The sequence below is a fragment of the Nerophis lumbriciformis genome, linkage group LG30 (genome assembly GCF_033978685.3).
Source record: "Nerophis lumbriciformis linkage group LG30, RoL_Nlum_v2.1, whole genome shotgun sequence".
In the NCBI taxonomy this organism is placed as follows: Eukaryota; Metazoa; Chordata; class Actinopteri; order Syngnathiformes; family Syngnathidae; genus Nerophis; species Nerophis lumbriciformis.
In genome coordinates, this window is record NC_084577.2 from 14,525,195 (window position 1) to 14,669,373 (window position 144,179).

Sequence of the window (144,179 nt, forward strand, 5' to 3'; positions counted from 1 at the left end):
TCTCACTTTCCTCATCCACGAATCTTTCATCCTCGCTCAAATTAATGGGGAAATCGTCGCTTTCTCGGTCCGAATCGCTCTCGCTGCTGGTGGCCATGATTGTAAACAATGTGCAGATGTGAGGAGCTCCACAACTTGTGACGTCACGCTACTCGTCTGCTACTTCCGGTAGAGGCAAGGCTTTTTTACCAGCGACCAAAAGTTGGGAACTTTATCGTCGATGTTCTCTACTAAATCCTTTCAACAAAAATATAGCAATATCGCGAAATGATCAAGTATGACACATAGAATGGACCTGCTATCCCCGTTTAAATAAGAAAATCGCATTTCAGTAGGCCTTTAAAGTGTCTCAGTTCAACCTGCAAGAGAGTCAGTCCATTCTCTCTGATTGTGAACCTAACCCCTCTGGGGGAAATGTGATCCTGTGCGCTTTGTGAAAACTTAACGAGAAGAAAACATGCACCTCTCCTCCCAAATTTTCATTTAAGACCCCGGGAGTCCACCTGTTTTCCAACACTGACCTTGTTTGAGCATACGGCATGTTCAGTACAGCAACAAATGAAAGGCATCCACTTCATCAGAGTCACCCCGATGCGATTTTACTCCTTTGTTTCAACGCCATCTGGTCTACCGCTCTTAATTATTCTGTGTTACAGTAAATTCAGGGAATCTGCGTGGGGGGAAAAAGGACAGAAAATGTTTACAGACAAATTCAAAGTCTATGTATTTATTGCTCACAAAGGGCGTATTGATATACAGTGATGGTTTTGACACTTTTGTTGCAGTTTCTTGTCCGAGCGCCATCAAATAACTCCCATTTCCCCAGAATTCATGCGAGCGCAGCGTTTTTTCTCGTCGGTCAGTGCTAATAACACATCTTTCTATTGCTCACTCAGGCACACTTTGCCCCCCTCCTTCCTGCTCCATTGACTATTGACTATTTTTTCATTATATGTGTGAATGCCCAAGCATTCACATCTTGAGGATTCTACACCCAAAAAAAATTATCAATGTACAAACCCCGTTTCCATATGAGTTGGGAAATTGTGTTAGATGTAAATATAAACGGAATACAATGATTTGCAAATACTTTTCAACCCATATTCATTTGAATATGCTACAAAGACAACATATTTGATGTTCAAACTGATAAACCTTTTTTTTTTTTTAAATAATCATTAACTTTAGAATTTGATGCCAGCAACACGTGACAAAGAAGTTGGGAAAGGTGGCAATAAATACTGATAAAGTTGAGGAATGCTCATCAAACACTTATTTGGAACATCCCACAGGTGAACAGGCAAATTGGGAACAGGTGGGTGCCATGATTGGGTATAAAAGTAGATTCCATGAAATGCTCAGTCATTCACAAACAAGGATGGGGCGAGGGTCACCACTTTGTCAACAAATGCGTGAGCAAATTGTTGAACAGCTTAAGAAAACCTTTCTCAACCAGCTATTGCAAGGAATTTAGGGATTTCACCATCTACAGTCCGTAATATCATCAAAGGGTTCAGAGAATGGAGAAATTACTGCACGTAAGCAGCTAAGCCCGTGACCTTCGATCCCTCAGGCTGTACTGCATCAACAAGCGACATCAGTGTGTAAAGGATATCACCACATGGGCTAAGGTACACTTCAGAAACCCACTGTCAGTAACTACAGTTGGTCGCTACATCTGTAAGTGCAAGTTAAAACTCTCCTATGCAAGGCGAAAACCGTTTATCAACAACACCCAGAAACGCAGTCGGCTTCGCTGGGCCTGAGCTCATCTAAGATGGACTGATACAAAGTGGAAAAGTGTTCTGTGGTCTGACGAGTCCACATTTCAAATTGTTTTTGGAAACTTTGGACGTCGTGTCCTCCGGACCAAAGAGGAAAAGAACCTTCCGTATTGTTTTAGGCACAAAGTTGAAAAGCCAGCATCTGTGATGGTATGGGGGTGTATTAGTGCCCAAGACATGGGTAACTTACACATCTGTGAAGGCGCCATTAATGCTGGAAGGTACATACAGGTTTTGGAGCAACATATGTTGCCATCCAAGCAACGTTACCATGGACGCCCCTGCTTATTTCAGCAAGACAATGACAAGCCACGTGTTACATCAACGTGGCTTCATAGTAAAAGAGTGCGGGTACTAGACTGGCCTGCCTGTAGTCCAGACCTGTCTCCCATTGAAAATGTGTGGCACATTATGAAGCCTAAAATAGCACAACGGAGACCCCCGGACTGTTGAACAACTTAAGCTGTACATCAAGCAAGAATGGGAAAGAATTCCCCCTGAGAAGCTTCAAAAATGTGTCTCCTCAGTCTCCTCAGTGTTGTTAAAAGGAAAGGCCATGTAACACAGTGGCGAATATGCCCTTTCCCAACTTCTTTGGCACGTGTTGCAGCCATGAAATTCTTAGTTAATTATTATTTGCATAAAAACATTTTTTTTATGAGTTTGAACATCAAATATCTTGTCTTTGTAGCATATTCAACTGAATATGGGTTGAAAATGATTTGCAAATCATTGTATTCCGTTTATATTTACATCTAACACAATTTCCCAACTCATATGGAAACAGGGTTTGTATTTTTTATTATTCCGCCGCAAACGTTTTGCACTCTCCACAGCTCACAGTTTCCATCCAATTGGAACCGTTCGAGTATCAAAACGTTCGTCTTGACCGAGAAACATGAGCTACTCGAAAAAATAAATATCCTGGAGGGGTTTCATTGTAAAAAGTGGGTTTCATTGTAGATGCACTTTGGACTGTGTCTAAAATGCACATAACAAGGGTTCGATACACTATATTGCCAAAAGTATTTAGCCACCTGCCTTGACTCACATATGAACTTGAAGTGCCATCCCATTCCTAACCCATAGGGTTCAATATGATGTCGGTCCACCTTTTGCAGCTATTACAGCTTCAACTCTTCTAGGAAGGCTGTCCACAAGGTTGCGGAGTGTGTTTATAGGAATTTTCGACCATTCTTCCAAAAGCAAATCGGTGAGGTCGCACACTGATGTTGGTTGAGAAGGCCTGGCTCTGTAATGATTTCCGGGATTGGACTGAGAATGAGGGAAAACTCGAAGAAGGCAAAACTTTATTTTCATGTTTAAATCAGAGGTTTATTTAAAGAATTTGAACAGCATAATTTTTCCACTTATCTCAACCCACCGTTTACATTATTTCACGTTGATGAGAAGTACTGTCAAATTCCTCAGCACTATTATGAATGCAGCTGTCTCATTATTGTGTCTTCAATTCAAATTTAGAGGGTGGTTCAGCAGCAGACTGGAAGGAGGACGCTTGCAGGAAAGGCGGCAGGAGAATCAACCTTTTAGTTGTATCATAAAAGAGGCTCCGCCACTCTTTGGTTTGTCAATGACATGTTAAAAAAGGAGCAAACCTGAGATCAGTTTTCAGTGCCTGGGGAAAATAAAAATTACACAAAAATATTGGAACCCGATATCTGTGAATGCATCTCGCATTCTTGTCCGTGTATGCCATGGTTCTGGTACCAAGTGGGGGGGTCCTTTGCTCAATGATTGCAATTCTTATTAAACACCAGCTGTTTGATTGTAACATGTGTCTTAGTCGGAGTTTTGATTGCCCAATTTGGAGGTTTTGAAATCACCCTGTAAAATCGCAAAAGCTAATTTGTTGCATGTATATACAGTAGATAGCAGTGACGTGCGGTGAGGTTGATGGCTGGTGAGGCACTGACTTCATCACAGTCAGATTTACAAACATATTAACCCTAAAGAAGATCTTATTCACCATTTGATTGGCAGCAGTTAACGGGTTATGTTTAAAAGCTCATACCAGCATTCTTCCCTGCTTGGCACTCAGCATCAAGGTTTGGAATTGGGGGTTAAATCACCAAAAATGATTCCCGGGCGCGGCACCGCTGCTGCCCACTGCTCTCCTCACCTCCCAGGGGGTGGTCAAGGGGATGGGTCAAATGCAGAGGACAAATTTCACCACACCTAGTGTGTGTGTGACAATCATTGGTACTTTAACTTAACTTTAACTTTACACATACAAACTGTAGCACACAAAAAAGCACATTTAATTAAAAAAAAAACGTTATTATGGTCTTACCTTTACTTATAAATGAAGTCCATGCGCTGCTCCTTTTGAACAAAAGCATCGATAACTTGTTTATGGAAGTCTTCCTTATCTTTCTTCAGTTTTAAAAGTCTCTCTGTCTCGATGGGGATCTTCCTTTAAGTATTACCTCCTGCTTCGATTGAAAGTCCAGTTTAGAAAACTGTTTTATTTTCGATATGTAATCCTCCATGTTAATAGTCCAGGCGAGAGGAAAAAATAAACGATCACTGCTAATTGTTGCTACTTTTTGTCACTTCTTCTGCAGCCGAGTAGTCGCAAGAATGATCTCTGGGATCACTAGCGCCCTCTACCACCAGGAGGCGGGATTACTGCGAGCCTCACACAGTGCGTCTTCGCAGCCGTTTTATGATTGCTCAGCACAAGAAATACGTTACACACATACAGTTGTTGACAAAATACACTGTACATTATACACCTCAGCTAACTAAACTATGGAAATGTATAATATCATTTATATAGCAATACGGTCTCACTGCACAGCAGGCCAGCAATTAGCCGAGTCATTGCGCAATCCATGTTGAGGCTCAACTCAGTGACGTGCCTCAACTGGCTGCTGACTCAAGTCTCTTCTCAGTATTTGAACGGCAAATGTGAAAATTCAGCGATTTTGAATAAAAATAATCTAAAACTGGTGAAGTTAAATGAAAAATAACTTTATAGTATAATCACTGGATACATATAACAATTTAATTTTTTTTTTTTTCTTTTTACTTTTTTTTTCTTTCCATGATGGCACGTGAGGCCCGCCTCACCTGCCTCCCCTGACTGCACGTCACTGGTAGATAGATAGATAGATAGATAGATAGATAGATAGTAGCATATGCAATGTAAATTAGTTAGTTAAAGTTAAAGTACCAATGATTGTCACACACACAATAGGTGTGGCGAAATTATTCTCTGCATTTGACCCATCACCCTTGATCACCCCCTGGAAGGTGAGGGGAGCAGTGGGCAGCAACGATGGCCGCGCCTGGGAATCATTTTTGGTGATTTAACCCCCAATTCCAACCCTTTATGCTGAGTGCCAAGCAGGGAGGTAATGGGTCCCATTTTTATAGTCTTTGGTATGACTCTGCCGGGGTTTGAACTCACAACCTACCGATCTCAGGGCGGACACTCTAACCACAGCATTGTTGGGATATATTATTTTGGGATATAATTAAGATAATGAAGGATGAAGTGATTAAGAAATGTTTAATATATATATGCTTAGAATAGGCCATGCAACTAATCATATCCTCTAAGTTCCAGTTGGAACTGGGTCCAAGTTCAAGCACAGGCACATTCACTCTTATCGTCCACATTCTTGCTACTGTTGACATGACTTCTTCGCCGAGGTCTGAAGGACAACACCAGATATGAAGTCAGATTCCAGGAAAGAGAAGGCAGAGTAAGATTCCATACCTGGAAGCAGACACCTCATTGCATATTCATACATTGTGATATATATTGTAAGAGCGCGAGGGGGAGGGCGCGTCTGGACCGCCCTGTGTAGGTCGCCGTATTGAATGCTACTAGCATACCTGCCAACTTTTTAAATCAGAAAAACCTAGTAGCCAGGGTCCAGGGGCTGCAGGCCCCGGTAGGTCCAGGACAAAGTCCTGGTGGGGGGTTCAGGCTTCGCCCCCCGACGCAAAATGATTATTAGCATTCAGACAGGTTAAAATGTTGCTAAAACCATCACTTTTCTATCAGTCACAGTGACTTTTCAAAACAAAAATATTACAGCAAAAATCATATGGGTTGATTGACATGTTTATTCTGTAAGCTAACTTCAATAGTTTGAAATTATTTTGACAGTTAATGCCAGTTATCCTGTCAACCTTTCACAAGACTTCAATTTGTTAATTGAAAGTATAAACACTTTTTACAGTAAACAAATGGTAAAACAGTACTAAACAATTCCATAAAAAAAAAAAATTGGTGTCATTATTAACTTTCTGTCCAAGCTTGTATAATCTACTGCCTTGTTCAATTGTAAAAAATATTCTGTGCCTAAAATTCACATTTCTATCACAATTATCATACTGTAAACATGGTAAGCTAACTTCATTAAAATTAATAGTCCTGTCAATAGCATGGAATTACAATTCAAATGTAGTTTTTTTGTAAGCCTTTCAAAATAATTCAAAATATGAAAAATTAATGAAAATTAATTTAAGCCATCAGACACTTGAAAAGTGGCACATCACATCTCTAATGTAATCATTTTAACTTTTCAACAGAAATAGCAGTGCAAAAATATTAAGGACATACTTCTGTATTTTGGTAGTTATGCTGTCAACATTTAACAAGATTTCTTCAACTTGGACTTGAAAGCATAAATAGTATAAACACTTTTAACAGTATAACAGTACTAAACAATTCCAATAGATAACATTGGTGTCATTACCTTTTTGTGGCTAAAATCCGAAAAACGTTGAAAGTTTTCCACTTGTATCGCTAGCAACGGCATTAGACTTGTGTTCTTTTGTCCCAACGTGGTCTTTTACATCGCTAATTCCTTCGTGTCCGATCGAAAAATCTTGTCTGCACAAGGTGCAATTCTCGTAGTTTTCACCCTTTTTGGAACGGATAATTAATAATTATAGTAATAATAATTAGGCTTTTGAATATTCTTCACGGAATGACTGCAGTTTTCTTTTCGGTTTAAGACTCGTTTGCGATTTTTCTCCGGCTGATTCCATGATCGTTCGCTCGTTTGGAAACAATGGCAACAGGTGCCTCGTGCTTGGCAGCGGTGCTATAAATAGCCTCGCGCATTTAAAAAAATTTGTTTTTTTTAATTAATGAAAAACCGTATTTTTTATCACTGCAACCGTAACCCGGAGAAGGTTGATGAAAACCGTACTAATTACGGGAAAACCGGAGTAGTTGGCAGGTATGTACTAGGGACAGATAGCATTCAGACAAATTGTATTAAAATTGTATCCAATAGGGAATAAATACAAACGTACTTCTGATTTTAAGATTATGCATAATGTCCTCTTTAAACATCTTCTTGCTCCAGATTAAACAAATACCACAACAGCATCAAGCTAGGGCATTTTATGTAGAAATGTCACAAATGTTTTTTTTTGTATCTTGTATTTTGCATCTCATGAAAGTTATACTGACATACTTTGTTATCTATATGTTCTGTTTTACAGTGTTTTGAAATCAAGACTCTTAAAAGGCTCGCAAGTTAAGACAACCTGTCATCTGTCTCCTCGGGATGTGAATCTTACAACAACTCATGATTCCATTCAATTCAGATTCCTGTGACGACTCAATTCAGAATTGATTCTCTTTTCAAGAAGGTTCTTAATTCAAACTGATTCTCGGGATATCATATTTGGTATGAAAATGATAAAACCTTTTCAAAACCGGTTGCAGGTTTAAAAATTCTACTCTTGGCATCTGGTGTCATGTCTGTGTAATCATGTTTTGTTTTAGTCATGTTTTGTTTTGTTTAGTTATTGGACTCTTTAGTTTCTGGTTGTTCACTCCCTTGTTTTGTTTCCATAGCAACCCATTAGTTTTCACCTGTCACATCACGCACCTGTTTCACGTTTTGAGTCACGCTGTTTTCGTTAATCATGTCTGTGTTATTTAAGCTTTTCTTTTTCTGTTGGTCAGCATGGCGACATCGCATTTATGCTCTGCACACTTTTTATCCTCTCAAGCCATGTTCACAGTCCCATGCCACAGTAAGTGTTTTGTTTCGTGTTCTTAGTTAATTGCCTTTGTGCTATAATCTTTTTGGTTTCATAGTGGGGCGACCTCATACCCCTGACACTCTGCTTCACACTTTATCATCACTCTGCTTCATGCCATGTTCATAGTCCATGCCAAGTAAGTTTTTTGTTTATTAAGGCCACAGTTAGTGTTTTTGTTTCATTGTTCATAGTTTCTGCCTTAGTGCAAGTTTTGTGTTTATAGCCAAGTTTTGTACCTCCACTGTGAGCACCTTTTGTTTGTTCCTTTTTATTGACATTATATTAAATCATGTACTCCCCTTCACGCCACGTATGGTCCAAATCATTTGCACCACGGGGGAACAAATCACGCCATAGTTCAAGTCATGACATCTGGTGTTTGTAAGTAAGTGTTGAGATGGCATAAAACAGTGTTTTTGTTCAAATATTTTATGAATTTGTAGATAAAATCTCAATCATTAAACATATTTGGTGCTAGCACACTTATTTGCACTTACTCAAATTCAAAATGCACTTTGTCTTGTATAAGCAGGCTCGTAATTCCCCAGTACATGGCCTATACATTTAGCGGTTTGAAAACAGCAAGATTGCTACATTTTTTTCCATCTACAATTTCGTTCTGTTTTGAAACATTGTGCCAACTGTGTGATTCAGGGCCGGATGTTATCTCTGCTAGAGTACATCAGGCAGAGCATCTTCACACAGATAACGTCCAAGGTACACCCTCTTATCTGCTCTCTGTGGTCCATCTAACAAAGTGCACTATACTCTATGCATAAACCAAGACCCCATTACAGTAAATACTTTCCTGCCAGTTGCTTAACTGCAACAATACAGCAATGCAGTGTGTTATTTAGATACCAGAGGTGTCAGAATATCAGAAAATACCTCGGCACAATCCACTTCCAGTGTTAGGAATACACTACTGTAGCTAGAGGTGAAAACATTATCACTATCGAGCCAAGCAGCTTGCGTTCTGAGCCTCCAGGCACGGTCAAGGACGAGGAGGAGCCTGTCACAGCAGGGTGAAAACAGTCGGGGAGAAAAGCAAACATTTTTCCTAAAGGCGAGCAGCAAGAGTGGCATGAGCAGTGACTGACAAAATTGGCACAGTCGCCGGTCCCGGAGGAGAGGCAGACGTACACGTGTTTCAGCATGTTTTATTCAGCATTTTGTGCTCTTACAAGTTGCTGTCCTTTGATCACACTGACTCATTTTAATGCAGACTCCGGCATACCTCAGGCCCTATGCATGACTGTGCAGTATACATTTTTCGATCATAACATCATACATGCAACATGCTTCATTTGATCATTTATTAGAAATCTGCGTTCAAAGAATCCCGGCTAATTAGTGATTCCCAGAGCTCCAAAAAAGTCTGCAGGTGCCCACACTTTTTCTGCAGGCGAGCTATTTTTCAATTGACCAAGTCAAGGGGATCTACCTTTATTCATATATATCCATCCATCTATCCATTTTCTACCGCTTGTCCCTCTCAAGGTCGCGGGGAGTGCTGGAGCCTATCTCAGCTGCATTCGGGCAGAAGGGGGAGTACACCCTGGAAGTTGTATATATATATATATATATGTATATATATATATATATATATAATGTGTATTTATTGATTTATTTATTAAAAGAGATTTTAGATTTATTGGTTCCCGTTGGCGAAATTCATTTTCACCGCCGTACATTTAAACATTAGACATTACACATCACGAAACAAAAATAACAAAAAGACATCATGCATAACCAACACATTTACAGGCTTGTCAGACAGACTGTTAAGGCATACTTGCCAACCCTCCCGGATTTTCCAGGAGACTCCTGAAATTCAGCGCCTTTCCCGAAAACCTCCCGGGACAAATTTTCTCCCAAAAATCTCCCGAAATTCAGGCGGAGCTGGAGGCCACGCCCCCTCCAGCTCCATGCGGACCTGAGTGACGTGTTGACAGCCTGTTCACACGTCCGCTTTCCCACAATATAAACAGCTAATGATCGAGGGCGAGTTCTTGGTTTCTTATGTGGGTTTATTTTTAGGCAGTTTCATTAACGTCCTCCCAGCACGGTAACAACACACAACAACAGCAGTCAAGTTTTTGTCTACCGTAAAGCAGTCCGTCTGCCGTAAACAGCAATGTTGTGACACTTTTAAACAGGACAATACTGCCATCTACTGTACATGCATATGTGACCCACCCATAATGTGTCACATTTTTGTGTTGATTTATTTATTTTATTTTGTGGTTTGAATTCGTTTTTGGAGCTGTCATTACACATGTATCAGTATTCACATTGGTCAGTAGGGGGCAGTAGGGCGTTTCTTCCCGATTGAATGCTATCACCTGCAGACCGGAAGTGTCTTGTCATTCTGATGAGCGCGACCAGTCTGTGAACAATTGAAACGTCCTGTGTGCTTTTTCCTCCTGTATAACAGGTTAGTTTTGGTGAATCAACTCACTGAATAATATCCATGTGATCTTTATAAGTTTAAGTACACATTCTGATGGTGGAGCCTAACTCTAAAGTGTTTGTGAGTTTTAGTTTGTATTTGTGAATGAATCCAGTGCACAGCTGCAGTAATCAATACAAAAAGGCGACGTGAGTACGCAATGTTTATATAGGAACTTCTGATCCTAATTCAGACTCCCAAATTAGAGCTCCCACTTTCTTATTGATTTTATAATGTATATTTGTATAATGTGTGTGTTCTGAAATAGTGACAGAGAATAGAACAAGGATGGACAATTCAACCCTTAACTCAACAATGAGTAGATGAGTGTTATGTGTGTGTATATGTGTAAATAAATGAACACTGAAATTCAAGTATTTCTTTTATTTATTTATTTATATATATATATATATATATATGTATATATATATATATATATATATATATATATATATATATATATATATATATATATGTAATAAAAATATATATATATATGTAATAAAATATATATATATATATATATATAGCTAGAATTCACTGAAAGTCGAGTATATATATATATATGTATATATATATATATATATCTTAACCACGCCCCCCACCCCCCACCTCCCGAAATCGGAGGTCTCAAGGTTGGCAAGTATGTGTTAAGGGCGGCTATAGCTGCAGGGATAAGGCTTTTCCTGAGGCGGGAGAACATCCGCACCGTAACACAACATAAACACAACAGAACAAATACCCAGAACCCTTTGTGATTAAGGGCTATATAAGTAAACTTGGATTGATAGATTGATTCCAGTGGAAAGAAAAAAAACAGACTCATTACTTAGATTTCAACAAAGTTGATTACAGCGGGGATTTTTTTTAATGTTTTTTGTATGCCTGATCCTTTGTCAGGTCTTCTTTCTTTTGGTGATCCAGATATTTCATATTTTGGACAAGTCTTCTTTTTATTATTGTTTTATTCTTAATCTATTTCTGAAGTACAATGGATTAAGGGCCCAACATGTGCTGTTTCGTATTGTTGTGGTATATGCAGCAAATATAAAGACTCACCATTTAGATTTATAGAAATGTGTTTATTTAGACAACAAAGACTATTTTTAGCACGTTGGAAGTTGCGCTCTGGGAGGCGCTGGTGTTGATGTCGTATCTGGAATTATCCAAGCATAAGAAATTGCATATTGCAAGAAAAGTTCTCATATATGAATAACATATCTGCTACATGAAAAAAAAAAGTCATGAAAAAAAGGCAAGCTGACGCGAAAACAAATCAGTTACATTTGTTTTAATTATCCCCTTAAGTCATTCAACAGGTATACAACTTAAAAAATAATATTGTTGAATAGATGACTTGTCTAATATTTGTATTTCTTAGTTCAAAAATGTTGACACGCACACGGAAGGAATATTCTCTCTCAATCGTGTGTCTTTGCAGCATGGTTGCCTATTTGCATGCACTTTCTATACGTGCTAAATGTAGACACAAAACAGCGGTCGCAGAAAATGTTCAGTCTTGATAAATCACATTATGAGCGCTGAATGGTTATATATGGGAGTTCTGATGATCATCATATTTTCTGCATATACAGGAACATGCTAAATGGATTGCTGTCTCTACTTTGCTAGATTGAAAGACGCAATCAGCTTTGTTTGGGTCCTTGACGATGACTTCTGTTTTGCTTGATCAGCTGTTTTACTGCCGTGTGACAGGGACCGTATAGAAACAATTAAGATATGTACAAACCCCGTTTCCATATGAGTTTGGAAATTGTGTTAGATGTAAATATAAACGGAATACAATGATTTGCAAATTATTTTCAACCCATATTCAATTGAATATGCTACAAAGACAACATATTTGATGTTCAAACTGATAAACATTTTTTTTGCAAATAATCATTAACTTTAGAATTTGATGCCAGCAACACGTGACAAAGGGAAAGGTGGCAATAAATACTGATAAAGTTGAGGAATGCTCATCAAACACTTATTTGGAACATCCCACAGGTGTGCAGGCTAATTGGGAACAGGTGGGTGCCATGATTGGGTATAAAAACAGCTTCCCAAAAAATGCTCAGTCTTTCACAAGAAAGGATGGGTCGAGGTACACCACTTTGTCCACAACTGTGTGAGCAAATAGTCAAACAGTTTAAGAACAACGTTTCTCAAAGTGCAATTGCAAGAAATTTAGGGATTTCAACATCTACGGTCCATAATATCATCAAAAGGTTCAGAGAATCTGGAGAAATCACTCTACGTAAGCGGCATGGCCGGAAACCAACATTGAATGACCGTGACCTTCGATCCCTCAGAGGGCACTGTATCAAAAACCGACATCAATCTCTAAAGGATATCACCACATGGGCTCAGGAACACTTCAGAAAACCACTGTCACTAAATACAGTTTGTCGCTACATCTGTAAGTGCAAGTTAAAGCTCTACTATACAAAGCGAAAGCCATTTATCAACAACATCCAGAAACGCCGTTGGCTTCTCTGGGCCCGAGATCATCTAAGATGGACTCATGCAAAGTGGAAAAGTGTTCTGTGGTCTGACGAGTCCACATTTCAAATTGTTTTTGGAAATATTATACATCGTGTCATCCGGACCAAAGGGGAAGCGAACCATCCAGACTGTTATTGACGCAAAGTTCAAAAGCCAGCATCTGTGATGGTATGGGGGTGCATTAGTGCCCAAGGCATGGGTAACTTACACATCTGTGAAGGCACCATTAATGCTGAAAGGTACATACAGGTTTTGGAACAACATATGCTGCCATCTAAGCGCCGTCTTTTTCATGGACGCCCCTGCTTATTTCAGCAAGACAATGCCAAGCCACATTCAGCACGTGTTACAACAGTTTCGTAAAAAAAGAGTGCAGGTACTTTCCTGGCCGCCTGCTGTCCAGACCTGTCTCCCATCGAAAATGTGTGGCGCATTATGAAGCATAAAATACGACAGCGGAGACCCCGGACTGTTGAACGACTGAAGCTCTACATAAAACAAGAATGGGAAAGAATTCCACTTTCAAAGCTTCAACAATTATTTTCCTCAGTTCCGAATCATTTATTGAGTGTTGTTAAAAGAAAATATGATGTAACAGTGGTGAACATGCCTTTTTCCCAACTACTTTGGCACGTGTTGCAGCCATGAAATTCTAAGTTAATTATTATTTGCCAAAAAAAAAAAAAGTTTATGAGTTTGAACATCAAATATTATTTTGTCTTTGTAGTGCATTCAATTGAATATGGGTTGAAAAGGATTTGCAAATCATTGTATTCTGTTTATATTTACATATAACACAATTTCCCAACTGACATGGAAATGGGGTTTGTAAATAAACATTAACAAAATCTTTCGTACCGTTATACCTCTGCGGTTTTTAGTCCTATGCGACTATTTTATGTAAAAACAAATATATTTATTCTAAAATTTGGTTAATATATTATGCCAATTATATTATTTTGTTAGTAATAATCCTCTCCTGTCATTCCTTCTCGTCTCTTGCTCTCCTGCCTGCTGTGTTGTCTACAAAAAAAGTGTTTATTGCAAGCAAAATTTAACTCGGGACTGTTTTGTCAAAATGGGCCAATACTAAATCTGATAAACTGTTAAACTCCCATGGAAAGAGACGGCATATTTGCAATATTACTGCTTGGTTTGAGAAAACACAAGAAAAGGTAGGATAACATATTGCTTTCATTTAATCTTGGCATGTGTACAATAACATTGGCATGCAACATGCGCGCTTCTCTGTCAATCCCGTAGTGTGCAGGTGTACCTGAGGTTGTGATCGGTGAATTAAAATAATGTTCCATCCAACCATTTTCTACCGCTTGTCCCTTTTGGGGTCTCGTGGGTAATGTAGTGATTTTTTTTTAAAGTAGCATTGATGTTCGTTTTCTATATATATATATATATATATATATATATATATATACATACATACATACATACATATACATACATACATTCATACATACATACATACATACATACATACATATATATATATATATATATATACATACATAAAAAACATACATACATATATATATATATATATATATATATATATATATATATATGCATATATATATATATATTTAAGAGTGTGCATTTTTTACTTTTTGAAGGGGGAGGGTTTGGAGGCGTTTTTGTCAATCAAAAGGGAATGGCTCTACACACAGACTTTTAGTTTGCAAAAAGTGTGTTAATAACTTGACTGTGAAGCTACTTTTTTTTGCTTAATTTACACCAAAGCATATCCAATTCATAATATTTAGAACAGGGTTTTTTAAAAATGTCGACTTCGGGACCCAACTTTTCCAACCCAGAGGGTCCCCGGGCCCCACTCAGATATTAACACAGAATTAATAATCTTACTCTTTTAATTGTATGAATTTATTATATCTAACCTACTAAAAGTTTAACAGGATAAACATTGTCAAATGATATGAAAGCATGTGTTAATCACAGAGATTCTTATCAAGGGTTGGGTCGGACTGATTACAAAAATAAATACTGCAAAAGAAGGCACTCATAAAAACTGATGAAAAAGAAATGTTATTACAATTACGCAGTGCTAAAATAAATTAGTTCTAACTAGATGAATAATAATAATAATAACATATATGTTTCCTAAATAAACTGTCAATAAAATTAAAGTATAAATGAAAATACAGCTTCACCACTTTAGTCATATTTTTTGCACTGAAGAAACGTCTCTATGACTTTAGCTTTAGACTTCTTCAGTTTGTTTGAGATTGTCATTACTGCCACGAGTGGTGAAAAACGGTATTACAAATGGGTGCCTCTGCGGCCCATACAGATGTCACCAGTTTAATTTTGCCTCAATTTTCACTTTAAACATGAGTGTAGAATGTGTGAAGAATGCACTACCGACCTGACAAGTCTGAAAGAGAAAGCGATTATACAGTGTTATGGTGTTGGTTGGAGCACATTGCAGCTAGTCCTCGGTAGTCACACGCAAGATTCTCACAGGAATTTGGCAAAATGACAGTGGCTGAGAAAATATTTTTCGGCGGCCCTCTCGGGGGTTCTCGCAGTGAGGAATGGTTAAGTAAGACTGATTTAGACCACAAGGAAGTGTGTTAAATGTAGATTAAAATGATCATAGTTCCCCTCAAGGAAAAAACAAAACAAATTTCTGCCAATAATTATGTCCTGTTACAGTATATTGTGGTGTGCTTTGATGAAAATTGATGTTCGTATTAAAAAGTATGAAAAAAATTAATGACGTTCTTGGTTGTCATTTGACAGCTGCAATAGTATAGCACAATGCTACTAGAAAATAAGTATAATTATCACTCATCCATGCATACTGGACACTGGCCGAGAGTTAGTGGGCGGCCGAGAGTGGAGTCGGCTCTCTTGGTTGCTTTGTTGGGTCTGCTCCTGTCTCTGGCCATGCTCCCCCCACCCCAGCAGACGATGGCGTGGAACACAGCAGAGATATTTTTTTTGTTTTATTAATTTTTTTGTAGCTGTATGTAGACATGTCTGGTTGCATAAGCTATGCTCTTTCAATGCCTTAAATGTCCTTTGTGGTCTTTGATGTTTGATGTTTCCCTCTTACACATACAGGTATGCTTATGTGTGCTATGCATACTTGCCAACCTTGAGACCTCCGAATTCGGAAGATGGGGGGGTGTGGGAGTGTTAGTGGCGTGGTTGCGGGGGTGAGGTTGAGGTGCAAGCAGCATACCCCTTTCCCTTCGAGCTGTCCTGGATGAAATTAAATTATTTTTTCCATTCATTTTGGAACTTGCAAGCGTATTTCTTCTTCTTTCTCGTCGTCGCCATGTCTCTTCTTCGTTCTTCTGCTTCGTCTTCTTCTTGTTGTGTGTGCAGTTGTGCACTGAGCTCCAAAAGCCGTAGATGTTATTGAAGCATCCCGGAAGAATTAGTGCTGCAAGGGGTTCTGGGTATTTGTTCTGTTGTGTTTATGTTGTGTTACGGTGCGGATGTTCTCCCGAAATGTGTTTGTCATTCTTGTTTGGTGTGGGTTGACAATGTGGCGCTTATTAGTAACAGTTTTAAAGTTGTTTATACGGCCACCGTTAGTGTGACATGTATGGCTGTTGACCAAGTATGCCTTGCAGTCACTTGTGTGTGTGTGTGCTTAAAATTAACGTTGTCACTAAACCAGTTAAAAGATCATACAATGTGTCAGCATTTCTTGACATATTCGAGTAAAGACCATTGTTAAACCCGTCCAACGCTACATTATTATGTGACTGGGCCGGCACGCTGTTTATATGGAGGAAAAGCGGACGCCTGGACAGTATGCGGCTGTTAAGGGGTGAAGGTTTCAGGTGAGAAAGGCAGTGCTTTTAAGGCATGCCCCCAATATTGTTGTCCGGGTGGAAATCGGGAGAAATTCAGGAGAATGGTTTCCCCGGGAGATTTTCGGGAGGGGCACTGAAATTCGGGAGTCTCCCGGGAAAATCGGGAGGGTTGGCAAGTATGGTGCTATGGCTGTGAGTTTTTTTCCCCCTTGGCCTCAGTCTGGACCCCCTGGACCTGTTTCTCACCTGTTTTGTAAGGGGCGCCGGAAGTTGGCAGACCCGTCAGCGATCCTGTTCTGTCTCCCTGTAATGTTTGCCTGCTCTTGAATGGGATTGTGCTGACAATCTTAATTTCCCCTCTGGGATTAATAAAGTATTCCTGATTCTGATTCTGAGTCTGAATTTTATTGCAGTCGCAAAAAAATAGTTTTTCTTCTTTTCAAAAGCAAAGGACACATGAAAGTCTTGCGTAACCACAGCTGCGTGAGCCGCAGTTCCACATGGCTTCCTCTCCTCAGGTGTGATGGTGCTTCACAATCTTCAGCTCGGCTGCTGGGCTGTGAGCCACATGATAATAGCCTCAACAGAACAGGCTAGTAGTGAGGGAGTCATGAAAGTGCAGATAGGGATACAGCATGGGGTGCAGCACAGGGTATGAAATGGCGGTAAAATGGTTCAAATGCTTTTCCCTTTTTTACGGTGTACCTTACCAGATTATTTATACATCTATCTAGCCATAGCACAGAGGAAGCAATTGTCAATTGGACATCCCCACTTGACCTAATTTTACATTTGATCATTAATAGTGTGACACTTGTATTCTTGGTGATCTGCATCAATTTAGTATCGTGTCATCAAAGAGTAAAAATGCATTTATTTCAATATGCATCATAACAAAACGGGTATGTGGGGAGGCGTGGCCGGCAGACCGACAGCGAGGCAGGGCACGCCAGGGCGCGCCGGGAACAACGCCGTAACAAGTATCAGGTGCGTGGATCGCCCACCTGGGCACAATTATATAATCTCCTCCAAGTGTGTAAAAGGGCGGCAGCCGAGAACGTCGGGGCAGCAGAGGGAGTTGGAGAACGAGCAGCACACGCAGCACGCAAGAGACAGAGAGCAAGAGGCAGACGAAGACGCGGCCGACGGAAAAGTGACCCAACTTGCGACTGAGTATTATTTGAAAAAATAAACAAAGTCAAAGCTGCTTGCAGTCATGTCTGTTCTTGGTGGTCCATGGAACCCGGACGACAGCGGGAGACTGTCACAGGGTAATACTAAAAAAAGGGATAGATGTTGATATTTCAACTCATACTGACTGGTATACAAGATATGGAAATGATGTCAGTAGAAAAAACTGCATTTAGCTTAGATAATGAGTCATATATTGGATTAAGGAATCCATTGTTCAAATTCGTTTTAACTATTAAATAAACCTAAACTATCGTTTCTTTTATCTTTGTGGAAAATATTGGACACAATGTGTTGTCAAGCTTATGAGATGCGATGCAAGTGTAAGCCACTGTGACACTATTATTCATTTTTTAAATGTTTTTATTTTTTTTATAAATGGCTGTGATGATAATGTCAATGAGGGATTTCTAATCACTGCTATGTTGGAATTTTGTATTAATATTGATACTGTTGTTGATATTATTAATTTGTTTTTGTGTCATGTTTGTGTGTCCTCTCAATTGCTATTCTGAATGTTGCTGGGCCGGCTTTGGTTTCGGAATTGGAATTGTATTGTTGTGTATTATTTTGTTGGATTGATTCAATAAAAAATGTTTATATGACAAAATATGGCGTTATTTAGTGAACCGATTGTTCTCACGTGAAACAGTTCTTCAGTGTGCAGTTACATTTCCACATCCCCTGGATACATGCACATGCCCGGATGCAAGGGTTGCATGAATTCCAATTGGTAGGACATCTCGCCAAAATACCGGCAAGAAATGTGGACACTTGACAGCAAAGTGGCTACAGACTCAGGACTACAGTGTTGTCCCAAAACCAATATTTTGGTACCTCTACCAAAATTATTTTGTTACTTTTCTAAATAAAGGGGACGACAAAAAATGGCATTAATTGGCTTTATTTTAACAAAATAGGGTACATTGAACATATGTTTCTTATTGCAAGTTTGTCATTAAATAAAATAGTGAACATACAAGACAACTTGTCTTTTAGTAGTAAGTAAGCAAACAAAGGCTCCTAATGTATGCAGTAACATATTGTGTCATTTTCCATTCTATTATTATGTGAAAATTATTATGGACAAGTGATGGAACATTTTTTATTCATTCATTTATTTACAGACCAACATAGTTTTGTATTTCATTATTGTTTCTTTTGTTAATATCAGAGTCCGTTCTGCAAAAAGGTCATCCCCAGAAGCACACAGTTTATGGACAGGAACTCACAGTTAGAATATACATCATCATATAATATGCAAAATACAATACAATACAATACAAAACATTTTAGAATCTACCCACCAAATACCCATTTACAATTTCATTTATAAATAAAAAAGGAATCTTTAAATGCGACTAATGTGAATTCCTCAACCATAAGGGGTGTGCTAAATATACTAAGCAAAACGTCGAAGAATTGGATTCTTTTGTGGAGCTATCAATCATAATCCCAAATCATACATGCCAACCCTCCCGGATTTTCCGGGAGACTCCCAAAATTCAGCGCCTCTCCCGAAAACCTCCCGGGACAAATTTTCTCCCGAAAATCTCCCGAAATTCAGGCGGACTCAGGTCCATGGGGACCTGAGTCCACTAACCCACAATATAAACAGCGTACCTGCCCAATCACGTTATAACTGTAGAATGATGGAGGGAGAGTTCTTGGTTTCTTATGTGGGTTTATTGTTGGGCAGTTTCATTAACGTCTTCCCAGCGCGGCAACAACACACAACAACAGCAGTCACGTTTTCGTCTACCGTAAAGCAGTTTTTCTGCCGTAAACAGCAATGTTGTGACACTCTTAAACGGCACAATACTACCATCTAGTGCATTTGATGAAAGCACTTTTGTGCGTGCCACACAGCAATGCACCATAATCAGAGAGGGTGTTCAGCATGGTTCGAAAAATAGTGACAGAGAATAGAACAAGGTTGGACAATTCAACTCTTAACTCAACAATGAGTAGATGAGTGTTATGTGTGTGTATATGTGTAAATAAATGAACACTGAAATTCAAGTATTTATTTTATATATATATATATATATATATATATATATATATATATATATATATATATATATATATATATATATATATATAATAAAATAAATATACATTTATAGCTATAATTCACTGAAAGTCAAGTATTTCTTATATATATATGTATATATATATATATATGAAATACTTGACTTAGTATTTCGTCAAGTATTTCTTATATATATATATTTAAAATAAAATAAAGATATATTTATAGCTAGAATTCACTGAAAGTCAAGTATTTCTTATATATATATATATATATATATATATATATATATATATATATATATATATATATATATATATATATATATATATATATATACATATATATGAAATACTTGACTTGGTGAATTCTAACTGTAAATATACTCCTCCCCTCTTAACCACGCCCCCAACCACACCCCCCCTGCCCCCAACCTCCCGAAATCGGAGGTCTCAAGGTTGGCAAGTATGTTCCAGATCATCTGGCCTCTACAGGCTACACCAAAGCTTGTACACTTTAGATGACGATTTTCCCTCTTAATTGTCATGGCGGGGGGTCGCAGCTTTCTGCGAGGTTCGTTCCCCCGGGATGCAAACGGACCACTCCGGACAGGACGTGCAGGTAGGAACATGGTTTATTTGTTGAAAGTCAAACAAGTACCAAAAACTGAAAACAAGCCAGAGGAAAAATGTGCCGATCGCACTCGAAGCTAAGGCTAACACTTAGCATAGAAGACAAGGAATACTCACGTAATTGTAGCAAAAGCAAACAATGAAGCCAGCCGACTGACCGGCAAAGGCAGGATTAAATAGTCCCTCTGATTAGTGCTCGGGAAACAGGCGAGCGTCTCGAGCGCCAATCAGAGACAGGTGGAAACAATAAGCACCCACGGTAACTAGAAGCAAACAAGGGTGCACAAAAACAGGTACTAAGGGAGTCCAAAACTAACAGAATATAACAAAAACATGATCCAGGCCATGGATCAGGACATTAAAGGGGAACATTATCACAATTTCAGAATGGTTAAAACCATTAAAAATCAGTTCCCAGTGGCTTATTATATTTTTCGAGGTTTTTTCAAAATTTTACCCATCACGCAATATCCCTAAAAAAAGCTTCAAAGTGCCTGATTTTAACCATCGTTATAAACACCCGTCCATTTTCCTGTGACGTCACATAGTGAAGCCAACACAAACAAACATGGCGGAAAGAACAGCAAGCTATAGCGACATTAGCTCGGATTCAGACTCGGATTTCAGCGGCTTAAGCGATTCAACAGATTACGAATGTATTGAAACGGATGGTTGTAGTGTGGAGGCAGGTAGCGAAAATGAAATTGAAGAAGAAACTGAAGCTATTGAGCCATATCGGTTTGAACCGTATGCAAGCGAAACCGACGAAAACGACACGACAGCCAGCGACACGGGAGAAAGCGAGGACGAATTCGGCGATCGCCTTCTAACCAACGATTGGTATGTGTTTGTTTGGCATTAAAGGAAACTAACAACTATGAACTAGGTTTACAGCATATGAAATACATTTGGCAACAACATGCACTTTGAGAGTGCAGACAGCCCAATTTTCATCAATTAATATATTCTGTAGACATACCCTCATCCGCGCTCTTTTCCTGAAAGCTGATCTGTCCAGTTTTGGAGTTGATGTGAGCCAAGACATCCAGGGGGTTTAGCTCGCTCATCTGCGGGAACAAACTGCCGCCATTGCTTGCCGTGCTACCGAGGTCCTTTGTCCCTGAATTGCTCACACACTCCGGCAGATTCAATGGGGGTCTGGCGGCAGATTTCTTTGACTTTATCGTTGGAAATGCATCTGCTTTGAGTGTCGCAGGATATCCACACATTCTTGCCATCTCTGTCGTAGCATAGCTTTCGTCGGTAAAGTGTGCGGAACAAACGTCCAATTTCTTGCCACTTTCGCATCTTTGGGCCACTGGTGCAACTTGAATCCGTCCCTGTTCGTGTTGTTACACCCTCCAACAACACACCGACGAGGCATGATGTCTCCAAGGTACGGAAAACAGTCGAAAAAACGGATAATAACAGAGCTGATTTGACTCGGTGTTTGAGAAAATGGCGGATTGCTTCCCGATGTGACGTCCCGATGTGACGTCACAATGTGACGTCACATCGCTCCGAGAGGGAATAATAGAAAGGCGTTTAATTCGCCAAAATTCACCCATTTAGAGGTCAGGAAATCGGTTAAAAAAATATATGGTCTTTTTTCTGCAACATCAAGGTATATATTGACGCTTACATAGGTCTGGTGATAATGTTCCCCTTTAATAAAGGTTTACTTCTAGTGTTATATCTCTGAGAAGTAGTGGTCACTTGAATGAGCTGACAGAGTCGAGAATTTCATCCATGTACTACGTTATCCATAATACAAGCACTGTGGTATCTGTTGCACTCCGTAAGCTTCAGAAGATTGTACCCATAAAAAAGATGAATTATTAATCTACTTGTTCATTTACTGTTAATATCTGCTTACTTTCTCTTTTAACATGTTCTATCTACACTTCTGTTAAAATGTAATAATCACTTATTCTTCTGTTGTTTGATACTTTACATTAGTTTTGGATGATACCACAAATGTGGGTATCAATCCGATACCAAGGAGTTCCAGGATCATACATTGGTCATATTCAAAGTCCTCATGTGTCCAGGGACATATTTCCTGAGTTTATAAACATTTTTTTTTTAAACGAACGGACCTTTACTTTTCAGAGGCAGTATATTACCGAATATGATTCATTAGTATCGCGGTACTATACTAATTCCGGTATACCGTAAAACCCTACTACAGACTCTATTTGACATGATTGCAAGCCGTTAGTCCTGCTCGTGTGAATGCTTAAAATAACCAAAATACTGTAAATATTACATGTTATCATTAATGTACATGTTACGACATTATATACATACTGTACTTACAGAATGTATACAAAACATTGGATGTTTTTTTAGAGGGCTTTATAGGCAAAATACGTCAATCTTCATTACCTCTGGCTAGCAGTTTTTACCCTGTTTAAAACACACAGAAAAGAGAGATATGTTTATGTCTTACATAGGGATTGTGAATGATATTTCGCAAAAAGAAAGTGCAGTTCTCCTTTAACAAGTTAATCCGACTCCTTTTCGACGTTAATTACTTATTTACACTACATTTTGCATGTTTAAATTGAGTTCACTGTCCGTGTGAAAGAAATTAAGGTGTCTGAATAAATGAATCAGTTCAATTGTGTTGGTACAGAGTTTCATATTTTATACTTTAATTTGTTCTTATAGCAATGTGTGTGCCTCATATAAATGTATAGCTTTAATGATTGTATATTAGCTGTTGTGAGCTGGCATCGTGAAGTTTGTTTGCGATTCCAAAGCATGCGGAGGACTTCAGGCAGCGTGCGGGTAAGATGACTCTTTATTCCAAGATCACGGGAACAAGTCCAGGGCGTGTGTCGCTAAAAAGCACTCATCGTGTGTAGCCGACTCACGGCTCTGTTACAGGCACATTGAAAACAATTAAAAGGGAACATTATCACCAGACCTATGGAAGCGTCAACATATACCTTGATGTTGCAGAAAAAAGACCATATATTTTTTTAACCGATTTCCGAACTCTAAATGGGTGAATTTTGGCGAATTAAACGCCGTTCTATTATTCGCCCTTGGAGCGTGACGTCACATCGGGAAGCAATCCGCCATTTTCTCAAACACATTACAAACACCGAGTCAAATCAGCTCTGGTTTTTTCCGTTTTTTCGACTGTTTTCCGTACCTTGGAGACATCATGCCTCGTCGGTGTGTTGTCGGAGGGTGTAACAACACGATCAGGGACGGATTCAAGTTGCACCAGTGGCCCAAAGATGCAAAAGTGGCAAGAAATTGGACGTTTGTTCCGCACACTTTACCGACGAAAGCTATGCTACGTCAGAGATGGCAAGAATGTGTGGATATCCTGCGACACTCAAAGCAGATGCATTTCCAACGATAAAGTCAAAGAATTCTGCCGCCAGACCCCCAGGAAAAGAGAGCGGATGAGGGTATGTCTACAGAATATATTAATTGATGAAAACTGGGCTGTCTGCACTCTCAAAGTGCATGTTGTTGCCAAATGTATTTCATATGCTGTAAACCTAGTTCATAGTTGTTAGTTTCCTTTAATGCCAAACAAACACATACCAATCGTTGGTTAGAAGGCGATCGCCGAATTCGTCCTCGATTTCTCCTGTGTCGCTGGCTGTCGTGTCGTTTTCGTCGGTTTCGCTTGCATACGGTTCAAACCGATATGGCTCAATAGCTTCAGTTTCTTCTTCAATTTCGTTTTCGCTACCTGCCTCAACACTACAACCATCCGTTTCAATACATTCGTAATCTGTTGAATCGCTTAAGCCGCTGAAATCCGAGTCTGAATCCGAGCTAATGTCGCTATAAACTTGCTGTTCTATCCGCCATGTTTGTTTGTATCGGCATCACTATGTGACGTCACAGGAAAATGGACGGGTGTATATAACGATGGTTAAAATCAGGCACTTTGAAGCTTTTTTTAGGGATATTGCGTGATGGGTAAAATTTTGAAAAAAACTTCGAAAAATAAAATAAGAATCAGAATCAGAATCAGAATCAGCTTTATTGTCATTACGCAAGGTAATGAGATTGAGGCCATTCCATACAGTGCGATGTGTGCATGCTAGAAAAACAATGTGCAAATATATAAAAATATAAAAAATGTAGAAGTGCAATGAATATGGTGTGAAATGAATATATACATGAAAAAAAACACAAAAAAAACAGGGTGGTTGGTGGAATGGGTTATTGCACCGAAGAGAAGGCAGTTATGAGGGACAATGGGGCAGTCCGTTCAGGATGGTTATGGCCCTGGGGAAGAAGCTGTTCTTTAGCCTGTTTGTTTTGGTTTTAATGCACCTGTAGCGCTTCCCAGAGGGCAGCAGGTGGAACAGGTCAGAGCCAGGGTGGGTGCTGTCCTTGATGATGGCACTGGCTCTGTTGAGGCAGCGGGAGGTGTAGATGTCCGTCAGAGAGGGGAGAGGGCGGCCGATGATCTTCTGAGCCGTCTTGACCACTCTTTGCAGCCTCTCCCTGTCTGCTGCAGTGCAGCTGCCGTACCATACCGCAATACAGTAGGTCAGCAGGCTCTCGATGGACGAGCGGTAGAAGGTCAGCAGCAGGTCAGGCTTCAGGTTGTACTTCCCGAGGACTCTAAGGAAGTGTAGCCGCTGCTGAGCCTTCTTGATGATTGATGTGGTGTTGACTGTCCAGGAGAAGTCATTAGAGATGTGGACTCCAAGGTACCTGAAGGTGTGGACCCTCTCTACACGCTCGCCGTTGATGTAGAGGGGGGCAGGGTCGGTGCTGCTCCTCCTGAAGTCGACAATGATCTCTCTGGTCTTGCTGGTGTTGAGAGCGAGGTTGTTCTCCGAAGACCAGGCCGTCAGCTTCAGGACCTCCTCTCTGTAGGCAGCCTCGTCACCCCTGGAGATGAGCCCGAACCACTGTGGTATCGTCGGCGAACTTGACGGTAAGGTTGTCACTGTGGGCCGGACTGCAGTCATGGGTGTAAAGGCAGTAGAGGAGGGGGCTCAGCACACAGCCCTGTAGGGAGCCGATGCTCAGCGTGCGGGAGGATGAGAGGTGCGGGCCAAGTCTCACATTCTGGGGTCGGTCCGTTAGGAAGTCCCTTATCCAGGCGTTTGTGAGAGGGGGGAGGCCAAGAGTGTCCAGTTTATTGCAGAGTCTGTCCGGGATTATTGTATTGAAGGCAGAGCTATAGTCCACAGAGAGCATCCGGACGTAGCTCTGCTGCTGCTCCAGGTGGTTCAGAGCAGAGTGGAGAGCAACAGCGATGGCGTCCTCTGTGGACCTGTTCGCCCGGTATGCGAACTGGTGGGGGTCGAAGTCTGGAGGGATATGGTCCTTGATGTGCTGGAGAACAAGTCGCTCGAAGCACTTCATGATTACCGGAGTGAGGGCCACTGGTCGGTAATCATTCAGGCTGGTGATGGGAGACTTCTTCGGCCCCGGGATTATTGTAGATGACTTCAGGCAGGATGGGATGACTGCCTGAGCCAGGGAGAGGTTGAAGATCCTGGTGAGGGGGGGAGCGAGCTGGTGGGCGCACGTCCTGAGCACCTTTCCAGGTACTCCGTCTGGTCCGGTAGCCTTCCTGGGGTTCACAGCCAGGAGCACTCGTCTGACACTGGGAACTGATTTTTAATGGTTTTAACCCTTCTGAAATTGTGATAATGTTCCCCTTTAAGGTATGTATATAAACATTTACAGATGCTTTCTGTGTAATTTTATCATTTTGCAATGGATACATCTTACCGTCTGGTATGGCTGATACATGGAAAAATCATTAATTTATTTGAAAATTTAGTGGGTGCGGCTTATATCCCGGTGCACTCTAGAGTCTGAAAAACATGAGGACAGGTGTGTAAAAATAGTGCAAAATACGGTACTTAATTTTGAAGCCTAAAAGGCCTAACACTAACAAAGCGCACAGGACTCTGTAAATGGCTGGGGAAATGTGCCATTATATTCTTATCAATGACGGAGAAGGAAGAGGCTAGAAATTGGTTTGCGGTAAAATTTCATATGAAGCGCCCTTTCATTCTTTAACGGAATTTTTACAAAGGTACATGCGCTTTTTCACGCAAAACAAAGGCCTGCACAGATTGCGGGGTCCTTCCTATGCACAGTGCACAGCGCGTAATCTGTGTATGGGTAGGGGCAGCCTGTACATTAAGGAATGATGTGTTAATTTTACACCACATGTGATTGTTGCTGGTTCGCTCCAAAAAAAAATTAGAACCAATGATGGCTCAGTCGCAGATTTCGAGTTGGGGATGTTTATTTCACCAACTCAAAGACAGCAGTGCACAGTGTGCAAAAGTGCATACAGTACAAAAAATAGTGAACATGAAAAGTAAATACAAAACCAGTAAAATATTTACAAAATGCAAGGATGCACAAACCATATGCAGCTCAAAATCACCAATCGCTGTTTGCAGTACTCCGACTCTCCACAACCAACCTGCTTACCTACTCCCACCCCGACTGAATGAGCAGCCTCTCTTACATTAGTCCAAGCCCCTCCCTCGGGCATACCACTGACATGGAAAAAGAGTGAAAAACCCCAACTTGTACCTTTCGATGTACACATCTACATAACAATAAACAATATGTCATGCTAAACATGATCCAGCATATAAATATATACATTACAGCTCTCTAATGCAGTGTTTTTCAACTTACAGCTCTCTAATGCAGTGTTTTTCAACCTTTTTGGAGCCGAGGCACATTGTTTTCATTGAAAAAATCCAGAGGCACACTACCAGCAGAAATCATTGAAAAATTAAACTCATTTGACAGTAAAAAGTTGTTGTTGCAATTGTTGGATATGACTTTAAACCATAACGAACCATGCATCAATATAGCTCTTATCTCAAAGTAGGTGTACTGTCACAACCTGTCACATCACGCCGTGACTTATTTTGACTTGTTTTGCTGTTTTCCTGTTTTTCAAGTTTTAGTTCTTGTCTTGCGCTCCTATTTTTGTGTCTTTTTCTCTTTATTTGGTATTTTCCTGCAGCAGTTTCATGTCTTCCTTTGAGCGATATTTCCCGCATCTACTTTGTTTTAGCAATCAAGAATATTTCAGTTGTTTTTATCCTTCTTTGTGGGGACATTGTTGATTGTCATGTCATATTCGGATGTACATTGTGGACGCCGTCTTTGCTCTACTGTAAGTCTTTGCTGTCGTCCAGCATTCTGTTTTTGTGTACTTTGTAGTCAGTTCAGTTTTAGTTTCATTCTGCATAGCCTTCCTTAAGCTTCAATGCCTTTTGAAAGGGGTACTCACCTTTTGTTTATTTTTGGTTTAAGCATTAGACACCTTTTTACCTGCACGCTGCCTCCCGCTGTTTCCGACATCTACAAAGCAATTAGCTACCGGCTGCCACCTACTGATATGGAAGAGTATTACATGGTTACTCTGATATGGAAGAGTATTACATGGTTACTCTGCCGAGCTCTAGACAGCACCGACACTCAACAACAACACATATTTTGCAGACTATAATAACTGGTTTGCAAAAAATATTTTTAACCCAAATAGGTGATATGACATAATCTCCCACGGCACACCAGACAGTGGTTGAAAAACACTGCTCTAATGACACTTAATATATACCAGAATACAAAACATACTAGATTTGTACCTTGGCAACATCCCTGATGCGTACATCTCAAAACCACGCCGACCACAATCTCATCTTGTTACTGCCAAGATACACGTCACAACTTTGGACAGGGAAATCAATCAAGAAAAATATCGAAGTCTGGAATGAAGAAGCAAGTGAATCACTTAAAGGTTGTCTTGTAATGACTGACTGGGATTTGTTTGTTTTGTTCATGACTGTAGCACTCATGCCAACGTGTTGACAGATGTATTTACCGTATTTTCCGGACTATAAGTCGCAGTTTTTTTCATAGTTTGCCCGGGCTCCAGTGTGACTCATATATGTTTTTTTCCTTCTTTATTATGCATTTTCGGCAGGTGCGACTTATACTCACTCTGGTGCGACTTATACTCCGAAAAATACGGTACCTCTCACATTACATTCTGTGAAGACACTGTCACTACAACCAAACAAATAACCATTCATCCAAACAACAAAAAATGGTTTACAAGGGACATGAAAATATGCCTTATCCAGAAGAAAATTGTTTTTTTCAAAGAGACAATTTGAGGGTAAAGGAACTACAGAAAAAAATCAAAAGATGGCAAGGCTGGCTAAGATCAACTTTAAAAACAAAGTGGAGCAGAAAGTGATCTCTGGAAGTGCAAGGGAGGCATGGCAGTGTCCAAACACCATGATGGGAAGAGACCCTAAACCTGCATTAGTTAACTGGTCAGACCCCAGCTCCTTTGCAGAATAACTTAGCATCTTCTTCACTTGTTTTATCAGCAGAAACACCTCAACCAACTAGATCTGCCCAACATCTGGTTCCCCCAACCAAGCCATCACAATCACCTGGTGTCCTCCATCCTGCAGAGTCAACCCACACAAGGCATTTGGCTCTGACAAGCGTAAAGGTCGAGTGCTCAAGGAATGCTGCACACAGGTAGGTGTGGTTTTCACCAACTTTTGGATTCTGGGTGTGTCCCAATTTAAGGAATCCACCATAATCCCAATTCAAAAAAAGACTACACACCGATGGCCCTTACCTCTGTGCTGTGTAAAAGTCGAGAGGAGTGTGTGACCAATTTTCTAAAATTCTGTCGAACAAGTTTGATTGCCAACAGTTTGCCAATAAAGCAAAGTTTGGTGTAGAGCACAGGTGTCAAACTCAAGGCCCGGGGGCCAGCTCTGGCCCGCGACATCATTTTGTCTGGCCCACAAACACCTGGAAATGATATGTGTCAATAAAGTACTTAATATTTTCTCACTAAATGTAATTTAATTTTTTTCATTTTGACAGAAAAAATATATGTACTGCTTGAAATTGCATACCTTTTAAACTTTAATAATACAACACATATTATAGTATATTATCATACTTTCATTTACTTATTTATTCTATTTTATTTATTTATTTTTTATCGTGTTCTGTTTGTGTTGGGTTGTGTTTGCTCGGTACTCGTTTTATCTTTTAACCTGCCCATTGTACAGCACTTTGGCTACCCCTGTGGTCAATTTTAAATGTGCTTTATAAATAAAGTTGATTTGATTTGATTTGATTTCCAAACATGTTTTTGTCTTAATAAAAAAATTATAATAATTAACTTTACCGCAAACTACCCATCAAATTAACAAAAATGACATTACATTTTACATTGTTCTTTACAGCATATTACTGTGAATTGAAAAAAACTACTACTGTTTTTTGCGTTCAAATTCTGTTGACTGAGCTGCCAGGTTTTGATTGTAAAATCTACGGTTGTTGTTTTAACGGTGTATTACTGTAAATGGAAAGACAGTACATTTGTTTTTACGGTAGAAAAACTGGCAGCTAAGTTGCCAGAATAAAAAAAAGAACTTGTACTGTTTTTCCATTAACAATATAAATGTTGTAAAAACCAATACAATTATAGGGTGGATTATAGGGCGCATTAAAGGAGTCATATTATTATTATTATTTTTTCTGAATTGAAAAAACTTCCTTGTGGTCTACATAACATGTAATAGTGGTTCTTTAGTCAAAATGTTGCAAAGATTATGTTTTTCAGATCATCTTCAAGCCGCTTTCTGACAGTCGCTTCCGGATGCGACGTTGTTGTAGCGGTGTAGCGTGCAAGGACGGGGGTGGAAGAAGTGTCAAAAGATTGAGCTAGCTGTTTTAATGACATTCAGACTTTACTTAAATCAACAACGGAGCAGCATCTCCTCATCCGGAAACAACAACACCGGAAATGTGTCCCGTGAAAAACCGTCTGACCGGAACTCTCTAATAACTAAAGTTCCTTGGGTGAATAATGTAAACTCACTACACCGGTATGTTTTAGCGCTTTCATGGCGAGTTTACTGACAGATATAAGTAAGAACTTTACACTACTTTAAAATAGAAATGGCAACAGCGGAGGATGAGCATCCCATAACAAGAAGATAGAGAAAAAGAAGAAGCTTATCGACTTCGGTGTCCCCACGGACTACAAAGGCGGATGCACACGATTTTTTCAGGATTTATGCAGATCCCAAATACAGATCAGCAGATACCAGAAGGTAAGAAAAGTTGCTTTTGCATAATATTGCGAAACAAAACGCCAGATAATATGTCTTACCTTATACACACACCATAATAATACTAGAATGTTGAAGCACATCAAGCGGTGCGGTTTCATAGCTTACCAAAGTCGTACTAAAACATTTTGATAGATTTTTGAGCGCCGTGTGTAATGTTCTATATTTTCAATGGAACATATAAAATGTTGGTGTTGTTTACTTGAGTCAAATTGCCTTCATAGTGCAGCCTACACGTATCTCTTATGTTTGACTGCCATCTACTGGTCACACTTATCATTACACCACGTACCAAATTAAATTGCTTTGAGGTCGGTAACCAAAACCAGAATTATTCCTTACATTAGGCACACCGGGTAATGAGGCGCACTGTCGAGTTTTGAGGGGAAACAAAGAATTTTAAGTGCGCCTTATAGTCCGGAAAATACGGTAAGTTGTGTTTATTGTTTGAGCCTTGTCAAAAGAGAATTTATGTCTCTGTTGGGAGAGACAGTAAATCTATCTATCTATCTATCTATCTATCTATCTATCTATCTATCTATCTATCTATCTATCTATGTCAATGTAAAATCAGTAGTTAGACCTCAGCTCAATCTGTATCACCAGCTTTCCCAGATGCAGCAATAACACAAATTCTAACCTCCATCTTTTGTCCTTCAAACCAAGACAAAGCATTCTGTACAACATGCCACTTCCCTAATAGTCGGTTTCTGATTTATAGGAGCATTTCATGTAATTTATCACAGATATTGACCGTTTTTTGATGATTGTGTAGAGGATTGTGGCGAGAGAGAAAAGCATGACTTCCAACAACAATGTTTGGATATGTATTAACAATTTTATTTTCTTGTCATGTGTTTGGAAATTAATTGTGATGAGATTGCTACTGCAACTGCCTAAAAATGTTGTTTCATGTTTTTTATCTTGTTGGGTCGCACAGTCAAGAGATTGAGGGTTCAAGTCTCAGTTTGAGCACCTAATTGTGGGTATCCTCGGGGTATTCCGTCTTTCTCCCATATTCCTAAAACGCACATGTCAAGTTTATTGGAGATACAATTGTGCATATATAAGAATGAGTGTGAATGGTTGTTTGTCAATGTGAAACGGCCAGAGGCTGGTGACCCGAAGTCAGTGGGGATAGGCTCCAGCTTACCCATGACCGTAAACAAGACAATTGGTGTAGAAATGGTATATCATGTTACATTACTGACTTTTGTTGCCTACTTACATTCTCACTGTACTATTTCATGCTCAGAGTCAGAGCATGTCTGTGTTTTTATAATTGAGGTGATGCACCTAGTATTTATGCTGCTGAATATGGATTTTTATATGCCTCTATGTCTTTTAATAATAACCTTCTGAACTAAGAACTACTAAACTGATGCTAAGCTGCTTTTCCCAGTTCATTTCCAGCCAAAAGAGATTGTTAATGATGAATATTTCGTCTTAAATGTTTTTTGTGTTAATAATTGTGGGTGTGTGAAACTCATTCATTGGATTTGCATTCATTGAATTTGCATTTTGTATAGTAATTTGTGACTTTTTGGCACAGATTAGTAAAAAAAAAAAATCAGAGATACCACTGTATTAATGAATATTTAACCAAAGAGATTATTTGCTCGGAAAAACCTTGGACAATTGTTTTTGTATGTTTTCCAGTTATTACAAGCCAAGAGCAGATGTACTTTTTAAATTTTAATGCTGAAGTTTTGTCTGGAGATTCAGTCATGTTGTCTCCACCAAATTCATACAAAACCATGACACATATGCCATTGTTGTCTTTGTCTCTGACTTTCTTTCTCCTCCTCTATGTCCTGTAAAGCCCTTTGAGACTTGCAACCATTGACAGTCTACAGTATCCGAAGCGCCACGGTAGAACTCTAACTGTATTAAACTGTCAAGATGTCACCGGGTATTATGCAGCCCACAGACATCGAGGATTTTAACATGCTGCCTGGCAGAGTGGAGGCACTGTGGGGGAAAACTGGAGGGTTTTTTGGCACTTTCAAATTCATTTTGCATTCATTTTTCATGAGTTGAGCTTTAGAAGTTCCGTATGTTAGGATTGTCACGTACAAATGTCTTTGTTTTCCAATTTAAAAAAAACACATGTTCATACCATTCAGAAATAATTAGAGTTAATAGATGATTATCATTATTTTACATTGTTATCTACAATTTTGCCAAGCAAACCTATTATCAGCAACTGTGAGTCATCTGTATTAATCTCCTTTTACGCCTGCTAATCCACGTTAATCATTTTATAAGACAAATAAATTATTAGAAAACCTTTTTGCAGTTGTGTTTGGTTATCGTTGTTCCACTAAAACAGGGGTGTCAAACTCATTTTAAATCGGGGGCCACATGGAGAAAAATCTACTCCCAAATGGGCCGGACTGGTAAAATCACAGCACGATAACTTAAAAATAAAGACAACTTCAGATTGTTTTCTCTGTTTAAAAATAAAACAAGCACATTCTGAAAATGTACAAATTATAATGATATTGTTGTTTTTTTTACACTTACATGTTGCGGTTAATAGTATTTATTCAGTACTTTCTGAATAAATGATGTGATAATGTCCATCAGTCAACTTATCAGTAGGGATGATGTTCGAAACCGGTTCTCCCGGTTGTTCGTTAAGAAAAGAACCGTTCGATAAGAAAATAACCGATTACATGGACTCGAATCCCTTTTTGAGAACCGGTTCCTGTTATCGAGGCCATTATAGTAAAGAAAAAGAGTTGGGGTAACAGTCAATATTTATTTATTTATTTTATTTTATTTGTTTCTTATAAAATAAAAGTGAGCTTTTGTTAAACCAAATATTGTGTTTTTTTCCATATACAACAACCTATCTGGATTTCGATAAGAGAATCGATAAGTAATCGGTTCGATAAGAGGATTCGATAATGGGCTCGAACTCGATCATTTCTTATCAAACATCATCCCTACTTATTGGTGTTCATTTTCAATCTATCAAGATAAAAAAATAATATCAAAATTCAAGTTACAGGATGTTATTTATGACTGGTGCACTAACATCATGTGGTTTATTTTTGTTTTGTTTTACATATGTAGCATAATCTACAAAGATGCAATTGCTATTGTGACATCTGGTGGACACATTTAAAACAGCAGTTTCTCTCATTAAAAAATGTTGGCTCATATTTATACTTAGCGGGCCTGAACATGTTATATCCGGCCCGCGGGCCGTATGTTTGACACCCCTGCACTAAAAGCTTATGGGTGGATGTAATTAGATTACATTAGATTAGATTAGTTTAATGCAATTTCATAAAACACATTACTACATATGGTTAAAAAAGCCAGATTTAGCCAGAAGGCTAGTTTTCATCTGTAGTCCCATGGCCATGATGTAAAGAAGGCAGTCAAATTACAATTTAAAAGAAAAAGAAAGAGAGAGAAAAAGAAAAAAAGCACACAAGACATATACAATATGATAAAAAACAAAATACAACATAACATTTATCTTAGCATCAAAACAGGCTCATCCTTTAGTGTTGTAGTCATCGATAAGCCACATTTTCAAATTTTTTGTGAAGGCCTTGTAAGTTGTGACCAGTTTAACCTCCTCAGGTATTGACGAGGTTAAATTACATTTTGTTAAACAAAATTCCATTTGTCAAACATCTGTGACCTCTAAATGAGTTTATAAGGGAAGTCATCTCCCCAGGTACCCTGGCCAGAACAGTGATGGTCGACGTCATTGATTGCCAGTCTTTATTTTTTGAAGATATTTATGTTGAAGAATATTTCTAGGATTATATTTATATTTATGGCTTTTACAAAACAGGAATAAAATACAATTAGTAATTACATAAAAAATTGCAAAACCCATGCAATCTATCTAAAATACAAATTAATCTTCCTTCAAATTAAGATGCCATCAAGATACTGTAATGCAAATAATTATTGTGAATGACTGTCATACACGTGTGACTGTTTTGGTCTTGTGTCGTTTAAGTTCCTGTCCAGTACTCTTTAATTGTAGTTTCACTTCCCCTGAGGGCTGGCTGAGTGCTGGCTCCCACACCTGTCCTTGATTGGCAACCGAGACACACCTTCCTGGTTGCCAATCAGGCAGCCCTGCCTGTCTGTCAGTGCTTGATCATTGTACTTTGTACAAGGCTGGTCTCCGTTCCCATGTGAGTGATTGCTTTGTTTATTGTGCACTTCTTAGCTGCACTTATCATTGTTCCCCTGCACTCCCTAGCTGCAAGTATTGACGTTTAGGTATTAAATATTCTTTGACTTACCTTGTGGCTACAGTCATCTCTGGGGTCTCGCTCCAAACACTGTTTTCCGCCTCCCGTTACAATGACCTATCTATAAATCTAAAATAAAATATGTGGTAATTCCTGCCAAACGATGAACATTCCTATGTTCCTGAACGCATTGTCAGTAATGAAGTTTGTGGGTGACCGCAGATTACTGAATGAATTGTCAGTGCGATTTACGCAAAGGCAATAAAATGGCCAAATTAGAAGCACTTAAGGTGAAATATTATAAATAACATTTTCACTTCTGATACCAAAATTGGATCTTTGAGTATTGGCGGATCCTGAAATGATCCGATTCAATATTAGCACGAATCGAACATACTTTTATTATTTTGTAATGTTGAATGTTGGAAGGCCAGGCAAGTTTATTTATACAGCACAATTTGTACACAAGGGAGTTCAAAGTGCCTTACAGAAAATTAAAAGGCAAGATTAAAAACTAAAATAATCATAAAGACAATCATAATTCAAATTTAAAACATACATTGAAATCAACTTCAAACATATTGGAATTAAAATTAAAATCAAACAGTGTAGATAAAACAGTTTCTGTTGTCATATGCACAATTAAAAAAACGTTGAGAGGCGTTGTCAGGTTCATACACTGATGACATCTATTAAACAGACAAAGAAGCAAGGAATTAAGCAGAGACAGAATTCAATTTGGCTCAAAGAGGAGAAACGCGTAGATCTGTACTCTTGGACAGTGTCCCACCACGCTTTGACAAAAGATTGTACGCCTCCTCTTTTATTTGGACTTTCCCTGATTACATGGCAACAGCTTTTTCTAAAGGAAGGGGGGTCGTAAACAGCCATCACCTTTGGTTACAAAACAGTTCAAAGAAAAGGTGCCTGGAGGGGGGTCAGGTCCTGCTTCCTCTCCACCTTGTAGATCTCGGGTCAAAACAAAATATTCCTGTGTATTACAATACATCAAAGAAACCGACACCTTCATGTCGCTTCCCATCCTACACAGTGGAGTTTTACAAGCCTTTTGATTGGTAAAATCAAAGACAGCGTTTGTCTGCTCGCCGGGAACTCATTGAAAAACAAAGTTTTGTGATAGCTTAGATACAATTATTCTGACAGGCGTGTTTCACATCTTCAGGAAGTCTATTCCAGATTTTAGGAGCAAAAAACTGAAACGCAGCCTCACCATGTTTGGTCTTGACTCTGGGCACCAGTAGAAGACTACTCCCTGAGGTTCTTTGAGCTCGAGATGGTTCGTATGTCTTTAACAGGTCGGATATGTATTTCGGAACAATACCATGAAAGGACTTGTTTTAAAGTCTATTCTCTGAGCAACAGGAAGCCAGTGCAGTGACCTGAGCACTGGACTAATATGGTCATAATTCCTGGTTCTAGTCATGACTCAAGCAGCAGCATTTTGGATGAATGCAGCTGTTTTACAGCTTGTTTAGAGAGCCCAGTGAGAAGGCCAATACAGTAGTCTAAACTGCTGGAGACAAAGGCATGGATTAGTCTTTCTAAGTCTGATTTAGATATTATTCCTCTGATTTTGGCAATGTTTTTCAGGTGGTAAAAAGCTGCTGATGTGGTTCAAGTCTGATTCCAACATTTCCCCAGATTTCGAAAATGATCATTAGGTTTAAAGGAGAGAGTCTCAAGGTGACTAATAATAGTTGTCTTTGCTTCCTTCTGTGGACCAAAGACAATTTGTGCTTTGAGTCACTAGAGAAAAGCGCTATATAAATATAATTCACTTCACTCCACTGAATAAAAAAAAAAAAAAAAATGAATTGAGCGTGTGCGTGTGAGGGGACGCGTGCTGCCACGGAAAAAAGGCAAGCCAGAGGCAGCAAGTACCTCTGCCTCACAGTAGGGGGTGATATATCAAAAGTTCATGAACCGCCAACACCGGTTAACCCTTAAGAAGTAGAAGAAGAAAATAACAGACGGTGACGCCTTTTCACCCTAAAAATGGAGGATTTGATTTCTAAAACAAGGAATTTTTCAAGACTGGACTTTCAATCAAAGCTAGAAGTCATTAATATTGGGAGACCAACGCCAGAGCTGCCAGATTTGATTCAAATGTGTGTGGTCCGAGGACAGAAAATTACTTGTTCATTTCAAAAGGATTGGTATACTGGAAAAGAATGGCTTTGTGGCTGTGTTACAAAAAAACATATGTATTTCTTTCCCTAAATTTAATTCTTAACGAGTGACCGTGTTTGGACCCAAATGGGATAAACTAAGATGGCCACTTGTCCAGGGTGCACGTTGCCTTCCGCCCGAATGCAGCTGAGATAGGCTCCAGCACCCCCCGGAACCCTGAGAGGGACAAGTGGTAGAAAATGAATGGGTTGGGATGGATCTGATAAACCTGCCAAAAAGACTCGAAAAACATGAAAGCTCACCTGCCCACATTCAAGGTCAGATTTCTTTCAAAAACGTTTGGAATATCACATATTGATCTGGCTCTAAATGAGACTAAATATCAGCATCCACAATGTCAATGTAAAGGAACATGGTGAGATATTAAAAGACCTGATAAACGCCACTTGCTTTTTGGGGAAACAGGAGCTTGCATTTGGTGGCAATTATCTCAATTGACTTTTAAAACTCAAAGAAAAAGAGAAAAAGGAGGACTTCTACAACAAAGTCATAGAGATCTTCGTCCAGAAGGAAAGGCGAATGGACTTCATTTACAAGTAAAGGTAAGATATACTGACTAGTTCAGGGGTCCCCAAACTGCGGCCTGGGGGCCAGATGTGGCCCGCCAGCGTCCAAAATCCGGCTTGCGGGAAGTCCCAAGTTAAAAAAAAAAAGTTATTGTGGAGGGGGGCGTGGCCTGCGGGCCTGCCGCGGAACGGGGTGTGCCAGGACCGGCCTCAAAGACAGCGACAGGTGAGTAGATGGCCCAGGTGGGCCTTTTTATCTAATCACCTGTCGCCTTTATTAGCAGCAGCCGGTGCGAGACACGTTGTTGGAGTTGCAGTGGGAGCCAGAAAGAGAGAGAGAGAGAGACACGGACTCAGAAAAATACATTTTGTACGATTTATGAAAATAAAACAGTGTTGTACCCTTAAATCCGGGCTCTCGTGGCAGTGTGTGGTGGTCCGAGGAACCCACTAGAGGGCAACCTCTACAGTTATTTATTTTTGTATTATTATTTTTTTAAATCTGTCCTCTCTAATCCATTTTCCACCGCTTGTTACTCTCGGTGTCTCCTAGCCGCTCAGGCAAATTATATTGTCGAAAAAGGCATTTTCCCATCGATAACGTGACATCATTGCGCTCGCACCGCAGTGTCAGGCGAGCACGCAGAAACTGCACGCTCTTTCAGTTAATTAGTGCGCGAGGAATATATATATATATATATATATATATATATATATATATATATATATACATTCTTCATTCAAGGTTAAGCACACAGTTTTTTGCAGACAACCAAAAGACCACAATTGGAAGAAAAACACTAGCTGTTTTGTAATATGATTATGAAATAAAAAAGTAACACTTAAATTTGGATATATGTAAATATCTGCCTCCGACAATATATATATATATATATATATATATATATATATATCTTTCAGTTAATTAGTGTGCGAGGAATATATATATATATATATATATATATATATATATATATATATATATATATCTTTCAGTTAATTAGTGCGCGAGGAATATATATATATATATATATATATATATATATATATATATATATATATATATATATATATATATATATTCCTCGCGCACTAATTAACTGAAAGATATATATATATATATATATATATATATATATATATATATATATATATTGTCGGAGGCAGATATTTACATATATCCAAATTTAAGTGTTACTTTTTTATTTCATAATCATATTACAAAACAGCTAGTGTTTTTCTTCCAATTGTGGTCTTTTGGTTGTCTGCAAAAAACTGTGTGCTTAACCTTGAATGAAGAATGTAAGAAAGACAAATACTCCTTTCTCTTATCTAGCATTCTTCCCAGGTGCGGAGGACAATGGGCATGTGTTTTGGCTGGAGGGACATGAGTGTGAGGGTGGGAGAGAGAGAGACTTAAGAGGGGAGAGGGTTTTTCGGGGGGGGGCAGACCATCTTGGCGGCGCGATTGAATGTTCTATGCTGGACTGGTCTCAATGTATATGCAAAGCTTTGCAAATATATTACAAAATACCTATTCTGTCTCTGGTGGTTTTTCTACTCAGCTTTAAGTGTCGTAAAGAGCTTGGGAGCGACTTGTGACTTGAATTCCCTGGGAGGAACAACTGGTCCAAACGCAACAATATATATATATATATATATATATATATATATATATATATATATATATATATATATATATAGCCCGATTGTAGCTGAGATAGGCTCCAGCACCCCCCGCGACCCCGAAGGGAATAAGCGGTAGAAAATGGATGGATGGATGGATATATATATATATATATATATATATATATATATATATATATATATATATATATATATATATATATATATATATATATACAAGTTGTTTTAACCCAATGCGGCCCCCAAGTCAAAAAGTTGTCTGCTCTGCAGTTACTGTGTTAATTGTGTGCTAAGTGTGTTGTAATGTTTTATTCCAGCATCATACTGTGTGTTTTTGTGATTTTGAGCCGGTGCCATTGCATCATACTGTCATTTTGTAAATCTGACTAGTGGGTCAGTGCCTCCATAACCTCAAAACTCGCTGCACGTCCCTGTATTATAGAACGCAGATGCGTTCATAGCGTCTTTTGAACAATCCTGAATCTAGACGGTGATTCGGATCAGCCCCAAAAGCGGATCACTTCGTCTTTGTCACATTTCTGACATTTCCTGAAAGTTTCATCCAAATTGATTCATAACTTTTTGTGTTATTTTGCTAACTGACAAACCAACCTTAACGATTACGTTACCTCCTTGACGAGGGCGTCGAACAATTTGCATGACAAATGATACAACATGGGGGAGGGGGCGGGTTTGTTTAGCTCGGCCCTCTTTATTAACCCATGCCCTCGTTTCATACTGTTCTTGCCCGACAGTTGCAAAAGTAAAATAAACTGAATCACAGCATGTTACTTTGCTAATCCCTTTCTCACTCCAAGCATCCTACCTGTGTCGTTTCAGTGCTCCCCTCCAGGTACTGAGGCCAAGCCCACAATACTGCCAAAATGAGTGTTATCATCACACCAGCAGAGCCTCAAATAAGTGTTGCCTGTTCTGCTCCTGGGCTCGGTTTAATCGACAATATTCAAGCAGAGCGCAACATCAACGGCCAGCATCAACGGTAGAGTGGTGAGGAAACAAACCACTGGCAGCTGTTAATGTAGTGCATGGAGCACTTTCAAAGTTTTACTTCAAGCCGCCTAATTTAAATTAAAATAGAAACACAATATTTCATTTATTGTCATTTTATGGTATATAATGTGAAAAAAAAAATAGCACGCCCCGTAGTGTTCTTAATTCAGTCAAAGGAAGCGCGACTTGGTGCCAAATCTAGTTCTTAGGACATGGAACGTCACCTTTCTGGAGAGTACCGTACTTTCCGGACTATAAGGCGCACTTAAAATCCTCAAAACTCTACAATGAGCCTTATAACCCGATGCGCCTATTGGACGGAATAATTCTGGTTTTGCTTACCGACCTCAAAGCAATTTTATGTGGTGCATGGTGTAATGATAAGTGTGACCAGTAGATGGCAGTCAAACATAAGAGATATGTGTAGATTGCACTATGATGGCAATTTGACTCAAGTAAACAACACCAACATTGTATATGTTCCATTGAAAACATACAACATTAAACACGGCGCTCAAAAATCTATCAAAATGTTTTCGTACGACTTTGATAAGCTTTGAAGCCGCACACCTTGATGTGCTTCAACATACAAGTATTATTATGGTGTGTGTATAAGGTAAGACATATTATCTGGTGTTTTGTTTCGCAATATTATGCAAAAGCAACTGTTCTTACCTTCTGGTATCTGCTGATCTGTATTTGGGATCTGCATAAATCTTGACCGGTGTTGCCTTTGTAGTTTGTGGCAACACCGGTGTCGATAACCTTCTTCTTTTTCTCTATCTTCTTGTCATGGGACATTCATCCTCCGCTGTTGCCATTTCTAATTTAAAGTAGTGTAAAGTTCTTACTTATATCTGTCAGTAAACTCGTCATGAAAGCGCTAAAACATACCGGTGTAGTGAGTTTACATTATTCACCCAAGGAACTTTTGTTATTAGAGAGTTCCGGTCGGACGGTTTTTCACGGGACACATTTCCGGTGTTGTTGTTTCTGAATGAGGATATGCTGCTCCGTTATTGATTTAAGTAAAGTCTGAATATCATTAAAACAGTCAGCTCCATCTTTTGACACTACTTCCACTCCCGTCCTTGCACGCTACACCGCTACAACAAAGATGACAAGGAGAAGACACTGCCGAAGGTGAGCCACGTAACTAAGACAGCCCACAAAACGGCGCATCTGGAAACGACTCTCAGAAAAAGGCTTTAAGATGATCTGTAAAACATAATCTATGCAACATTTTGACCAAAGAACCACCATTGCATGTTATGTAGACCACAAGGAAGTGTTTTACATTTAGAAAAAAAATATAATGATATGACTCCTTTAATGCGCCCTATTATCCGGTACGCTTTATATATGGAAAAAGATCAAAATAGACCATTCATCGGCAGTGCGCCTTATAATCCGGTGCGGCCTATGGTCCGTAAAATATACATATACATATACATAGCCTGAAATCGTACGATAGATTGAGACATGTGGAGGGTGGCGTAGCCTGAGGCCCTGCCGTGGAACGGGCTATGCCAGGACCGGCCTCGAAGACAGCGACAGGTGAGTAGATGGCCCGGGTGGACCTTGTTATCTAATCACTTGTTGCCTTTATTAGCAGCAGCCGTAGCGAGACACGTTGTTGGAGTTGGAGTGGGAGCCAGAGAGAGAGAGAGTCACGGACTCAGATAAATACATTTTGCTGGAAAGCAAAAGCCTTGCACGATTTATGAAAATAAAACAGTGTTGTACCCTGAAATCCGGGCTCTCGTGGCAGTGTGTGGTGGTCCGAAGAACACACTAGAGGGCAACCTCTACAAGACATTCTCGCTAGAATCCGACTCAACCACACACTGAAAAACTCAAAAATAAGCTTTTTTCCCCCCAGAGTAAAACACTTCAAATTTGACACAGTGTCAGGGGAATTGCATGTTTTTTGGAAGTTTGCATATCATTCACAATCCTTATGTGAGACAAGTACATGTCTTTCTCATGTTTATGCATTCTAAATCGTAACTAAGCGCTAGCAAGAGGTGGCTAACAGTGTAGCTTATAGGAGTAATCTATTCTGCCGAGAAAGCCCTCTAAATAAACTGCTAACGATACTACCTTTAAATGTTGTGACCTGCGTATTAAACACGTATTAGCGAGATTGTTATTGTGAAAGCTACCGCAAATTAACTATTTTTAGTAACACAGCGCCCGGATCACGCAGTGCTTGACCTACTAAACTGCTGCTGCATTGCCTATAAGTTGATAAGTAGAAAATTGTGGCCATAAGAATTTCAAAAGTCAACTTAGAAAATAAATTTAAACTCGAAGACATACTGTAAATAGAAATATTCTCGTTCGCTCCCAAAATGTTTTACCTCAGGACTGAGGATTATGATGAATTCACATCTAAGCGAGGGTCACATCCTATCAGACAGCTCTTCCAGTGAGAGCAAACATTGTACAGCAAAACAATTATGTTCGTAGTTTGTATTTAGTTTTTTAGCACTTGGCAATATTGTTGCATGATGCTAAGTGTTTCACTAGAATTAAATATACTTAGCATCCACATTCTTAAAACTTGTAGCTCATTGTCTCAATATTCAGGCTAAAAAATGTGACATTCTGGATTGTCATTTGTCCCAAAGTAGTCGTTTTTGTCTCTCATGAAGTATGCCATAATTAGCAGTATTTGTGTTTGTTGAAATAAATGGCGAACCTGGCGCCGCCAGAAAATTCTGACAGAATGAGCAAAACACGTTAGATACTACATGTTATTATGCATTTTCCAGTTGCCACATTACATATATACCTACAGCATGTAAATAAAACACTATTGGAGGTTTTTAGAGGATGATAAAAAAGATGATAAAAACACGATTTTAAAACGCCATTGACTTGTTTGTCAAATTTAAAATCGCCGTCTATAGTGACGCCTTTGGGACGCACATAATTAATTAATGGCTACTTTAATTTTGATTATATATGGAAACTACATTTTTTTGTCTAAGCCAATAACAAGACCTTACTAAGCACACTGGTTCTGCAATCAATTATTTTTGTTCAATTTAATTTAATCCAGTTAAAGGCCTACTGAAATGCGATTTTCTTATTTAAACGGGGATAGCAGGTCCATTCTAGGTGTCATACTTGATCATTTTGCGATATTGCCATATTTTTGCTGAAAGGATTTAGTAGAGAACATCGACGATAAAGTTTGCAACTTTTGGTCGCTGATAAAAAAGCCTTGCTTGTACCGGAAGTAGCAGACGAGTAGCGTGACGTCACAGGTTGTGGAGCTCCTCACATCCGCACATTGTTTACAATCATTGCCACCAGCAGCGAGAGCGATTCGGACCGAGAAAGTGACGATTTCCCCATTAATTTGAGCGAGGATGAAAGATTTGTGGATGAGGAAAGTGAGAGTGAAGGACTAGAGGGCAGTGGGAGCGATTCAGATAGGGAAGATGCTGTGAGAAGCGGGTGGGACCTAATATTCAGCTGGGAATGACTAAAACAGTAAATAAACACAAGACATATACATACTCTATTAGCCACAACACAACCAGGCTTATATTTAATATGCCACAAATTAATCCCGCATAACAAACACCTCCCCCCTCCGTCCATATAACCCGCCAATACAACTCAAACACCTGCACAACACACTTAATCCCACAGCCCAAAGTACCGTTCACCTCCCCAAAGTTCATACAGAACATATATTTCACCAAAGTCCCCAAAGTTACGTACGTGACATGCACATAGCGGCACGCACGTACGGGCAAGCGATCAAATGTTTGGAAGCCGCAGCTGCATGCGTACTCACGGTACCGCGTCTGCGCATCCAACTCAAAGTCCTCCTGGTAAGAGTCCCTGTTGTCCCAGTTCTCCACAGGCCAATGGTAAAGCTTGACTGTCATTTTTCGGGAATGTAAACAATGAAACACCGGCTGTGTTTGTGTTGCTGTAGCCGCCCGCAATACACCGCTTCCCACCTACAGCTTTCTTCTTTGCTGTCTCCATTGTTCATTGAACAAATTGCAAAAGATTCACTAACACAGATGTCCAGAATACTGTGGAATTTTGCGATGAAAACAGACGACTTAATAGCTGGCCACCATGCTGTCCCAAAATGTCCTCCACAATCCGTGACGTCACGTGCCGGCGTCATCATACCGAGACGTTTTCAGCAGGATATTTCGCGCGAAATTTAAAATTGCACTTTAGTAAGCTAACCCGGCCGTATTGGCATGTGTTGCAATGTTAAGATTTCATCATTGATATATAAACTATCAGACTGCGTGGTCGGTAGTAGTGGGTTTCAGTAGGCCTTTAAATCTCCAAAAATCAATGTAGCTCTATGCCAACTGCTAAGGATTATATTAGAATGATTTCATTTGTTTTAATTACCTCCAGTGTCATGGCCAAAATCATTTGTTACATTAACCCTTTGATGATTACATAATTCCCAGTAAACTTTTTATGGTGTAAAAAAAAAAAGCCTTATTATCTCGGAGGTGAGCGATTTGCAATAAACACGAAGCAGCTGTTTCATAAATACATCATTCTCCTCAGGAGCAGGTTTATATCCTCTAAAACATTAATTATACATTCCCAGATGAGTTTTGAGCATCACTGATGAGTACAAAAAAAAAAATCAGCATTTACCAAACACAGAAAGTTTATGAGCACTCGGTGGGTCGTGCACACGAATAATTTATAAAGTTCTCACTCTGTCACTTCTACATGAGCGGCACACAAGGCAGCCTCGGACGTGATTTATGCTGCATTTTAAAGACGCGTGGAAACTCACAGAGAGTCCCCACCTTGCAGTTTGCATTACCAGTGCAAATCATCGGATCAGTGTTGAAATCGGAAGCAAGGAGGGGAGATGTGGTGTAAATCGCTTTGATATCACTAATTACCATTAAAATGTGATCTTGGAGGGCAGCACGGTGACGCATGTGGTGAGCACGCTCGCCCGTAGCCAGTTGGTTCCGGAATGGAATCCGACCTCTCCATACGGAGTTTGCATATTTTCCTCCACGCTTGCAGGAGTTTTCTCCGAATACCAATAATTCAGCTTCACACGCAGGCAGCCAGGAACATCAAGTCAGCCCATTATTCTTACGTTTAATTCTGCCTGTATCCTGCATATCATTACTCTTTTCAGGGCCTTTAATGCTCTGTGAAATTAAAGTGACTGCGTTTGAATAATGGAAATGTCTTCCAGTGTACATGCCGACTTTTTTGACCGCGGCACTGTAAACAACCCGAGCGAATAAACTCCATCCCAGGTTGAGGGCATCAGTGTTGACTGTAACTTTCTTTTTTCATTGGTAGCTAAAGAAAACCCGGGGTTAAATTATGGGTTGTCTTGTTTATTTTATAGCTAACTTTAAACAGACAACTACAGAGGTGAAGGTTTATCATTGCTGGGGTTGTACGGCATTGGCGTTGTTAGGCCTAAATGATTTGGTGTTATATTTATTTATTTTTTAATTTAACTTTTTTTACAAATACATGCCGACATATTATAAAGTGGCCCAAATATGAGTTTAAATAATCATGTCATTATTCACTCAGTTTCCTCACTTCATAGCGTAAGGTAGAGAGCCCCTTTAGTGTGTCGGTATCCAATCCATTCCACTTGTTCATATAGAAAATGCCCACATCACTCAAACTCCAGTCCGCTCTGCGACCTTGCTTGCGGTCCTTGGACTTGTTCATATAAAAAATGCCCACATCATTCGTAGAATCTATATCAAGTAATATACATAAAATAATGAAAAAAAAACATTAAATATATTTGTTTTATTGTATTGTTACATTAATAGCTGGTGTATTATAGCTTGTTATTTCATAGGATTTTCAGAGGGAGGAAAAACCAAGACATTTAATATAAAATGTTAAATTAATAAATACATAAAAATAAAAATAAAAAAATGGTTAAAGCCATCGTCCCGGGGAGTATTTCATTTCGTCCCGTGCATTTAAAAAAAAAAAATAATAATAACAATGAATATTTTCTAAGTCTTTGTTAGCCGTTTGTGAAGTTTTGTGCTCGTGCGCTACGTTCGCTCGCATCCTGTGCATCTCCTGGGGGCTAAGCCCCCCCTGTCCTTAAAAGCTAGTGACGCCCCTGTTGTACGGTATACTTGTATTCGTGTAGTACCACGATACTAATGAATCATATTCGGTACTATACCGCCTCTGAAAAGTACCGGTAGCAACCCCCCATCCAAAACTAATGTAAAGTATCAAACAACAGAAGAATAAGTGATTATTACATTTCAACAGAAGTGTAGATAGAACATGTTAAAAGAAGAAGTAAGCAGATATTAACAGTAAATGAACAAGCAGATTAATAATTAATTTTCTACCACTTGTCCTTAATAATTTTGACAAAATAATAGAATGGAAAATGACACAATATGTTACTGCATACGTCAGCAGACTAATTAAGAGACTTTGTTTGCTTACTTACTACTACAAGACAAGTTGTTTTGTATGGTCACTATTTTACTTAAGGACAAACTTGCAATAATAATCATATGTTTAATGTACTATAAGATTTTTTGTTCAAATAAAGCCAATAATGCCATTTTTTGTGGTCCCCTTTTATTTAGAAAAGTATCGAAAAGTATCAAAATAATTTTGGTACCGGTATCAGGACAACACTAATCATTACTAATTAAAACAAAAACTAATTTACTTGTTTTTGTGACAGAGCTCGTAACTCAAACTGAGCAGGGCTCCAATATCGGTGTCGTATTGGAAGTGAAAAAGTTGTTTGTAATAAGGCAAAATTGTTTTCTAATTACCTCAGCAACGCCTTTAAGGTTTTAATTTAAAGGAGGATCCCAAATACAGAAAAACTGGTGCCAAAAGGCAAGAAAAGTGGGTTTTGCATAGTAATGACCCCTTTCAAGTATGGGGGACCAAATATGACAACATTTAGAAAATAAATACATCTATTACTTAAATGGCTTGAAATTATTTATATTTGAATTAAATACATAAAATTTTTATCAAATGTGTCAATTTATTTAATGTAAAAATACATTTAATATTTCCATATTTTATTGATTTTATGATTTTATGAATAATTCCACATATTAATTATTGATTTCATGATTTAACTAATTATTCTTTCAATTAAAGGCACATTTATGTAATTATTTAAAGATGCATTTTAATGGGCGGTATAGCTCAATTGGTAGAGCGGCCATGCCAGTAACTTGAGGGTTCCAGGTTCGATCCCCGCTCCCGCCATCCTAGTCACTGCTGTTGTGTCCTTGGGCAAGACACTTTACCCACCTGCTCCCAGTTCCACCCACACTGGTTTAAATGTAACTTAGATATTGGGTTTCACTATGTAAAGCGCTTTGAGTCACTAGAAAAGCGCTATATAATTATAATTCACTTCACTCACACATGTATTTATTCAATTAATGTTGTTCTATTTTGGATGTGTCAGTGCTTCATTATCAATTTATTGACTCCATCCCAGGTTGAGGGCATCAGTGTTGACTCTAACTTTCTTTTTTCATTAGTAGCTAAAGAAAAACCAGGGTTAAATTATGTGTTGCTTTGTTTTTATATAGCTAACTTTAAACAGACAACTACTGAGGTGAAGGTTTATCATTACTAATTAAAATTCAGACTAATTTAATTGTTTTCGTGACAGAGCTCGTAACTCAAACTGAGCAGGGCTCCAATATCGGTGTCGTATTGGAAGTGAAAAAGTTGTTTGTAATAAGGCAAAATTGATTTCTAATTTTCTCAGCAACGCCTTTAAGGTTTACATTTTTAATTTTGGGGGTCTATGAGGATCCCAAATACACAAAAACAGGTGCCAAGAGGCAAAAAATTTTAGTTTTGCATAATAATGACCCCTTTCATCACCAAAAATGATTCCCGGGCACGGCCACCGCTGCTGCTCACTGCTCCACTCATCAAGGGTGATGGGTCAAATGCAGAATTTTTTTTGCCACACCTAGTGTGTGTGTGACAATCATTGGTACTTTAACTTTAACTTTTCAAGTATGGGGTACCAAATGTGACAAAATTAAAATAAATAAATACATCTTTCAATTATTACTTAAATGGCTTTAAATTATTTATATTTGAATTAAATACATACAATTACATTTAATATTTCCGTATTTTAATTATTTTATGATTTTATGAATTATTCCACATATTAATTATTGCTTTCATGATTTAACGAATGATTCATTCAATTAATGGCACATTTATGTAATTATTTAAAGATGTACTAATTCAATTAATGTTGTTCTATTATCAATTTATTGACTCCATCCCAGGTTGAGGGCATCAGTGTTGACACTAACTTTCTTTTTTTTTATTAGTAGCTAAAGAAAAACCAGGGTTAAATTATGTGTTGCTTTGTTTTTTATAGCTAACTTTAAACAGGCAACTACTGAGGTGAGGGTTTATCATTACTAATTAAAAGTCAGACTAATTTAATTGTTTTCGTGACAGAGCTCGTAACTCAAACTGAGCAAGGCTCCAATATCGGTGTCGTATTGGAAGTGAAAAAGGTGTTTGGAATAAGGCACAATTGTTTTCTAATTGCCTCAGCATCGCCTTTAAGGTTTTAATTTTTAATTTTTGGCTCTATGAGGATCCCAAATACACAAAAACAGGTACCAAGAGGCAAGAAAGGTGGGTTTTGCATAATAATGACCCTTTCAAGTATGGGGGACCAAATGTGACAGAATTAAAAAAATAATAATACATCTTTCAATTATTACTTAAATGGCATTAAATTATTTATATTTGAATTAAATACATTAAAAAAATATTAAATGTTTCAATTTATTTAATGTAAAATTACATTTATTCATTACATTAAAATAAATGCAATTTTATTTTTCCATGTTTTAATTATTTCATGATTTAATTAATGATTTATTCATTTAATGACACATTTATGTAATTATTTAAAGATGTATTTATCCAGTTAATTGTGTTCTAGTTTGCCCTTGTCAGTGCTTCATCATCACTTTATTGTATCTTTCAGGCTCAACTGTCAAACCCAGCGGGTGGATTCTAACACGCCTGATTGGTTACCCGGCACTTCCACTTGGACTAGATTGGTGTTAGCCCCACCCACTTTTTGATTGATTGATTGATTGAAACTGTTATTAGTAGATTGCACAGTTCAGTACATATTCCGTACAATTGACCACTAAATGGTAACACCCCAATAAGTTGTTCAACTTGTTTAAGTCGGGGTCCACGTTAATCAATTCATGGTACTGGCTTTGACGGCTGAGTTTTGATTGATAAAACAATTTCATGACGCGCTGACAAGGGCCAAATGGGACAGAATTAAATAAACATATAAATACATCTTTAAATAATTACTTAAATGTGTCATTAATTAGTACATCTTGAAATAATGAAATCAATGATCGATTAAATCGGGACATTTTGAATGTAATTTTACACTAAATAAATTAGTGACAAATTAAATAACACATTTATGAATTTAATTCAAATTATGATTAACCAATCACACATTTGATTATCTTTTTAAATATGTATCTATTTATTTATTTAATTGTTTCCCTTTTATATTAAAGAGCTGTGTGTCTCTCAGTGTGTTTCCTGTCTCTCTTAAAAGGGAACTGCAATTTTGGGGGGAATTGTTTCTATCATTCACAATCTTTATGTGAGACAAGAACATATTTTTCTTTTTTTATGCATTCGACCTCGTAAATAAATGCTAGCAAGAGTCAGCTAACAATGGAGGTAATTCGCTCAATTAAAGTGCTCTAAAACCATCCAAAAAACGGCATTGCAACGTATGCTATTTCCTTCAACAACAACATCTCTAATCACGCCAGACTTCATGAACGCCAACAATGACTACTTTGGGACAAATGATGATCCAAAAGCTCATACTGTATTTTTTTTTGCCTGAATATATGGAGAATGAGCAAGTACTGTAGCAGTACTGCTTTATGCTAAACAAGAAATACAAACTACAAACATAATAAAATAATAACTTACTGCACAATGTCTGCTCTAACTGTTAAGCCGACTGGTATGAATGTTTAAATCTTCCTATATAATCCTCACGCATGTAAACTGCATAAGATAGTTAAGGCGCCACTAAAAGCAGTTAAACTGCGTTAGCGCTAATAAAAACAATATCTCTAATACTTGGCCCGTTTTGGGAAGTTTTTAGAGGGCTTTATGGGTGCAACAGATGACTCCCATTCTCTTTATTGTTAGCCACCTCATACTTGCCATATATTATAAATTAGAATGCATTAAAAAAGAAAGATATGTGTGCTTGTCTTACTTACATAGGGATTGTGAACCATAAGCAAAATTTCCCTGAAAACTGCAGTTCACCTTTAAAAAGTGACCAATGGGGAAGGTATGCATAAATCCCATAATATAATGTGTGGTCACAGAAAAGGAATCCAAGTATTTCTGAGCTACTGTATGTGGTTTGGCAAAGAGATGATTTGTTCTCAATACATTGTCATAAATAACTGTATGTAAAGCAAAAATCACATCCGACATTAAGAGAATACTACTTTAATTTAGATGAATGGGGATTACAGGATGAAACAGGAAGACATTTCTATACATTCTTCACCTTTCTCCATAAATCTTCACAGAAGGTAATATTTTTTTTTCTCCTACAGCACAATGTAATTGCCTTTTTATCACTGTCTAGTGGAAATGTTGATTCATGGCTGTATTTGCATATTTCCATTAGCAAAAAGTGTACAGTGGCATACCATATCTACTTAAATAACCCTGTTTTGCAATATTGGTTTGAATGTTTTTTTTTTCCTATGTAATCAGGGTGAGGTCTTGCAGAGAATTCAAATGGATTATTTCATCTATTAGGCTAAATTAATAATTGTTTTCCAATTTAGACCAAGACTGGAGACTAAATGAAGAGTCTTATTGTAATGACCACAAAATGTGAATAATGAAACAAACATGAATTCATAAAAATAACACATTCCTAAGAAAAACAAAAACTAATAATGAGAAAATTAACGGTAGTTCATGGCTGACATGCACATACTGAATGACAACAGTCAGTAGCTTTGGAACAGCTACTGATAACCCAGCAGGCACAATACATTGATACAATGTTGATTATACACACATCCTTTAAAACTGACTTTGAAACAATGTTGCAGAATAGTACTTGTAAATTGAGACAACGTTGACGTCTAACGTTGGATCCACGTTGTTGGTTGGGAAATGATCAAATTTCAAAATTCAATGGTCAAATCAACGTCAGAACCCAACAATGATTAGACGTTGTCTAAAGCATGTTGTTCCAACGTTAGTCTTGAGTTGCTCAACGTCAGACCCTAATTCAACAAGTTCTCAACGTTGTTTTAATGTCTTGTGCCTGCTGGGACGCTACAGATAAGTTAATTATAAATTAATCAATCAATCAATCAAATTTTATTTATATAGCCCTAAATCACGAGTGTGTCAAAAGGCTGCACAAGCCACAACGACATCCTCGGCTCAGATCCCAGATCAGGGCAAGAAAAAACTCAACCCAATGGGATACAATGAGAAACCTTGGAGGGGACCGCAGACCAGCGCAATGGACGTTGAGTGGAACTAGGTAATAGTGTGAAAGTCCAGTCCATAGTGGGGCCAGCAGGAGATCTTGAGTGGAGACAAGTCAGCAGCGCAGAGACGTCCCCAACTGATGCACAGATAAGTGGTCCACCCCGGGTTCCGACTTTGAACAGCTAGCACAACATCTGTGGTCACCTAATAACCTCTCCATGCAGTAGAGGGGGGCAAAGCAGAAAAGAGACGGCAGATCAACTGGTCTAAAAGAGGGGTCTATTTGAAGGCTAGTGTATACAAATGAGTTTTAAGATGGGACTTAAATGCTTCTACTGAGGCAGCATCTCTAACTGTGGGCATTCCAGAGTACTTTATAGCCCACAGACTTTTTTGGGGCTCTGGGAATCACTAATAAGCCAGGGTTCTTTGAACGCAGATTTCTGTGCGGGACTTATGGTACATACAATCAGTAAAATAGGATGGAGATAGACCGTTTAGTATTTTATACGTAAGTAGTAAAACCTTAAAATCGCATCTTAAGTGCACAGGAAGCCTGTGCAGGTGAGCCAGTATAGGCGTAATATGATCAAATATGTTTTAATGGTATCAATATTACTCAACTATCATAACGTTGTTTCCCTCAAACATGTGAGGGTTTATTACATAATTAAATTATTTTACAATGTATTTATTTTACTTGATCACATTTTTTACTAATGGTATATTGGCACTTTGTTAAAGTCTATCACAGGGGTGCTCATTGCGTCGATCGCGAGCTACCGGTCAATCGCGGAGGGTGTGTCAGTCGATCACCAGCCAGGCATTAAAAAAATAGTCCTAAAAATGAGCGATCATAAATCTTCACTATGACGTCACTTTCGTCACTTGATTGACATTCACGGCACCCGAGGGTCTTCTGAGATGACGCTGGCTGCTGCCAGCTCATTAAAATTACCGACAGGAAGGCGAGAAACACTTTATTTCAACAGACTCTGGCGCCGTACCTGTTGTCAAAACTCCAAAGACCGACTGCACAGTTGCACAATAAAAGCTCTGCTTCATCCTGCCTGCGCTAACAAAATAAGAGTCTCAGAAAGCTGGCGTGCACAAGATAGCAAGCTACGGAGTTTGCCGACTATGTATTTCTTGTAAAGTGTATACAAAGGAGTACGGAAGCTGGATAAATAAGATGCCAAAAACCAACCACTTTCATGTGGTATTGGACAGAAAGGAGGACTTTTTTTCTCCTCCATTCGAAAATGCGGACGTTATCAGCACCACTGTCTGATTCCAATCACTGCAAGTCATCAGAATCAGGTAATACACCAACTTATATTCTTGTCTTCATGAAAGAAAGGAATCTATATGTGTTAAACATGCTTGTATTATTTTTAAACACTTTTAACTTATTAACAATATTAACTATATGTGTTAAACATGCTTGTATTATCTTTAAACACATTTAACTTATTACCAATATTAACTATAAGTGTTAAACATGCTTGTATTATTTTAAACACCTTTAACTTGTTAACAATATTAACTATATGTGTTAAAAATTGTTGTATTATCATTAAACACCTTTAATTTATTAAAAATATTAACTATATGTGTTAAACATGCTTGCATTATCATTAAACATCTTTAACTTGTTAACAATATTAACTATATGTGTTAAACATGCTTGCATTATCTTTAAACACCTTTAACTTATTAACAATATTAACTATATGTGTTAAACATGCTTGTATTATCATTAAACACCTTTAACTTGTTAACAATATTATCTATATGTATTAAACATACTTGTATTTTCATTAAACACCTTTAATTTATTAACAATATTAACTAAATGTGTTAAACATGCTTGTATTATCATTAAACACCTTTAACTTGTTAACAAAAACATATACTTCATAAATAAGTAAATATACATTATATATATGAATGAGGTAGATCCCCACGACTTGATCAATTGAAAAGTAGCTCGCCTGCAGAAAAAGTGTGAGCACCCCTGGTCTATCATGTCTGATAACTACAGGTAATATGTCCATATGTGGGGAAAAATGCAGAGATGACATATTATGATTTATGGACTACAGCCCCTGCCTTTCATTCTCCAATTTCTTTGGGACCAATTATACCTTTAACTTGGATGGATGGATTGTACATGAAGGGGAGAAGAAAAGAGAAGAAAGGAATACAGAAAGTTGTGAAGAGTGTGGGGATGAAGCACAATTTCACTGCTGTTTCTGTGGGCATCAAATTGCCCTTTGCCTTCCTCTTTCTCCGTGTTCATGTTAGTAGTCCAAGCATGTTTAAAGCCTTAAGGCATTTACTGCACCTGCCCACACAACACATCAACAAACCAGAAATAAAGCTATTCATTTTTCCTCTCAGTTAGTCAAATTAAAGACTGTAGCCATCTAGTTGCAGTATTCTATTGCGCTCAAACAAATGGAACACTAACGCGCATACACCAAAGACCTAAATAGGCCCTTCTAAACAGTGGTGGACTGGTCCTCAGTTGGTATGAATAACCTGCAATTGTAAAGGGAATACAATGAATTAAAGGCCTATGGTTGGTTCTTAGATCGTTTGTATAAAGATGTATGTTGTATATATGCTCAGGGGTTCTAAACCTTTTTGACATCGGGGCCCAACTTTTCCACTACAGAGGGGCCCGTTATCATGAGTAAACTTACTCTTTTGATTGTATTCAATAACTATACCTAACCTACCAAGAGTTTAACAGGATAAACCTTGTCAAATGATATGAAACCATGTGTTAATCACAAATTAAATTATTTATTGAACATATAAACCTTAGGCTTAGGTCAAGCTGATTAGAAAGGTTCTGGAGACCATGATGTAGGACCCAGACGGCTTTGACACGCCACTCTGACGAGCAAGCTCCACAGACTTCTCCCGATTGGAGCAAGGTGCCTCTCCTTCCTCACCGCCGCAGTTTGGAAATCCCATCACTTATTTTGCAAAGCCTCCTGTTCCATGGTGAATTCCTCTGCCCGGCCCGGCAAAAGCCTTCCTCCAGATCTCCTCCTCCCACCCATGACTGCTGCTCCCGCTGTAAGAAAAAGCGTCTAGAATCCGCTTCCTGAGGGGAGTGGCTTGGACTACCAGCTGTGCGACTGGAAAAGCACAGCTCTCTACTGCGAGACCGCTGGCGCCAACGCTACATCCAGTGAGGTCGCCAAAGGTACGTCCTGCGTGGCCGCCTACCTCACATCAACCGAGGCCGCCATTGCTACGTCCAGCGAAACCGCCACCGTCGATGCTACGTCTAGCGTGGTCGCGGGCGCTACGTCCAGCAAAGCTGCCGGCACTACGTCCAGCGAGACCGCCGGTGCTACATCCAGCTACGTCTCCTGCTGTATCATTTGGTCTGCCACCGACGCCACCTCCAGCTCTTCCAGTGGGCCTGCCGCTGATGCCATTTCCAGGTCTTCCAGTGGGTCCTCCGACAACGCCACCAGCTTCTCCTCCAGTCTCGTCTCCATCTTTAACCCAGCAGCCTGCTCGCTTGCCGCGGAAGTGCCCGTCAAGCGTTGGTGGCCAAACTCCTTGCCAGTCCGTGGAAGCTACGAGCGCCATCAGCAGCAATGCCCAAAACTTGGGCGAAGACAACAATCGCTACTGAGGATTTGATCCCGTTCGCGTCTGCCTCCTTGTCGACCACGAATATGGCCAGTTCGCGGTGACCCGCCGCACTAGCTGCAGCGGCGTAAAACTCTCCACTGGCTTCGGGGACACACGACCTGGCAACCGGCCGACAACTCTTACCTCCACCCTCCCATGACGATGGACTCATTTTGTTATTTTGGACTTCCAAAATCCGTTCCTTGAGGTGGGGGTACTGTTATGACCTATCACGTCAGATCATATGATGTTATGTGTTTTTTGTTTAGGTGAGTATCTATTTCTGTTCCAGCGCTCACTTTAGCTTCCATAGTGGCCATGGGCATTGATTGTTTTCAAATGCCTCTGATTAGTGGTTGAGACGCTCACCTGCTCCTGATCACTAATCAGAGAGCTACAGTATGTATACCTGCCTCATTCTCCACCTAGTCTGGCATTTTTTTTCTCACTCCGTGACTAGTTACGCTTGGATTTTTGCTACTTCCTGAGTTTGTATTGTGCCTCGTATTCTGGATCACGTTGTCATTCTTACCGTGAAGCTGCCTCCTGTCCTTTACCCCTGCATCTTGGAAACACGGCCTTTCCATACATGCAACCCATTTGTGACATTACCCCAATTTGTGTTATGTGTACAAGAGAAGGAGACGGCACAGACAGGAGGTATGCCGTTTTAGCTCTATTTATTTATATATATATGCACAATATATATAAATAATATAATTAAGTGTGTAATAAATCCAAAATGTGTGTGTGTATGTGAGTTAGCTGTTGTGTGTTACCGGAGTGTTGAGCGAGAGACGGAGGTCCCGCAGGGGAAAAACAGGCTCGAAGGTCCGTGAGACAGGCAGGTCGTCGGGGCGATAGCGAGACGTCAGAGGTCCGTGTCCAGGCTGGAGGTCGAGATCCAAGAGGCAGCCAGGGAAGCAGAGGGAACGCGGGAAGACGAGACACACATATCGTAAAGTGGGAACAAAGGCAGGCTGCAGGGACGACAAGGAGGACACGAGTCAATGAACAGGGAGAGAAAACAGAGAGCAAAGAGTGCGCATAGAGTTTGACTAGTCGGCTAACTGTTCCGTAACAGATGACTATGTTCTGGCGCGGGATAGCAGGTTGTGCAGGCTTATGAAGGAAGATCCTCTGATCAGTGACAGGTGCGCTAATTGCTGGCGATTTATTGCAGCTGCTTGCTGCAGCCGGACTGACACGCGGCTGGTGCGCTCCTGGAGGTGTGCTCAGCGCAGCGCACACATGAATGCGCGCTGGTGTGCGCTCGGGCCGTGACAATTTTGGCCAAAATCCTCATTAGTTTTGGATCAACTATTACAGAGAAATAATGACTTTTGTGTGAAGTATGTCAACTGTGTTGGCTGCCTTCTGTCACGACGTGGACTATGGCGGGGTTTGTTTTCCCGAGATGCAAAGAAATTGGAGCGTATATGGCGTGAAGGTAAAGACACAATTTATTTTAATACTAACAAAAAGGTGATGTGGTCCTGATGGCTTCATCTGGCCAAGATCTTCAGCTCTCACTGGATCGGTTCGCAGCAGAGTGTGAACGGACTGGGATGGGAATCAGCACCTCCAAATCCGAGTCCATGGTTCTCGCCCGGAAAAGGGTGGAGTGCCATCTTCGGGTTGGGGAGGAGATCTTGCCCCAAGTGGAGGAGTTCAAGTACCTCGGAGTCTTGTTCACGAGTGAGGGAAGAGTGGATCGTGAGATCGACAGGCGGATCGGTGCGGCGTCTTCAGTAATGCGGACGCTGTATCGATCTGTTGTGGTGAAGAAGGAGCTGAGCCAGAAGGCAAAGCTCTCGATTTACCGGTCGATCTACGTTCCCATCCTCACCTATGGTCATGAGCTTTGGGTCATGTCCGAAAGGACAAGATCACGGGTACAAGCGGCCGAAATGAGTTTCCTCCGCCGGGTGGCGGGGCTCTCCCTTAGAGATAGGGTGAGAAGCTCTGTCATCCTGGGGGAGCTCAAAGTAAAGCCGCTGCTCCCCCACATCGAGAGGAGCCAGATGAGGTGGTTCGGGCATCTGGTCAGGATGCCACCCAAACGCCTCCCTCGGGAGGTGTTTAGGGCACGTCCGACCGGTAGGAGGCCACGGGGAAGACCCAGGACACGTTGGGAAGACTATGTCTCCCGGCTGGCCTGGGAACGCCTCGGGATCCCCCGAGAGGAGCTGGACGAAGTGGCTGGGGAGAGGGAAGTCTGGGCTTCCCTGCTTAGGCTGCTGCCCCCGCGACCCGACCTCGGATAAGCGGAAGAAGATGGATGGATGGATGGACTAACAAAAAGAACAAACAAATGGCGCGCACAAGGCGAAGAATAAACTTGGCTAAGAAAACAAAACTAGCACAAAGGCAGAACTATGGACATAAAAACGAAAACACTTACTGTGACGTGAAAAAGCATGAAAACTATGGCATGGAATACAAGCAGGAATGACAAGGGTAACAGAAGCAAACAGAGTTAATGTCGCCAGGACGACCAACAGAAAAAGACATGCTTAAATAACAATGACATGATTAGTGACAGGTGTGTGAGTCCAAATGTGGAACAGGTGAAACTAATGGTTGCTATGGTGACAAAACAAGGGAGTAAAAAAGCAGGAACCAAAAAGAGTCCAAAAACCAAACAGCACATGGCCAAACAAAAACATGATCAAAAGACATGACACCTTCAATGTATTGTTTGTAATCAGTGTGATATACAGTATATGCCTTTGCTTTTACTTTTGTTTTTTGAATATTTTTCTTTTTTTTTACTGTGGCGAGTCCGCATGGCTTCCTGATTTTATTATCACCATACCTGAATAATGAACTAATGCTGCTTTTTTACTGCACATGTGTTTATTAGTTTAGTTTGGATTTTTGGTGACACATCAGAAAAGGTGCAATTTTTAAGCAATGTTTTGTCAGATATACCACGTTTCCCATGTGTATGTATGCTTGCTTACTTCGCGCAAGATACTGTTGTTTTTTCATTGGCTCTCTAGCTTTCCCGGCTAACCTTTAGTTTCCAAAATGTTCTTCAATTAAAAGCTATGTCCGATAAGGAAGTGCTTAGCGGCAGCTTCAAAAGTCACGTAAGGGGCTTTTCACCTCTTATTTGTAGATTGTCTGAAACCACGTCATCCATACTCTATACATGGCTCTGAACAATGGGTCCCAGACCTGTGGTTACGAAACACTGTGTTAGCAACAATTGAACAGACCAGTTGCAATCAACTGAATGGCCTGAGAATACAATGACCATGTTGCGCATTTTGTCCAAGCCAGAAAAAACAACCACAGATGACTGGCACAAAACACGTCTATATATTTAAAGGCCTACTGAAATGCGATTTTCTTATTTAAACGGGGATAGCAGGTCCATTCTATGTGTCATACTTCCTGCCATATTTTTGCTGAAAAGATTTAGTAGAGAATATCGACGATAAAGTTTGCAACTTTTGGTCGCTGATAAAAAAGCCTTGCCTGTACCTGGAAGTAGCAGACGAGTAGCGTGACGTCACAGGTTGTGGAGCTCCTCACATCTGCACATTGTTTACAATCATGGCCACCAGCAGCGAGAGCGATTCAGACCGAGAAAGCGACGATTTCCCCATTAATTTGAGCGAGGATGAAAGATTCGTGGATGAGGAAAGTGAGAGTGAAGGACTAGAGGGCAGTGGGAGCGATTCAGATCGGACCTGATATTCAGCTGGGAATGACTAAAACAGTAAATAAACACAAGACATATATATACTCTATTAGCCACAACACAACCAGGCTTATATTTAATATGCCACAAATTAATCCCGCATAACAAACACCTCCCCCCTCCCGTCCATTCAACCCGCCAATACAACTCAAACACCTGCACAACACACTCAATCCCACAGCCCAAAGTACCGTTCACCTACCCAAAGTTCATATAGCACATATATTTCCCCAAAGTCCCCAAAGTTACGTACGTGACATGCACATAGCGGCACGCACGTACGGGCAAGCGATCAAATGTTTGGAAGCCGCAGCTGCAAGCGTACTCACGGTACCGCGTCTGCGCATCAAACTCAAAGTCCTCCTGGTAAGAGTCTCTGTTGTCCCAGTTCTCCACAGGCCAATGGTAAAGCTTGACTGTCATCTTCCGGGAATGTAAACAATGAAACACCGGCTGTGTTATCCGGCACAACAGTCAAGGGGTGCATTTTACGGCGGGGGTGCGTTATCCGGCACAACACCTGCCGCAATACACCGCTTCCCACCTACAGCTTTCTTCTTTGCCATTGTTCATTGAACAAATTGCAAAAGATTCACCAACACAGATGTCCAGAATCCTGTGGAATTTTGCGATGAAAACAGACAACTTAATAGCTGGCCACCATGCTGTCCCAAAATGTCCTCTACAATCCGTGACGTCACGCGCAGGCGTCATCATACCGAGACGTTTTCAGCAGGATATTTTGCGCAAAATTTAAAATTGCACTTTAGTAAGCTAACCCGTATTGGCATGTGTTGCAATGTTAAGATTTCATCATTGATCAGACTGCGTGGTCGGTAGTAGTGGGTTTCAGTAGGCCTTTCATATCAGCACACACTTACACGGGGCCCAGGAAACAACATCTTTTGTTTTTTAATCGCCTGTGTGTGTTTTACAAAGCACGCACCCGCATGAACAGCGGGGGGTCAATTAATCCCGTTTCGACCCTGCTTTGAATTTAGCCCCCTGTGCAATTGAGTTTGACACCCTTGAGCAAGAGTTACGGAGGTAGAGGGGAGTGAGGGTGTCTATTTCATTGCCTTTCTGTGTAGTGCTCGCTGGGCCAGAAAAGAGTCGGGGGCAAGAGTAGCAGGGATCTAATGTGGGATCTTATTAGAGAGTTTTAGTCAAATAATCATCCAATGCAGGAATAGCATAAGGAGAGAAGAAAAGGGCAAAACATTCAAGGCAATAATAAATCATGTTGCCTAGTTAACATTTGAAAAAAGTCACTCACATCCAAGACAATGACGGATATTTCAAAATGGCATATTTTAAACATGCATATTATTCTGTGAGTTTTGACCTTAGGTTGTGCAATGGTCAGGAGGAGGCGATCACTGCAATATGACAGACAAAAGGGATTTGTCCGTGTCAACAAACAACGTATTTCTGTCAGAAGTAAAAATGTTAGACATATCTGTCTAGCAATCCCATCTTTGAGTTGAGGAATGACTTAAAATATGAGTATATTGGAAAAACAAATTCTCTTTGTGTGATGAATTGTGTTTCATTTTGTCCGTTAAACCAGGGATTCTCAAACTGTAGCATGCATACCACTAGTGGTAAATGGTAAATGGGTTATACTTGTATAGCGCTTTTCTACCTTCAAGGTACTCAAAGCGCTTTGACTCTATTTCCACATTCACCCATTCACACACACATTCACACACTGATGGCGGGAGCTGCCATGCAAGGCCCTAACCACGACCCATCAGGAGCAAGGGTGAAGTGTCTAACTCAAGGACACAACGGACGTGACAAGGTTGGTAGAAGGTGGGGATCGAACCAGGAACCATCAGGTTGCCGGCACGGCCACTCTCCCAACTTCACCATGCCGTACGTGGGCTCCATTTAGTGGTACGCCAGATAATCCCTTGATTTAAGCACAGTGTTTTATGTTTCTATATTCAAACACAGTGTTACTGTCTGAACAGTGTATTGTTAAAGTGGCCAAAATATTAATTATACTGCATTTTCCAGATTAGCCGTGCCCACTAAATTTTAAGGGAAACAACATTTTCCATATTAGCCACACCAGACTATAAGCCACAGATATATACGTTGCGAAATTAGTTATTTGCACTGGAATATTCTGTATATGTTTATTTACATACCTTAATTGTTTTCAAATGGTGCCTGTAACACGGCAGTAAAACGGTGAATCAAACAAAACATAAGTCATCGTCATGGACCCACTAGCTACGGAAGATAGCCCTCCAATCAGCTAAATAGACTCAATAACTCCACGGTGAAGTCTTGGTGAATTTACAAAAATAATTGTGCAACTGCGACAATACAAAAAGAATGCCGTTGTAAGTTAATAATACTAACACAGCCACTCGTAAACATGTTAGCATATTAACTAATGCTAATGGCGCCCGCTTGATTAAATTACGATATCACTCACAGATATGCATGAAAACACACCTACAGACACACATGGGACGGTTTAGTAAGTATGAAATGTTTTAATTTCACTGTAAAACTTACAAATAGAGATGTCTGATAATATCGGACTGCCGATATTATCGGCCGATAAATGCTTTACAATGTAATATCGGAAATTATCGGTATCAGTTTCAAAAAGTAAAATGTATGACTTTTTAAAACGCGGCTGTACGGGGCGGTAAATGGACGTAGGGAGAAGTACAGAGCGCCAATAAACCTCAAAGGAACTTCCTTTGCATGCCGGCCCAATCGCATATTATCTACCGCTTTTCACACAGACACAAGTTAATGCAAGGCATACTTGGTCAACAGCCATACAGGTCACACTGAGGGTGGCCGTATAAACAACTTTAACACTGTTACAAATATGCGCCACACTGTGAACCCACACCAAACAAGAATGACAAACACATTTCGGGAGATCATCTGCACCGTAACACAACATAAACACAACAGGACAAATACCCCCAACCCCTTGCAGCACTAACTCTTCCGGGACACTACAATATACACTACCCGCTACACTCTACCCCTTAAACACCCCCCCCCAACCCCGCCCACCTCAACCTCCTCGTGCTCTCTCAGGGAGAGCATGTCCCAAATTCCAAGCTGCTGTTTTGAGGCATGTTACAAAAAATAATGCACTTTATGACTTCAATAATAAATATGGCAGTGCCATGTTGGCATTTTTTTCCATAACTTGAGCTGATTTATTTTGGAAAACCTTGTTAAATTGTTTAATGCATCCAGCGGGGCATCACAACAAGATTAGGCATAATAACGTGTTAATTCCACGACTGTATATATCGGAATCGGTAAGTAAGAGTTGGACAATATCAGAATATCGAATATCGGCAAAAAAGCCATTATCGGACATCTCTACTTACAAATGTTGCTTGGTGAGATTAATGAAGAATCCATATGAGTAAAAACGCTATGTGCGGCTATAAGAGTGAACGGCACTTCTACTTTCGGTGGAAAGCACTAAACATTGGAGCATCTGCAGTGAGCGAACATGTCCAAAAGATAGCGTTATAGCACGAACATTAACACAACATTTTTGTTTCCTGAAAGCTATTTGCATTATGGCAAGAAAAGTCCATACATTTGCTGCACCGTTTCATAAGCTGCAGGGTTCAAAGTTTAGGAAAAAAGTGACTTGCTAAATAAAACCCCTGCCTTGTTTTTAAATGAATACTTAAGCCTATTAGGCTACTCTATTTTAATGTTGGTTATTATGGCAAAGTGTTTTCTGAGGTGGTACTTGGTAAAACAGTTTTAGAACAACTGCATTTAACCTTATCCAGTTACATTTCCATTCCGCAAAGTATGTGAAAATATCGCCTAAACATCCATTTTCAAAATTCCGCTCCACATGCCTTTGATAATTTCCGTATCATCGGGATCTGATGACGTCACGGTGTGAAATTGTCTTCACTCTCACCATATCAGCAGATCAGTCATACTGGAAATACGCAAAAATGGGAAAGTTTTGGTTTTTCTGTTTATCATTCACAAGCCCTATGAAAGACAAGAACACTGTGGATGGGGGCGTGGCCTGCGGGCCTGCCGCGGAACGGGGTGTTGCCAGGACCGGCCTCGAAGGTGCGTAGATGGCCCAGGTTTGCCTTGTTATTTAATCACCTGTCGCCTTAATTAGCAGCAGCCGTGATGAGACAAGTAGTTGGAGTTGGAGGTACTGCTGAGCAGACGCAGAAGGAAAAGACGTTGTGCTGATAAGCAGAAAGACTTGCACTATTTATGAAAATAAAACAGTGTTATACACGGAATTCCTGGCTCTCCTGGCAGTGTGTGGTGGTCTGAAGAACCCACTAGAGGGCAACCTCTACAAACACGTATGTTTTTCTTTTTTTGTTTGCATTCTAAATCGAAAATAAAATTTAAAAAAGTCACCTAACAATGATCGAGTCATCGAAGGCTCCGCTATTCCGCCCACCAAGCCCTCTAAATAACAATCCAAAAACCACCCAATCTTGAATGTTAACCAAGTATTAGCGATTCTGTTAATAAAATCGCTAACGCCGACAAACTTTTTTTTCGCGGCACATTGATAACTGAGAGGTAGTTGCTGCTGTATTGACGTACTAGCCGGCCGGTGTCCTGCTGCTGGTGGTGCATCGCCTCTTGACATACTTGCCAACCCTCCCGGGTTTTCCGGGAGACTCTCAAAATTCAGCACCTCTCCCGAAAACCTCCCGGGACAAATTCTCTCCCAAAAATCTCCCGAAATTGAGGCGGAGCTGGAGGCCATGCCCCCTCCAGCTCCATGCGGACCTGAGTCCACTTTCCCACAACATAAAGAACGTCTACAGTAAAGCAGTCCGTCTGCCGTAAACAGCAATGTTGTGACACTCTTAAACAGGACAATACTGCCATCTAGTGCATTTGATGAAAGCACTTTTGTGCGTACCACACAGCAATGCATCATCAGAGAGGGTGTTCAGCATGGTTAGAAAGATAGTGACAGAGAATAGAACAAGGATGGACAATTCAACCCTTAACTCAACAATGAGTAGATGAGTGTTATGTGTGTGTATATGTGTAAATAAATTAACACTGAAATTCAAGTATTTATTTATATATATATATATATATATATATATATATATATATATATATATATATATATATATATATATAGCTAGAATTCACTGAAAGTCAATTATTTCTTATATATATATATATATATATATATATATATATATATATATATATATATATATATATATATATATATATATATATATCCATCCATCCATCCATCCATTTTCTACCGCTTATTCCCTTCGGGGTCGCGGGGATATATATATATATATATATATATATATATATATATGAAATACTTGACTTGGTGAATTCTAGCTGTAAATATACTCCTCCCCTCTAAACCACGCCCCCAACCACGCCCCCGCCCCAACCACGCCCCCCGCACCCACCCCCCGCCTCCCGAAATTGGAGGTCTCGAGGTTGGCAAGTATGCCTCTTGAGTCGGTGAAAGTTCATTCTAGATTAGAAATCATAGTAGAAGGTTGTTGCAATAAAGCAAAAAGTGGTCAACTTTGACATCTTTGATTATTGTAACTCTCTGCATTTTGGAATTAGCCAGTCCTCCCTCTCACGTCTGCAGCTGGTACAAAACTGCCCGACTTTTAATAAGCGCAAGTAAAAGAGAACACTTTACTCTTTCTTAAGCCTCACTTCACCACATGCCGGTCTCTTTTAGAGTCCATTTGGAAATAATTGTTTTATTTTAAATCCATGCCTTGCCTTTCTGAGATGCTCCACCTCTTCGCCCCCACCCGGCCCCTCAGGTCAGCTAATCAGCTGCTCCTGAGCACAAGCTCAGAGGTGACAGGGCCTTTTCTGTTGCGGGTCCTAAACTGTGGAAGGATCTCCCTCTCCATGTGAGACAGGCCCCTTCTTTGGCTACTTTTAAGACCTTTCTTGAAACCCACTTTTACTCACCGGTGTCACGGCTCGTTACACCAGGCCGCACCTAATGTGGCGTTTTGTTAATGTTCTCTGGTGTATAGTGTTTTATTTCCTGTCCTGTGCTTTATTTTAGACTTAGACTTAAACTTAGACAAACTTTAATGATCCACAAGGGAAATTGTTCAACACAGTAGCTCAGTTATAATGATGGAAAGTGTAAGGTTGGAAAGGACAAAGCAGGTATAAATAGACTAATATAGCGATAAAAAATCTAACATATATACGAATATATACATAATATGTGTACAGAATAATATATATACAGATATATTATATTATGTCTATAACATATATACAATATATACCAATGACCATGAACAATTTTGCAGTATATACAGTATATGTGATAGCAGCAGCATAAAATAGAGAGTAGATCCAGCAGGAAATAGAAAATAGACATTATAAACATTATAAACAAAGAGAAGTAGCTAACATGTCAGGTGTCAAGTAATAGGCAGATGTCATCTATTGCTGTATGGCAAGTGATTATATATATATATATATATATATATATATATATATATATATATATATATATATATATATATATATATATATATATATATATATATACAGGTAAAAGCCAGTAAATTCGAATATTTTGAAAAACTTGATTTATTTCAGTAATTGCATTCAAAAGGTGTAACTTGTACATTATATTTATTCATTGCACACAGACTGATGCATTCAAATGTTTATTTCATTTAATTTTGATGATTTGAAGTGGCAACAAATGAAAATCCAAAATTCCGTGTGTCACAAAATTAGAATATTACTTAAGGCTAATACAAAAAAGGGATTTTTAGAAATGTTGGCCAACTGAAAAGTATGAAAATGAAAAATATGAGCATGTACAATACTCAATACTTGGTTGGAGCTCCTTTTGCCTCAATTACTGCGTTAATGCGGCGTGGCATGGAGTCGATGAGTTTCTGGCACTGCTCAGGTGTTATGAGAGCCCAGGTTGCTCTGATAGTGGCCTTCAACTCTTCTGCGTTTTTGGGTCTGGCATTCTGCATCTTCCTTTTCACAATACCCCACAGATTTTCTATGGGGCTAAGGTCAGGGGAGTTGGCGGGCCAATTTAGAACAGAAATACCATGGTCCGTAAACCAGGCACGGGTAGATTTTGCGCTGTGTGCAGGCGCCAAGTCCTGTTGGAACTTGAAATCTCCATCTCCATAGAGCAGGTCAGCAGCAGGAAGCATGAAGTGCTCTAAAACTTGCTGGTAGACGGCTGCGTTGACCCTGGATCTCAGGAAACAGAGTGGACCGACACCAGCAGATGACATGGCACCCCAAACCATCACTGATGGTGGAAACTTTACACTAGACTTCAGGCAACGTGGATCCTGTGCCTCTCCTGTCTTCCTCCAGACTCTGGGACCTCGATTTCCAAAGGAAATGCAAAATTTGCATGGTTGGGTGATGGTTTGGGGTGCCATGTCATCTGCTGGTGTCGGTCCACTCTGTTTCCTGAGATCCAGGGTCAACGCAGCCGTCTACCAGCAAGTTTTAGAGCACTTCATGCTTCCTGCTGCTGACCTGCTCTATGGAGATGGAGATTTCAAGTTCCAACAGGACTTGGCGCCTGCACACAGCGCAAAATCTACCCGTGCCTGGTTTACGGACCATGGTATTTCTGTTCTAAATTGGCCCGCCAACTCCCCAGACCTTAGCCCCATAGAAAATCTGTGGGGTATTGTGAAAAGGAAGATGCAGAATGCCAGACCCAAAAACGCAGAAGAGTTGAAGGCCACTATCAGAGCAACCTGGGCTCTCATAACACCTGAGCAGTGCCAGAAACTCATCGACTCCATGCCACGCCGCATTAACGCAGTAATTGAGGCAAAAGGAGCTCCAACCAAGTATTGAGTATTGTACATGCTCATATTTTTCATTTTCATACTTTTCAGTTGGCCAACATTTCTAAAAATCCCTTTTTTGTATTAGCCTTAAGTAATATTCTAATTTTGTGACACACGGAATTTTGGATTTTCATTTGTTGCCACTTCAAATCATCAAAATTAAATGAAATAAACATTTGAATGCATCAGTCTGTGTGCAATGAATAAATATAATGTACAAGTTACACCTTTTGAATGCAATTACTGAAATAAATCAAGTTTTTCAAAATATTCTAATTTACTGGCTTTTACCTGTGTATATACAAACCCCGTTTCCATATGAGTTGGGAAATTGTGTTAGATGTAAATATAAATGGAATACAATGATTTGCAAGACATTTTCAACCCATATTCAGTTGAATATGCTACAAAGACAACATATTTGATGTTCAAACTGATAAACATTTTTTTTTTTTGCAAATAATCATTAACTTTATAATTTGATGCCAGCAACACGTGACAAAGAAGTTGGGAAAGGTGGCAATAAATACTGATAAAGTTGAGGAATGCTCATCAAACACTTATTTGGAACATCCCACAGGTGAACAGGCAAATTGGGAACAGGTGGGTGCCATGATTGGGTATAAAAACAGCTTCCCAAAAAATGCTCAGTCTTTCACAAGAAAGGATGGGGCGAGGTTCACCCCTTTGTCCACAACTGTGTGAGCAAATTGTTGAACAGTTTAAGAAAAACCTTTCTCAACCAGCTATTGCAAGGAATTTAGGAATTTCACCATCTACGGTCCGTAATATCATCAAAGGGTTCAGAGAATCTGGAGAAATCACTGCACGTAAACAGCTAAGCCCGTGACCTTCGATCCCTCAGGCTGTACTGCATCAACAAGCGACATCAGTGTGTAAAGGATATCACCACATGGGCTCAGGAACACTTCAGAAACCCACTGTCAGTAACTACAGTTGGTCGCTACATCTGTAAGTGCAAGTTAAAACTCTCCTATGCAAGGCGAAAACCGTTTATCAACAACACCCAGAAACGCCGTCGGCTTCGCTGGGCCTGAGTTAATCTAAGATGGACTGATACAAAGTGGAAAAGTGTTCTGTGGTCTGACGAGTCCACATTTCAAATTGTTTTTGGAAACTGTGGACGTCGTGTTGTCCGGACCAAAGAGGAAAAGAACCATCCGGATTGTTTTAGGCGCAAAGTTGAAAAGCCAGCATCTGTGATGGTATGGGGGTGTATTAGTGCCCAAGACATGGGTAACTTACACATCTGTGAAAGCACCATTAATGCTGAAAGGTACATCAAGGTTTTGGAGCAACATATGTTGCTATCCAAGCAACGTTACCATGGACGCCCCTGCTTATTTCAGCAAGACAATGCCAAGCCACGTGTTACATCAACGTGGCTTCATAGTAAATGAGTGCGGGTACTAGACTGGTCTGCCTGTAGTCCAGACCTGTCTCTCATTGAAAATGTGTGGCACATTATGAAGCCTAAAATACCACAACGGAGACCCCCGGGCTGTTGAACAACTTAAGCTGTACATCAAGCAAGAATGGGAAAGAATTCCACTTGAGAAGCTTAAAAAATGTGTTTCCTCAGTTCCCAAATGTTTACTGGGTGTTGTTAAAAGGAAAGGCCATGTAACACAGTGGTGAACATGCCCTTTCCCAACTACCTTGGCACGTGTTGCAGCCATGAAATTCTAAGTAAATTATTATTTGCAAAAAAAAAAAGTTTATGAGTTTGAACATAAAATATCTTGTCTTTGTAGTGCATTCAATTGAATATGGGTTGAAAAGGATTTGCAAATCATTGTATTCCGTTTATATTTACATCTAACACAATTTCCCAACTCATATGGAAACGGGGTTTGTATATTTTGGCTGCTTTTCCAGTTTTGTTGGTGTTTTCCCGTGGCTGCTTCCCTTCCGTCCCGGAGCATTTGCCCTCACCTGTTTTCTGTTCGCAATCAAGACTATTTAAGTTGGTCCTTTTGCTACCTTCGTTGTCGGGACATTGTTATTATCTGTTCACCGGACTACAGAGGATTTTTTTGATGCTAAACCCAAATACGCACTACTTTGTGGACGCCATCTGCTCCACATTTCCCGTGAGTGTTATGCAGTTTGTTTTGTTTTCTTCATAGTCTGTTCGGGCAGGACACTTCCTCGTTGCTCTCGCTTTTTGCTCATTTATCAGTAAATAACCATTATTACTGCACGCTGCTAACTCAGTACCGCTTGGCAACTGGTTTTCAACCCAGCATGAGACTTTAAAGCGTTTCTAAGTTTTTAACGTTTCAACTGCCTTGTATCTGACTGACGGTTCTTAAGAAAATATTTTCATCGGATCTTTTTTATATATTTAACTTTTGTTTTAGTCTGTCTTTTGCCTGTACTTTCCTGCTTGTATATGTTTACTTGTTTGTGGTGTACAACCCTTTGTTTTTCAACTGTGGTTGTTTTTAAAGGGATTTATAAATAAAGTTGGTATGGTATAGTACCTAACCTATACCCGGAGATGGCGAGAAAGACACAAAGAGACCCTCAAGCGAAAAAAAAAAGTTCAACCTCTGGGTGGGTTATGATTACCGGTAATTCTCTCTATTTTTTTAACCCTTCGCAAGGATTCTCCATCTAAACGGGAAGATATCAAGATACCATCAGTCGCATCCTAGTGAGAGCAGACATTGTACAGTAAGTTTTTTTTTTTTATTATGTGCGTAGTTTATGTTCATAATTCAGCACTTAGCAAGAATGCTGTGATGCTTTAGTATTTCACTAAAGCTTAATCTGTTTAACACACAGATTCTAAAACTAGTTACTCATCCTCTGTACATACAGGCTAAAAAAAATTTAAGGTTCTTGATCCTAGTCTCTGTTGTCTCTCACAAAGTCTGCTCATGATCTCACAAAATGGCTCGAGAATCTCTGTAAGATTTATGCTATTTTGATCATACTTTTTTACTCACAAACTTTGTAAGTCTTTTGGTGTTATTAACCAAAAATGTATGATAATTGTTTCAATATAAAGTCAACTTATTTTTCCATTAGACTGGTACTTTAAGGGGAGATTTCAAGACACCGTTTTGGTGTTTCTTTAATAGCAGTGATTTTCTATATATCATATATGTGTACTATATAGGAGAAAAACGTATTGCAACATGCATTTTTTGGCACATGGATCATTCCAAAACACTAACCTCCCAGGTGGTGATAAAAGGGAATGGGTCAAATGCAGAGGGTAATTTCACCGCACCTAGTGTGTGTGTGATTATCAGTGGTACTTTAATTTTAACTAACGCAGTTATTGCCAGTCAAGCTGCCGAGTGTCTCCGTGGTGACAGCTGGTAATATATGCAAAAACCTCATTTAAATAAGGTTGTCTGCGCCACTTTTGCAGTTGTCAACTGCACACAGTTTTGGCAGATCACCTGCAACACGCCTACTATGAGTACATACGGCCTGATGTATTAAGATTTAAATACCACTTTGGAGGGAGATGTTGCCAGCGCTGCCTGCAGGAGCAAAGGTCACCGCCTCTGTCCATGGTGCTGAGGACAGAGCACCATCAGACGGGGGCGTGGCAGTGCTGACGGCGAGACACAGCGGGCAGGTGATTAGATTTCACAGGTGGTACGTGTTAATCTAATAATCCGTTGTCTTTAACAGTAAGCGGCCAAGAGCAGGAGGAGAGAGAGGATACGGACGTGACTGAAAAGTCACGTTCTGCTGAAGGAAGACTTTGATAAATATATGTACATTAAAACTTTGTTCAACTTGGCACGCCTGGCTCCTGTGAAGTATATGTCAGTGGTACCGCTAGGAAGCGACTTCCACAACAACCCACTAAACAGTGTGCGCAAACAGTAAAATTGTGTGTACTATTAGTGGGCGTGTGTCGTGTGATCTACTAAGACTACGTGTGCAATTGAAAAGTGGTGCAGACCGCCTTATTTAAATGAGCATTTTGCATGTACTTTACCGGGCACCATTATTGAGACACACGATCATTTACTGGACATTCATTTTATCATGCAGGAATCCTACCTGTGGTGTTTTGCTATGTTTCCAAACAAGCAGGAGACATCTACCACATTTTATGGGCATTTTATAAGCAGTCGGATTCGTGCAGTGCCTCTGCGCATTAAAACCACATGTTTCCTTTTTTTTTTTAGCGCTTTGAAGGTGCGCTCATGCAGAGATGCTGCACTTATGTGCTCAAAACGCAAAAAAAAATGCATACTTCAAAAAGTTTTTTCAGATAGGAGATATGTTAATAATATATATTCTATGTGAAAAAACAAACACCATTAAAAAAAACACAGGACAAACAATGAACACTAACATGCATCAATGGAATTTGTTTTAATCAGCCCCTCAAGTTACTCAGCTTACAAATTAAAATTGTAAAAGAATATTGCTGAATAGACAATATGTCTAATATTTTTTTAGTTATGACAGTCTAAAAATGTTACAGACATAAGACTAAGGATTCTTGTCTGTCTATCATCTGTTGAGCGCTGATCTTGTAGCCATCCGTATAACTGTCAGTTTGCACATACTTTTCTGACGTGCTAAATAAAGACCACAATCACTTTCTAGTTTAGTCAATCAGCCTGCGTGTGCTAAATCAATCAATCAATCAATCAAAGTCTACTTACCGTATTTTTCGGAGTATAAGTCGCACCGGAGTATAAGTCGCACCTGCCGAAAATGCATAATAAAAAAGGAAAAAAACATATATAAGTCGCACTATGAAAAAAACTGTGACTTATAGTCCAAAAAATACGGTACATAGCCCTTAATCACAGATGTCTCAAAGGGCTGCACAAGCCACAACGACATCCTCGGCTCAGATCCCACATCAGGGCAAGACAAAACTAATTATCGTGTGCATTCTGATGATCATGTACAGTATTTTGTACATTAATGAAGACAGAGACGGCAAGCCATAATGGCTTGGGAGTGTGGAATAATTGTCAGTCATCTTAAGGTAGTTCGGACCATTCTTTAGGACCCATCTTGAGATGTGACCGGATCCTGCTGAGTCTTGAATATCCGGGTTCCTCCTATCTGCTCAGTGCTGAGGGCTCCTCAGACAGACAGAATCAAAAAGTTCTGTGCCTTTACAAGTGAGCACACTTCTCTATTCAGCTGGGAATTCTGCACTTCAAACAGTCCGGTAGCGTTGATGCAAAGCCACTAGGGAACAAGTGATCCTTTTCTGTGTTTGTTGACATCACTGGGAGGTGAGAGGGTACCAACATGAACAGAGAAGCCAAGATGGGGGAGTGGCAAAACCTTACACACATCACTTCTCTTTGTAAACACCCATGTGTTGCTACGGACACATGTCGGTGTAATTTGTGGTCTGTCAGGTGCACAGTGTGTGACTTAAGTCCCCAGGGAGCCAATGGAAAGCCTTGGGGTTTTTTATTCTGGTGCAAGCTGAAGCTCCTTCATTGCTTTGCGACAATTTTCACTCAGGGGGATGTAAACAAACATGCAGCCCACTGCGATTGCCAAGGGTTCGCCTACCCACCCTAAGAACAGTGCAATTTAAGGATACCTTTGATACAGAACAGGGGCCTCATGTATCGAGGGTGCGTACCCACAAAAACATACATGTACACTCAAAGTTTGAATGTATTTGTGGAGGTTTATTTCCTCCGGGTTCCTCGGACCACCAATCATCGACATGACAGCTCCTTTTTAGGATTTGGAACACTGTTTTATTTTTCAATCAAGTCTTTTTGTTTGTGCTTTTCAGCAATTGTCTCTTTGTCTTCCTCAATCGCTCCAGCTCTCCAACTCCAAACCCCCTCTCCTCCCCGGCCGCTGCCTTTTAACAGAGCGACAGGTGATTAGATAAGCAGGCCCAGGTGAGCCATCTACGCACCAGTTGTTGATCTCGCAGCCGGTCCTGGCACACCCCGCTTCGCTGCAGGTCTGCAGACTATGCCCTCCCCAGTATTGAAGTGTATTTCTGGTCTTGTCGTCCCCTCCCGGGTCAAGGGAAGACGCGGCTGCGTAGTTGGATCAAAAGAGACGCTTTCCCGAACCAAAAGTTGCTTCATTGCAAGCGAGGGTCATTTATACAGGTCTGCAGTACCCGGAGGAATCTAGTCAAAAATGGAGGATTCCTAACTGGAGAAGCCAAACCATCAGTTTAAATATTCCTTCTTTGTCTGTCTGGGTGTGCGCTAAGTCTAAACAGCACCACCTGACCATAAAAGGAGATGTTTGTGTGTAAGTGTCTGGAAAAACAACTGCTTTAAGTCATAATTTAAAGGTTGGTGTTTGAACTAGACAGGTAGTCTCCTCTCAAGGATAGGGCTATCACATTTGCATTCCGAAGTCCCAATTAGGGCCTCCTTCCTATGAGAAGTGATCCAATTCGCCTGCGAATATCAAACTAAGGGGCCTTAGCTTATTATGTGCTCAAATTGAAATACCACTGTGTACTCAAACTTGAAGGTGTGCTTTCTCCAAGATGAATATGAACATTTACCATATGTAGAACATAATATGAGTTGATTAATACACCTCAGTATTGTCGGAGGCAGATATTTACATATATCCAAATTTAAGTGTTACTTCTTTTATTTCATAATCATATTACAAAACAGCTAGTGTTTTTCTTCCAATTGTGGTCTTTTGGTTGTCTGCAAATACTGTGGGCTTAACCTTGAGTGAGGAATGTAAGAAAGAGATATACTCCTTTCTTTTATCTCTTCTCATGTCCAGGTGCGGAGGACAGTGGGCATGTGTTTTGGCTGGAGGGACAAGACTGCGAGGGTGGGAGGAAGAGAGACTTAAGTGGGGAGAGGGTTTTTCAAGGGGGGGCAGACCAGCTTAGCGGCGCGATTGAATCTTCTATGCTGGACTGGTCTCAGTATGTTTACAAAGCTTTGCAAATATATTACAAAATACCTATTGCCTCACGCCAACTGAAAGGCTGACGTACGCCCATTTCCACATGCTGTTGGCGACACTTTGAGGTGATGCTGGGACATTTTTTTAAATAAATGAATGTAATAACAATTATTAATCAGACTAAGAGTAATGTGCACATCAGGAACATACAATGTGTTTTCTGAGAGACAGGATGCACTTGTATTGTCATTTACACAAAATAACAGTGGTTCTAACATTTGGGCTGGTAACTATGCAAGTGTGCGTCGCCGTGAATAGCTCAGGGTTTTGTGACGCTGTTTTGTTTTGCAAGGGACTTTGGTTTAAACCAGGGGTGTCCAAACTACGGCCCGCGGGCCAAATGCGTCATAGTTAAATAAAAAATATTTCCCGTAGGAAGATTGCATTCATCGTAAATTACGCCGTCAAGTGGACTATGCAAGCAATTCAGGTCAATATGACATTCCGTGCATTGCGTGGTGGAGCCCTTCAGTACATCACTGACTTGCTATGCACCTACTCTTCAGGGCGCAGCCTTCGGTCTTCAGGCCAGGGTCTTCTAAAGATCCCAAAAACTTGTTTTAACACCCATGGAGACCTGGCATTCCAGGCTATAGCTCCCAGACTCTGGAACAATTTGCACCAGTCCCTGCGGGATCTTGACTGCGTTGAAACATTTAAGAAACATTTGAAAACTTCTCTTTTTAGTAAAGCTTTTAGTTAATGCACATTTTAACCATCAATATTAATCCACTCTGTATCCTTCCGACCACAGAACTTTCCTCCAGAAGGTCTTATCTTTGTCCATGTGATGTCAGATGAAACAAAAATTGAGCTGTTTGGCCACAATACCCAGCAATATGTTTGGAGGAGAAAAGGTGAGGCCTTTAATCCCAGGAACACCATGCATACCGTCAAGCATGGTGGTGGTAGTATTATGTTCTGGGCCTGTTTTGCTGCCAATGGAACTGGTGCTTTACAGAGAGTAAATGGGACAATAAAAAAGGAGGATTACCTCCAAATTCTTCAGGACAACCTAAAATCATCAGCCCGGAGGTTGGGTCTTGGGCGGAGTTTTGTGTTCCAACAGGACAATGACCCCAAACACACATTGAAAGTGGTAAAGGAATGGCTAAATCAGGCTAGAATTAAGGTTTTAGAATGGCCTTCCCAAAGTCCTGACTTAAACATGTGGACAATGATGAAGAAACAAGTCCATGTCAGAAAACCAACAAATTTAGCTGAACTGCACCAATTTTTACAAGAGGAGTGTTCAAAAATTCAACCAGAAGCTTGCCAGAAGCTTGTAGATGGCTAACAAAAGCCCCTTATTGCAGTGAAACTTGCCAAGGGACATGTAAGCAAATATTAACATTGCTGTATACTTTTGACCCAGCAGATTTGGTCACATTTTCAGTAGACTCATAAAAAAATTCATAAAAGAACCAAACTTCATGAATGTTTTTTGTGCCCCAATCACCCTATTATAATAAAATAAGAGTTGTAGAAATTATTGGAAACTCAAGACAGCCATGACATTATGTTATTTACAAGTGTATGTAAAATTTTGACCATGACTTTATATATATATATATATATATATATATATATATATATATATATAAATTTGGCCCTCGACCAAATTTTTTTAGCCCAATGTGGCCACCAAGTCAAAAAGTTTGGACATCCCTGGTTTAAATCAAGGTTAGACATGTTTTAAGTTCCCATGTTTTTCCAAAATTCCTGGAAGTCTACCATTGTCAGAAATGCCAGTCTCTCTTCCTCACCAAAATAATTAGCAAAGGGGTATCAGGAAGGAAGAGGATTTGGCTCTCTCAGTTTGTGGGACATTTACTTCAACGCGTGTTCCAAGGGGTGTAAGGTCTGGCATTAAGGAGCCAGGAGTGATGGGACACTGGCGTGAGCTCTAAAACATTTTATTTTCGACTTTTCCTGCACAGTATTTATTTTTGCAACCGTCCATTTTGGCGAAGAATGATGACATTTGTCGCTTTTTAAACACGTACGCGTCATATGAACGGAACCTGACCGATGAGACTGGAGTTGCATCAAAAATCGTAATTGACAATAACAAATCACGGCAGATATGGGCAAAAAAAATCTGAATTGGCCTGCAGTGTGAACATAGCCTCATTGTTTTAGTATTAATCCCTGCATCCGTAGGCGCCGATCCCGTGGGTGCTCGGGCCCCGAAGCACCCACGGGGGATTGATGGCAAATTCTTTCTCACCACCAAGCAAAAACCGTGCATGCTCAGAAAAGTAGCGTCAGATTTAACGCCCGTCCGAGCACCCACTGGTAGAAATGTAGATCGGCGCCTATGCCTGCATCATTACTAATTATTGGTTAAATTATATATATTTTTAAATTTGCATATTTAAATAGAAGCGTGGACAGGGAGGGGCCAGCCACCCCAAAGTCTGCACTCAATTACATGTTGATTGGGATGTACAAAGGCAATGTGCTTAGATTCATGCGACGTAACGATATCAAAATCTCACCATACGATATTTTCATGGTATTAAGGCCACGGTACGATATTATTGCAGTAATGTCAAAAAAAAAGATGACTTGGAAAAAATGCCTTAGTGTGGAAAATTAAGTCTACCCACTTCTCCAAAGTGGGCTGGCTCAGGGTGGAGGACCGAGTAAAACAACTTGCACTGAGCCTAGTCTATAAAATCCGCTACACCTCCCTGATACCGAAGTACATGTCAAACTACTTCCTTAACGTAAATGACCGCCATAACCACAACACCAGGGGGAGCTCCACTAACCACGTTGAACCCAGATTCCGATCTAACAAAGGTCTTAACTCATTCTCCTTCTATGCCACATCAATGTGGAATGCGCTCCCAACAGGTATAAAAGAAAGGACATCTCTATCCTCCAAAACCGCAATAAAAGTACACCTCCAGGCAACTTCAATCCTAAACTAACACCCTCCCCGGATTGTTAAGAATCACATGTAAACAATCAAATGTAGATACTTTTTCTTATGCCTTCTGATCTCTCTCTCTCTCTCTCTCTCTCTCTCTCTATGTCCACTACTTGCTGTCCATATCCTACCAAGTCAGACCTACACTGTTTCAATATCCATTTCTCTGTTCTCAATTGTTGACGACTGATGATAACAACCAAACCTAACCCGCCCCCCTCCACACCCTGGATTGTAAATAATGTAAATAATTCAATGTATATACCCTGATGATTATCTTGTGTGATGACTGTATTATGATGATAGTATATATGATAGTATTTATCTGTATCATGAATCAATTCAAGTGGACCCCGGCTTAAACAAGTTGAAAAACGTATTCGGGTGTTACCATTTAGTGGTCAATTATACGGAATATGTACTTCACTGTGCAACCTACTAATAAAAGTCTCAATCAATCAATCAATCAAAGTACTTTTTATGTTAAGGATAAACACACTTATTGTAAATAAATACAAACCTAATGCTCAAATGGTGTAACTATTTATTACAACCAAGGGGTATTTTCAAAGTGAAGTAACAAGTGAAGTAATAAACGGCTTTCAATTTATTGTTTTTGGACTACCAACTTGATTGACGTTTGCGCAGTGCCTGTGTTTTTAAAAGGTGTAAATCTGTATTGTTTTACAGTTCTCTTTTATGTATTTTTAAATGTATTTGTTAACGTATTACTTTTTTGAAACTGCTCTGTGACATGTGCTGTTGACCTCTTGGCCAGGTCACCCTTGTGAAAGAGATTCTGATCTCAATGGGTTTCTTATCTGGTTAAATAAAGGTTCTATTGAAATGCCTCACAAATTGATGCCCGGCCTGCCTTACATCTTGGAGTTGCCTCAATAATCTTTTCCAGTTGATAATTAACCAAGTGACTTCTCATGTTGCTTGAATTTCCGGACGATTGTGGTGTAGCATGTCCGTCACGTTCTCTCCTATTTATTTTCCTTGACTGCGCAGCCAAAATGCGTCCAAACGTCCAATTTTACTTTTCGGGTGGGTCCACTTGAGCCTTCCCCTCTTCTCCTCTGTGTTATCTGACATCTTTTACTGAGCTGTGCAGAGGATTTTAGGAAATGCGGTTTGCTTCTCAGATCAGCTCACTCAATAGTGCCATAGAAAAACTACACTGGTGGGTGGACTCCCAGTTCTTGTTTATCGTCACAACATTATTGTGAGAATTTTGAAACTGCATTTACAGTGCCGTTACATCCCTAGTGTGCACACTCTCATACACCTGGGTATTTACAAAACCCAAAACCAGAGAAGTTGGCACATTGTGTAATTCGTAAATAAAAACAGAATACAATGATTTGCAAATCTTTTTCAACTTATATTCAATTGAGTAGACTGCAATGACAAGATATTTAATGTTCAAACTGAGAAACTTAATTTTTTTGGGGAAATAATCATTAACTTAGAATTTAATGGCAGCAACACATTGCAAAAAAGTTGGCACAGGGGCATATTTACTACTGTGTTACATGGCCTTTCCTTTTAACAACACTCAGTAAATGTTTGGGAACTGAGGAGACCAATTTTTGAAGCTTTTCAGGTGGAATTCTTTCCCATTCTTGCTTGATGTACTGCTTAAGTCAGACTTCCAGTATAGTTCCAGGTTCTTCCACCTGCAGAAATACTTTGACGACTATGCTGTGGTCGGGTGTATCAGAGAGGGACGGGAATTGGAGTACAGGACACTGATCGCTGACTTTGTGCAGTGGTTTCAGGCGAACCATCTGGTCCTTAATGTGGACAAGACCAAAGAGCTGGTCATCGACTTCAGGAAGAGAGTGACCCCGGTGGAGCCCATCAAGATCCAGGGCCAATAGGTGGCAGTAGTGGAGCAGTACAAGTACCTGGGAGTCCACTTGAACAGCAGACTGGACTGGAAGGACAACTGCAAAGCTGTTTACAAGAAGGGCATGAGCAGACTCTTTTTCCTGAGGAAGCTTAGGTCCTTTAATGTGTGCAGCAAGCTCTTGGAGATATGTTATCAGTCTGTTGTGGCCAGTGCCCTGTACTTTGCAGTGGTTTGTTGGGGCAGCAGCACCAGCAAAATGGACTCAAACCGGATTGATAAACTGATCCGGAAAGCCGGCCAAACTATTGGCACGCAGTTGGAGGCATTTGTGTCAGTGAGGGACAGGAGGACACTGGACAAACTGCTCGCCATCATGGACAATCCTGCCCACCCACTCCACCTGACAATTAAGGGACAGTGGAGCTCATACTCCAACAGGCTCCTTCTACTTCCTTCCCGCACTGTACGATTCAAGAACTCCTTCATTCCACACTCCATCCAGCTGTATAATCACTCGCCATGCAGCAATAGATGACATCTGCCTATTACCTGACACCTGACATGTTAGCTACTTCTCTTTGGATCTACTCTCTATTTTATGCTGCTGCTGTCACATATACTGTAATATTGTACATGTGTTGTATATACTGTATAATGTATATATTGTATATATGTTATAGACATAATATAATATATCTGTATATATATTATTCTGTACACATATTATGTATATATCCGTATATATGTTGGATTTTGTATCGCTACATTAGTCTATTATACCTGCATTGTCCTTTCCATCCTTACACTTTCCATCATTGTAACTGAGCTACTGTGTTGAACAAGTTCCCTTGTGGATCATTAAAGTTTGTCTAAGTCTAAGTCTAAGTCTAACAGTCCAGGGTGTGTATGTGTGTACAACATTTTCTAGATTTGAGCGTATGACATTGTGGAGAGGGGCGTGGTTCACGCGTTCCCTGCGGGTGGGGTGTGTGCGGAGGCCGGCCATGAAGCAGCAGACAGGTGAGTGGATGACTCAGCTGGAACGAGATATCTAATCACCTGTTCCTTTATTAAGCAGCGTCGGAGACCGTGAGGGGAGAGCGGACCTGGAAAGCAGAGGAAAAGCCACGGAAGAGTGCTGAAAAGCCAAAAGGAGAGACATTGTGAGGAGGAGGAGAGCTGAAAAGCCGAAAGAGACTTGTGTAAATATATAATTAAAATAATTGTAAAAACGCCGAAACTGAGTGTTGTGCCCTTTCCTGTGGTCCCAGAAGAACCCGAGACAGAAACATCTTCACAGTGGCGCCCAACAAGGCGGACCACAGAAATGTCGACAACATCCCCGCTGGAGGCGCTGGGCCAAGTGTTGGCCGAGGTGTCAACGGCAAGCCGGCAGCAGACACAGGTGCTGCAGGCATTAATGGACAGAGCAGAGGCGGCGGGAGGAATGTCCGCCATGAAACGCATGGTGGAGGGGGAGGACCCCCAGACATTCCTCGATGTCTTCGAGGCCACGGCGACATCGTGCAGGTGGCCGGAGGAGGAATGGGGCGCGAAGCTGCTGCCGCTCCTGGTGGGGGAGGCGCAGCGGGCGGCGTTGAGTCTCCCGGCGTCCGCCCGCATGCAGTATGCAAACTTGCGCTGCGCCATATTGGATCGGGTCGGCAGCAGCCCCGAAGACCATCGCCGGAAGTTCCGGGCCATGATGTTGGGGCCAGGGGACCGGCCCTTCGTACTGGCGTTCCAACTACGAGACGCAGCAACCCGTTGGCTCTAGCCAAACGGACTGGATCCAAAAATGCTGGAGGCCATCGTCCTGGAGCGATTCGTGGAGGCAATCCCGGCCAGGACCTCCGCGTGGGTACGGTACCACATCCTCCCAGACGTCAAAGCTGCGGTGAAACTGGCGGAGGAACACCTGGCGGTACAGCGGGAGACAGCAACCAAAACGGCCAAGGGACCCACCCCAGCACCCCGCCGACGACTCGCCCCGCTCTGTGGGGGGGGGTGGAGGGAGAGTCTCCGCAGTGGCAACCAAGCCAGCCTGAGTCACCCGGAGCCAGCGAACAGGTTCACCACACGGACATAAAAAAAGAACACGCACTCACACACACCCAGAGACAGACGACAAGGGGGGGAACACGGGGTCATAATATGTCTATGGTTTGTGCATTTCAGGGTACCGATGCTGCGGGGAGAGGGCTTCTCTCGCAGATGGCACCTCAAACCCCAGGGCCGGTGTGCTGGAGGTGCGGACGGCCCGGGCACGTGCGCCGGGAGTGCTCCATGATGGAAGTGGGGCAGGTGTTGCGGGTTGTCGGGCCTCCAGCACCCGCCCCCGATCGGGGGGAGACGTACTGTGTCCCGGTAAGGGTACAAGGGGGTACATATCGGGCGATGGTGGATTCGGGCTGCAAACAGTCCATGATCCACCAAAACCTGGTTTGGCCCGTGGCGTTGAGGCTGGCGACACGGGTGAAAATTAGGTGTATTCATGGGGATGTGCATGAGTACCCTATGGTGCCAGTGGAAATTATATATAAGAAACAAAAGCATAAGGTTAAGGTTGCCGTAAGCACGCAACTTACGCACCCTGTAATTCTAGGGACGAATTGGCCGGGATTTAACCATTTGGTGACACAATGTGTGGGGGTGCGTTCACGGACAGTCGGCGAGGGTAGTATCCGCGCGGTTCTCAGCGGCGACGCGGCTTCATCCGGTGCTGCCGAGCGGGAACCGGTGGGGGCTTCGCGGGAGGCCCCCCCAGCCCCCCGGTGGCAGCCTACTGAGGACTTTCCCCTCGAGCAGTCCCGTGATGAAACCTTGCGCGAGGCCTGGGACCAGGTGGATTATATTGACGGTCAGCTGGTGCGCCCAGGGAAAGCGCGGGTATTCCCCCATTTTTCAATTATTCGGGATAGATTATACAGAGTGGGCCGTGACACTCAAACCGGGGAGGAACACACCCAGTTGTTGGTGCCAAAACACCGCGGGGAATGGTTTTCCAGGCGGCGCATTTTAATCCCATGTCTGGCCACTTAGGGTATGATAAAACACTTAATCGGGTAATGGTCCGATTCTATTGGCCAGGCCTCCGGGCAGACGTGCGCCGTTGGTGCGCTGCCTGCCCGGACTGCCAGCTGGTGAACCCAGCTGCCACCCCAAAGGCGCCCTTGCGCCCATTACCCCTCATAGAGGTCCCGTTCGAAAGAATTGGGATGGACCTCATCGGACCATTCCACCCGAGCACACGGGGATACCGCTTTGTGTTAGTCCTGGTGGATTACGCAACGCGTTATCCCGAAGCAGTACCTTTGCGCTCCATCTCGGGCAAGAGTGTTGCGCAAGCGCTGTTTCAGGTCATCTCCCGAGTTGGAATCCCGAAAGAGATTCTGACTGACCAAGGCACGTCCTTTATGTCGCGCACGATAAAGGAACTCTACGGGTTACTGGGAATTAAAGCGATCCGCACCAGTGTATACCATCCGCAAACTGATGGGCTGGTGGAGAGATTAAATAAAACGCTGAAAACCATGATCCGTAAGTTTATGTACGAGGACAAACATAATTGGGATAAATGGTTGGACCCCCTAATGTTTGCGATGCGGGAGGTACCCCAGGCCTCCGTTGGTTTTGCACCTTTTGAGTTGTTGTACGGCCGGAGGCCTCGCGGAGTGCTGGACGTCATTAAAGAAAGCTGGGAGGAGGGTCCAAGCTCCAGCAAAAATGAAATTTAATACGTCATGGACATGCGAGCAAAACTCCACAAGGTGGGACACTTGTCACGTGAGAATTTGCTCCGTGCCCAAGAGCGTGAGCGGCGCACGTATAACAGGGGGACCCAACTACGCAAATTCACACCGGGAGAAAAAGTACTTGTATTGCTTCCAACCTCAAACTCCAAATTACTTGCAAAGTGGCAGGGACCCTTTGAGGTCGCACGGCAAGTGGGTGATGTCGATTATGAGGTTCGGCGCTCGGACCGACGCGGGCACACTCAGATCTACCATTTGAACCTGCTGAAGGCATGGAAAGAGGCGGAGCCTGTTTACATGGTGACAGTAGTGGGGGAGGAGGAGGAGTTGGGGCCGGAGGTCCCGCGCTCTGGCCCGGCCCCCCGGCTGTCCTGTGACGACCAGCTCACATCAGCGCAGAGGGCGGATGTGGCTGAGTTACAGCGGCGCTTCTCTGATGTGTTCTCCTCGCGGCCCGGTCGCACGGATCTCATCCAACATCATATTGAGACCAGCCCGGGGGTTACGGTGCGGTCTCGGCCATATCGGCTTCCCGAACACAAGCGCAAAGTAGTTCGGGAGGAATTAAAAACCATGCTTGAGTTGGGGGTGATAGAAGAATCCCACAGCGCGTGGTGCAGTCCCATTGTTCTGGTTGGGAAGAAGGATGGGACTGTGCGGTTCTGTGTGGATTACCGCAGGGTGAATGAACAATTACGGTTTGACGCGTACCCAATGCCTCGGGTCGACGAGCTCCTGGATCGGCTAGGCACTGCTCAATTTTTCACGACACTGGATTTGACCAAGGGCTACTGGCAGATTCCCTTGTCACCAGAGTCCGGAGAAAAAAAGGCCTTTTGCACTCCGGACGGTTTGTACCAATTTGTGACACTTCCGTTTGGCTTGTTCGGTGCGCCCGCCACGTTCCAGCGTCTCATGGACCGAGTGCTGCGGCCCCACGCTGCATACGCGGCTGCCTACCTGGATGATGTCATCATCCAGAGTAGCAGCTGGGAACAACACATGCGGCGGGTGGGGGCGGTGCTCGAGTCCCTGAGGCGGGCGGGGCTCACCGCCAACCCGGCGAAGTGCGCGGTTGGCCGAAGGGAGGTACAGTATCTGGGGTACCACTTGGGAGGGGGACAGGTGCGGCCGCAGGTAGACAAAACAGCGGCAATCGCGGCCTGTCCACCCCCCAAGACAAAAAAAGAGGTGAGGCAGTTTTTGGGACTGGCGGGCTATTACCGGCGGTTCATTCCCCGGTTCGCGGACTTAACCGGCCCACTGACTGACCTCACCCGAAAGGGTGCTCCAGAACTGGTCCAGTGGACGGAGCAGTGCCAGCGGGGGTTTGAGAAGGTAAAAACAGCACTCTGCGAGGAGCCGGTGCTGCACATGCCTAATTTTGACATCCCTTTCTGTCTGCAGGCGGACGCGTCAGGCCGGGGACTGGGGGCGAGGCTGTCTCAGCGGGTGGGGGACGTCGACCGCCCCGTGCTGTATATCAGCCGGAAGCTCTCGGACCGGGAGGAAAGGTACAGCACGGTGGAGAGGGAGTGCCTTGCCATCCGGTGGGCGGTCGGGGCCCTCCGCTACTACCTGTTGGGGCGTCCTTCAGTCTCTGCTCAGACCACAAACCTCTCCAGTGGCTCCACCGCATGAAGGACGCCAACGCACGGATCACCCGGTGGTATCTGGCATTACAGCCCTACAACTTCCGGGTGGTCCACAGGCCGGGCGCGCAGATGGCCGTGGCCGATTTTCTCTCTCGGCCCGCTATAGGGGGTGGGGGGAGTGAGCGCGGCCGGACGGCTGCCCGGCCTGAAATCTGGCGGTGGAGGCATGTGGAGAGGGGCGTGGTTCACGCGTTCCCTGCGGGCGCGGTGTGTGCGGAGGCCGGCCATGAAGCAGCAGACAGGTGAGTGGATGACTCAGCTGGAACGAGTTATCTAATCACCTGTTCCTTTATTAAGCAGCGTCGGAGACCATGAGGGGAGAGCGGACCTGGAAAGCAGAGGAAAAGCCACGGAAGAGTGCTGAAAAGCCAAAAGGAGAGACATTGTGAGGAGGAGGAGAGCTGAAAAGACGAAAGAGACTTGTGTAAATATATAATTAAAAGAATTGTAAAAACGCCGAAACAGAGTGTTGTGCCCTTTCCTGTGGTCCCAGAAGAACCCGAGACAGAGACATCTTCACAGACATGTTTTACTAGGAAATCCACACACGTTTTTGAACATGAGGCCCTCGGTCTACACTTTGTCATTTTAAAAGTAACAAAATAATAGCCTCATTTTATTTACAGTATCATATACATTGTTTCATGTCTTTTCTGTCTTTACAATGCTGTGTTTAGACATTTCTTATCTGCTTGTAATAGCAATAATGAAATGATACATCTTTATTTTGACTTTGTAAATTCATATGGAGTCATTTTAAAGCTTTCCATGTTTGAACGTCTGTGAGATTTAACTGTGGATGCATGATAATTGTTCATTATTCATGATCAAAAATCCCGTCATGTGGGACTAACTTGACCTTCATCGGAGTCAAACGAACAAAACTTGAGATGCAAGCTGATTTAAAGACATATTCACAGCAAATCCTAATATAAGACCATTCACAATGGTCTTGCTAGATGATTAGTCTACAGCATACTCAGGAAGACATTTACGCATTTGAAACCTTTGTGCTTAATGTGTGCTACTCAATCTTTGACACGTCAAGATTTTAGCGTAAATGGAAATCCGTCTGTGGCTCACCCCTGGAGTGCACTTACCACATTGTCTGACACCTCAAAAAGTGATCATAGTCATAGGGCTGCAGCCACATCCTTAGATTTAAGTTTGGTTATAGCGGCATGCAGCTCTTTAGCGCCGACCTAGTGGCTCCTGGAGTAAAAATAAAATTGCATACACATTTTTGTTTTAACATGGTTTCTTTAGAAGGACAAACATGACACAAACCTTCCTAACTGTTATAAATCCCACTGTTTATATTAAACATGCTTTACTGACATACTTGCCAACCTTGAGACCTCCGATTTCGGGAGGTGGGGGCGTGGTCGGGGGTGGGGCGGGGCGTGGTTAAGGGGGGAGGAGTATATTGACAGCTAGAATTCACCAAGTCAAGTATTTCATACATATATATATATATATATATATATATATATATATATATATATATATATATATATATATATATATATATATATATATATATATCTACATCCTGAAAATATGCAAAAAAAAACTGTTTGGATAATTGATACTTCAAACTTGCATAAATAAATATTAAGGAATATAACATTGCTTGGCTTCTGAGAGTTTCAAAATGTAATGAATAAAATGCTAAAGTTTGTTGCTAAACAAGCAATTATTTTAATAATTAAATATGGTAATTTTAAATTAATTATTATGATCATTTAAAATCAATTATTTCAAATATGTTTATTTTAATGTATAATTCTATGGCTGGATGTAATAAGGAGTCACAAAAAAATAAAAATAAAAATAAAATTAATGTTGATGTTTTTAGCAAAATGTAAAAACAATGTATTTAGTTTTTTGTTTTTTTTAATTAATAAATATATTTATTTTTAGGTAAAATGAATATAATAATACAATTTATCTCTAGTCTGGATGATTTTGTTCTTGTCACCCTGTTGTCCTCCCGTCATGAAAGAAGGCTGTCCTCACTCAGGTCCGCATAGAGCTGGAGGGGGCGTGGCTTCCAGCTCCGGCTGAAAATCGGGAGATTTTCGGGAGAATATTTGTCCCGGGAGGTTTTCGGGAGAGGCGTAGAATTTCGGGAGTCTCCCGGAAAATTCGGGAGGGTTGGCAAGTATGACCTAGTGGCTCCTGGAGTAAAAAAAAAAATGCATACAAATTTTTGTTTTAACATGGTTTCTTTAGAAGGACAAACATGACACAAACCTTCCTAACTGTTATAAATCCCACTGTTTATATTAAACATGCTTTACTGATGAGAGTATTTGGCGAGCGCCATATTGTCCTACTAAATTTAGCGGTCTTTGAACTCGCCGTAGTTTGATTACAAGCACAACGTTCTACGATACTGCCACAGAAATACGTGTTTTATGCCAATCTTCCTTTGTCTCATTTTGTCCACCAAACTTTTTATGCTGTGCATGAATGCACAAAGGTGAGCGTTGTTGAAGTTAATCACTTGTTGAAGTGCTAATCAGGTATAATTGGTCACTGCATGATTGCAAGCTAATCGATGCTAACCTTTGTAGGTATATTTGAGCTCATTTAATTTATTTTACTTATGTCCTCTGTGTATTTAATTTATATTTGCATGTCTCATGACACATTATGTGTATGTAACATTGGCTGCATTTCTGATAGTTGTTTCTGTGCCATGTTGTTCCAGACCACAGCAAACGTTACTCAACTTGCAAAGATTGTAATAAATCCATTAGAAGAAGACAGCAAGCCGTTTCTTTTATCTTGGACACAAACATCTATACCTTTGGCCATTCTATGCCAGGAGTTACCTGTTTTACTAATGATTTCCAATGTTGTAAAAATGTGTAGATTACTGTCAACAAAGATTTGCGTCAGCCTGTGACACACATAGTCATTTTGATAGTAGGCTAATATAGACACTTACGTCATGTGTTGCCTTCATTATAACACTTATACAAGGCATTTATTTGTTGGAGGCTCGAGACAGATGTATATATATATTTTTGGGTCCAATATGGCTCTTTCAACATTTTGGGTTGCCGACCCCTGGGTTATAGCATCAACATATGTTCAGTCCAACATACTGAACATATGGAATATAGTTGTTATAGCATAATGACAAAATAAATTATTGGCAAACACACAACCAGGTTAACCTTCAGGTTCAAATGCATGTCACAGGGTAATCTGATTCAAGGCCAAGATACAACCAGGGCACAAAGGCAGAAAGTCTGCAAATGGGTGTGATTTAGAGGCCAATTATTTTGCACCCAAGTGAATGACGGGGTTTCACCTGCTCATAGCCTCTGCTGAATACCAAAGAGGAGAGAAGCACTGAGAGAGACAAGTACACAATGCAAGGAAGCAGCAGACCTACAGTGAATAAGTGTTACAGAAAATGTGACCTTTTCACTGTGCTAAAAAAAATTTGGAGATTCAAAAATGTGAGGACGGTGGTAGATAATGAACTGAGGTGAATGGATGTCATATTTTCAGAGACAGTCCATAATCCATATACTGTACTGTACTGTAAAGCTGTTTGATTACTACAGTGTATACTCACTATAATATCTAGTATGCTGCAGTAAAGACAGAAATACAAATATAGTTAAATACTGTATTTTCCAGACTGCTACTAAATGAATGGAAAAACTTTTCTTTTTTCATATATTAGCCACACTGGACTTTAACGAGCAGATTTCATACGTTTTGAAATGAGTTATTTACACATAAATATTCTGTAAATATTTATTTACATAAATTGTTACTTGTCTGTAACTGTTATGATCCGTTGCCGGGATCATGTTTTGTTTAGTTTTTGACTACCGTATTTCTATTTCAGCACCCCTTTGTTTGTGTGTTTTGGCTACCACTTTCACCTGCCTCTGATTAGTGTTCAGGACACTCACCTGCTCCTAGGCACTAATCAGACAGCTACTTATGCCTGCTTTTCACCACACTCAGTCCGGCTTTCTTGTTTGCTCCATCACCACCTTACATTGAGTATTTCTATGATTTTTGATTCTAGTTCATGTGATAAGCTTTGCCATTGCTCACATGCTATTGGCACGCTTGTTTTGTTTGTTTAGTATTCCTGCCTGATTTATGAAAATAAATCATCTTCTTTCCTGTACCTTGCCTCCAGAGTTTCTGTCTGCATCTTGGGAGAACGATCCGCGCAGTAAAATGCGACCACGCGGTAACAGTAACACCGCAGTAAAACGGCTGATCAAACAAAACAGAAGTCATCGTCATGGACCCACTCATCATCATCGGGTGACCCTGGGTCGATTACACGGCGCCACACTTCGCGGTTCGCCATGGCAATGGGGAGGTACTGTTTCTCGAGCCCTGCATCCTTTGATAGTACATCTGGAAAGGTGCGACATCGGTAGCAGACTGGGACGCCCCAACGAGAGCCTCCGCTTTGCGACCTTCTGAGATAGCGGCATAATATCTCCGTATATATGCTCTAAGGTAGCATGCAGAGGTTTTGGGCGCGTCTGAGCAAGTTGGTGTAAGCTCTGTCCAGGCGCTTCTGTTGTTGTGTGGTGAAAGTCCACATTTCTAAGCCATAGAAGAGAATAGGCTCTATCAGCATTTGAAAGATGTACATTTTTGTCTCATTACCAATGGCCGAACGCCATGACCTTTGCAGTTTATTGCAGGCTGTCCATGCTAAGGCTTTGCAGGATATCATATATTTTGCGGCATCCATTATGTAAGACCCAAGATTCTTGAAGTCGGTTACTTGATTTATACTGTTCCCAGAAGATAACAAAAGGCAGCAATTTGGAACTGACGAGATTACTTCAGTCTTGCTTTCATGGCAATGGAGTCCTATTAGGCAAGCGACATTTTCCAGTGAGTGGAGAAGGGATTCAACATTTATGATAAGATCGGAGACCAGAGCGATGTCATCTGCAAAATCAAGGTCAGTATGGTGTGTGGCAGGTTACCTTCTGCTGTGTCTCGGGTGGAGCTGTAGGCATTTGTGGTTAATTGTGTCCACAGAGGCGCAGAACATAGTCCAATATAATGATAAACAAGAATGGAGCTAGTGTGTCCACTTGTAAAACTCCTTCCTCGGTTTGGGTTGGGAAAAACGCAGTTTCACCATCAACTGTAATAACTATAGCAGTGGTTCTCAACCTGGGTTCGATCGAACCCTAGGGGGTTCGGTGAGTCGGGCTCAGGGGTTCGGCGGAGGTCAAAACACACCCGACTCATCGTGTAAATAAAAACTTCTCCCTATCGGCGTGTTACGGATACAACAACAGCAGAAGTCACACTGATTGGCAGGTGTGTAATTTTTTGTGAGTTCATGCACTGTGTTGGTTTTGTTCTTTGAACAAGGTGATGTTCATGCACGGTTCATTTTGTGCACCACTAAAAAAACATGGTAACACTTAAGTATGGGGAGCATATTCACCATTAATTAGTTGCTTATTAACATGCAAATTAGTAACACATTGGCTCTTAACTAGTCATTATTAAATACTTATCAATGCCTTATTCGGCATGGCCTTATTATAACCTTAACCCTCTAACCCTGGCCCTAACCCTCTAACCCTCACCCTAACCAAATAACTCTAAATTAAGTCTTTGTTACTTAGAATGTGTTCCCCATACTAAAGTGTTACCAAAAACATATAACTTTGTCTTGAATTTGAAAAAAAACAATATTTTATTTTTCACTAAAGAAGGATTCGGTGAATGCGCATGTGAAACTGGTGGGGTTCGGTACCTCCAAAAAGATTAAGAACCACTGATTTAAAGGCTAGTGTAAACAAATGAGTTTTAAGATGGGACTTAAATGCTTGTACTGAGGTAGCATCTCTAACTGTTACCGGTAGGGCATTCCAGAATACTGGAGCCCGAATAGAAAACGCTCTATAGCCCGCAGACTTGTTTTGGGCTCTGGGAGTCACTAATAAGCCTGAGTTCTTTGAACGCAGATTTCTTGCCAGGTTATATGGTACAATGCAATCAGCAAGATAGGACGGAGCTAGACCGTTTAGTCTTTTATACGTAAGTAGTAAAACCTTAAAGTCACATCTTAAGTGCACAGGAAGCCAGTGCAGGTGAGCCAGTATAGGCGTAATATGATCAAACTTTCTTGTTCTTGTCAAAAGTCTAGCAGTCACATTTTGTACCAACTGTAATCTTTTAATGCTAGACATGGGAAGACCAGAAAATAATACACTACAGTAATCACCATGAGACGTAACGAACGCATGAATAAAGAGCTCAGCGTCAGTGGTGGACAAAATGGAACTCATTTTAGCGATATTACGGGGATGAAGGAAGGCCGTTTTAGTAACACTTAATGTGTGACTCAAATGAGAGAGTTGGGTCGAAGATAATACCCAGATTCTTTACCGAGTCGCCTTGTGTAATTGTTTGAATACAATAACCGATAATCAGCATTTCCGTTTTCTTAGCGTTGAGTTGCAAAAAGTTAGCAGACATCCATTGTTTAATTTCATTAAGACATGCCTCCAGGTGACTATAATCCGGCGTGTTGGCCAGCTTTAGGGTCATGTAAACTTGGGTGTCATCCACATAACAGTGAAAGCTAACACCGTATTTGTAACTTGTGAAGTTTTTAAAGGACGGGGTGATGCGGTCCTAGCGGTTGGAAGGATTGAGAAGGTGTGCAGCCGAGTTTTGGATAAGTTGGAGTTTATAAAGGACTTTGGAAGACGAACAATATAGAATGCTGTTTCTGTTAATCAGTCTGGAGTTGATAAATGCATGAATATGTGTTTCAGCAGTGGAGAAGCAGAGAATGGGTTGGGTCTGTTTTGGCAATGTGAGATTGGCATAAACTTCGATTGATAAGGTATAGTCCAAGATAAGAGAGAGCAAGGTTTTAGATGTGCGTGGAACGGGACTGGGTGAGGCTGTTTATTGATATGATGAAATATTTGACAGAATCAGCGGGGTATTTCGGACCTGTAACTATGAGATTTGTTTTGCTGTAGTTGAGATTGTGAAAAGTATTGTTCATCCAGGTGTTAATATCAGTGAGGCAGTTGGTGAGGGTGGTGCGGGTGGCAGGGGTAATGGACTGGATGAAATTGAGATATATATATTAATGTAGCAGTGATAGTTGATGCCATGTTGACATATTATTTGTCAAAGTGGGAGTTTTTACAGGCTGAAGAAGAAGGGGCCAAGTACAGAACCTTGGGAGACAACTTGGGACACGGGGGCGATGGATGGCGTGCAGTTCTTAATGGATAAGAATCGGTCAGGTATGATTTAATCCAGGAGAGTGCAGTGCCGGTAATGTTGAGGGAGGTTTCCAGACGGGAAAGAAGGATGGAGTGATTTATGATGTCAAAAGCTGCCGTGAGATCCAGAGAGATACAGAGATTGAGGTGGCCTGAGTCATAGGCGAGGAGGGGGTCATTTGAGACTTTGATGAGGGCTGTTTCAGTGCTGTTGTGAGAGCAGAAACCGGACTGAAAAGGATCAGAAAGATTGTTGATATTGAGGTGATTTGGAATTTGGTTGGAGATGGCCTGGAGTTGCTTAAGATTTTTAGTGTTAAGTCAGGATTCATGACTAAGGCAGAACCGGGGGTGAGGGAAGTGGTATTTATCAGTGACGTGCGGTCACTAGAGGCAGGTGAGGCGGGGCCTCACCTGCCATCATGGAAAGAAAAAAAATGTAAAAAGAAAAAATAATAATTAAATTGTTTTATGTATCCAGTAATTATACTATAAAGTTATTTTCCATTTAACTTCACCAGTTTTAGATTCTTTTTATTCAAAATCGCTGAATTTTCACATTTGCCGTCAAATACTGAGAAGAGACGGTGCGGTGATCAGCAGCCAATTGAGGCACGTCACTCAATTGTGCCTCACCATGGATTGTGGACTCGACTAACTGCTGGCCTGTTGTGCAGTGAGACCGTATTGCTATATGAGTTATATTATACATTTCCATAGTTTAGTTAGCTGAGGTATGTAATGTACAGTGTATTTTGTCAACAACTGTATGTGTGTAACGTATTTCTTGTGCTGAGCAATCATAAAACTGCTGCGAAGACGCACTGTTTGAGGCTCGCGTAATCACGCCTCCTGGTGCCGGTTATTGCACCTCCGCCGCAGACTGCACCCCCCGACCGGAGCGCCACACCAACCAAAGCCCACACCCAAACCCTCCACGTGCAAGACCGAATCCACCAAAAAAAAGTCACTTAACAAGAAGCCAAAAAGTGCAAAAACAACATTGCTCGCGCCGGAGGAGCCGCGAAAGACTGCAAGGACACAACATTAGGTACACCTGCAGACTGCAGCACAGATTTCATATTTCATTCATTCACAACTCCTCCAACACGAACACCACTGTTCCCGCACTTATAAGTAAAGGTAAGACCATAATAACGTTTTTTTTATTAAATGTGCTTTTTTGTGTGCTACAATTTGTATGCGTAAAGTTAAAGTTAAGTTAAAGTACCAATGATTGTCACACACACACTAGGTGTGGTGAAATTTGTCCTCTGCATTTGACCCATCCCCTTGTTCACCCCCTGGGAGGTGAGGGGAGCAGTGGGCAGCAGCAGTGACTTCCAACCCTTGATGCTGAGTGCCAAGTAGGGAAGAATGCTGGTATGAGTTTTTAAACATAACCCGTTAACTGCTGCCAATCAAATGGTGAATAAGATACTCTTTAGGGTTCATATGTTTGTAAATCTGACTGTAATGAAGTCAGTGCCTCACCAGCCATGAACCTCACCGCACGTCACTGGTATTTATAGTCGTGATCAGTGGGGTGATGGACAGGAAGCAAATGTTTATGCTACCTTTACACTGCAGGATACAATGTCCAATTCAGATCTTCTGTTTTAATCCAATATTTTTATGTCATCATTCAGATTACCAAAAACGATGCAACTTTTATGTGTTTTATTTGAACGGAATGTTTACGTGAAAGGACACGCATGCACACAAAACATGACGTCCCATGCAGAGCACTGCGTTTATAAAAGTAGACATGGCCCTGATTCAAAGGAGGTTGTGCAACCAGAGTCAACATGTTTTTAAGAATTCTAGCTATGGTAGTTTCTGGGGCACTGTTAGAATAATGATGTATATATTATCACACTAACTTTAGTATGCTTAAAGTCCGTTGCTTTAGTTATTTAGCTATTGTGCTCAAGTTGGACTTTTTCTAATGTGAGCAAGGGTAAATACTTCTTGTCTGAGGGGTGGCCTCAGCTGTAGATGTTATCTTCGTTTGAGCCCGCCAACAGCCAAGGACTTCAACCGACTTCAGCAAAGATGGGATGACGGCACACGGACGAGGCAAAGACTTCAAGGACCTCAACAAGATAAGATTCCAACACGCAGACGAAGCGAAAGCACAAGGACCCCAGAACATTCCGTCACGTATCGCGCGTCCTGGACCTGCTTTGCATAAAATATGTGACCACTCCTTTTAGAGGCAACCTTAGTATTGCTGACTGTGGAACTCCTGAATAAAAAGAGAGATGCAAGAGCTGGACCTTAGAGCGTAGGGCGAGAATGTGACTAAGGGTCCGGCTCCATGCGTTCTCCTCATGAGCTAAATTGAACTCTGTCTCTGATTGATGCCTTGCTTCTTGTCTGATTAATAGATGTCATCAGTGTTTGAACCTGACAGGCACTTTCAGCGATGTCTATACCAAGTACATTGATGTAAGTCCTTTTAAATTTTAATCGCTTATAAAACATTATATTTTCGCCACTTACTGTTTTATGCTACTTTGTCCAAAATTAATTTTTCCATCTGTCTTTTTTGGCAAAGAATTTCAATGATATATACGGCGGATAAATGCGACCTAAACATTCAGACTGCAGTCGCATCAGACATGTATCCGATTGATATCCAGAACTGAAAGAGGCCTGGTTCGGATTTGAAGAAATCGTAATTGTACTGTTAACAGTGACATAAAAAATCCCATAAATGGCAAATCTGGGTAAAACAATCGGAATTGACCTGTAATGTAAACATAGCCGTGCAAGATGTGGGGATTTTTGATTGAAAGAAGGATGGGAATTAATTGCATTTTTCAGTGGTGAAGGATGACTATTTCAAGATAGAGAAAAATATCAAAAAATCATCACTGCGTCTGATCAAATTACACTTGCTATTAAATGTGGTGAGAGCAGATGACGAGGTGAGGATTTCTAATGAATTGTGTACCGGGCTGAAAATGAGGAGCGAAGTAAACACCAGATGAGCTTAACGACTGCACTATTACCAATTCATCATAGAAATTTAAGCACATGGTGTTCAACGGGTCTTTTGGGTGTTTCTCATTTTCTATGTTTGTGTTGAATCCAGAATCCATCCAACCACACAGTGTTGCATTGTGTGCAAAACAGATGAACAACTCAAACAACTCGTCTGTTGCAAAAACATCTGTTTATGAGTGTGTGTGTGGTGCTTTCATCATTACCTTATCACCTGATGCAATTCAATTAGATGTCAGTTAGAAATAGGAACTGTGTTAATTCTGGGACGACAGCCAAGTGTTTTGTATGGTTTTAGTGAACTCGATGCACCCAATTTGACTGTTCAGCCATAAGCCAAAATGGCTTTTAGCCAATTTAAAACATCACTTTTAAGCAGACCCAAGCAGATGCGTAAGAATCATCTTTTGTAGATCTACACATTCAAGTCACTGAGACAGAAGTCTGGGAAAGAAAACCCACACTTTTTTTGTACTCAGCCACCTTTTCCAATTACACTGAGGCAATGGTCCCCAAAATGTTTGAGTCCAAACACTGCAGACCTTTCAATACAGAGAGTGACATAATAATGGAAAAATTACAGAATTGTGTACATTTAAGTACCAACCGAAGTTCGTCAGTATTAGAATAGAATAGAATGGACTTTATTGTCATTATATTTGCATATAACGAGATTAAAGACTCCAACTTAAAGTGCGGTAGTGGGAACAAATATGGGACAAAAATAAATTACCCAAGAAGTATAAAAGATAAAACTAAGAATTGAAATAAATAGACTACTATCCAATAAAAATAATAAGCAATCCTGTACAAGATACAAAACAATATACAAAATATTGTACAATATACAGAACAAGACAAGAGTACTGGAGTGATAACAATCAGAGTCGGATGTATTGCACTCGAAGGGTAATATTGCACAGTGGGGTATTAGGGTAGGATATTGTATAGGGGTGAATTATTTATTATAAGTTAATAATGGATTAGATTTATATAGCGCTTTTCTAGACACTCAAAGCGTTTCACAGAGAAGTGAGAACCCATCATTCAATTTTACAACTCATTCATTCATCATTCATTCACCGGTGTGAGTGGCACCAGGGGTAAGGGTGAAGTGTCCTGCCCAAGGACACAACGGCAGCGATTTGGATGGTAAGAGGCGGAGAGCGAACCTGCAACCCTCAGGTTTCTGGCACGGCCGCTCTACCCACTACGCCATACCGCCCCTGAGTTAGAGTTCAAAATGGTGACAGCTTTGGAAAAGAAGCTGTCTCTGAGCCTGTTTGTTCTGGCTCTGATGCACCTGTAGCGCCTGCCCGATGGTAGCAGGTCGAAGAGGTGGAAGCCAGGGTGTGTACGACATGTCCATAGTGATGTTTTTTGCTCTGTTGAGGCAACGGGAGTTGTGTAAATCCTTCAGGGAGGGGATGGGGCAGCCGATGATTTTTTGTACAGACTTTATGACCCTCTGAATCGCCTTTTTGTCTGCTTCAATGCAGCTGGCGTACCACACTGTTATGCAGTACGTCAGCAGATCCAATACCAAGTATAACCCTTTCCAGCAGCAAAACATTCTAACACATTAAATTGTCTGCACTGAAACAAGTTTTGGTTGCAGAATGTATTTTTTTCCTCAAATGCATGGATCTATCCACTATGAATTTTGGTATCGATCCAGTACCAAGTATAAATACATGGCTAGTATCGGTGATACCACTACCGATACATTAACTTGGAATGTAATAATCTTTGAATAGTTTTGTGGATTTACCTCTAGTTAGTGAAAGGGGATTTATGGTGATTTGAATCTACATTTTAATCACTTCATTGCGGTCTAGGCAATATGTATTGGATATGCTTTCCTGTAAAATTTGTTCAATAGTCATTTTTAAAACCCATTTTCCGAGTCGTTTTCACACTCAACTCTGTGCAAAGGTATCATAACAATTCTTTTTTTAAAATGTGCACGATTTAAATGCCATAAGGCGCACTTGAAATCCTTTCATTTTCTCAAAAATCGACAGTGCGCCTAATAAGCCGGTGTGCTTAATGTACGCAGTAATTTTGGTTGTGCTTACCGACCTCGAAAGGATTTTTTTGGTACATGGTGTAATGATAAGTGTGACCAGTAGATATATATGTGTAGACTGCAGGATGACGCCTGTTCAATTGACGTCAGCGGACTATCCATATATGGTAAAGGTTTACCCAAAGTGCTTTGCGCAGGTCCGCCATTGTAGTCTGACGATGTAGTCAATAAGCTCCTTCTTTTTCTCTATAATCTTGTTGTGGTGCATTTATCTTCTGCTGTTGCCCTTTCTAATACAAAGTAGCGTACAGTTCTAACTTATATCTGTGAGTAGACTCGCTATGGAAGTGATAAAAACTACGTAAGTAGAGGCTATCAAAGTGGAGCCACGTAAATAGGACTGCTTACAAAACGACGCATCCTGAAGAGTCGGTCATAAAGCAGCTTGAAAATGGTCTGTAAAATATAATGTATGCAACTTTTTTGACCAAGGAGCCACCATTACATGTTATGTAGACCCCAAGGAAGTGTTTTAAATGAAGAAAACAGTCATGTCTGTGTTGATCATGTTTTTGTTTGTTTTTTGGACACTTTCTTAGTTCCTGGTTGTTCACTCCCTTGTTTTGTTTCCATAGCAACCCATTAGTTTTCACCTGTCATGTCACGCACCTGTTTCACGTTTTGAGTCACGCACCTGTTGTTAATCATGTCTGTGTTATTTAAGCTTTTCATTTTCTGTTGGTCAGCCTGGCGACATCCACATTTATGCTCTGCACTCTGTATCGTCACTCTGCATAATGCCATGTTCACAGTCCCATGCCAAGTACGTTTTTGTTTCATTGTTCACAGTTTCTGCCTTTGTGCAAGTTTTGTTTTCATTAGCCAAGTTTTTTACCTCCGCCATTGTGCGCGCTTTTCGTTTGTTCTTTTTTTGATAATATTAAATTAAATCATGTACTCCCATTCACGCCACGTATGGTCCAAATCATTTGCACCACGGGAGAACAAATCACGCCATAGTTCAAGTCATGACAAAAACAAAATCAGAATATGACCCCTTAAGTGTGCCTTATAATCCGGTGCTCCCTATGGTCTGAAAAATACGGTATATACCTTGCACTCGTCACCGCAATTTTTTTCCAGACCTGCTCGAAAAATAAACTTCATAGACATTATGTAGATTCACCTGGTCACAACATTAGGTACACCTCCACACTCTCTAATCGACTCAGAGAGTGCATAAAAAAGCTGCTTTTAGCATGCATGTCACGATTAGATGAAAATAAAACTCGATCCTACCTTTTGTGTGTGTTTTCTCATCGCCTGAAGCAGAGCTCCTCTGACTGTGAGTGAGAACTTGACCTAATGTCTAAAGTGCTACCACCTCGCTGTGATGTCACAAAGTAGCCAGGTACAAAACCCCGCAAACACAGGCATCGAAAACTGCATGTAATCTCACGCCCAAATGCAATGCTTTGACATTGTTTAACTTAGACTTAGACAAACTTTATTAAGCCACAAGGGAAATTGTTCCACACAGTAGCTCAGTTACAAAAGATGGAAAGGGTAAGGATGGAAAGGATAATGCAGGTATAAAGTAGACTAAAAATTTAACATATTATAGTAACTGCTGCAGCATAAAATAGAGACTAGATTCAGCAGAAAATATACATTATAAACAAAGAGAGGTAACTAACATAGGAGCGGTTAGGTAATAGACAGAAGGAGGACAGGAGGATCCAACTTTGTAACAACATTTACAAGTCAGAAAAGACAAAATTCATCAAAGGTTCCATTTAATTATGACAGTGATAATGCAGAAAAAGTATTTTATTCAAATAAAATCGTGTTTTAAACTGAATGCAACGATACAAAACTAAGTACCGTATCTTTCGGAGTATAAGTCGCACCGGAGTATAAGTCGCACCTGCCGAAAATGCACAATAAAAAAGAAAAAAAAACATATATAAGTCGCACTGGAGCCTAGCCAAACTATGAAAAAAAACTGCGACTTATAGACCGAAAAATACGGTATTAGTCTAAAATGTATTCGACCAATTCCCTTTTTTACTATAAATTACACACTATTATAGTGCAAAATGACAAATATGCAACAAAAATGTGAATAAAAAAATATCAACAAAAATAACATAAATAACTTCCAAAACAGACTGCAGCTAAAGTATAAATCTCGTCATGCTAGTAATGTATCAATACCCAACTTGCTATCAATGATATCGATATTTAAATCCAACCACGGAAATGATGTGATTGTACTTAATTTGTTCAAAAATCACTAATTTATTGTAGTAAAAACAATGTATCTTAAATCTACAGAATGCCAGCGACACAACATGACAGGTACGATAATTAAATGTTCTACCGCTGGATGGGAGGAGGCACATAATCTGTGTAACCGTGAGATTTTTAAAGGTTGGGAAACACTGTATCTCACGGCACACCATACACTTGCCTTTTGTGTGTATTCCTTAATCCAGTCTGGTGTGCTGTGGGAGATTATCTAATTTCACCTATTTGGGTTAAAAATATTTTTTGCAAACCACTAATTATAGTCTGCAAATGATGTGATGTTGTTGAGTGTCGATTGCTGTCTAGAGCTCGGCAGAGTAACTATGTTATATACTCTTTCATATCAATAGGTGGCAGCAGGTAGCTAATTGCTTTGTAGATGTTGTAAACAGCGGGAGGCAGGGTGCAGGTAAAAAGGTGTCTAATGCTTAAACCAAAAATAAACAAAAAGTGAGTGCCCCTAAGAAAAGGCGTTGAAACGTAGAGATGGCTATGCAGAACGAAACTAAAACTGAACTGGCTACAAAGTAAACAAAAACAGAATGCTGGACGACAGCAAAGACTTACTGTGGAGCAAAGACGGCGTCCACAATGTACATCAGAACATGACATGACAACCAACAATGTCCCCACAAAGAATGATAAAAACAACTGAAATATTCTTGATTGCTAAAACAAAGCAGGTGCGGGAAAAATCGCTCAAAGGAAGACATGAAACTGCTACAGGAAAATACCAAAAACAAGAGAAAAAGCCACCAAAATAGGAGCGCAAGACAAGAACTAAAACACTACACACAGGAAAACACAAAAAAACTCAAAATGAGTCATGGCGTGATGTGACAGGTCGTGACAGTACACCTACTTTGAGACAAGAGCTATATTGATGCATGGTTGGTTATGGTTTAAAGTCAAATCCAGCAATTGCAACGACTTTTTACTGTCAACTGAGGTTTGTTTTTTAATGATTTCTGCTGGTGGTGTGCCTCCGGATTTTTTCAATGCAAACAATGTGCCTTGGCTCAAAAAAGGTTGCCAATATATTTAATCAGAGAAAAGTGTTATGATGTAACATTCTAACATACCCAAGTAAAAGAAATCACAAAAAAACTAAACGGCTTGTCAAAAATGACTGTATGTGTGCTAATTGCAAGTCTTCATATGCAAATATCGCATTGGTATCCGTGGAATTGAAATAAAACGATGCACAAGCGCACATACTCATTACACATTCTTCCGCTGCCATCTCGTTTCCTGCTCGGCAAAACACGAAGTGATGCAAACACCAGCAAATGCCCCAAAACTAACTGAAATCAAAGGAGACAGCCAAGCGGACAGGATCTCCACAGAAGCAGACGGCTAATTAGCTGACATTGTGACTGAGTCAGACTGGTTGCGGAAATGTTTGTACTTTTTTTAAAGAGAAAGCCTGCTGCTTGTTTTTGCCTCTGGCGTTTATTAAACAAGCATTTAATTTGTAACACAATCCCTTTTGATTTAGAGCAATAACAATAAATGTCATTTCCAGCGGAGCAATTTATTTTTCTTCAGTGCACATTTTAACCTATTATCATATTTTTAATCACTAAACATGCATTATTTTTTTTACAATATGCTGTAAATTGTCTGTTGCATGCATTACACCCCAACACATTTGAATGTGGATTTAGGAGAAGGACATTGAAATGTGGCCTCATTATCCAGATACAGTCCTTCCACCATACTTGCCAACCCTCCCGAATTTTCCGGGAGACTCCTGAAATTCAGCGCCTCTCCCGAAAACCTCCCGGGACACATTTTCTCCCGAAAATCTCCCGAAATTCAGGCGGACTCAGGTCCGCATGGACCTGAGTCCGCTTTCCCACAATATAAACAGCGTACCTGCCCAATCATGTTATAACTGTAGAATGATGGAGGGCGAGTTCTTGGTTTCTTATGTGGGTTTATTGTTAGGCAGTTTCATTAACGTCCTCCCAGCGCGGCAACAACACACAACACCAGCAGTCACGTTTTCGTCTACCGTAAAGCAGTTCGTCTGCCGTTAACAGCAATGTTGTGACACTCTTAAACAGGACAATACTGTCATCTAGTGCATTTAATGAAAGCACTTTTGTGCGTGCCACACAGCAATGCATCATCAGAGAGGGTGTTCAGCATGGTTCGAAAAATGGTGACAGAGAATAGAACAAGGATGGACAATTCAACCCTTAACTCAACAATGAGGAGATGAGTGTTATGTGTGTGTATATGTGTAAATAAATGAACACTGAAATTCAAGTATTTATTTTATATATATATATATATATATATATATATATATACAGTATATATATATAATAAAATAAATATATATTTATAGCTAGAATTCACTGAAAGTCAAGTATTTCTTGTATATATATATATATGCATACATATATATATATATATATATATATATATATATATATATATATATATATATATATATATATATATATATATATATATATATATATATATATGAAATACTTGACTTGAATACTTGACGTGAATTGTAGCTGTAAATATACTCCTCCCCTCTTAACCACGCCCCCAACCACGCCCCGCCCCCAACCACGCCCCCCGCCTTTCGCCCCCTCCCGAAATCGGAGGTCTCAAGGTTGGCAAGTTTGCCTTCCACTCATTGTTCTCCACCATTACTTACTGTAGCTGCAGGCAATAACAGTATAACATGTAACATTAATACTAACTGTGGTGGCAATATTAACAATACTCCCCTTAAACGGCAATTTCCACTGTTTTTTTTAATGTTGCTTACCCTTCACAATCCTTGTGAAGACAAGAACAAATATGTTTTTCTTTTTTTATGCATTTTAACTATGAAACAAATGCAATCAAAAGTCCGCTTATAATGGAGTCTTTGGCAGCCGCTCAATTCTGCCTATAAAGCCCTCAGAGGGGAACTGCATTTTTTGGGGAATATTTCCTATCGTTCACAATCATTATGAAAGACATGACGACGGATGTTTTGTTTAATGCATTCTAACTCGTGAATAAACGTAAATAAAAGTCCGCCTACAGCGGAGCGAACAGGAGGTCCTCTATTCCACCCATAAAATCCAATTAAAAAAAACATCCAAAAAGCGCCAACAGTACTCCATTTATGTCACGGCGCATACGCAATCCCGCATGTCATCTGCTGCAAGCGCAGCCGGCACCTCACGCCCCTGCTCGCTCTTCCACGCGCCTGCACGGCTGCAGGCAATCATCAATCTGCACACCTAAGTCTGATTAGGGCAGACAGCATAAAGACCAGCGGACCCGAAGATCCAGTGCCGTAACGAAGTTCACTCTTCGTAGTAAGCATCCCGTCTCTGGCTTCACTCTGCGTACTTGCTCTCTCTCTGTGCTTCCCCTCTGCCCGTGTCTTATGTCCTCTGTGTTCCCCGTAGTGTTCCCTCTGTTTAAATGATAAATGGGTTATACTTGTATAGCGCTTTTCTACCTTCAAGGTACTCAAAGCGCTTTGACACTATTTCCACATTCACCCATTCACACACACATTCACACACTGATGGCGAGAGCTGCCATGCAAGGCGCTAACCAGCAGCCATCAGGAGCAAGGGGTGAAGTGTCTTGCCCAAGGACACAACGGACGTGACTAGGATGGTAGAAAGCGGGGATTGAACCCCAGTAACCAGCAACCCTCCGATTGCTGGCACAGCCACTCTACCAACTTCGCCACGCCGTGGTCGAGCTGTGTGCCTCGACTTCTCACCGGATTTTGGACTGCCTCCCTCGATCCTCGACCCCCCGCTTGGACACGGACCTCGTCGCTTGCCCACGGACTGCCTTCTAGCCTTACCCCTTTGGTCTGACGAAAGATTCATCCAACACGCTGTCAGAATAATTGTATCTAAGTTATCACAAAACTTTGTGTTTCAATGAGTTCCTGGCGAGCAAACAAAAGCTGTCTTTGATCCTACCAAGAAAAAGGCTTGTAAAATTCCAATGTGTAAGATGGGTTTCTTTTATGTATTGTAATCCACAGGAAGATTTTGTCTTGACCCGAGATCTACAAAGCGGAGAGGAAGCAGGGCCTGATTCCCCTCCAGGCACATTTGGTTTGAACTGTTTTGTAACCAAAGACGATGGCTGTTTACGACCACACTCCTTTAAAAACAGCTGTTGCCATGTAATCAGGGAAAGTCCAAATAAAAGAGCAGGCGTACAATCTTTCGTCAGAGCGTGGTGGAACACTGTGCAAGGGTACAGTGTCTACACGTTTCTCCTCATTGAGCCAAATGTAATTCTGTCTCTGTTTAATTCCTTGCTTCTTGTCTCGTTTAATAGATGTTATCAGTGTTTAAACCTGACACACGCACATACAACAAACTCTGGTAAAATGTACATTGTTAATTCTACACATCGCCTTGCACCATTCATGTATAGTAGCATACACACCCCAAGTATTCATCAGTATCAATAAACCTGTTGCTGTGGTGTCGTCTCCTTCCCCCGTCGTATGTAACAATTTACATTTCATGACTTGAGTATTAGCCAAGCATTAGTGATATTGATATTATAAGCGGCTTCACGGTGGCAGAGGGGTTAGTGCATCTGCCTCACAATACGAAGGTCCTGAGTAGTCTTGGGTTCAATCCCGGGCTCGGGATCTTTCTGTGTGGAGTTTGCATGTCCTCCCCGTGACTGCGTGGGTTCCCTCCGGGTACTCCGGCTTCCTCCCACCTCCAAAGACATGCACCTGGGGATAAGTTGATTGGCAACACTAAATTGGCCCTAGTGTGTGGATGTGAGTGTGAATGTTGTCTGTCTATCTGCGTTGGCCCTGCGATGAGGTGGCGACTTGTCCAGGGTGTACCCCGCCTTCCGCCTGATTGTAGCTGAGATAGGCTCCAGCGCCCCCCGCGACCCCAAAAAGGGAATAAGCGGTAGAAAATGGATGGATGGATATTATAAGCGCTAACACAGATCACAAGCGTGTGTGCCTATGTTTATATCATTGGGTGGTCTGCTGCTTACTTCCTTTCATACGAGCAATGCCTTCATATACTGTAAGTTGTGTTTTGGCTTGTAAACATTTTGGGTGGTGTAGTCTTATAGAAGTAGAAAAATGTGAAGTATTTGACAACAGAATATTTATGAAAGCGAATTATTCTCTTTTTTTCACGTTATCTTAATAAGCAACCTGCACTTGCTCTGATTACAGCATATTAGGGTTGTACGGTATACCGGTATTAGTATAGTACCGCGATACTAATGAATCATATTCGGTACTATACTGCCTCTGAAAAGTACCGGTCCCCCACCCGGTCGTCGTCGTCACGGCGTTTCATTGCTGGTTTACGAGCAGACGAGCATGTTCGGCAGCGCACAACCACAGAGTACTTACAAACAGACACAGTGTGTTGACAGAAAAGGGAGAACGGACGCATTTTGGCTTAAAAACTAACGATAAAAGTGAGGCTATATCACTAAAAAGCCCATCAGAAGAGGTGCTTTAAGACATGGCTAAAGTCCAGCCCCAGTCGGCAATGTTTTAGCTACTTCTAAATCACTAATCCTCGCCTCCATGGCGACAAATAAAGTAAGTTTCTTACAAGTATCATCCCTGCAGGACGAGGAATAGCTAAACATGCTTCACTACACACCGTAGCTCACCGGCGTCAAAATGTAAACAAATGTCATTGGTGGATCTACACCTGACATCCACTGTAATGATACCAAGTAAAAGAGCGTATCTAGTCGAGACTACTATGATTACGTCGATATTTTTTGGCATCACAACATCTTCTTTCGTTTTTTTTTAATGTATATTATGTTTATAAACTCAGGAAATATGTCCCTGGACACAAGAAGACTTTGAACATGACCAATATATAATCCTGTAACTACTTGGTATCGGATTGACACCCAAATTTGTGGTATCATCCAAAACTAATGTAAAGCATCCAAACAACAGAAGAATAAATGATTATTACTTTTTAACAGAAGTGTAGATAGAACATGTTAAAAGAAAAAGTAAGCAGATATTAACAGTAAATGAACAAGTAGATTAATAATAAATTTTTACAGTTTGTCCCTCATAATGTTGACAAAATAATATAATGATAAATGACACAATATGTTACTGCATACGTCAGCAGACTAATTTGGAGCCTTTATTTGTTTACTTACTACTAAAAGACAAGTTGTCTTGTATGTTCACTATTTTATTTAAGGACTAACTTGCAATAAGAAATATATGTTTAATGTATTTGTAAGATTTTTTGTTAAAGTAAAGCCAATAATGCACTTTTTTGTGGTCCGCTTTATTTAGAAAAGTATCGAAAAGTATCAAAATAATTTTTATACCGGTACCCATACTGGCCAACCCTCCCGAATTTTCCGGGAGACTCCCGAAATTCAGCGCCTCTCCCGAAAACCTCCCGGGACAAATATTCTCCCGAAAATGGCCGGAGCTGGAGGCCACGCCCCCTCCAGCTCCATGCAAACCTGAGTGAGGACAGCCTTTTTTCAAGATGGGAGGACAACAGGGTGACAAGAACTAAATCATCCAGACTAGAGATAAATTGTATTATGTTTATCTTACCTAAAAATAAATATATTTATTAATTTAAAAAAAATAAAAAATACATTTTTACTATATTTTGCTAAAAACATCAATATTAATTTTATTTTTATTTTTTCTGACTCCTTATTACATCCAGCCATAGAATTATACATTAAAATAAACATATTTGAAATAATTAATTTTAAATTATCATAATAATTCATTTAAAATGACCATATTCATTAATTAAAATAATTGCTTGTTTATCAACAACTTTAGCATTTTATTCATTACATTTTGAAGCTCTCAGAAGCCAAGTTATGTTATATTCCTTAATATTTATTTATGCAAGTTTGAAGTATCAATTATCCAAACACAGTTTTGTTTGCTTATTTTCAGGATGTATATATATATATATATATATATATATATATATATATATATATATATATATATATATATACATATATATGAAATACTTGACTTGGTGAATTCTAGCTGTAAATATACTCCTCCCCTCTTAACCACGCCCCCAACCACGCCCCGCTCCACCCCTGACCACGCCCCCCCGCCCCCACCTCCCGAAATCGGAGGTCTCAAGGTTGGCAAGTATGCCGGTACCAAAATAATGGTATCGAGACAACACTACAGCACATGAAAGTTGAAAAAAACTCTAAAGTGCCTAAATAGCCTTGAACCTCACCTGACGTCACTGCTATAATTGCACGCTGTTTGAGTTGTCCAGCCTCTGTCGTTTTGTTAGTTAAACTTCTTTCTGATTCATAGTTGCCATTGGAGACAAGCAAATGAGACCCTTTATGTAACTCAAACCCTAGTTTTTAATTGTTCTGTGTGTTGATTTAATATTGACCTCACGCCAGTTTTCTGGATCCATACGTCAGTCTGTGTTAAGCATTCTCTCTGATGGTCATTAGTGGGCGTTCATGCAGAACGAAGAAGACGGCGAGCCTTGGATGCAATAAACTCTTCTGAAAACCAATTTCTTCCTTCATTAAATGAGCGTGATAGAGGATTGTTTTATTTCTGTGGCTCTTGCTCCAGAATTGAATCTAATAGTTCGTTATCTGAGGTTTCTATCTGAAAAAGACTAATCGTGATGCTCATCAAGGGCTCTAACTGTTTTATCTCCATCTTCTCTTTATTACTTGCTGGCTCTGCGGCACTGCTTCGTCCAAGCCGACACCACGTTCACGAGCAGGAAGTGATTATGCAGTCTACCAGACCCTGACGGCATAACTGCACCCGACACAGCCGGCATCAATCCGGGCAAGAAGCAACACAACATTACACACAATGAAGTATAATCAAAACTGACACATTCAAGTGTCCAGCAGCTCTCAAAGACCACACATGTTCTGGATAATGGCGGTTTCAAAGGATATTTCTGTTGCTTTTTGCGAGTAGTTATAGTAATACTGGTGTTGAAACGGGTCATATTATGATTTTTAATCTACATTTAAAGGCCTACTGAAACCCACTACTACCAACCACGCAGTCTGATAGTTTGTACATCAATGATGAAATCTTAACATTGCAACACATGCCAATACGTTACTAAAGTGCAATTTTAAATTTCGCGCAAAATATCCTGCTGAAAACGTCTCGGTATGATGACGTCTGTGCGTGACGTCACGGATTGTAGAGGACATTTTGGGACAGCATGGTGGCTAGCTATTAAGTCGTCTGTTTTCATCGCAAAATTCCACAGTATTCTGGACATCTGTGTTGGTGAATCTTTTGCAATTTGTTCAATGAACAATGGAGACAGCAAAGAAGAAAGCTGTAGGTGGGAAGCGGTGTATTGCGGGCGGCTGCAGCAACACAAACACAGCCGGTGTTTCATTGTTTACATTCCCAAAAGATGACAGTCAAGCTTTACCATTGGCCTGTGGAGAACTGGGACAACAGAGACTCTTACCAGGAGGACTTTGAGTTGGATGTGCAGACGCGGTACCGTGAGTACGCATGCAGCTGCGGCTTCCAAACATTTGATCGCTTGCCCGTACGTGCGTGCCGCTATGTGCATGTCACGTACGTAACTTTGGGGACTTTGGGGAAATATATGTGCTGTATGAACTTTGGGGAGGTGAACGGTACTTTGGGCTGTGGGATTGAGTGTGTTGTGCAGGTGTTTGAGTTGTATAGGCGGGTTATATGGACGGGAGGGGGGAGGTGTTTGTTATGCGGGATTAATTTGTGGCATATTAAATATAAGCCTGGTTGTGTTGTGGCTAATAGAGTCTTGTGTTTATTTACTGTTTTAGTCATTCCCAGCTGAATATCAGGTCCCACCCGCCTCTCACAGCATCTTCCCTATCTGAATCGCTCCCACTGCCCTCTAGTCCTTCACTCTCACTTTCAACATCCACGAATCTTTCATTCTCGCTCAAATTAATAGGGAAATCATCGCTTTCTCGGTCCGAATCGCTCTCGCTGCTGGTGGCCATGATTGTAAACAATGTGCAGATGTGAGGAGCTCCACAACCTGTGACGTCACGCGCATATCGTCTGCTACTTCCGGTACAGGCAAGGCTTTTTTATCAGCGACCAAATGTTGCGAACTTTATCGTCGATGTTCTCTACTAAATCCTTTCAGCAAAAATATGGCAATATCGCGAAATGATCAAGTATGACACATAGAATGGACCTGCTATCCTCGTTTAAATAAGAAAATCGCATTTCAGTAGGCCTTTAAATAGATGTTCAAGGTATAAAAGTTCAATATAGTAGGAACATACAATTTGTATTTGTATTTTCTTGAAATAACTATTTGTTGCAAATGCTACAAAATAAAATCACTTCCTGTGTGTGTGTGTGTGTGTGTGTGTGTGTGTGTGTGTGTGTGTGTGTGTGTGTGTGTGTGTGTGTGTGTGTGTGTGTGTGTGTGTGTGTGTGTGTGTGTGTGTGTGCAAAATGGAGAAATGGAGCATCATAATATGATAAAACTGTTGATCTGCCATCCTCAGAAGCAACAAAAAGCCTTCTTTTGTTGGAGGTAAAAGTGCTGTCGGTTGCTATTCAATGACCACCAACACGATTGCTGAGGTTTTATAGAACTACAAATTTTAGAGCCTCGGGGGAGCTGGCTGTGTTGGAGTGAGGCAGAGTGGAAGCGTCACACAGATAAAAGTTGTATAAAAGTTGCAGGAAGGGGCTATTTTTCTACGATGCATCACTGCTTTCTGTTAGAGCATTATTGCTACCTTGTACTTGTATATTTGTTGGTCGTGTGATGAGTGATGAGCCAAGAAGACACCAACGAGGAATCGTCGAACAAAAAGCTTTATTTTTTTCAGCGAGCCTCCGACCTGAACTGCAGCTTCCAGGAGAAAGAGTATGGGCCTGATTACTCTTCTGTACTCTCAGACTACTGTGCCTAAATACCCCTTACACGAAGACCCCCACTCATTGTAACTTTAGCCTTGGAACCAGCCAGTCTGGACAAAGCCCAGTTTATTGTTTAGCCAGTCAGTCTTTCCCTGATTGAATATTGAATATTCAGTCTAAGCCTGGGCCCCTGGAGATGGGGTCCAGACTGAGGCCAATGGAAAAAAACCTCATAGCCATAGCACACATAATAATGTGTGTAAGAGGGAAGCATCAAAGATTATAAGGCACACTGCCGATGAATGGCCTATTTTTTATCTTTTTTTCATATATAAGGTGCACTGGATTATAGGGCGCATTAAAGCAGTCATATTTTTTTTTTTTTTCTAAATTTAAAACACTTCCTTGTGGTCTACATAACATGTAATGGTGGTTCTTTAGTCAAAATGTTGCATAGATTATGTTTTACAGATCATCTTCAAGCTGCTTTCTGACAGTCACTTCCGGATGCGCCGTTTTGTAGGGGGTCTTATTTACGTGGCTCATCTTCAGCAGCGTCTTCTCCCCGTCATCTTTGTTGTAGCGATGTAGCGTGCAAGGACGGGGGTGGAAAAAGTGTCAAAAGATGGAGCTAACTGTTTTAATGTTTAATGTTTAATACTTAATTAAATAACGGAGCAGCATCTCCTAATCCGGAAACAACAACACCGGAAATGTGTCCCGTGAAATACCGTCCGACCGGAACTCTCTAATAACTAAAGTTCCTTGGGTGAATAATGTAAACTCACTATACCGGTATGTTTTAGCCCTTCCATGGCAAGTTTACTGACAGATATAAGTAAGAACGTTACACTACTTTATACTACAAATGGCAACAGCGGAGGATGAATGTCACGTAAGAAGATAGAGAAAAAGAAGAAGCTTATCGAATGCGGACGTGCGCAATTTTTCAGGATTTTTGCAGATCCCAAATACAGATCAGCAGGTACCAGAAGGTAAGAAAAGTTGCTTTTGCATAATACTGCGAAACAAAACGCCAGATATGTCTTACCACACCATAATAATACGCGTATGTTGAAGCACAGTACAATCCATCAAGCGGTGCGGCTTCATAGCTTACCAAAGTCGTACTAAAACATGTTGACAGATTTTTGAGCGCCATGTGTAATGTTCTATATTTTCAATGGAACATATACAATGTTGGTGTTGTTTATATGAGTCATATTGCCTTCATAGTGCAGTCTACACGTATCTCTTATATTTGACTGCCATCTACTAGTCACACTTATCATTATACCATGTACCAAATAAAATGGCTTCGAGGTCGGTAAGCAAACCCAGAATTATTCCGTGCATTCGGCGCACCGGGTTATGCGGCGCACTGTCGGGTTTTGAGAAATTATAGTCTGAAAAATACGGTATATTATTAAACAACTGACTAAAAATGTTACAATTTTAATAATCAAAAAATTAAATATTTAAATGTACTTTTACATTTAATACAGTAATGACTTATGTAGTTATTTCTAATAGAATTATTTATTTATTTTTTCAAGTAATGATTGAAAAATTTATATTTTTTTTTGTCCCATTTGACCATCCATGTAGTAATAGTACTTTTGGAGTTGTACTGTCAGTGAATGAGGCCAACAGCGTTCAGTTTGTCAAACAAGGACAGGAAGTGACTGTGCCATCGTCACCTCTCCTGATGTAACAAGTTTGTCCTTATCTATGGCTATTGGACGTTAATGCCTGTTGAGCGTGTTTCACTGGGTGGGCTATTTCTTCCAGCCACCTGGGAAACCTCTGGAAGTGTGGCAGTGCATGTCGGTAGCTGTAAGGGCACGCAACCTTGGCAGCATATTATGCTCTGATGGTCTCCTCCACAGCTGTGTCGCTCTAAAAACACCTTGGTGCGTCACCTGTAGAGCTGGAAAATCTCCTGCCATGGTCTACTGGAGACATTAAAACTGACCTGATGCCATGCAACATATTGAGCGAGTCTTCTGAACAGCAACACCTGTAACCATGACTCACGTGTTCTGTAAAATACAACAAAAAAACAATAACCAGAGAAGAATTTACTGCAAAAGTTAACCATTTGTTTTAAAAACGTTAAGATGTTTGCATGCAGCTTCCAATGTCTCCAAGATTTTGTACGATTTTTTTTTTTCTAAAAATGGGATAAACATATCTAGAATATGTGATTGTAAACCAGTGCCCTCCCCAATTGAATGATCAGTTTATCGGGCGTTTTACGCAAGTAGTATTACCCAGAAGCACAGTAGATGGCGCATTACATGAACAGAAACCCCACAATGTTTACATGTCTGTCCATCCATCCATCCATCCATCTTCTTCCGCTTATCCGAGGTCGGGTCGCGGGGGCAGCAGCCTAAGCAGGGAAGCCCAGACTTCCCTATCCCCAGCCACTTCGTCCAGCTCCTCCCGGGGGATCCCGAGGCGTTCCCAGGCCAGCCGGGAGACATAGTCTTCCCAACGTGTCCTGGGTCTTCCTCGTGGCCTCCTACCGGTCGGACGTGCCCTAAACACCTCCCTAGGGAGGCGCTCGGGTGGCATCCTGACCAGATGCCCGAACCACCTCATCTGGCTCCTCTCGATGTGAAGGAGCAGCGGCTTTACTTTGAGCTCCCCCCAGATGACAGAGCTTCTCACCCTATCTCTAAGGGAGAGCCCCGCCACCCGGCGGAGGAAACTCATTTCGGCCGCTTGTACCCGTGATCTTGTCCTTTCGGTCATAATCCAAAGCTCATGACCATAGGTGAGGATGGGAACGTAGATCGACCGGTAAATTGAGAGCTTTGCCTTCCGGCTCAGCTCCTTCTTCACCACAACGGATCGATACAGCGTCCGCATTACTGAAGACGCCGCACCGATCCGCCTGTCGATCTCACGATCCACTCTTCCCTCACTCGTGAACAAGACTCCGAGGTACTTGAACTCCTCCACTTGGGGCAAGATCTCCTCCCCAACCCGGAGATGGCACTCCACCCTTTTCCGGGCGAGAACCATGGACTCGGACTTGGAGGTGCTGATTCTCATCCCAGTCGCTTCACACTCAGCTGCGAACCGATCCAGTGAGAGCTGAAGATCCTGGCTAGATGTTTCCATGTTCATGTATAAATTAGTGCCGTCATTTGGCCTTTTTATTGAGGCTAAATGCTCCCTGAAATATCCTTAAATCCCCAAAATAATTTGGTGATTTTTTGTAATGTCTTTGGAGGAAAAAATACAGGCAAATTTAATACAACATCCCCAGATTGTGAGTTGTAATATTCAAGCCTGTCATAATTCACTTTAATTATAAATATGTCAAGTTTTCCTTTACTTCATAGTGTAGAGATTAGCTGATTGATGTAGAATTATCATTTGTGGATAATAAAATTAATGATAATACAGTACATCATTATAACAGTGACATGCAGTCAGGGGAGGCAGGTGAGGCGGGGCCTCACGTGCCATCATGGAAAGAAAAAAAATATAAAAAGAAAAAATTATAATTAAATTGTTATATGTATCCAGTGATTATACTTTAAAGTTATTTTCCATTTAACTTCACCAGTTTTAGAATATTTTTATTCAAATTTTCACATTTGCCGTTCAAATACTGAGAAGAGAGAGGTGAGTCACCAGCCAGTTGAGCCTCACCATGGATTGCGCAATTACTCGGCTAACTGCTGGCCTGCTGTGCAGTAAGACCGTATTGCTATATGAATTATATTATACATTTCCATAGTTTAGTTAGCTGAGGTATATAATGTACAGTGTATTTTGTCAACAACTGTATGTGTGTAACGTATTTATTGTGCTGAGCAATCATAAAACGGCTGCGAAGACGCACTGGCTGAGGCTTGCAGTAATCCCGCCTCCTGGTGGTAGAGGGCGCTAGTGATCCCAGAGATCATTCTTGCGACTACTCGGCTGCAGAAGAAGTGACAACAAGCAGCAACAGTTAGCATTGACCGTTTATTTTTTCCTTCGCCATGACTTTTAACATGGAGGATTACATATCTAAAATAAAACAGTTTTCTAAACTGGACTTTCAATCGAAGCAGGAGGTAATAATTAAAGGAAGATCTCCATCGAGACAGAGAGACTTTTAAAACTGAAGAAAGATAAGGAAGACTTCTATAAACAAGTTGTCGATGCTTTTGTTCAAAAGGAGCGGCGCATGGACTTCATTTATAAGTAAAGGTAAGACCATAATAATGTTTTTTTTATTAAATGTGCTTTTTTGTGTGCTACAGTTTGTATGTGTAAAGTTAAAGTTAAGTTAAAGTACCAATGATTGTCAAACACACAAGGTGTGGTGAAATTTGTCCTCTGCATTTGACCCATCCTCTTGTTAACCCCCTGGGAGGTGAGGGGAGCAGTGGGAAGCAGCGGCACCGCGCCCGAGAATAATTTTTGGTGATTTAACCCCCAATTCCAACCCTTGATGCTGAGTACCAAGCAGGGAAGAATGCTGGTATGAGCTTTTAAACATAACACGTTAACTGCTGCCAATCAAATGGTGAATAAGATACCCTTCAGGGTTCATATGTTTGTAAATCTGACTGTGATGAAGTCAGTGCCTCACCAGCCATGAACCTCACCGCACGTCACTGATCTACACAATGTTATGCTTTAATATAGCGGGGAAAAAAAGTGGTTTTACCAAGAGGTGACTGCCTTATTGTTTTGATAAACTATTTTCTTTTTGTAACGTTCACATCTGCGGGCATTCACAGATCTACAAGGAACTTTGCAAGATGCTTTGATGCTTTTGTGAGGCGATAACAATACAACACAAGCATTCTCTGTAGGAAAATATCTTAATATTTTGTAGGAATAAGGATGACATAGTGCATATTTTTAGGCAATATTTGTCTGAACCTGCGTTAATGATCAGGGGGTAGAGGGAAAAAATGTATCTTGTATGGATGAAAGAATCCAACAAGGAGGCTTTTTAATGATAAAAAATAGAACCGTGAGCTATGAGATATGCAGTCTCTCACAATCAACAACCCTCCACATTTGCAAATTGTTCAGAATTACATGGTGTTCCTGTCAACAAACATCGCTCGGGGCATACTGTCAAGTGAGTTCAACACATCCAGGCAGTCCCTTTGTTCACTGGCTTGATAAGGATCCAAAACAACACACACGCACACACTTATATGTTGAGGTCAGCATTTATTTTGTTTTCTTGATCTACTCCAGTGTTTCTGAAACTGCGGTACGCGGGCTTCATCAATCAATCAATCATCCATCCATCCATCCATTTTCTACCGCTTATTCCCTTTTGGGGTGGCGGGGGGCGCTGGAGCCTATCTCAGCTACAATCGGGCGGAAGGCGGGGTACACCCTGGACAAGTCGCCACCTCATCGCAGGGCCAACACAGATAGACAGACAACATTCACACTCACATTCCCACACTAGGGCCAATTTAGTGTTGCCAATCAACCTATCCCCAGGTGCATGTCTTTGGAAGTGGGAGGAAGCCGGAGTACCCGGAGGGAACCCACGCAGTCACGGGGAGGACATGCAAACTCCACACAGAAAGATCCCGAGCCCGGGATTGAACCCAAGACTACTCAGGACCTTCGTATTGTGAGGCAGATGCACTAACCCCTCTGCCACCGTGCTCCCCATGTTTATTTATATAGCCCTAAATCACAAGTGTCTCAAAGGGCTGCACAAGCCACAACGACATCCTCGGTACAGAGCCCACATAAGGGCAAGGAAAAACTCACCCCAGTGGGACGTCGATGTGAATGTCTATGAGAAACCTTGGAGAGGACCGCATATGTGGGTAACCCCCCCCCCCCCTCTAGGGTGACCGAATGCAATGGATGTCGAGTGGGTCTAACATAATATTGTGAGAGTCAGTGTTGGGTTAGTTACTGAAAACCAGTAACTAGTTACAATTACTAGTTACTTTATTTCAAAAGTAACTCAGTTACTAACTCAGTTACTTACACCAAAAAGTAATGCGTTACTGTGAAAAGTAACTATTTAGTTACTTCCTTTTTTCTTCTTCTTTTTTTAAAGCTCCCATTAATGCCCTTTTTGCCTTCATTTCAGTACTGTTATTGCACTGGAGAATAATACAATCTGTTGATCAACTTGACATACATTTTTATTTTCCTTTTAACATAATGAATGAAAAACAGTGCAACATAAAAAGGCATTCCTCCTTTCTTTAAACTTGGACCAATGACCATTAATAAAAAACAAGTTTAAGTGCAACATAAGAAGAAACATCATCTTCCTTGAAACATAGGTAGTGAATTAAAGCCTGACATCTGGAGTGATGCTGCTGTCTTCCACACTTGGAGCCATGGATTGTAGAATCCTTGTTTTCAGTGGCAGGATCATTGACACAGATGGTGAAGTTTCAGTGCTCAGTAGAGATGGAACACTTTTAAGCACCTGGAGGACCTCACCTGCCACTCTCACATCATCATCAGACAGGGTGACATTTGTCTTCAGGGTGTTGTGGGTCAATGCAGAGTATATAGCTGCCTGCTGCTCCAACATATCATAAGTGGAGTTCCACCTCGTTGGGACATCATGTATGAGCAGGCAGCTTTAGCATTTCTTGCTTTGTCTTAAGCACATGAGCAGCTGTTGTGCTTGGGTGGAAGTAAGAAACCTTCCTGATCCTCCCAAAGAGGCGCTCCATCCTATTGACTGAGATTCCCTTCTGTGATGCCAAATTCACTACATGTGCAAAGCACCTATCTGTGGTCCCAGTCCTGCCTCATTCTCTGTAATTATTTGATTTTTGGCATTATCACGTGTGACTGGGATATCTTTATCTTCCATTCCTCCACTGCTTGTGTCAGCACCTGCGCAAGGTGACTCTCGTAGAGGGGGCTCGTCTTCTCATCTCCCAGTCTGCTGTGATGAAGTGAGCGCTTATAGTTCCGCTGGACGTCCAGCCGTCTGTCATGAGCGCAACAGATGATGCTCGGGATAGTTCATCCACAACTTTTTTCTTCTCCTGCTCATAAAGATCTGGAACAATCTTATTGCTGAAGTGGGTGCGCGACGGGATGTCGTAACGTGGTTCAAGCACGTTCAGCATGTGTTTAAAACCCTCGTTTTGCACAACCGAGTCTGCACTTATAAACACACCGATTCAATGGCGGGGGCGTTCAAGCTCCTCCGTTACTCCGCTCGCCATGACCACGCTGTGTGTGGACTGAACGTGCCAACAACTTTTTTTTGTTTGTTTCATATATCAAACCGCGGATCACCTCCCCCCACACACACACACATAGACCGCGCCTCTTTTCTTCTCTCCGGCTTGTGACAGAGGAAGATTCAGAAGAACGACACCGCGCAGCGCTTCTGTTTCTAGCCGATACTACATCAAAAGTAACGTAAAATAACGCAGTAACGCATCATGTAGTAACGGTAACTAAATTACTGAATAAAAAAAAATAACGCGTTAGATTACTAGTTACCGCCGAAACTAACGGCGTTACAGTAACGCGTTACAGTAACGCGTTACTTTGTAACGCGTTAGTCCCAACACTGGTGAGAGTACAGTCCATAGTGGATCCAGCATAACAGTAAGAGTCCAGTCCACAGTGGGGTCAGCAGGAAACCATCCCGAGCGGAGACGGGTCAGCAGCGCAGAGATGTTCCCAACCGATATACAGGCGAGCGGTCCACCCCGGGTCCCGACCCCGGACAGCCAGCACCCCATCCATGGCCACCGGATCTGTGTGTCTCCCCTTCCACAAGGGATAGGGGGAAGCAGAGGAGAAAAGAAAAGAAACGGCAGATCAACTGGTCTAAAAAAAAAGGGGGGCTATTCAAAGGCTAGAGTATACAAATGAGTTTTGAGATGGGACTTAAATGTTTCTACTGAGGTAGCATCTCAAACTGTTACCGGGAGGGCATTCCATAGTGCTGGAGCCCGAATAGAAAACGCTCTACAGCCCGCAGACTTTTTTTGGGCTCTGGGAATCACTAATAAGCCGGAGTTCTTTGAACGCAGATTTCTTCATCTAGTGGTAAGCCAAATAAGTGCCTCATTCAGTGGTCCCCAAACTACAGCCTGTGGATTGTTCCAAGTTTAAATTGATATCATGAAATATGGAACATTTACATTTGTGTTGCCACCTGAAGCATGAGGGCAACAGCGACTATTGACCACGTGCCATTCTCAAGGCCATAGTGCACATGTAGACTCAATGTATAGGTACTAATTTAGACAACCCAATTAATCAAAAACCAACACAGAACGTTAAAATATGTGGTACAAAAACACACAGCTTGCCCACTGAACTATGTGAACATTATAAAAAAGGTCTAATAGTACCATATCCAATTTAAAATACACACATTTAAAGGCCTACTGAAACCCACTACTACCGACCACGCAGTCTGATAGTTTATACATCAATGATGAAATCTTAACATTGCAACACATGCCAATACGGCCGGGTTAGCTTACTAAAGTGCAATTTTAAATTTTGCGTGAAATATCCTGCTGAAAACGTCTCGGTATGATGACGTCGGCGTGTGACGTCACGGATTGTGTAGGACATTTTGGGACAGCATGGTGGCCAGCTATTAAGTCGTCTGTTTTCATCGCAAAATTCCACAGTATTCTGGACATCTGTGTTGGTGAATCTTTTGCAATTTGTTCAATGAACAATGGCAAAGAAGAAAGCTGTAGGTGGGAAGCGGTGTATTGCGGACGGCTCTAGCAACAACACAAACACAGCCGGTGTTTCATTGTTTACATTCCCGGAAGATGACAGTCAAGCTTTGCAGAGACTCTTACCAGGAGGACTTTGAGTTGATACGCAGACATGGTACCGTGGGTACGCATGCAGCTGCGGCTTCCAAACATTTGATCGCTTGCCCATACGTGCGTGCCGCTATGTGCATGTCACGTAACTTTGGGGACTTTGGGGAAATATATGTGCTGTATGAACTTTGGGGAGGTGAACGATACTTTGGGCTGTGGGATTGAGTGTGTTGTGCAGGTGTTTGAGTTGTGGGGCGTGGTGATTGGCTCATGTGTTACCTAGGAGGTGTTTCCGTCTATGGCGGCATGCTGTTACAGCGCAGCGAAATTGTAACAGCATGCCGCCATAGACGGAAACACCTCCTAGGTAACACATGAGCCAATCACCACGCCCCTACGCCAGCCTGTACCTACCCACTCTGTGCCCTATATAAACCATGGTATGCGAATGCTCCCATTAAAATCTCCTGATGATTGAGGGTACCCCCCCCCCCCTCATGAAACAGGCCTGTAGAGATGAAATAGTCTTGTGATTTTTTTCCCACACATACATATATATATATATATATATATATATATATATATATATATATATATATATATATATATATATATATATATATATATATATATATATATATATATATATGATATGTGTGTGTATGTTACTCATCAGTTACTCAGTACTTGAGTAGTTTTTTTACAACATACTTTTTACTTTCACTCAAGTAAATATTTGGGTGACTACTCCTTACTTTGACTTGAGTAATAAATCTCTAAAGTAACAGTACTCTTACTTGAGTACAATTTCTGGCTACTCTACCCACCTCTGCTAATAGAGTATATATATGTCTTGTGTTTATTTACTGTTTTAGCCATTCCCAGCTGAATATCAGGTCCCACCCGCCTCTCACAGCATCTTCCCTATCTGAATCGCTCCCACTGCCCTCTAGTCCTTCACTCTCACTTTCCTCATCCACGAATCTTTCATCCTCGCTCAAATTAATGGGGAAATCGTCGCTTTCTCGGTACGAATCGCTCTCGCTGCTGGTGGCCACGATTGTAAACAGTGTGTGTGTGTGCCTGTGTGTGTACATGACAACGTATTGGCGATGTCCCCAACAAATCGGCCTTTATTGCTTGTGTTCCGTCACGGGACTTCTTCTTGGAAGTGAAAACCAGTGGTGGTCAACCAAACCAAGATGGCTGTTGTACAGCAAGAAAATGGATGGATATATATATATATATATATGTATATATTTATATATATATATATATCTATGTGTATATATATATATATATATATATATATATATATATATATATATATAAATATATATATATGTATATTTACATTCTTGTGTATGTAAATATATATGTATATGTATATGTTTATATATATATATATATATACATTTATATATATCTATACAGTGTATATATGTATGTATGTATGTATGTATATGTATGTATGTATATGTATAGAAATATATGTATGCACGTATATATATATATATATATATATATATATATATATATATATATATATATATATATATATATATATATATATATATATATATATGTTGGGGTGGTACTTGAAGAGCCAACTGTGTACTTGGTGAAAAAAAATTGAGAACCACTAATGTATTCTATTCCGATGGACTATTTGTTTCCATGTAGAATACACCAAAATGTGTCCCATTATTTTTAACCAGCATGTGTCTGCTCATCATCCGTCAAGATATTGCTTGACTATAGAAAAGAGCATGTTCTGACTTAAGCAGTATGTTCTTTTGTCATACCAACGTGACTTGAACAATTCATGAATCCGTGGAAATGTTCAAACATTTGACAGGTGACCATTGAACAGGAACGGCTCCCTACCGCCATCTCAGGCAAGCATAACTAATATTGACAGGTGGTCTACACCCACACTCCTTCTACAAACATGTTCCAGCCAAAGATTGCTTTTCAATAAAAGTACCCATCATCATTAGTCAAATCCATCTCAGGAAAAAATGAAAATAACAGATTTATATCCAGACAAAAACAAATCATGTGGTAGTCATTATGACAGAAAGAGTGTCCTCAGGTGCCACGGTGTTTGCTACCTTCCCCCGGGAGCAGCTTTGCTCCTTAATGGAGAAGCTGAGAGAATATTAATTAGTGTTTGCTGCAGGTCTTCTGCCATATCCTCTGATCCAAAGTGCTCGCTGCATGCATTTGTCACCGCCAAGCCATAGGGAAGAAGTCACACTTTTCCTAAAGAATATTACATTTTTTGGAATTGTTTATATCCAGACAAAAACATACAGGTTTTGGAACAACATATGCTGCCATCTAAGCGCCGTCTTTTTCATAGACGCCCCTGCTTATTTCAGCAAGACAATGCCAAGCCACATTCAGCACGTGTTACAACAGCGTGGCTTCATAAAAAAAGAGTGCGGGCACTTTCCTGGCTCCGCCTGCAGTCCAGACCTGTCTCCCATCGAAATGTGTGGCGCATTATGAAGCGTAAAATACGACAGCGGAGACCCCGGACTGTTGAATGACTGAAGCTCTACATAAAACAAGAATGGGAAAGAATTCCACTTTCAAAGCTTCAACAATTAGTTTTCTCAGTTCCCAATCGTTTATTGAGTGTTGTTAAAAGAAAAGGTGATGTAACACAGTGGTGAACATACCCTTTCTCAACTACTTTGGCACGTGTTGCAGCCATGAAATTCTAAGTTAATTATTATTTGCAAAAAAAAAATAAGTTTATGTGTTTGAACATCAAATATCTTGTCTTTGTAGTGCATTCAATTGAATATGGGTTGAAAAGGATTTGCAAATCATTGTATTCCGTTTATATTTACATCTAACACAATTTCCCAACTCATATGGAAACGGGGTTTGTAATACCACCGTCCCTGGCTGCATCGCACTTCATAGTTTGCATCTTGTAAATGGTGATTTCTCAATGTTAAACTACTTACGTAGAAAGTCGTAAACAGGATTTGTATGATCCAGCTATGAAATTATTTCAATTATATTCAAATATTCTTACTTTGCACAAATTAAATAACAGTGATAAACAAGGGTTTACTGTATTACTCTTGTCAACTACACGGTGATTTGGTTATGGGAGCCTGAGTGTGTGCATAAAAAACACAAACAACCTAAGTGCAGTTCAAATAGGTTTATTATTAGGTATGAAGAAATAAAGCACTATTATTATTTTACAAGTTATTTTTAAAGATTTGTACTGACTCTAAATAATCACAAATGAACAAATAACAAAAAGACTACATTGACAAGTACAATTATTTTCAATCCAATATGTTCAATAGTCATAATTCCACATCATGTCCAATGTTTGTGTGAAAATCAATGATGATAGAACCAAAGGGGGAACAAAGCGAAACATGTTCAAAACTGCAACGCCGCTTTGGCAATTGATTGATAAACCCAACCCAATAAAAGGGCAAATCTATGAAAAAACAAATGTTCTTCAGACATATCATTAGGAAAAGGTTCGGCTACAATATAAACTTAAATAGTACGGCTGTTTTAGAAACACGTTCGTAAATATGTCAGCGTTGGAAGCAATTGCTAAATAAGCAATTATCTTTACGGGCTTCTGAATGGGCCGCAGTGCTGCTGATCCAAACTAAAACTATTACAAAGGACATGTTGACTCACAGCAGAATTAAAGTTTAGAAACAAAACATGCCGATGATCAGCTACTGAAGTGACCGGTTGTCATGATCATATGACCCCCCCCTCTAGTCATTGTGGCCCTAAACAACTGCATAAAGTGTTTATGCCAGGGGCCGTAAGCATAACTACGTGGTGTTCAGGATCACTGGACTGATCACACTGAAAATCAACAGGCTTTACAAATCGGGGGTGTATTGTTACTTATATCCAAATATGATACAAATAGTTAGGATAGATAAGTGAAAGCAACAGAGGCCAGGTCAGTAGAGTTTACATACTGTGCACTCCTCAGCATAAAAACATGTCATGATTTTTAGCCCTTTGTTTACTCAATTTATTTAAACCGTTCTTTTTTCCAAAGTGGAATGATATTAAATACTCCCAACTTCATTACACAACTGAACACACAGAAGATAATACAAATAACAACAGAAGAAATGAGCAAATTAAAAAGATGGTTTGACAAAAACAGACTATCTTTGAATTTCAGTAAGACTAAAATAATGCCATCTGGTAACAGTAGAAGAGAATGTCAAACACAAATACAGATAGACGGAGTGGATATTGAAAGGGTAAAAGAAAACACATTTGTGGGTGTAATAATAGATTAGGGATGTCCGATAATATCGGGCTACCGATATTATCGTCCGATAAATGCTTTAAAATGTAATATCGGAAATTATCGGTATCGGTTTCATAATTATCGGTATCGGTTTCAAAGTACAATGTATAACGTTTTAAAACGCCGCTGTGTACACGGACGTAGGGAGAGGTACAGAGTGCCAATAAACCTTAAAGGCAATTCCTTTGCGTGCGTGCCGTCCGGGTCACATAATATCTACCGGCTGTTCTCATCACGAATTAATGCAAGGCATACTTGATCAAAAGCCATACAGGTCACACTGAGGGTGACCGTATGAATAAGTTTAACACTGTTACAAATATGCGCCACACTGTGAACCCACACCAAACAAGAATGACAAACACATTTTGGGAGAACATCCGCACCGTAACACAACATAATATACTCTAGCCTTTGAATAGCCCCCTTTCTTTTTAGACCAGTTGATCTGCCGTTTCTTTTCTTTTCTTCTCTGCTCCCACCTATCCCTGTGGAGGGGGAGACACACAGGTCCGGTGGCCATTGGATGGGGTGCTGGCTGTCCGGGGTCGGGACCCGGGGTGGACCGCTCGCCTGTGTATCAGTTGGGAACATCTCTGCGCTGCTGACGCGTCTCCGCTCGTTATGGTTTCCTGCTGACCCCACTGTGGACTGGACTCTTACTGTTATGCTGGATCCACTATGGACTTTACTCTCACAATATTATGTTAGACCCACTCGACATCCATTGCACTCGGTCTCCCCTAGAGGGGGGGGGGGGGGGGGGGGGGGGGGGTACCCACATATGCGGTTCTCTCCAAGGTTTCTCATAGTCATTCACATCGACGTCCCACTGGGGTGAGTTTTTCCTTGCCCTTATGTGGGCTCTGTACCGAGGATGACGTTGTGGCTTGTGCAGCCCTTTGAGACACTTGTGATTTAGGGCTATATAAATAAACATTGATTGATTGATTGATTGATAAACACAACAGAACAAATACCCAGAATCCCTTGCAGTACTAACTCTTCCGGGATGCTACAATATCAAATCAAACAAAGCACCAATATGATTCAGTTTAAGAGACTGTTCAAACTACCAGTGTTCACAAAGTACACAGAACAAGAATTATGATGAACATCTTGAACCCTTTTTCTTTTCCTTTTTTTTTATTTTTTATTGAGACAGATTATTTATGTATTTAATATGTGTTTGCTTACTATGGTATATTATGTATCTATTATGTATTTGTTCACTGTTCTGTTACTGTAAATCCAAAGTGTTGACACAAGTAAATAATGGATCTAAACTGTCACATTGTCAATGCCAAAGTCTAACCGTGCCATCAAATATGAGAGTTAAGAAATTAAAGACTGAATGTTGGCCAACCTCAATATCCCGAAGTCCTCCGGTACCAATTCACCGGTGTTAACGTACCGGTTAAATTGTGAAAGGTGCCCATTCCTACTCTTTTGATTTTCAATTTTATTCAAAATGATTAAAATTCCACACCACTGATGAAATGATTCGGGATCAAACCCCAAACCCCCATCCCTGGGTCGGCGGGTCTGTCAGCGAGATGTTTTAACAAGATGGATAGGTTAAATCTGTAGCTCTTTGAAGTCTGTGTTAAAAAATCCTTTGCACACAGACTTTGGGGCCTCTTTGTACTCGCCCTGACTGTCAGATGCGTGATTTGTGCGTCTGCCTCGCTGACAAGCTGATGTCGGTCAACAAAAGCTCCCGTTCGGTCACTATGACAGCTCTTGCAGAATTGAGCGCTCCCTCCTGAGATCATGCATCAGCTCCACACTGGGGCTTGCACTCCAAATCGGAAAGTGCTGAAGCCAGTGAAACTCGCAGTAGGATATTGTTTGCCGTGAAACAAGATCCCAATATTTTTTTTTTTACATATTTGTCTTTCGAAAGCTTTTAAGTACTCACAGCTTTCAAGTGTTAACAAAATGTTTTAGAGTCACTGAAGCACAACAGACTGACAAAACAAAACTGAGAAAACTAGGATGCTCCCCTGAGGCCTGTCAGAATCTAAACCTGTTATTAGATATCAACCTGTGCAAAGACTCTCTTAATATTTCTCTTTCTCTTTTATTGACCTGCCGACAAGCCGATTCAGTGAGAAAAAAAAAAGAAAAAAAAGCACAGTACCCATTAACAACACAAGACTAGGAGTATCACTTTTAGAATAGACTGAGAGGAGAAGTATTGCGGAAAGAGATTATTCTAGATTGTACCTAATGTCATGACTTGTTCTTTTATCTTCTTTTGACTTATTTTTTGCTTAAATTCATTCTAATTTCTGGTTATCGTTTTTATATTGATGTTATCTTGATTGTGTATGCACCTTCTCTCATATTTTATTCATTATGGTACTTTTTCGTCACTTAGAATATCGTTTGTCTTTGGTACACTAACGTGTATATCGTAGGCCATTGGTTCTTTGTTTTATTTTTGCAAAAAATATATATCTCTTTTTATTTTGTTCTTTTTTTATCTTTGGTATGAACAGTATTATGTAAAATCCAAGTTATATTTTTTTTTTTTTTTTTTGGTTGTTGCTATTTTTGTATTACAAAAATTTTATTATTGATCATGTTGTACTGCATTGTATTTTTTGGTTTTGTGATTGTGTGATGTTTTTTAGTCTCCACTGCCATGTAGACTAATGGAGATCCTTCATCCTTCGTGTGTTCATTCATAGTTTTGATGCTTTTAGTGACAATCTACAATGTAAATAGTCATGAAAATAAAGAAAACACATTGAATGAGGAGAAGGTGTGTCCAAACTTTTGGCTTGTACTGTACATGATGTAAGTATATATGTAATGTAGTAACAGGCACATTTATAATAACATGTAATATTTACGTATTTTGATAATTTTAAGCATATGTGGCGCATTAATTTCAAAAACGCATCACAGCCTTGGCTTTTTTTCCCCTCAACATTACTGATTATTACTCAATGCAGACTTCATGAGAGCCAACAAACATAATAAAACATCACTTACTGTACAAGGTCTGCTGCCATTAGGATGCCGACTGCTAGGACATTAATATGTTCCCACTCCGATGAAGAATGACACATAATTCTCACTAAAAGGGGATGGAACCAAACGTCTTCATGTCGTTCTCGACATTACCGGGTATAAATTGGCTGTCATAAGTGTACCAATTTGTCGGAACACGTCCTCATCCTTCTAATATCCAGGTGAGAGGCATGATTTAAGATATACAATAAACTTGTACTAGCAAGGAAGCGAGTAAGCAGCTGATCAACATTGGCAGTCAAGCTGCTGATCACGGCTTTTTAATAACAATATTTCTAATACATGGTTAATATTCAAGTCATGAAATGTAAATAGAGTATTATTGGCACTTTTTGGATGGTTATTAATTGGGTTTTATGGGCGAAATAGAAGACTCAGCTCTAAGTGGACATTTATTTATGTTTATTTAGGGGTTAAAATGCTTTTTTTTTTTAAATAATAATGTCGTCATGTCTTACATAATGATTGTGAACGATTCCAAAAAAAAGTGCAGTTCCCCTTTAAAGGGGAACATTATCACAATTTCAGAAGGGGTAAAACCATTAAAAATCAGTTCCCAGTGGCTTATTTTATTTTTCGAAGTTTTTTTCAAAATGTTACCCATCACACAATATCCCTAAAAAAAGCTTCAAAGTGCCTGATTTTAACCATCGTTATATACACCCATTTTCCTGTGACGTCACATAGTGATTATACTTGCCAACCCTCCCGGATTTTCCGGGAGACTGCCGAAATTCAGCGCCTCTCCCGAAAACCTCTCGGGACAAATTTTCTCCCGAAAATCTCCCGAAATTCAGGCGGAGCTGGAGGCCACGCCCCCTCCAACTCCATGCGGACCTGAGTCACGTGTTGACAGCCTGTTCACACGTTCGCTTTCCCACAATATAAACAGCTAATGATCGAGGGCGAGTTCTTGGTTTCTTATGTGGGTTTATTGTTAGGCAGTTTCATTAACGTCCTCCCAGCGTGGCAACAACACACAACAACAGCAGTCAAGTCTTTGTCTACCGTAAAGCAGTTCGTCTGCCGTAAACAGCAATGTTGTGACACTTTTAAACAGGACAATACTGCCATCTACTGTACATGCATATGTGACCCACCCATAATGTGTCACATTTTTGTGTTGATTTTATTATTTTATTTTGTGGTTTGAATTCGTTTTTGGAGCTGTCATTACACATTTATCAGTATTCACATTGGTCAGTAGGGGGCAGTAGGGCGTTTCTTCCCAATTGAATGCTATCACCTGCAGACCGGAAGTGTCTTGTCATTCTGATGAGCGCGACCAGTCTGTGAACAATTGAAACGTCCTGTGTGCTTTTTCCTCCTGTATAACAGGTTAGTTTTGGTGAATCAACTCACTGAATAATATCCATGTGATCTTTATAAGTTTAAGTACATATTCTGATGGTGGAGCCTAACTCTAAAGTGTTTGTGAGTTGTAGTTTGTATTTGTGAATGAATCCAGTGCACAGCTGCAGTAATCAATACAAAAAGGCGACGTGAGTGCGCAATGTTTATATAGGAACTTCTGATCCTAATTCAGACTCCCAAATTAGAGCTCCCGTTTTCTTATTGATTTTATAATGTATATTTGTATAATGTGTGTGTTCTGAAATAGTGACAGAAAGGATGGACAATTCAACCCTTAAATCAACAATGAGTAGATGAGTGTTATGTGTGTGTATATGTGTAATTAAATGAACACTGAAATTCAAGTATTTATTTAATTTATTTATATATATATATATATATATTTATATATTAATATATATATGTAATAAAATATATATATATATATATATATATATATATATATATATATATATATATATATATATATATATATATATATATATATATATATATATATATATATATATATATATAGCTAGAATTCACTGAAAGTCAAATATTTCTTATATATATATATCTTAACCACGCCCCCAACCACGCCCCCGACCACGCCCCCCACCCCCCACCTCCCGAAATCTGAGGTCTCAAGGTTGGCAAGTATGCATAGTGATGCCAACACAAACAAACATGGCGGATAGAACAGCAAGGAATAGCGAGATTAGCTCGGATTCAGCGATTCAACAGATTACGCATGTATTGAAACGGATGGTTGTAGTGTGGAGGCAGGTAGCGAAAACGAAATTGAAGAAGAAACTGAAGCTATTGAGCCATATCGGTTTGAACCGTATGCAAGCGAAACCAACGAAAACGACACGACAGCCAGCGACACGGGAGAAAGCGAGGACGAATTTGGCGATCGCCTTCTAACCAACGATTGGTATGTGTTTGTTTGGCATTAAAGGAAACTAACAACTATGAACTAGGTTTACAGCATATGAAATACATTTGGCAACAACATGCACTTTGAGAGTGCAGACAGCCCAGTTTTCATCAATTAATATATTCTGTAGACATACACTCATCCGCTCTCTTTTCCTGAAAGCTGATCTGTCCAGTCAAGTTGGAAATGCATCTGCTTTGAGTGTCGCAGGATATCCACACATTCTTGCCATTTTTGTCATAGCATAGCTTTTGTCGGTAAAGTGTGCGGAACAAACGTCCAATTTCTTGCCACTTTCGCATCTTTGGGCCACTGGTGCAACTTGAATCCGTCCCTGTTCGTGTTGTTACACCCTCCGACAACACACCGACGAGGCATGATGTCTCCAAGGTACGGAAAACAGTCGAAAAAACGGAAAATAACAGAGCTGATTTGACTCGGTGTTTGAGAAAATGGCGGATTGCTTCCCGATGTTGTGACGTCATCACTCCGAGAGAGAATAATAGAAAGGCGTTTAATTCGCCAAAATTCACCCATTTAGAGTTTGGAAATCGGTTAAAAAAATAGATGGTCTTTTTTCTGCAACATCAAGGTATATATTGACGCTTACATAGGTCTGGTGATAATGTTCCGCTTTAAGACCTTTAGTATATCAGGATGCGGAATTATTGAAATATGGAATGAATTAACCACAGAAGTACTAATATGATTTAGTTTAAGAAACTGTTCAACTGTTCATTTATATTTTCTCTATAAATGATGTGATAATGTTCATCAGTCACTAAAGTAAATAAACTAAACCTTTTATGATCATCTGCTATTCAGAGATCAGAAGAAAATTGTAATTGCCGTTATGTAAAATATATCAGCAACATAAGGCTACTAAGTTGGTTTATTCTATCAGAACTATTACCCTTTAATGACTTTGTTCGATAAAATGTACTTTCTGGTTGGGCAGGCAGGGTATCAGCGGGGTCTTAAAAAAAATCCAAAATCCAGTCATTTTAATTTGAGGCCTTAAAATGTCAAAAATTACATTATCTCCAAATCTCATAAAATGTCTTGAATATGATTTGGGAAGGCCTTTAAAATGTGAAACAGTTGTCCCTTGTGTTTTGCAGTTGACTACCAAGTAGGAGTCAGTCAATGACAAATCCAATATTTCCATGGCTAGAGCATAAACAACTGTATACAACCTTCTAAATGTGTTTGTCAACGTTATAAGAGCCCTCTTGACATGCAATTAGTTCCCTTCATACTTTTTCAATCCAATACAGAAGGGATTCATATGGCCCCATTTCTGGGTGGACCTGGCGTGAGAGGAAGAGTGGGGGTGTAATCATTTTGCAACGCAGTCTGCTGAAAATGATGGAAAGCGCCACTTTACATAGCAACTGATGCTGTGGTCAAAGTTAGAATTGCCACAAAATACATTCTACTGCCGTCTGGCGACTAAAGTAGAATTGGTCACACTTCAAGTTGTCGAGTAAGTGGAGACGAATCGAGCCATATAGATCCCCTTCCTACTAGGGTTGTACGGTATACCGGTGTTAGTATAATACCGTGATACTAATGAATCGTATACGGTACTGTACCGCCTCTGAAAAGTATTGGTCCGCCATCCCCCCGAGCCCCCGTCGTCGTCACGTCGTGTCATTGCCGGTTTACGAGCAGACGAGCATGTTCGGCGGCACACAATCACGGAGTACTTACAAGCAGACACAGTGTGTAGACAGAAAAGGGAGAACGGACGCATTTTGGCTTAATAACTAATGATAAAGGTGAAGTTATAACACTGAAACGCCCTCAGGAAGAGGTGCTATAAGACATGGCTAGCTAGCTAGCGACTAAAGTCCAGCCCCAGTCGGCAGTGTTGTAGCTACTTCTAAATCACTAATCCTGGTCTCGATGGTGACAAATGAAGTAAGTTTCTTACAAGTATCATCCCTGCTGGACGAGGAATAGCTAAACATGCTTCACTACACACCGTAGCTCACCGGCGTCCAAATGTAAACAAACGCCATTGGGGTAGCTCCACCTAACAGCCACTGTAATGATACCAAGTACAGTCGCGTATCTAGTCGATACTACTATGGTTACGTCAATCATTTTTGGCATCACATCTTCTTTCGTTTTATAAAATGTTTTATTATGTTTATAAACTTAGAATTAATGTCCCTGGACACATGAGGACTTTGAATATGACCAATGTATGATCCTGTAACTACTTGGTATCGGATTGATACTCAAATTTGTGGTATCGTCCAAAATTAATGTAAAGTATCCAAACAACAGAAGAATAAGTGATTATTACATTTTAACAGAGGTGTAGACAGAACATGTTAAAAGAGAAAGTAAGCAGATATTAACAGTAAATGAACAAGTAGATTAAAAATTCATTTTCTACCACTTGTCCTTAATAATTTTGACAAAATAATAGAATGGAAAATGACACAATATGTTACTACATATGTCAGCAGACTAAATTAGGAGCCTTTGTTTGCTTACTTACTACTGAAAGACAAGTTGTCTTGTATGTTCACTTTTGTATTTAAGGACAAACTTGCAATAAGAAACATATGCATACTTAACAACCCTCCCGAATTTTCCGGGAGACTCACGAATTTCAGCGCCTCTCCCGAAAATCTCCTGGGACAACCATACTCCAGAATTTCTCCCGATTTCCAGCCGGACTTAAGGCACGCCCCCTCCAGATCTGTGCGGACCTGAGTGAGGACAGCCTGTCGTCACGTCCGCTTGGCCAACCAAAAAGTAACCACAGAACACTATACCGTGTAGTGTTCTGTGGTTACTTTTTGGTTGGCCAACGGTTTACGTTGTATCGCGCACCCTAACGGCAAGTGTGGGAGTCGGTTCTGAAGTATGAAGTAAAGAGACGTAACTTTGTCACCTCGCCTGGTTATTGACTCCAAACCAGAATATTACACTGCCCATACCTACGCTCCTTCAAAGGCTGTGCTACTGGCTGCAAAGCATTGCACTTTCAAATACAACAATGAGTAGAGAGGACGGTTATGTGTGAATATGTGTAAATAAATGAACACTAAAATTCAAGTATTTATTTTAATTATATGTATATATATATAATAAAATACATATATATATATATATATATATATATATATATATATATATATATATATATATATATATATATATATATATATATATATATATATAAATATATATATATATATATATATATATAAATATATATAAATAAAATAAATACTTGACTTTCAGTGAATTCTAGCTCTATATATATATATATTTATATATATATATATATATATATATATATAGTATTTATTTTATTTATATATATATATATATATATATATAAGAAATACTAGAATTTCAGTGAATTCTAGCTATAAATATACTCCTCCCCCCTTAACCCCGCCCCCAGCCCCGCCCACTGCGACCCCACCCACCTCAAACCCCCCCAATCTCCCGAATTTGGAGGTCTCAAGGTTGGCAAGTATGAACATGTGTTTAATGTACCCTAAGATTTTTTGTTAGAATAAAGCCAATAATGCAATTTTTTGTGGTCCCCTTTATTTAGGAAAGTACCGAAAAGTATCAAAATAATTTTGGTACCGGTACCAAAATATTGGTTTCGGGACAACACTACTTTCTACTGTATAGTAATGCTGCTTGAGGCTATGCCAATAAGTGGCTATGATACTGAACGGTGAACTCTGATTGGTTTGATCTCCTCTCGTGGCCAATACTACTATAATATTTATCATTTTAGTTTTTAGCTATGTTTATGCTCGAACATGCTTGATTTTGGTAATAAATGCTGTACAATATGCAAAAAAAAAATTAACAAAAATGATGGTAAAGCTGCAATATTTGAAGCACAATGTAGCAAGGGACAACTGTATCACATTGACAATATGAGAGTGAAAAGTAGACTAATATACAGTAATGGTAGGGGAAACACTATAAAGTCACAAATCTAGCAATATAATTGAATGTATTAGTATCACAATATGATAGCCTTGTTCAGTCTTTATCTATATTCATTACAATTAGATTAAAACGGCAGGATTATTTTAATAGCACAGAGACAATAACTGGCTTGCACAAAAGAATGCAGCCTGCTGCCTCCGGATGCAACATCTTCGAAGCTGTATGGGAAAGAGCCGAGCAAGGGTTAATGCATTTGAAATAAATCAATTGAAATGTTTTAAGCATTAGAATTATTTTTGTGTGCCATCAGCTGGGGGTGAAAGGTGACGGATGAAAAGGGAGAGAGGTTTTGGATGGGGGATGCATTCATCACCCACGCGAAACGTGAATCATATGACACTCATCCCTCACGGCTCATATTGACGATGAGTGATTCACTTCTGTTTTAGACTCCAGTTAGGCTCCATGCAGCCTTACTCTTTTTTTTTTTTTTTGTGATGGTTAATTTTTTTGAATTAAAAATATATATCAAAATGATCATAAAACTGTCATGATCGATGATCATTTCTTGTATTATTTCCAGTCCGGTGTTCCTATTTTTTGTTCCACTTCCTGTTTGGCTCTTTTTGCCCTTGTCTGAGGGCTGGCTTCCAGAGCTGTTCCTGGTTGCCAATCAAGATGCTTCTCATGCCAGCCCTGTCTACTGGATAGGCCGTGTTGCTTTGTGCTTCATGCGCCTTTTTACTCTATGTGCACTTCTCAGCTGCACATCTTTTGTTTGGTGTGTTACCTGCGTTTTCTTTAATAAAGAGGGCTTCTTCATGCACTTGCCTGCCGTCTTTGCATCCCGGGGTCCAAACACCAGAATGTAAAAAAAATTCAAAACAAGTTACAGGTGACAAAAGCTCCTCTTGGCTGCTGACATAAGTGAGTAAGCCGGAAATGGCCTAAAAAATGTTTTCTGAATTAATTATTTAAAAAAATGTGCACTCCAAATTGGTATAATTTACATTTGAATCAATACTACTGCCAAACTGGTACTTAAAATATGAAATATAGTTTCTGTTAAAAAAAAACAATACCTTTCTATTTTCATGGAGTTTGTGACATTTGAGTAGAAAAAGCTAACAAATAAAATACTTCTACAATATACAAAACCCAAAACCAGTGAAGTTGGCACGTTGTGTTATTCGTAAATAAAAACAGAATATAATGATCTGTAAATCCTTTTTAACTTATATTCAATTGAATAGACTGCAAAGACAAGATATTTAATGTTCAAACTTTTTTTTTTTGCAAATAATCATTAACTTAGAATTTAATGGCAGCAACACATTGCAAAAAAGTTTGCACAGAGGCATTTTTACCACTGTGTTACATGGCCTTTCCTTTTAACAATACTCAGTAAACGTTTGGGAACTGAGGAGACCATTTTTTTAAGCTTTCAGGTGGAATTTTTTCTCATTCTTGCTTGATGTACAGCTTAAGTTGTTCAACAGTCCGGGGTCTGCATTGTGGTATTTTAGGCTTCATAATGCGGCACACATTTTCAATGGGAGACAGGCCTGGACTACAGGCAGGCCAGTCTAGTACCCGCACTCTTTTACTAAGAAGCCACGCTGTTGCTTGGCATTTTCTTGCTGAAATACGCAAAGCAGTTTGTTCCTATCACGATCCGGATGGTTCTTTTCCTCTTTGTTTCGGAGGACACGACGTCCACACGTTTGTGGGTGTTGTTGATAAAAGGCTTTCGCTTTGCATAGTAGAGTTTTAACTTGCACTTACAGATGTAGCGACAAACTGTAGTTACTGACAATGGTTTTCTGAAGTGTTCCAGAGCCCATGTGGTGATATCCTTTACACACCGATGAACACAATAGGACACCTTTGGGATGAGAGACAGACCTTCTCGACCAACATCAGTGTGTGACCTCACCAATGCGCTTTTGGAAGAATGGTCGAAAATTCCTATAAACACACTCCGCAACCTTGTGGACAGCCTTCCTAGAAGAGTTGAAGCTGTAATAGCTGCAAAAGGTGGACCGACATCATATTGAACCCTATGGGTTAGGAATGGGATGGCACTTCAAGTTCATATGTGAGTCAAGGCAGGTGGCCAAATACTTTTGGCAATATAGTGTAGCTTAACAAGCCAAAATGACCCCAGTCGCCGCCTAGTGTACGAGAGGCACACTGCGCATGGCCAACAGTCGCGTTCGAGGTCTTCTCAAAGTAAAACTGGCCAATTTAGTGCATAGTGAGATCTTTATCTCCAACTCATTCAGCCTTAGTCTGATCTGCACATCAACAACCAGATTAAGGCAGAAAGCCAGCGAAGAAGAAATAAATTACAAATGCTCAAAGCAAACAGAGCTGAAGATATTGACTCATTTTTTTACTCATTCATTCCACCGTCTCCTATCTCCACACGGCCTCTCCCTGCATGCTCTCGCCTCCGTTATTCCATTTGTTCCCCTCCTCATGCCGGCACCCTGCTCATCCCTCCTTTTTTTTTTCCGCTGGCACTCCACACCATCGAGGCTGCTTGCCAGCATCCCGGTCCTCTTGAATCCGATCCAATATGTCGGTCAGGGGTGGACACCATGCGAGGTACCACCAATCCAACGGGAGACAAAAGAAGCTAATTGATTCACCCTTGAGCTCTTAGAAATGGGCCAAATCAGCTTTATTAGGGCAATCATGGCTGGCATGATGTGCAAGGTCAGAGACTATATGGGAATGGATAAGATATTTAGTTTAGACACATTTTAAAAGGATAATGGTTAATATGGAATGTTTTTATTTTATTTATAAATATGTATTAAATTTGGCAGTGTGACCTTTTTCTATTGTAGTTATGCAACAAGAATATTAAATCCTTGTTATGAGCTATTGGAAGTGGCACTAAAGATCTTTCTGCAATAGAAGAACTGAATGCTTTAAAATGTGATATCGGAAATTATCGGTATCGGTTTCAAAAAGTAAAATGTATGACTTTTTAAAACGCCGCTGTACGGAGTGGTACACAGATGTAGGGAGAAGTACAGAGCGCCAATAAACCTTGAAGGCTCTGCCTTTGCGTGCCGGCCAAATCACATAATATCTACGGCTTTTCACACACACACAAGTGAATGCCATCCATACTTGTTCAACAGCCATACAGGTCACACTGAGGGTGGCCGTATAAACAACTTTAACACTGTTACAAATATGCGCCACACTGTGAACCCACACCGAACATCCGCACCGTAACACAACATAAACACAACAGAACAAATACCCAGAACCTCTTGCAGCACTAACTCTTTAAGCCCCCCTAACCCCGCCCACCTCAACCTCCTCATGCTCTCTCAGGGAGAGCATGTCCCAAATTCCAAGCCACTGTTTTGAAGCATGTTAAAAAAAATAATGCACTTTGTGACTTCAATAATAAATATGGCAGTGCCATGTTGGCATTTTTTTTCCATAACTTGAGTTGATTTATTTTGGAAAACTTTTTTACATTGTTTAATGCATCCAGCGGGGCATCACAACAAAATTAGGCATAATAATGTGTTAATTCCACGACTGTATATATCGGTATCAGTTGATATCGGAATCGGTAATTAAGAGTTGGACAATATCGGAATATCGGATATCGGCAAAAAAGCCATTATCGGACATCTCTAATTGGTATATATGTTCTTATCCTGGTGTTTGTGTGAATGCATGAAGGTGAGCTTTGATGACGTTAGGACGTCTGTGTTGAGTGAACAGTGAAGTGTTCCATGCTACCAGAAGGAATTAACCAATTTTTGCATTTTTGTTAGGGGTTGTAGGTAGTTCTACACGTTCCTAATTTCATTTATAGAATGTTTTCACAATTACGTTTTTTTTAATTACTGATAGATTTAGGTTAAATTAAAAAAATATTTACAAAAGCCCAGGTTATGATCAAGTGGCCCCTCTGGTGGCTGTGGCCCTAAACAACTACAAACCCGGTTTCCATATGAGTTGGGAAATTGTGTTAGATGTAAATATAAACAGAATACAATGATTTGCAAATCATTTTCAACCCATATTCAGTTGAATATGCTACAAAGACAACATATTTGATGTTCAAACTGATAAAAAAAAATGTTTTGCAAATAATCATTAACTTTAGAATTTGATGCCAGCAACACGTGACAAAGAAGTTGGGAAAGGTGGCAATAAATACTGATAAAGTTGAGGAATGCTCATCAAACACTTATTTGGAACATCCCACAGGTGAACAGTCTAATTGGGAACAGGTGGGTGCCATGATTGGGTATAAAAGTAGATTCCATGAAATGCTAAGTCATTCACAAACAAGGAGGGGGCGAGGGTCACCACTTTGTCAACAAATGCGTGAGCAAATTGTTGAACAGTTTAAGAAAAACCTTTCTCAACCAGCTATTGCAAGGAATCTAGGGATTTCACTATCTAGGGTCCGTAATATCATCAAAGCGTTCAGAGAATCTGGAGAAATCACTGCACGTAAGCAGCTAAGCCCGTGACCTTCGATCCCTCAGGCTGTACTGCATCAACAAGCGACATCAGTGTGTAAAAGATATCACCACATGGGCTCAGGAACACTTCAGAAATCCACTGTCTGTAACTACAGTTGGTCGTTACATCTGTAAGTGCAAGTTAAAACTCTCCTATGCAAGGCAAAAACCGTTTATCAACAACACCCAGAAACGCCGTCGACTTCGCTGGGCCTGAGCTCATCTAAGATGGACTGATACAAAGTGAAAAGTGTTCTGTGGTCTGACGAGTCCACATTTCAAATTGTTTTTGGAAACTGTGGACGTCGTGTCCTCCGGACCAAAGAGGAAAAGAACCATCCGGATTGTTATAGGCGCAAAGTTGAAAAGCTAGTATCTGTGATGGTATGGGGGTGTATTAGTGCCCAATACATGGGTGACTTACACATATGTGAAGGCGCCATTAATGCTGAAAGGTACATACAGCTTTTGGAGCAACATATGTTGCCATCCAAGCAACGTTACCATGGACGCCCCTGCTTATTTCAGCAAGACAATGCCAAGCCATGTGTTACATCAACGTGGCTTCATAGTAAAAGAGTGCGGGTACTAGACTGGCCTGCCTGTAGTCCAGACCTGTCTCCCATTGAAAATGTGTGGCGCATTATGAAGCCTAAAATACCCCAACGGAGACCCCCGGACTGTTGAACAACTTAAGCTGTACTTTAAGCAAGAATGGGAAAGAATTCCACCTGAAAAGCTTAAAAAATGTGTCTCCTCAGTTCCCAAACGTTTACTGAGTGTTGTTAAAAGGAAAGGCCATGTAGCACAGTGGTGAACATGCCCTTTCCCAACTACTTTGGCACGTGTTGCAGCCATGAAATTCTAAGTTAATTATTATTTGCAAAATAAAATACATTTTATGAGTTTGAACATCCAATATCTTGTCTTTGTAGTACATTCAGTTAAATATGGGTTGAAAATGATTTGCAAATCATTGTATTCCGTTTATACTTACATCTAACCCATTTTCCCAACTCATATGGAAATGGGGTTTGTACATAGAGGAGGGGTGTCAAACGTACAGCCCGAGGGCCGGATCAGGCCAGCGAACAGGTTTTATCTCGGCCGCGCGATGAGTTTGCTAAGTATAAAATGAACCTGAAATTTTTGAATGAAAGAAAAAGCTGTTCTAAATGTGTCCACTGGATGTCGCAATAGCAATTATGTGTATCTTTATAGATGATGCAAAATATGTACAAAATAAACCACATGATGTTAGTACATCAGTCGAGGAAAATGATCAAACTACATAAATAACATACTGTAATTTGATTTTGATATAATTTTTTTATCTTGATAGATTGAAAATGAACACCAATGAGTTGACTGATGAAGATTATCACATCATTTATTAAAAAAATATAAATAACGACAAATAAAGTATATATACTATTAACCGCAACAGGTAACTGTAAAAAAACAAAACAAAACAAAAACATTATGATTTGTACATTTTCAGAATGTGCTTGATTTATTTTTAACCAAAGAAAACAATCTGAAGTTGTCTTTATTTTTAAGTTATCGTACTGTGATTTTACCAGTCCGGCCCAATTGGGAGTAGATTTTTCTCCATGTGGCCCCCAATCTAAAATGAGTTTGACACCCCTGACATATAGCGTTAATGCAATAGGTGGCCCTGTCTGAACGGAAGGCACCGGACACCATTGGATTTAGTCAATGGAAGCACTTTGACCTGAGATCTCACAATGCATGATGTAATGCATGACGTCCTTGGCTCCAGATCTACCTTCCTGGACACCCCACGTCTTGACCTCGCAGGTAAGCACAAACTTTTCTCAACAAAATGTGTGAGAAAAATAATAATGTTTAAAAAAAAAAAAAAAAGCAGGACCAAACAAGTGAGGAGACATCTCTGAGGTGTGTACGCCTGACCTGGTATGTTGCGCCATCTAGTGGCTGCAAACAAAGACACAACCAGTCTATAACATGCAATACTGCTATAATGCTGTTCTAAAAACATAAAAAAGCAGATGCATTTCTGCTTATAGAGGGAAAAATTATGTTTTTTGGGGTTTTTTTTACTATTAATGTCAAAGGTCTGTGATGTGACATTTACAGTATTTGGCCTTCATTATTATAATTGTGTTCCACAAATGTACATATATTACAGCGGTGTCAAGCGCATCTTTATTGAGGGCAGACTTGCAGTTAAGCCTGCCCTCAGAGGACCGCTTGTTACAGTGTATATAATATATGAACAGAAATGTAAAAGTATTTGCCTCATGATATTATGACACAACTGCCTATGCCAGGGGTCGGCAACCCAAAATGTTGAAAGAGCCATAATGGACCAAAAATACCAAAAAATATATCTGTGGAGCCGCAAAAAATTAAAAGCCTTAAATAAGTGTTATAATGAAGGCAACACATGATATAAGTGTCTATATCAGCTATATTAGCCTACTATCAAAATGACTTGAAAAGTCTCATATAAGTGTTAAAATGAAGACAACACATGATGTAAGTGTCTATACCAGCTATATTAGCCTACTATCAAAATGACTTTAAAAGTCTTATATAAGTGTTATAATGAAGACAATACATGAAGTAAGTGTTTATTTCAGCTATATTAGCCTACTATCAAAATGACTTTAAAAGTCTTATATAAGTGTTATAATGAAGACAATACATGATGTAAGTGTCTATATCAGCTATATTAGCTTACTATCAAAACGACTTCAAAAGTCTCATATAAGTGTTAAAATGAAGACAACACATGATGTAAGTGTCTATACCAGCTATATTAGCCTACTATCAAAATGACTTTAAAAGTCTTATATTAGTGTTATAATGAAGACAATGCATGATGTATGTGTCTATATCAGCTATATTAGCCTACTATCAAAATGACTTTAAAAATCTTATATAAGTGTTATAATGAAAACAATGCATGAAGTAAGTGTTTATTTCAGCTATATTAGCCTACTATCAAAATGACTTTAAAAGTCTCATATAAGTGTTAAAATGAAGACAACACATGATGTAAGTGTCTATATCAGCTATATTAACCTACTATCAAAATGACTGTAAAAGTCTTATATAAGTGTTATAATGAAGACAATACATGATGTAAGTGTCCATATCAGCTATATTAGCCTACTATCAAAATGACTTTAAAAGTCTTATATAAGTGTTATAATGAAGACAATACATTAAGTAAGTGTTTATTTCAGCTATATTAGCCTACTATCAAAATGACTTTAAAAGTCTTATATAAGTGTTCAAATGAAGACAACACATGATGTAAGTGCCTATATCAGCTATATTAGCCTACTATCAAAATGACTTTAAAAGTCTTATATAAGTATTATAATGAAGACAACACATGATGTAAGTGTCTATATTATATATATATATTAAAGTTAAAGTACCAATGATTGTCACACACACACTAGGTGTGGCGAAATGATTCTCTGCATTTGACCTATCACCCTTGATCACCCCCTGTGAGGTGAGGGGAGCAGTGAGCAGCAGCGGTGGCCGCGCCCGGTAATCATTTTTGGTGATTTATCCCCCAATTCCAACCTTTGATGCTGAGTGCCAAGCAGAGAGGGAATGGGTCCCATTTTTATAGTCTTTGGTATGACTCGGCCGGGGTTTGAACTCAGCCTACTATCAAAATGACTTTGTTGTTGTCAAGTTCTTAATTCCATTGCTCTTTTTAAATCCATGCGCCCTCAGGCTAAAGGTGAGCCATGGTTAAATGACGTAACGTAACGTCTTCATGAGAGACTCGTGGAAAGAGTATCAGTACATTCTGAGGGTAGAAAAGGACAAACACTTTTCTGACATAATTACAAGTAATTTAAACAACCCTCGTGTTTTATTTATTACATTTTAAATGTTCCCCAATCCACATGCTTGGAAGCTTCGCCAGAGGTCTGTGGAAAATGTCTTCACTATATTATCGATAAGGTTAAAACAATTAGGGCGAACATTTTTCTCCCATTTTTTGACCCTTCTATTCTTGCCACCTGTCCATTCACCTTCCAACAGTTTGAGCCGCTGTCCCTGTCCTCGCTCAACAAAATTGTATCACAGCTCAAACCTGCAGCATGTTCCGCGGACTTAATGCCACCTCATCTGTTCAAAGACGACTGGGATGTCATCGCCCCCCATGTCCAATAAATAATTAACAGCAGTCTTGCTTCAGGGTCTGTTCCAAATTATTTTAAGCAAGCTGTTGTGGAACATCTGCTTAAAGGCCTACTGAAATGAAATTGTTTTATTTAAACGGGGATAGCAGATCCATTCTATGTGTCATACTTGATCATTTTGCGATATTGCCATATTTTTGCTGAAAGGATTTAGTATAGAACAACGACGATAAAGTTTGCAACTTTTGGTCGCTGATAAAAAAAAGCCTTGCCTGTAGCGGAAGTAGCGTGACGTCACAAGTTGAAAGTCTCCTCACATTTCCCCATTGTTTACACCAGCAGCGAGAGCGATTGGGACTGAGAAAGCGACGATTACCCCATTAATTTGAGCCAGGATGAAAGATTTGTGGATGAGGAACGTGAGAGTGAAGGATTAGAGTGCAGTGCAGGACGCATCTTTTTTCGCTCTGACCGTAACTTAGGTACTCATTGGATACCACACTCTCTCCTTTTTCTATTGTGGATCACGGATTTGTATTTTAAACCACCTCGGATACTATATCCTCTTGAAAATGAGAGCCGAGAACGAGAAATGGACATTCACAGTGACTTTTATCTCCACGACAATACATCGGTGAAGCACTGTAGCTACGGAGCTAACGTGATAGCATCGGGCTTAACTGCAGATAGAAACAAAAGAAATAAACCCCTGACTGGAAGGATAGACAGAAGATCAACAATTCTATTAAACCATGGACCTGTAACTACACGGTTAATGCTTTCCAGCCTGGCGAAGCTTAACAATGCTGTTGCTAACGACGCCATTGAAGCTAACTTAGCTACGGGACTCGACAGAGCTATGATAAAAACATTAGCATTCCACCTACGCCAACCCTCATATGCTCATCAACACCGAAGCTCACCTGCGTTCCAGCGATCGACGGAGCGACGAAGGACTTCACCCGATCATCGATGCGGTCGGCGGCTAGCGTCGGATAGTGCGTCTGCTATCCAAGTCAAAGTCCTCCTGGGTGTGTTGCTGTAGCCAGACGCTAATACACCGATCGCATCTACAGCTTTCTTCTTTGCAGTCTCCATTGTTCATTAAACAAATTGCAAAAGATTCACCAACACAGATGTCCAGAATACTGTGGAATTTTGCGATGAAAACTGAGCTTTTTATATTGGATACAATGGCGTCCCAATACTTCCGTTTCAACCATCGACGCCACACGCATATGTCATCATACCTAGACGTTTTCAACCGGAAGTTTCGCAGGAAATTTAAAATTGCACTTTATAAGTTAACCCGGCCGTATTGGCATGTGTTGCAATGTTAAGATTTCATCGTGGTCGGTAGTAGTGGGTTTCAGTAGGCCTTTAAGAAGCCAAACTTAGATCCCTCTATTTTATCAATTTTTATACCCATTTCGAAGTTTCTTTTTATTTCAAAGATTTTAAAGAGAGCGGTGCTTTTACAATTACAGACGTATCTTGATTTGCATGCTATTATTTGTTTTTCAATCCGGTTTAAAAGCCTTTCATAGCACCGAATCTGCACTTTTAAGGGTTTTTAACGACCTTTTAATATCCACTGATTCTGGCAATACTGCCATTTTAATTCTTCTAGATCAAACTGCTGCATTTGACACAGTAGATCACACAACTCTTGTTAGTCACTCAGAACAATGTGTGGGTTTAAAAGGCACACCCTTGAAATGGTTCAGGTCATATCTGACAAACGGAGCTTTTAAAATCCAAATTAATGATTCTGCTTTTATGTGGTGTCCCTCAGGGTTCAATCCTAGGACCAATCCTGTTTTCAGTATACATCCTGGCCATTTAACACATTAAAAAAATATATAACATATCGTCTAATCTTTATGCTGATGATACGCAAATCTATGTCCCTTTTAAAAAAGAGACAGGTTTAAAATCACTTTTAAATTGTCTTGAAGACATAAACTTTCTAAACTTAAATGTTATTTGACTCAAAAGTAGAACAGAATGCTCCCCCCAGTGACCTGGACCGCCTGATGTCTTATTTAATACCCACAGTCACAAATATTGCTTTTAAATTCAACAATGATTTTAAATTGGAACAGCAGATTAACTCTGTTTTATCATCTAAGACTTTTAGCAAAAATTAAATCAGTTTTATCTTTTAACGACTTTGAGCGGGTAATCCATTCTTTCATTTCATCACCTTTGGACTACTGCAACTCCCTCTACGTTGGACTGAACTAGGCCTCAATCGCTCGGTTGTGGTTAGTCCAGAATGCTGCTGCTCGCCTTTTAACTGGCACTAAAAACATGAACACATTACCCCCATTTTAACATCTCTTCACTGGCTCCCAGTTCATTTTAGAATTCATTTAAAAATATTGTATGATCTCTTAACGGATTAGCACCACAATATATGTCAGACCTTTTTAAAAATGTACACCCCCACTAGGTCTCTGAGGTCAGCTGATCAGTTTTTTCTTGTCGTCCCAAAAACCTGTTTAAAATCCAGAGGGGATCGTGCATTTTTTGCTGTGGCTCCAAAACCTTGGAACAATATACCTCTTGCTATTCGGATGACTCCCTCTTTAAAAAGTTATAAATCACGTCTTAAAACATATTTTTACTCTTTGGCTTTCAAACCAGCATGAGAGATGTGTGCTTTTAGTGTCCATCCATCCATTTCGACCGCTTATTCCCTTTGGGGTCGCGGGGGGCGCTGGAGCCTATCTCAGCTACTGATTTTAGTGTATTTTATTTTATTTTGTATTTATTATTTTATAGTTAAATGTTTTATATTACTGACTCTCCTAGTTTGTATGTATTAACTCCTGTGCAGCACTTTGTGAAACCGTTATTGTTTTTCTTTTTAAATGTGTTATATAAATAAAGTGGTTTGGATTGGAGTGTATATATATATATATATATATATATATATATATATATATATATATATATATATATATATGTGGCCCAGGCCTTGAGTTTGACTATTTCAAATAATAATGGAAATGTAATGTTTTGAGTGCCTATGACATTTTTTTTTCCTGCTCTTGTGACAAATATGTCATGACAGGCTTTTCAATTTTCATAATGTTACAGCTATTATTTCTCTATCATGTTTTACATTATATGAAGCCACTCAGAACATATAATAACAGTAGAATTGTAATATTTGACACCCCAATGATGCATGAGAATTGCTGAATGGTTTTGAATTTACATGTTTTATGTAAAATTTAATTAATGTTATGCCTGACTCAGTTTTGAAACACCTACTTGTGAGTGAACGGTCTGTACTATTACTGTTTGACCTCTGAACTCTCAGTTTCAATCATGAATAGGGTTTATGATTTTCTGTTAAGGACTTTGCGTGGGGTCATCTACCTTGAACCAGAACAGTGACAGCAAATCTTCAATAACAGTCCCTGAAGTGATCCTCCACTCGCCATAACGTCTCTCTTGTGTAATAATGCACTTAAGTATTTTTCAGTAGATTGTTTATGTCCTCTGATAAACAGTAACTCACACTTTAGCAGCTGCTTGTCTTATGCAAGAAAATCAAACTACCTAATGCACCAGACGCTGTAGTTAAATGTGACTGTAGAGGTTGCCCTATAGTGGGTTCCTCGGACCACCACACACTGCCACGAGAGCCCGGATCAGGGGTACAACACTGTTTTATTTTCTTCAAATAGTGCAAGGTTTTTGCTTTCCAGCAAAATGTATTTTTCTACGTCGTTGACTCTCTCTCTCTCTCTCTGGCTCCCACTCCTACTCCAACCCTGTGTCTCGTCCTGGCTGCTGCTAATAAAGGTGACAGGTGATTAGATAACAAGGCCCACCTGGGCCATCTACTCACCTGTCGCTGTCTTCGAGGCCGGTCCTTGCACACCCCGTTCCGCGGCAGGCCCGCAGACCACGCCCCTCTCTACAGTGACATTATACATTTCCATTTGAAAAATGAGGAGTTGGTGATTATGTCTCCGTGATATTTCATTGTGTACGACTGCAAAATAATCCGCCGTGGGGCCAAAGAAAATTGTGAGTTCCAGCACATTGATAAAAGAGGTAAAAAACCAGTGACGTGAGGTGAGGTTCATGGCTGGTGAGGCACTGACTTCATCACAGTCAGATTTACAAACATATAAACCCTAAAGAGTATCTTATTCACCATTTGATTGGCAGCAGTTAAAGGGTTATGTTTAAAAGCTCATACCAGCATTCTTCCCTGCTTGGCACTCAGCATCAAGGGTTGGAATTGGGGGTTAAATCACCAAAAATGATTCCCAGGCGCGGTGCCGCTGCTGCCCACTGCTCCCCTCACCTCCCAGGGGGTGAACAAGGGGATGGGTCAAATGCAGACGACAAATTTCACCACACCTAGTGTGTGTGTGACAATCATTGGTACTTTAACTTAACTTTAACTTTACACATACA

At 40.4% G+C, this 144,179-nt stretch overlaps 1 long non-coding RNA gene across 2 annotated transcripts in view; it reads left to right on the forward strand.

Moving 5' to 3' along the window:
• The window catches only part of LOC133572925 (uncharacterized), a 20,306-nt gene extending 16,558 nt beyond the window's left edge, over positions 1–3,748 (forward strand). For both annotated transcript variants that reach the window (XR_009810596.2, XR_009810597.2), the window contains exon 6: positions 3,267–3,748. This is a non-coding gene — a long non-coding RNA (uncharacterized lncRNA). The remainder of the gene's footprint in view (positions 1–3,266) is intronic.
• The last annotated feature ends 140,431 nt before the right edge of the window (positions 3,749–144,179 follow it).